This window comes from Melanaphis sacchari, unplaced genomic scaffold (genome assembly GCF_002803265.2).
Source record: "Melanaphis sacchari strain LSU unplaced genomic scaffold, SCAv2.0 Contig21_pilon_pilon, whole genome shotgun sequence".
Lineage (NCBI taxonomy): Eukaryota > Metazoa > Arthropoda > Insecta > Hemiptera > Aphididae > Melanaphis > Melanaphis sacchari.
In genome coordinates, this window is record NW_020271096.1 from 1,907,595 (window position 1) to 2,026,520 (window position 118,926).

Consider the following 118,926-nt stretch of genomic DNA (forward strand, 5'->3'; position numbering starts at 1 on the left):
ACCTCGTGTTAATCAAACAGGTGTTCGATCTTTAGTTTTTGAGTATTCGGTGATGGACCACAGGGGATTAGCGGCATTCGACTTTCAAGAATCAGTATGGATCGCATAAAAAGCGTCGTTCATAACTTTATCACGAATCCATGAACAAGGCAAGCAACTTACTGCGTTAGTTCAGTTAGTTGCTCCATTTTTATTAATGAAAAAAATTAATAATTATCTCTACCTTGCAATCGTTGTTCTATCCACATTCCTACTCCTTACTGTGTAGTGCAATAGTAAAGTTAGTGCTTTTGATTTGTATCTTAAAAAGTCCCATGATTACTATATTTTAATGATTGTGGTACTACTATGCTCGATAGTCGATAGTAACAAAACGAGCAATGAATATTATTCGAGTGTTATAAATCTATAGGATGAGTAACTAGCAAGAATCAAGCCTGATATTATTATGTCGACAACATAATACCCGAAGTATCAGAAACCAAATAATTATTGCGTGCAGGGCGTATGCCGTGATCGGGCGGAAATGCCAATGCCCGCTGGCTACGTAGCGCATTTATCTTTTAATTTATTTTTAATGCTGAATAATACAACTATGGAAAACGGTCATAATAGACGCCGACCACCAATTATCGAGACCGAATGGCGAATGCCAAAGCCGAACAACCGGAACAGGGAACGCAAACGCCAGCTGGCCCGGCTAGCAACTTCAAGGTAAAAGCCGGCTACCGGCCGGCGATCACAGGGCAACAGACTATAATTATAATCAGTAATTACTAATTCAGTGTATAGTCGCCAGTTCACTAACATTTTATCTTTGAGAAAAAATTATTAAATCAGTGTAGCCAACAGTTAAATGTTTGTCATATTTTTCCGATCAAACTACGCTGTATTGTGGCTGTGTTGACTACGACAATGCGTAGAAAAATATTACCGTGGTATCACGCGGTATCGACATATTTTGACGTAGGTATGTCTTGTAAGTTGTGATTCGATTTGTCAATTTTTAGGTATTGACGTTATTAGCGCCATTAGGTGTATTTATTGTGCGTCCATATTCCATACACAGTTAAATAATTTATTTAAATCGATAATTATTATTAGTAATTATCAATCTGATCTTACTTAATCCATTTCGTTATTTGAAAATTGATTAAAAAAATCGGTTTTATCGCTAATAGAGACTGCTTAAACTATGTTATGACTTAATATGTTATTACAATGTTCAAGTAAAATGTACCTTTATATCTTATTATTTTTATAATGCAACATTCAAATTGCTATATTAAGCGTAAATACATTTTAAGAAATCGATTTTCAGTTCAACGAAGTTGAATTTCATGACGAGTCAAGGACGAAAAAAGTAATGTATTTTTAGTAGCCTATCCTAAACGCCGAATGATAATAATATTGTGAAATTGGAATGCATTAAAATAATACATAGATACATTTATCAGTAGAGGTACTCGTTAGTCATTAAATTCGGGATATAAACATAAATAGAATCTGAACCATTACGATAAGGTTTTCACGAGATAAAAATGTTGGTATAAAAAATGAAATCTTCGGAAATCTTAAGTTTTTAACTAATACCGTTCTTAAGTTTGTGATTTTTCGTTTTTTAATCACACACACAACGTTTTAGAATTGCTTATAAAATAGTTTATACTATAATCAATGAATTTAGATTACCATGCTTTTAAAAATTTCGATTTTTTTTTTATAGGAACTATGTATTTTAGTGAGTCCAAAACGATGGTTTAATAAAAATTTACACTGGCAACAAGATATTATATTTTATTTTTAAGATGACAATTTAGGTAAAAAAAAAACAAAATTATTAGTCAATAAATTATTTATTTATGTACCATAAATAATATCACTATCAATATCGTCATCATTAACAACTATTATAGTCTTCGACGTCTGTGTAATTTACGGTTTAAACTAAATAATAATGTATGTATTGTGATTTTGCTAGTTTAAGTATGACAAGTAAGTTGTTCCCTAAGTCAATCAGTTCTAGTCCATGCCTGTATCACGCAGATAAGGAAAAAACTAAAAAACGTTAAGTTACATCCAAAGTATTCTAATAGTACACGAGCATTTGTGTCATCATAGTTAGATTAATTTTATTGTACAAGAAATTTAAATTTCTGTATAACGGAGTATTTACTACGTTTTTTTTCTTTCTTTCTTCTATTTAAACATAATACCTACAATGTAGGTCCTACACATATTCATACATCAACTTGATTTACAATACTTTTATTATACTAATTATATATTTTGCCTTACAAACTGATGGCATTAAAAAAAAAAAAAAAAAAAAAAATACAATACAATAAATTCTAAAAATTTACTGTAAGAATGATATTTTTTAAATTTTTTTTTAGGAGCAGGATTAAGTAAGATATTAGAAAGTGATTAAATTAACTATTAATTATAATTATATCATGGTGATAAAAGTGTTGATGTGTATCTAATAAAATACCGAATCACTATTTATTTAATATTCATCATTGAATGGATAATCCTTAAAATGCATGTTCCTAAAAAAAATATATATATATATATATAAACATTTTAAATAGTAGTGAATACATTTGAAAATATATCTTAAAAAATTAATTAATATTATAGTTAGGTACCCTTTCATGTGCACAAAACGAGCATTGCAATCAAATGTATCAATTTGATCAATATCATCTTGTTCAAGTTCAAAGTCCCATACATCAAAATTGGATTCAATACGACTTTTGGTTACTGATTTCGGAATAACCATAATTCCTCTTTGAATTTGATATTTTATTAAGATCTGAGCTGAAGTTTTATGATATTTTTCTGCGATTTCCATGATTTTCGGATCTTCTAAGAGAGTTGGGTCTTCGGGTTTTTTCCATGGATTATCTGGACTCCCTAGTGGACTATATGCAGTTAATATTATATTGTGTTGGTCACAAAATTCTTTTAATTTTTTTTGAGTTAAATAAGGATGGCATTCAACCTATAAATAATAAAAAAATATAAATGATACGAGCTTTGAACATTTCAGATATATTTTGTATAAGTTTATACTTGATTGTTTACAGGTTTCACAGTAGCTATTTCTAATATTTTTTGTATTTGATTTTTATTAAAATTTGATACACCTATTGATTTTGTTAGACCATTTTCTACCAATTCTTCCATAGCTTTCCATGTGTCAATGTATGAGCCATTACCTTCAATCGTGGCGCCATTATCGTCTTTGGGAATAAAATCATCATTTAATCCGCCTTCCTAATATGTTATATCATTTTTACTTTATATAGGTATAAATATTATTGGTGTTCTTTTTGAATAATACGTACTTTGAAAGCCATAGGCCAGTGTATCAAGTATAAATCCAAATATTCAACTTGTAAATCCGATAAAGTTTTTTTCAACACTGTTTCAACAATATTAGGTTGATGAAAAATATTCCATAACTGAATGCAAGAAAATAATTTATGATTTTATAAATATTTTTATATTTCTTTAGATTAAAATGTAATTACTTTACTAGTAATAAACAAGTCTTCACGAACTACTACACCTTCATTAATTTTCTGATTAATAGCATCTCCTATTTCTTTTTCATTTCCATAAAACATCGCACAATCAAAATGTCTGTAACCTGTATCAATCGCAACTTTCACTGCTTCTTCAACTTCACCAGGTTTCGACTACATTATAAAATTATGGTATACATATAATTCACATTTCATATATTTTAACTTAAGTATAATATAAATTATGAAATATTTATTTAAGTGATTATTCAGAACATACAATTTGTAAAGTTATATGTTTTAAAATGGAAACAGCTCATGATACGGTTGTAAAGTTTTCTTAAAATATTTCATAAAGCTCGATTCAAAATAAAGTACTTTGAAACTCTGGTTTATTGATGTTTTATTAGTTTCTGAGGTACCAAAAAAAAAAAACTAAACACTAAACATTTTGAAAAATTATGAAATTTATTAAATAATTTTACCTATAAGATTAATACAAAAGACTAAAAGACATAGTTCTAGGTTTAAGGTCTTAATATTTTTTATTTTTTTTTATTTATTTATATAATAAGTCTTATAAATTTGACATATTTTAAATAATAAACGTGCATTCATACTTACTAAAACTTGTAAGGTCGTAATTCAATTGTTGAATAAAATATTATTTATCATTTATAATACGTATAAAGCCAGCCTAAACTATTAATAATAACTTATATTTTTATGATAGGTATTATTATAATATTTATTATTATGTATGTAACATTATCAAGTGTATCGTCTATCTTTATTTTATAGTAAATTTTCATTTATCATGTGAACTTCATATTATGTAGTTGACACACATAAAATTAGACAGTTGAATATTGGTAATGATTGAATATTGATGGCAGCAGGTGACAATAGGAAATAAGATCTAACTATGTATAACGTATATAACGTATATAATGTATATTATGTACATTGTACATTGATATTTATGTCATTAATTATGGAAGTCAAAAATAGAAATAATTCATATAAAAAATTGTACGTCTTATATGTTATGTTTATTAACTAAAAAAAAATTAATCGATGATTCTGATTTTTATTTATCAAGTGAATTAAACGTTTTTATTTTTATTTTAATTAATAAAAAATCAATAAAATTCACTTATTCAAATAATATTCTTATTTATAAATTTAATAATTAATCTACAATTTACTAACTCGATCTAATATTTAACATAATAGATTTTTTAAAACTTATAATTCGCTATGTTATGCGTTTGTAAAATCAGTCATATAAGGTAATTTATATATTAAATGGAGATCATTAAAATAAAGACTATAAATATATTTTTTGATTTTGTCAAAATCTATATTAGAATTGTATAGATGCGATGAATTGCAGTCCTTGTCTTAACATAGGAATTTATTAATCTTTTAAGAAATAGTTGATGCCATTAAAAGTATTATTTTATTATTTATGTTTATATTAAATATAAACTACCTACACTTACATAGATGTTTTATTTATAAAATTACTTTTCCAATACTTTATGATGATTTGTTCTACGTGAACTTAAGTTTTTGTTATATTTCATATGCGAGAGGTATAGCCTATACATCTTGGCGATGCGACATATTTTTTAATATTAAAAATTAATAAAAATCATTATGTAACTTTTCTTAATCATATTAAATATAATATAAAAAACTCCCAATTTTTTTTTACAATATTTTATTTATTTTAAATAAAGTTTTGTCTAAAAGGGTTATTAACATTGTTTAAATTATATTAGTAAAATATTTTTCATGTATTTTTGCTTAAAATAAATATTTATTTTTAAACAACTATGATTGATAATTGAAAATATAAATTAAAACTCTTAGTTAAGTACATTTAAAAAAAAAATAAATATATATATAAATTTAATTTAATATAATTATATCATTATTATAATTACCTTCCATGTTCCAAATCCTAAAATTGGATACTTTTCATCATTATTAAATGTTACAAATTGGTTATTTGATGCCATGTTGTAGAATACCAATTTTGTTTTGTTTTAGTATTTGAAAGTAACCATAAAGTTTTCAATAACTCTTTACGAAGTGTAACGTTGAAATAATGCATGTAAGTAACAGCAAAATGTAAAAGCTTCGATTTAGAGTGACGATAAATTGAACAATGAGTAGTGAATATAGGCATTTTTATTGTTGTCATTATTTATTCTATAATAGAAGTGGGGCAGTTTCAAGTATTATAAATTATTAATAATACATTGTATAATAACTGATGTGATATATTAAAATTTGTGCAAGACAAATACTGGAGATTGAAGTTTTATAAATCAAATTAAAAATTAAATTAGTTGTGAATAATATTTAATTTTAATTTTTAATTTTTCACAGTTTTATTTTATTATGTGTTGCATAAAAAGAAAATATTTATACACTTATATTGTTTGTTTACAAAAGCAGGTTTTCTAATTCATATAAAATATTATTTATACTTATTACTCACTGACAGAATTGCTATTACATAATAGAGAAAAATTGAGTACTATTTAATTTATAGTTATATAATTTAAATAATTCGTTCAGTATTTTAATATTATATAGGACGTGGGTACTACATAATAATAAGGTATAGAAAGTTATACAATAATTATTATTTTCTTCAATATTACAATATTGAAACTATTTTAAATACCAATTTACCTTCTTTTTATAAATATAACATAAGAAAAGATTTCTTAGTATTTTACCCAACGATTTTCTTAAATTTATCTATAGTTTTTTTTTTTATATTCTTTTTGGTTTTTAATATTACATAATATACACGTTTTATGGATACATTGAATGTTTTTAAACAGCTTATAGAATGTTTATTTCAAAATTGAATACATATCAAAACTCAATTTATAAATAATGAATATAATTTAATAATATACAAATAATATAATTTTATAAAATTATACATTATACAAATGTAAGAAAATTTCTGATACTTTATAAAAATTTAAATGCAATCGTTTATTTATAATATTTTTACAACTCATAACATTATTTAGATTTTAGACTACTTATATGTCTAATAGTCTTGGTTACGATTTGATAAATAAATAGCTAATATTAAATATTTTTTTTTTTTTTAATTTAAGAACTTAAATCATGAGAGATTTTATTCATTTATTTTATTTACAAAACGATTTACATTTAAAATATTTTTTTAATTTATTAACGACGAGAATGTCGACAATTAAAAAAAAAAAAAAAAAACTAGGCAGGTATATTATGAATCTTGTAATATCTTGAACTAAAGTATATATATAAATATTAAATATAGGTACATAAGTTTGGCATTTACGCTGTCGTTAATTACTTTAAATTTATTGTTGATGCTTCTTTAGTTTTCGAAAATGATCAATTAACATTTTCATTAATCCAATCCAAGTATCTGGTAACCCTTGTATACACACCCGGATAGCCAGGTTCACCGCATTTGTTACCAAATGATACAATACCAATTTGTATCCACCTTCCATCTTTTTTTAGCATTAACGGACCTCCAGAATCTCCCTAAAATAATATCAATTTTATAATACACTTACTTAAAATATTTTAAGATTAGTTTACCTGACAAGCATCTTTACCCCCTTCTTTTAATCCTGCACAAATAAAGTCTTCATTGATTGGTTGGAAATAAGTTCTGTCACAATCGTTATTATTCCATACAGGAAGATCAACTTGTCTTTGTACAGTACTCTCTTTACCACCTGTAAAATAAATTTGAATAAAATTGTGTAATTTTAACTACATAATTATTTCAACTTGAATAAATTTACCATAGTACGTAGTGCCCCATCCTACAACTGTTGGACTCTGACCAACAAAAGTATCTGACTTAGAACTTTTAGGAGGCAAACACAAAGGTATTATGTACTTGCTTCTTTTAACAGGTCGATCTAATACGAGTATTGCAATATCATTATAAAAACCTACTCTGGAAAATTTATGATGTCCACGAACTTCGACAACATAATATGTTTCAGGAGACGAAGGTTCGTCATCCCTACGTAGGTCTACGTCACCAAGTCGAACTGTAAATTGTTTGGCATTAAAACTGAAAAGTAAAATATATTATAAAAAAATTACTTTAATCAGTCAATGAATTTTTATTTTTATTAATTTAAAGTTTTCTTGGTATCTTGGTATAGTCATTTAAGCTTAACGTGATCAATAAATAAAACATACGGCATTTGTCTATTATCTCGTGTGCAATGCGCAGCTGTGAGAATATGTCTAGGTCCAATTAATGAGCCTCCACACCAAAATTCAGTTCTCCTGGGACCATGTAAGAATATAGCAGCCATCCACGGCCATCGACCTGGTAAAGCTTCGTCTCCTCCGACTACCCGGAACTTTGGTGCTTCAGGTCTTCCACAGTCTGTTTTTAAATTAAATTTATTTAAAAATAACCCATTTAAAATTTATAAAAAATATTTATGATTGAATTTTATAGTTCTTTAAATTAGCATTTATTTGGTGTTCACATTTATAATTTAAATTATTGTTATATGTATAATATTTTATTAATTTTATTTATCGCATAATTGGTTATTTTAATAAATATACCAAAAAGTAAAAAAATCTAAATTATTTATTTGTATGTTTATTTATACTTGAATTGATATAATATTATATGCTTTCATAAGTTAGATAATATTAGTAATATCACATTACATAAAAGTAGCTTTCTTAAGAATTCTAAAAATGTTAACACAACGATTTTTATTAATGCTATTTATCTATAGATTTAAACTTTCTTTTAGTTCCCATAGAATATTATTTATAAGTCATAGGCCAGATTATTGAGCTATTATTTTAATTACGTATTTTGTACATACTGATAAATATGAGTTTTAATTTATATATAATATAAATATGTGTATAAATACAAGAGCTCGTTAAAATGTTTATCTGATAAGAGTAATTTACTACTAAAAATAATTAGAATATAATTTTAATACAAGTTTACTATTGAGTTGTTGTCATAAATAAAAACAGTAGTAGGTATCTAAATATTTAGCATAACAGCTATGCGTGAAATAAATATATTTACTGTAGCGTGACATTGTGATAAAAAAAAAAAATATATTAACTGCTACTTTGATATGAAGCTTAACGGGATATTGTTTTAAGTCTATTCTAAGTCTAATACTAATTGTCTGGTTCTATTATTTGATTGGGAATATTTAGGTTAGATTAATGTTAATTATTTAATAATAAAAATTATAATGTATAATATATGTATTTTTTTTTAGTTTTATTTTTAATACATACAATCTATAAATACATTTTTACGATAAGCATGTTTGAGAATTTACAATATATATTAGCTTGATTGATATAATGAAGTTATTACCCAGCGGTAACACTTACTGACTAGAGAGGGTTAGTGTTATTTTAGGTCGCGGCATCATTTTTGCTTTAATTTTCTAGGTGGGTTTTCCGGAATGGATTCAGAGTTCAGAGCGAAGATTTGAAAAATTTGCAAGACGGGCACAAAATAGTTAGTAGAAAATCATAATGCATGTATTAATGTATTAAACAATATTATAATATTTAATTCATTTAATCGTTAAACATAAGCTAATAAAGTTACTATAGATATCAACCTATCTGCCTATGTTTATACATTTTTTCATTGTTATTCTATTATAATATTATAATTTAAATGTTTGCAATGTTTTGATTTGTTAAATAAATTTTATTATTATTATTATTACACATATTATTTATTAGTTACATACCTTCATCAATATTATTAGAAGACACCAAGCTTATTGTTGGTTTAGTTGCTATTTGTATTGGTGCTTTAGTAGATAATGTGATAATATTAGCGGACGGCGGTCGAGTAGCTGGTGGTGGCCGGGTATTTGTTGGTGGTCTAGTGACTGCAGTTTGTGTCACGAAGTGATCAGGTTTTGAAGGTTTTTCGGGAACAAGTCTAAGAAAATAAAAAATGTAGTTGTGTAAATTGCTTTTTTTTTGCTTTTATACATATCTAAATTAATCTAATTTTGTTTATTTCTTTATGATTTTAAAAAAAGTATCTTTGTTTTAATGTTTCAAAAAACGTAGAACATACTAAACCTAAAGGTAATAATAGAATATATAGAAACCAAGTGCTTAAGTCCTCATTTCGTTTCACCAAGTTCAGTAGTACTTTTATAATTTAATTTACTATTAATTTAATATCTATTTATATAATATTAAAATGTAGGTACATAAACATTTTAATTTTTATTAGTATATACTATGTATATTGAATAAAAATCCGTTCTAATTTTAAAACATTTTCGTACTTCTATGCAAAAAAAAAACAGTTATAACCATATTCATAAATTAATATAATTAATATAAATATATTATAACCGAGCTATAAACACAGTACATTAGTATAATTGCAAAATCTTTTTAAAAACTGTTAGATAGTTTTTTTTTTTAATAATCATGTTTAAAATGAAAAAATTAAATAAAAATTGAATAATTATTTTTTAAAATACCTATTTAAATGTACTTTTATTCTTGTATTATTTTCAAGAATAGTTTACAGTAGCTATAAAATTAATTTTTAAATTGACCACAAATTCATGCTTTCATAAAATTCGATTGTTATAATATTCACGTAACACATAAAATGTTAAAACTTGGAACGCTATATTAACATAAAAACATTCTCAAAATTCAATACATTTTTGTTTGAACTATAATCAACATATACGTCGAGGTATATTAATATCTGACCACGTACTCATTTCCGTCATATGTTAAGTATTGAAAAATGTTGTCCATTGGCACAATGGCGTTATCTAATATTAAGAGTGAAAACGAAAATCATGTCTAACTCGATAGATATAATAGCTGCTGAAATGCTTGCACAACAGAAGGTTTCAACACATACGTTACATATGTGAATTTCCTAATTTATTCTAATAAATTTTCACTGTAATTAACCCCTTTTATAGGCGAATAATATATTTTTGTGACGTGAAAATGAAAAGTGAAAATCAATGTTTGATTAGATAGTCATACACGCATAGACAGGCGTGTTAATAAACAAATGAAATTTTTAGTAAGCGCGTTAAATAGAGCGCAATAGCGGCTACAAATCGAATAGCCGCGTATTGTTTTTTTGTCCTTTCTTTATCCTTTCGGTAATGTTCGGCATGTCGTGCATAGACGCGACTGTTCACTTGTGTATCGTAATCGCAAGAAAGCGCGCGCGTGCGTGAGGACACGGTGAATGTGGTGAGCAAGGTCATCGGCAATTAAGTTTTACGCATGAATAAGACAAACGGACGAGATAATGGTCTAAAGAAGAATAATATAGTGTGTGTATGTATATATTATTAAAAATCGTTTTTCCCTTCCAATTGGATTACTTTCTACTCTTATCTTGTGTTAAAACAAAAAATGTCAACTGACGATTTCCAAAAAATGAGTACGCATAGGTTAGGTAATTATCAATGTTGATAAAATACATATTTTAAATAAAATAAATTATAATTAGTTTATATAATCGCTGATGAAACGCTGACTGTGCCTTAAATTAATATAGCAATAGTTTTGGTTATAGGTCAATATATTTTATTTCCCTTTTACTAAGAAAGTAATATAGAAATGTTGATTAGGAACTAATAAATATTAAATACTATAATAGATCCACGCAGATATCAAAGTTAAGAAATATATTAAGTCCAATGTACTTAATAATTGTTTTATATTTTTGAACAAAGTGAATATCGCATCAATTTATACTTATGCATCCTCTTATAATGCTTATAAAATATTAAAAGAATTTAAAACTATATTAAAGTCTCCTTTACATTGAGCATACCTACTTAAGTATCTCGAAAAATACGTTACTAATAAATAGTAAATACTTACTGTTCAGGTGTTTTTTTTGGGCAGCACACGCCTGGCACGAACAGATTCTTAAAGCATATGGATTGTCTAAGATGTCCCAAGTTGAGTAACAGCTGCGGGCAGTTGCTTAGGTCCTCACAGTTTCCCTGAGAACCATCTGGTGTAGAGCACGGTCTATTGTCTTGTGACACCACTTTGCCTGAACCCAGACTCACTAGTGGTTTAACTACCATATCAGTCATATTTCGACCAAGTACGTTCTTGCTGATAGTGAATATTGCAGATGGCAGGTCACCTTGTTTCTGCAAACCTTCTCCTACATCAGTATTTGTTGACCAATTACAGCTGATCCATCCGGTTTAATACCGAAGTCAATTTATTTATGTATGTTTATTGGTTATCTATTTATGTTGTCTTTAAATTATTTATTATCGAATGGCCCTTAATTTATGTATGCACAACGCCAGTGCCGGCCCGATAGTTTTCGGGGTCCAGTGCAAAATTTTACAGGGTTCCATATGTATTCATTTATTAATTATTTATAAATACCTTTATTTTTCTTTTTCTAAAGGTCTTATTTTATTTTTATAAAATTTTGTACCGTCATCGACGATAACAATTTTCAAAATGTACGCGTGTAACTGTATAGCTATATTGTATATATAATTCGCGTACTATTGGGACAATAATATTATGTTTAGATTAAAGTGATATTTGTATTACATAATTTGTGGGGGCCCTCACAAGCGCGGGGCTTGGTGCAATCGCACTGCTTGCCTCTCCCCCTCCCCCTAAGGCCGGCACTGCACAATACATAAATGTGTAATTGAGAAATAAATTATATTATAATTATATAGTGTTTTAAAAAACAATAGATAATTTAAAATCTATTTTTTATTTTTCAATTCCTATACCACAATGAAAACATTACTGTGGTGAAAAATATCAATTGAAAGTCACATGCTTGAATATTATATAAGATGTCGGCTACTTTATAAGTTAATTAAATAATGTTAAAAGTTTAATACGTTATAAATAAGGTTCCTATTTTATTCTCTATAAAGATGTACTTACTTACTGGATAACTCTGTGGGCTGTCGAGTCGGTCATCTGTTGTTCCCCTTGTATAATTAACTAGGTACCTCCCCACAGTATTGATAGCGCCAAGAGTTTCTGAAATTTTAGCTATGGCTTGTGGAGATAAATACCGAGCTTCTTCCGAACCAACAGGTGGATACTCAGTCTGTTCCTCAGGCAGAGTTTCTTGAAATTCGGATGGTAGTTTAGCACGTCTACCCGATTTAGCGTTTCTACCTTCTGGATATGTAACATCGCTATATCCTGTATGGTCTTGATTATCATTTGAAGGAAAGTGAAAAGATTCTCGGACAGTTTGTCTGGGTGGTCGATTTATATGATACTGATGTCTATCAGTAAAATCGTAAGCTGTCAAATAATATATAAATCTATTATTAAAAATAAAAACAAAAATGTATATTTCATGTTTTACGAGTATATAATGTTAAAAATTAGCAGAAGAATGTTCTATAGTTGTTTGGAGAGGGGAGCTAAAATGAGTGTTGCATTTAAATGTAATTATTATACATTTTTAAGACAATAAACATAGATGTACCTAAATATTATATTATTTGTAATTATTAGTTAATTATACTAACTACCCCGTATAGTTGAGAACAGTGATTATTAATTACCATGGTTGTTTTATCAAACACATTATTATTTGAATGGGCAATAGTAATTATTATGATAATAATTCATACAAATGATTCACCGCTTATCACTTTCTCCTTGCGTTGGTACCCGGTACCAACTACTATACTACAATAGACATATCATAACATACGTAAGTACTTACACAAGGGCATGATATACAAAAATAAGCTTTATAATATACATACTATCAATACGACAACAGGTTCGTTGGATAAAAATATAAAAATATTTGTCTGAGTATATTATAATCGGTCAAATTTGTAAACAGTATAATTTATTTATATTTATTAGAAATTAAAAGTTTAACGGGAAGTTACATTTTACATTATTAATGGTATTCAATTATTTAAGTAAAAGTACTATTATACACTCATATTTATACACAAGCTGTAAATTTGTTTTAACCTACCATACAGATAATTAATCACGGGTTATTTCTTAGACCTTTACACTCCACAGTCTACATACTACTAAAGTAACACGGCAATCCCTAGGTCAGTAATTGTAGTAGGAATTAGCTAACGGATTATGATTTAAGAATTTAGCTATTAAGATTAGTTAACCTATTTTTATAGAAAAAAGTCAATGACCGTTTTTAATAAATATCAAAAAGTTAAAACTATTAAACAAATTAATAAAAAAAAAATCCAAAATCATTTAAAAATTTTAATTGAATTACAAACTTTTTTTTTTACTACTTTATATAAATTATAAATTATTATTTGTTTTATAAATATTTGATCTGTAGCTAGGTATTAATTATTGTTCGCCTGAAAGCGTTTACAGCCTGTTGACATAATCATTTTAATTAATCGTACAAGTTATACTTTAATGTAGTACCTATTATAAATAGTTTCAGTAGGTGCTACATTAAACATTTATAAATGAGACGTATTGATATCATAATAACGATTAACGATTAAGTGTAAATATATGTTGTTTATGTAACGAAAGATAATATAATGTTTTAACTTTAAGTGAGAGCTACTTTTTTCGTCCAGATTTAGTGTACTGCTAATTATATGAATATACGTAGGCGCTACGCCGATGGTTATAAATTTGCGATCAGTTTAGGTGAGGTACAACAAGAATAAAAATAAACAATAATAATCATAAATAAATCAAAAAAAAAAAAAATCTAATAACTAAGTATTATATTTGACACATATAGAAAGTTATCTGTTTTTGTGCTCCCTACACACTTACATAGGTATCATTAGACAATTTCGGACGCCCTATAGTGTTGCAACCGCAAAACCAACGAAGAATGGGAAAAATTAGATAGAAATCTATAGTGTGAGAGTGATTTCAATCGTCGATAAGATAATGTCGGCCTACTTTGATATTAAAAGTAAATTAGCGACACTAGAATAACTAACTAATCACTAATCAGTTCTCAGGAAGGTTCCATGAAACATAACATTTATTTGTATTACCTATCTAAATATAGCTAGGCGCCGTCTATAAAAAGTCTCTAATAGTCTTTAACAGCACTGTAACTTTCATGTAATAATTACGATAGTCGATAAGAAATATGTGTTTGTTTAATCAGTGGGTGAAATAAGAAAACGATTTTACACAAAAGTTTTCTGTATAACTTATCATAGCTTAAATCTATATTTATTACATACAAGAAATCGAGACATGTAAAGGATTTTTAAATGCATATAATATAGCTTAAAGGTATCTTCTTATCAGTTTCAATTCTGATTTCACTTTAATGGTCATTTTTATATTGTAATAGATAGATATACAATTTTAATTGAAGTATAACATGTCAATGATAAAATATTACTTTCGTATTATTAACACTCATCTGTATAGTTCAGTTTATGAATAGACAATAAATAAGTTAACAATTTTTAATAAAGGTATATTATACACTTATACATTGATTTAACTACTTAAGGTTCGATCGTTTTGGAATTAATCAATATCATTTAAAAATATAAAATGATTGGTTGTTGTATGATAGTATAATACACATACGTTCATTAACAAATAATTTTACGTAATTAATTCTATTGTAATATAAATATTCAAAACTAAATATTAAAGTTTACTACAATTAAATTCGTTAATAGTTTTTTACCTAGTTAATAAAATTGAAACATAATGGTAATACTAAGAAGTATGAAATGGTTTAAATGATTTTTAATTTTTAATTTATAATAGTAATAGTGAAATAATGACTTGCAAATACTTATATAGTTTATTTTTAGAAATAGTATATTTTGATTTTATGCGTATGACTGGAATAAATATTGCTCAGAAATAAACGATATTTACACCTGAAAAACTTTCACTCATTTGGTTGCATCTGAGGCGTGGTGTATATTTTCTTTCTAAAAAACAACAACAACCCACACTAATTAGTAGCCAGTTATATTATATTCCCACAAATTATTATAAATTTATTAAGATATTTATACATATATGTATAAGCTAACTTTAAGTAATATTAAATTTCCCATTATATTTGGGAGCATAAATTTACTTATTACTTTTAAAAACTAATGTTTTCTTCATATGTAAAATGTTTTTTTTTATTTCATAAAAATTATTTAAATAATTCAAAGTCAGTATTATTATTCATCTGTTAATCAATCATTTATTTAAATGCGTTCTACCTGGTGATCATTCATTGCTACTGTTTACGCTCATAAATAGAATGTTACAAGTAATCATTAATCATGACACAGTTTGACTCTGTGTATGTAGGTACAAGTATTTTGTAATTTTCTTTCTATATAAAAAAAATCCTAATTGTTTTTGAGGAGTGTTTTCAATCCTATGCAATGCGTTTTACTTTTAAGATTAATTGATTAGATTTTAAATAATTTATATTTAGAAATAATTTTAAAAGAGTAGATTATTGTCGTAATTTATATGATTCATTATAAAATAGTATTCATGAAAAAAAGTTTTTTTTTATGAGAACATGATTAAAATTTAATGACTAAATATGATAAGTGAACTGAAACAGAATTGTCATTTAAAAATATTGTTTATTGTATATTTTGTATTAGTATTAGAAATGTACAAATGTATTCAATGTGTAAAAGTACACAAAAATGTTGAAGAGTAAAATATCTAAATGTATATCGGCGCTTACTTAATTAAATTATTTATATTAAATATTTTTTGTCATAAGTAAAATTATGTATAATTATATTTAGAAATGTAAGCTACTCATACCATTTAGTTAAGTCGTAGGTTATTATATTATTGTTATGGGAAACCATGAGTTAAAACTGAAAATTATGTTACTTTCTAGTACAGTGACTATATAATAATTTAAAAGAATAAAAAACAAATGAACGTGTAGGTTAAAAATGGTTAGATATTAAACCTACGTATATATTGTATCAATAAAAATAAACTTGGTTTAAAAATGTTATTCGTAGGTTGTTCAAAGTGAAAATTATGTACAACCAATTGAACTTGCCGAGCGTGTGGCAAACAGTGGACTTGTAACCTTTCTGAACATACAGAATTAATATTATATTTCATCGACTCAACAAAACAGACTGCGTTTATGTAAATCGGCGTGTTTTCAAAGAAAATATATTACGCCGCCCACACTCATTTACTTTCCATTTTATGCACGATATCCGGGTGCCTTACCGTCAGATGTTCAAAACAACGCAAGGTCTTTTGTTCAGTAAAAATGTAATACACAAACAAATATAAGATTAAAATAATACTATACCCACCAATGATTCATTTGTTTTTTGCTTAGACTTATTTTGAATAAAAAAAAAATAGAAATAAAAATTTAACATAAATAAAATTTAGAATAAAAATGATAACAATTAAACGAAGTACACTGTTATATAAAAATATAGAACGTTAATAGGTACAGAAAAATTAATTCCTACGGAACATCAGAGAAAGTGCGACAACATAAAAATCGGAAATACAATTCCGTATATCAGTATATGTAATATTACATGTACGCCAAAACAAACATAATTGTTTTTCTTCTCACACATGTTATTTTTTACTTTTCTCTTGTCCAATACATTTAAACGTATGTTACATAATGTCACACACGCACATCGGTTATGCAACTGTTTGCGACTTTTTAAAATAAAAAAAACGCTTACAAGACAATCGTGATAGGTGTGGAGAAAAAAATTGTACCTACCTCATAGGTTTTTCTACCAAAACATTTTTGGTTGGAGAAAGTGTTAGAGGTCAATGTGTTATGTAACTATTATTTTTATGAATTACCGCCAGGGTGATAATGACCTAGATGGATGTATATTGCATAGTTCATACTTATTATTATATAGGCATCTATTATATGGATTATATATATACCTATATAGGTATAAATTTATAACATATATTTATTAGTATATGAATCATCGGAATTACCTTGTGAATAATTATTTTCAAAATGACGAACTGCATCACCAGCTTTGATGGTTATGTAACATATCCCTGCAAAAGAGAAAAAATGTCATTTGATATTATAATATATTTATATTTAAACTTAAGTATAATTTATTATATCATATAATCATAATATACTTTTTAAACTTGTTAGTCATTATAATATCTAATAACCTAATTATTAACAATTATGTCTGACCGAAAATCATACTTAGTTGTGGTAAATTGTATAGAAACAAATAAATAATAATCATTAAATAATTTTAAGAACTAAAGATGTATAATAAACAATATGTGTGTGTAAAATAATGAAAATAAAATAAATGTTTATTTACGATTTAGGTACAATTCATTTTTTAATGAATTGATTTCGGTTACATAAGTTACGCAGAAATTATTATTTACAGTTTTATATAAATTGGTTATAATATATGTACAAATCTGATTATTACCTAACACTTTTTTTTTTTTATTTCTTTGGTTAAATGTTAGTTAACGTTTTGAGAAATTATTTGAGTCACAAATTTGTTAATGAGTCTAGGTTGTATTGTAAAAAATACTATTTTTATTTAATATATATTGCGGAATGTTATGTTTTACATTAGTTTATTAAAATTTAAATGAATAATAGCCCTTAAAATCTTTAATTTAAAATGAATCTACGTAATACAAATCTATTTATACAAACACAGGCCTTAATTAATAGTGTATAAAAAAAGGTACCAATTTAAAAATATATTTTTTCAGTAAAGGTTAGATACCTATCTAGTTTAAAAATAAAAATTTAAACAATGGCATTACTAAAGAATGAAATTGGGATAAGTATATTCGATGAATCACTTGGGTATGATTCATATTACGTAATATTTGGTTATGTACTTGGTTTGTACAAACTATTTATACATAGATAGTATTTATGAGAATTATTAACTAGCTACTACTCAATAAAACATACATAATAGATAGAAACGTGATTATTTTACAAAATTAATATTAGTTTATGAAAGGAACCAAAACTATAATATAGCTTAATGTATTTTTAATTTAAGCTGTATAACTACTGTAACCGTACAAGCATATTTAATTCAAGTAGATATCGATTGTAAAATTGTGCTCATGGGTAAAATAAAATATTTATTTTGTTTATAAGTAAAATTATGAATTTTTTTCGATCAGGTAAGTCTTATAAATAACGTAGAATATTGGTAACGAAACCAAATAATATGTGTATGTAGATTTTAGTTTATGACAAAGCAGAGAAAATTATTCAAAAATCGAGTATGGATGTTGAATATATTATTATAATAGATAATGAATAACATGTAAATTTAAAATTGGATTATAGATTGATCTACCAAAATCAATGTGCACAAGATATATAAAAAAAAATAAATGATTATTTTAACATAATCAAAAGTATTATATTCGTGTATTTTTACTTTTACTTTGTTATATGAATATATTAAATATGGCGATAAAGCAGAAAATAAGAAACAATTTACTAAAATCGTTTTTTAATACGAGTAGTTTAGTGTTTTGTTGTTTTAAAACAATACATTATGTATTTATGTGTTCATATGTATGTCAAAGAATAAATATTATAATCCCACCTATAGGCTATTATATATTATTCATTGTGTAGGCATGACGCGTTGACCCTGCTTGGGTAATAAACCATAAAGGAAGAATTTTCTGATGGTTCACTGATATATTTTTATTAAAATTTCATTTCAAATTTAAATAATCATATTCAACTGATGTAATAATATCTTCTTTTTTGGAAATTCATTAATTAGGTAATAATAATTTGTTAAGGTTTTTATGGCTAAAATAAAATATTCAAAACAGGATTTTTCATAATAACATTCATTTCTGTAGAATTAATAAATTTATTATTATAAAGTAGTAACATATAATACTTAAGGTGCTTATATTAAGTGATATCATTGAGATATTTTAAAGTATGTATAAATATATTTGGTTTGGTTATTATTATGTTGTAAATTATTAAATATAGAATAAATTACACAGATTATCAAAAAATTATACTAATAAAAAAAAAAAAAAAAAAAAAAAAATGCAACAAACAATGGTAAAAGTTTAAACAGTAGATAATTGATTTATGGTACGATTTTTACTTAAATATTATATCTCACGCTTACTATCTTCTTAACTATTCTTTTTTTTCTAGAAACAATAAGTGATTGTTTAAATTGGTTAAATTGGCCGAAATAAAGTATTGGTATTTACAATAAAGTCAGACGTCAGTACCTACACAGATATGGTATTACGGTTAATAATATGGTTTATGTTATGTCATGATTAAGGACGAATAACGATGTTATCATAAAACAGAGTTACGCGTTTGATTTGAAACACGACCAAATATAGTCATACCTGCACCATAAAAGCTTATTATTAGATAATTTTATTCACTGTTGATATGGCATTTAGTTCCAAAAAAAAAAATAACAACAAACTGTTCGATGGTTTGAAATATATTTCGACCGGGAGTGATGTTATTGTTGAAATTGCTGGTGAAAACGAGATTGTCTGAAAGTCGAAGTAAACAATATCCGGGAGATACATCCGCCCACGAAATGGCGTTTTTGCTGCAATGTAACGCTATACTCATCAATTTTGTTCTCTCTCTCTCTCTCTCTCTGCACACTATCTTTCTCGCTGTGTCTCGAAACGTTTGCGCGTGTAAGCACGCGTATTATATTATTATTATTATATACGTAAATTTTACGTCAATACATTTGTGAATGTTAGCAGCGTGCGTGTGCCCGCTCGTATATCGGTTTTGTAGATACGAAAAAGAAAACTAGTATGCCGAAGTCGTGTGCCCATGTTTTTTCTCTCGCTCGAATATCGGCCCAACAAGGCCGTTCACGGATGCTCGAAGGTCGTGACCAAGATACACATACGTACACGCAATGTGCACGGCGCGCGCCCGCTCGCGGACGGACGACGTGAATAATCGCGGTGAACAAATTATTAATTGGAGGTTATAAACAATAATAACACGTTTCTCGTTGTGTTTCTTCTTCTCGGACGTTTCCTTCCGCGGACCAGTGAAAATATCCCTCCGGTGACGTGGTCGCGGTAACAGCGGTCTTTATCGCGCGCACCGTCGGCGCCGGGCGTTCCGCGAGCACGCGCGCGCTGCAGCGCCGCCGCCGACCCGACGGCCCAGCGCCAAAGACCGGCGATCGTTGGTTTCTATAAAAACCGCTCACGGCAGCGACGTCGCATTTCGGATCGAAAACGAATGTATAGGTACACTTGCACACACACACACACACACACACACACACACATAGAATTAAGTATAATATTATATATATTATATATAGGTAGGTATATTTTATAAACGCGTACGATATTATTATAATATTACGACCGTACCTACGCGTACGGCGGCAGTGCAGCGGTCGTGTTTCCGTAAGATTCGGCCTATGACGTTGAAATAATAATAATAATAATAATGATAAAAAATCAGTGTAGAGAATATTTTTCTGCGAACGACGACGACGATGTTATAGCCACGCGCAGATACGAATATATTTTAATACATTATCGTTTGAGTTTATTTCGTTTTTTACATATCGCTTTCTCCGGCGTACTACAGGAGACCACCGTTGACACAAACTAAGCCGATGATTATAATACGGGTGTCGTTAAACGAAAAAAAAAAAACAAAAGAACACCGACCGGAAAACCTCGAGCATTTTTTTTGTTTCAAGTGCACGATGCAAACGTATACGCAGTCATGGATTAGTATTTTTTTTTTTTTTTTTTCTAATGAGTATCTAATTTTTTTTATATTCTCGTTTCTCGATGCGTGTCGATATCTTGGACATCATCAACACATTAGGAAGGTCTTACTACACAGGTATCTAATCAAATGATAATACTTCAAATTCTTGATGATTCACTCGACAAAATGTTTAGTAAAAATATATGTACGTACTATAATACTATGTTATTGTCACATTATACATATACATCCTTAAGGTTACTTGGATCATGTTAAAACTAATTTTCATTCTATCAACGATTTGTTGTGATTGAGCTAAAGATATTAATTATTATGATTACAGTTTAAGAACATTTTTAAAATAAAACCATGGTAAAAATAGTGATTATATATTATATATCTCGAATAAAAACATTTGTTTATTTAAATTTACAAAATAAATACAATTTAAGGTTAAATTATTTAAAGTAATCCACTGATGCGTGGTATAACTTTGTTTTTAATGTTTATAAAAACCTTCATAAGACAGGTAATAAAAATAGATATTTATTTTACAAAATAAGTAGATTATTATTTCATAAAAATATAAAATCATTTTCATAGAAAAAATGTAAATAATAATTTTTTGAATAACTACAGTTACATGTCACATGGTATTAGAACAACGGTAAATTTGAAATATTTTCTTTAAATAATATTAAAAAAAAATAATATCTATCAACTTTTTATAAATTAATATTTCCTTGGTTCAACTATGAATAATTGGAAGCCTAGCATTTTTTTACAGCTATTACAGTACTCATACAAATATATTATTTTTTATGACGTTAAAAAATTTTACATTCTACAAAATTTTCAAAGTAAGTATTGTACTTGTAGGTGGTTTTTTTTATTGATTTTATGATGTTAACTCACAATTGAATACACATAATTGAAATTTAGTTCAACTTTGTGTTTTAATAGAAATATTACTTAATAGATTCTAATTAATGTTAGAGCAATACCTAACTAGTATAAATTTCTAAATCGTTAATGTTAAGAAATTGATTAACCAAAAAACCCGAAAGTGAGTATGACTGGGTATTTTTTTTATCATAAGTACCTTATTTAAATTTTTACATTAAAAGATTAAGAACAAGAAACTCCAGTTGTTTATGAAATATGAGATTTATTAATAGTTAAGGTACAAGATACCAACAGGTTATTCAAACCAACATGCATTTTTCGTTTTCTAAAATCAATATTATTGAATTTTTTTAGCAAAGTTTTGTATACGGACACTTTTATCATTTTATATATAATAATATTTGATACTTAATAGAATTTATTCAGTTCTTAATATCAATATAAGAACTTTCGTATTTAATCATTAGTAATAATAAATTATTCGTGTTGTAATTATTACGTTTCGATTGATGAACATTATATAAATGTAATTACCTATTACTAATCAATGTATTTGGAATTAAAACAATACCTAAATAAGAATTCAGGTATGTGCAAATATAAACATTGAATACAATAATATAAATACATTTTAAATACAATGTTTAAAAAGCACATTTTCCTTGAAATTATTAAAATGAAGGACTTATCGTTATTTCGATGTCGCTCCTTTAACTGACTCATTTCGTTGGTGTTACACTATTGTGCAATGATTTGGAAAAAAAATATACAATTATACATGATGGTTTCACCGATGACACAACTTCGAGGAATCGGGTCAAGTTAATATGTCATATGCATACATATACATGTATATTAGTTATTACCAATTCTATAGTGCTATTCGTTGTTGTTCTTCCTCTGATCATAATAATTAAAAACTTGAGATTTTTATTTTAGATCCCTGTTAATTGGTCGCGTGTGGTTTGTGCATTCTCCAAGTTATTATATGGCCTCTGTTTGGACGACAAGCAACCAGAGCACACGGGCTTGATGTCATAAATTCAGATTTATTGTCTCGTCTGACTTTCGCTTCAGCCCGAAACAAAAGGGCAACCATTAAAAAACATAAAAGGAGTAAAAAACCGCGACAAGTGGGTCAATTATTATTGTTTGAGTATTTGAATACGTGCGTCTGTTGGTCGTTAAATATTTCCGGGTATTCCAGACATTTAATTAACTAGTGTATTTCAAGGAGTATCGACTATTCCACGGGGGCTAACTGATTTTCTGAAAATTCCTTGTATTATTAATATTTGAACACTGTTGGATATGTAAATAATAGAGATTTTTCCTTTTTTGATTTTCACTTGTCACAAATGTCATTTAGCCAGAATTGGGTTATATAAATTTTTAATATATAAATTATAACATAATTTATGATAATTAATATTTTCATAATGATAACAAAATAATTAATTTCTTAAAAATTTAATGCTATAATTAAAATTTGCATTAAAATTTATATAAATCGTTATTAAACGTATTATGATAGATATTATATTTAGGCGAATATAATTTATATATAACATGCTCATACACCTATAAAGATAATGATATAAAAATTGATTTTATAAATTTAGATATTTTTGGGCGTTTATTCAAATTACCATAATTTAACCATTTAGGTTAAATCAACAAATATGAATATTAAATCATAAATAAATTGGCACATTACTTTTAGTCTTAGTATACTTAATAAACTTAATAAACTTAAAACAAAAATTTTATTTAATATTTTTAATTCTAAAATTATTGTTCGGTTATGAGAATAATAATTTGGTTACATTTTATTTAGCTTTAATTGTTAAAATTAACACTATAAAATATACATAAAAGGTTATTATACGGTTTTAGATTATTTCCAAAGTAAGTGGTCTAAACATACATTACCTATTCAATACCAACTAAATGTTTGTGGGATTGTGGTCTTATATTTTTATTGAATTAATTCATTACTCAATACTAACATATTATAACTGTACTTAATAATAACATAAAGTAATTATATTTTTTAATAATTTTAACTGTCTGTTTTAATCTATACTTTGTAACATTAAAATACTGCTTAAAGATGCTAGATATGTTATTTTGTGGTTAACTTAGTAAAAAAACAACAAAATATAACTGTTTAAAAATGACCTAGTGTCTCCGTGTGTAAGAAAAACATATATCACTTGAAACAATGTGCTAATATATTTCTGTTGAACGAATCATTACCCAAATTAAAATATTTGATACGTTACTACACTGGACATGATTGACCATTGTTTTTGATTGTAAACCGTCAAAAAAATAAACATATTGCTTCTCGTCTCCCTCGAATGAGTTCACTAAATGAATCACTAGAAGACGATTTGTCTCCCTGTATGAGTACAGTTTTACATAACGGACCATATTTTTTTCTATAATTCATTTTTTTATTTTTGCATGCTCTTTTAACGGGAAGTCCACGACATGACCGGAAGACAATTCAATGGACCAAATCATAACGTTCTGTCCAAAGATATAAAACCATAATGGGAAAAATTAGTACTGGACTTTATTATGTTGTCACTTGTCAGATAATACATCTAGAGAAATGCGTCAAGTATACCACAATAATCTGTAATCTTTGTTGGTCTTCTACGAAACGAATTGTGTTTTCATTATACAATTATATTCGGTTATCGAGACTCCTTGTTATAAAAGAAATTATTTAATATTAAAATATGTCAAGCCTAGTTATAATTTGAAGAATATAATTTTATTAATTAAATAGATATAATTAATTATTTAAATATTCAATCTACTCAAAAATAATAGAAAAATCATATTTATTTTACATTAGATATTTTTGGGTATTTTTGCTAAGTCATTATATCATTTAATAAAAAAAAAAAAGTATATGAGAAAATTCGTGTCCGATATTTTAGATTTAGAGAGCAAAATATTCCGAAAACAATAATAATATTTTGATGAACAAGGGGAATAATGATTGGGTGTATTTAATCATTATACTAATAACTGGTACTACCTACTTATATAAATAAATAATTTATTATCAACACAGTTTAAAATATTTTAAATGAATGATTAACATTTAAATTAATGAACTCAATTCGTAATGATTCGAAAAGACTCGTACGTTTGAATGCACCACTTGCTTATAATTTTGGGTTATTGAAAAAAACATAAAAATTCGTTAACATACTATTCTGATAAAATAATCATTTTAATGTGGTAACTATTTTACGGATTTATAAATAAGTGCTAACTGGATTCAAATAAAAATTTATTATTATGATCTATTTTAGATTATATATACATGCTAATATGCATTAGTTTTAAACAATAAATAGATATCAGAATTTAAAAAGAGTAAATTTTAAAATTTCAAAAAAATTATGATTAAACTATGTTGTTATTTATTTGATTAATATTTAATAAATTGTTAACCAAAAAAATAAAAATAAACATTTTTCATAAATTAAAATGTATAAGTAATGCATATTTTTACGCATAATATGTATTGTATTATTGTTTAATGTATTTAATATACTTTATACGGATTCGTCGATTTCGATAATCAAAATATAACTTTTTTGAGTTGTATGGCTGTGTTCTAATCGTAGTATGGACCAATCGTGAAATTTTAAAACGAGCAATGTGATAATTAAAATTCGAAAAAAAAATATTAAAAAAATGAGTAATTGTATCTAATTATTACTGCAATAAATACTCTAGTATATTATTATTAAGACATTTTTAATTTTAAAAGTATTATAAAGAGATACAATTAAACCTTTTAGTACATAAATACTATATTATACTAAATAATCGTGTAACTACTACGAGACGTTTGGTATTTAATTACATAAATACCTATATTTATGAGCACTTATGGTTTTTAAGCGATCGAAGAATTGGTTTTATTTACATAAATTTTGAATCTTAGTAAAAATGAGAAATGCAAGATAGAAAAATAAAATTATGAAAACACACTGAAATTCATTCAATACAATAATTAAAATGAATATAATTGTGTTATTAATTTACAATAATTTATCATAATTTCGACGAGTTTACGTGAAACTTTAAACTTCAATAAAGTGTTAAAATAGTGTCTAATTTTAAAGGAAAAAGTTTATCTGCACTGCAGTAGAGTCACAACACAAAAGGCCTCCCTTTCACTTACATCTACTTTTATCAAACAAAATTTAAAAAGAAACGAAATAGAACAACGTTATTTATGTATACGTATTAATCTAAGGTGAATTAAAAGTTTATGAGTTATTTATCTAATGGTGGCGTGATCTATGAAGGCTTAAAAAACATTTTTTTTTTTTTTTTTTTTTTACTATTGATATGTGGTTCATACAGTAAGTGAACTTGTGCTTTTTTAGATGTCAAAAAAATCGTACATTAACTCGCAAGGAATAGGTTATGGCTGCGTTTTCAACTTTACGCTATTATTTTTTACGTACTTTACCTATAACGCCGTACATAAAGCAGTACACGAGTACAACAGCAAAATTCTTGGATTTTCGGTGTCTGGTTTAAAGGGGCGATTGTAAACTCCACCGATTTACAGGTAGTTGATTTTAGGGTTGGATTTATAACATGTAAATTCCACCGATACATTTTTTTTACCTGAAAAAAAAATGTAAACTCCACCGATACGTATTTTTCGTCATTTAAGGCAAACAATATTACCAGTATACAATTCGTCAAAGCTGCATCTAAACATTATCAAACCAAATTTTAAAACCTAATTTTAAAACCAAACAAATTTTTTTAAAACCTAAATTTTCTTTGATTAATTATTTTTTATTCATTTATTTTAATTAACATTATTTTAACATCGAACTAGTGATCACTATTAATTATTATTATATCATTTATTTTAATATTGTGTAAAAAAAGATATAAGTATCTAAATATAATATATATAAATAATAAATTTTTATTAGATTTTTATGATTTTTTTTTTAAATTATTGTTAATTATTATTAATAATTATATATTTTTCAATTTTCTATTATTGATATTTGATTTTTATGATTTTTTTTTTTTTAATTATTGTTAATTATTATTAATAATTATATATTTAATAAAAATATAATAAATCTGCACCCACATAAATTATGTAAACTTAATTAATCAGATTGGATTTGGATTACATTTTTAAAAAAAAACATACCAGTGGAGTTTACATTTTTTTTTCAGGTAAAAAAAACGTACCGGTGGAGTTTACATTTTTTTTCAGGTAAAAAAAACGTACCGGTGGAGTTTACATGAAAAAAGGTCTAAAAAGGTCGCAATCGGTGGAGTTTACATGCGCCCGGTTTAAAGTAAACCAGAGTACAAATTATTTTAATGTGTTCATTAATTTGATAATTTTGCATAATTTTTTTTTTTTGAAAATTATTAGATGATTTTTTTAATCAATTCGATCAATGTCGTAACTGATATTATTATTATAATTTATTATTTTTTTTTTACTGATTTCTATCGGATACTTTAAAAAAAAAAAAAAAAACGAACACTAGATTAAACGAATTAATAGCATTATGGTCAAACGACGTGCCTATGTGCAGATATAACCGAACGGGCGCTGCTGATTACTGGGGGGTAGGTGCGTCCAGATACACATGCACAGTACACGGTCATCATCGGTGGTAAGAGATATTATTTTTTAAAATTTTTTTTTTTTTTTTTGCTTTGTGCGCCTAACCTACCACCTACCACCCCATACCCGCTTACGACGTACCTACCTATTATTGCCGTAGTTAATTTCAAGCACCACAATATAATATTAGAGACGTTATACATTATAATTGTTTAGGTATATTATATTTCACGTGATCCGACTAACCTAATATCAGGACGCATCTCGACCACATGTTCCAAGCGTGTCGTCGTCCCTGGCAGAGTAGTGCTGGCGGTGGCGGTGCGGACGATTAACGCACATAACAGACGCGAACCAGAGCGGACCGTAAGTATTTCGGGGCCCGCGGATACTGCGGCACTGCGTCGCGTCGTCGCGCGGGATCTCTTCTAACAGCCGCCGCCGCCGCCGCCGCCGCCGAAAATCGTGGGAGTAAACGCCGCTCGCCCCCGCCCGCCGCCACGCCGGGTTTCCAGTGCGCGCGATGACCGCGCGCGCGTTACGGCCAGGTATATTATACACCTGCATCGTTCCGGGGGGGACGGGAGTTGCGGTGGCGTGGTCGAGCGAGGAGGAGTGAGCGAGAGAGAATGGGAGAGAGTCGGAGGGGCCCGAGCCGAGCGTGTGCGCGTCGCATTCGCCGTCGTCTGCGGTGCACCGGTTCGGAAGAAAGTGAATCCCCCGGACGACCGTGGGCAAGGACGCCGAAGGTGACGTCACACACCGCACGAATCGTACGCGCTCTTGTTATTGTTGTTGTTGTTGTTGTTGCTGCTGCTCCTGCTGCTTTAATAACGATATAATATGCTCCTGTATACGTACTCTGTTCGTTACTGCAGAGGATATCCACGATTTGAGGCGTTGGCCTCACGACCACGTGCCTACCGTTTTCTGGCTGTAGGAGCTGATTGCGGGCCACGGAGGTTCAGAACCGTTGAGACGATTCCGGGTCGTTTTATGAACCACCAGCACCGGGCTTAGACCCGTACCTTTCTGATCCCGGTCGGTTTTCACCTCAGCTGGGTCCTTCCTCCCACTAAGGTAGGGTGGTTTCAGTTTGTTATACTATACCAGCGCTTGTCCCACAACCACCACATTTCAGCCGAGGTAGGCCCCCTCGACCTTGAGGGGCATCGAGTTTCAGACTGTTGCCAGTCCTAGACCTGATGGGGCTTCCCTCTCCCGTGATACCGACTCTAGGTTTAAAATTGACATCGGTAGATCAACTCGAGGCGAACTTCTCCCACTATTTTGGATTCCCAATCCGACTATAGTGATGGGCCTTTAGTGGGAACACCGAGGAGATATCCCCCCCAGTGGCGGCCATTACCCCCTGTTTGCGGAGGACTCGATTGTCCTAATCCTTTTAATCGCCTTTTACTATCAAGTTGGATTAGACTGTTGATACTATTTTAATCCCTATCAACAGGGGTTCTATTCGTTATAGTAGAATAACAATGAAAATAATCAAACGTGGTAACATACGTATCACGGTAATGTGACGCGCCGAAAGCGTTGGCGTAAAGTCGACACGTCGTCGTCGGTTGTTTTGACGGCAAGACGGACCACAATACTGGTATTTACTGCTTCGCGGGTAACCGTCGCTGCCACCGTCGTCGATGTACCGTCGCGGTCCAAAACGAATGCGAAAAAACGTTAAAAAAAAAAAACGTCCGTACACGGTATCGAATGCGATGAATTTACTCGACGTAGCGTGCGGTGTATATCCGTTTTTGCGTTCCTCAGATAATATATTTCGATCGTTTTACCGATGATACGTTTTTGACGGGGGACGTTGACTTTGAAAATGCACGTGCTTAAGAAAAACATGTGTAAGAAAACGATTGTGGCACCGTTAATTTTGGAATAGGTAATATCTGTACAATTAAAGTCTGTTGATGAGTAACCGTGAGTGATCGGTTCGAGTGGTCTATTCTTATGAGTTGTGCTCATGACTAACATCAATTACACACAAGAACACGCGTTCACTTTCCATATTTACCGTGTGTACCTACTAGGTAGGTATAAGCGTATATTACATCGATTATTATTTTACCCGAGTACATTATTAAAACAAATATAACTTTCTTTTTCCTTCTTAGATAATTCGTCGAGTGTGATATTTAGAAACAAGCGTTGGTTCTTAACATTTATAATACATCAATTAAATCTAAATTTAATCAATGTTGAATTTAGTACGAAATAGATACCAGTTAAAGTGTAACCTAACCTATGTACTATATACAAATATATTAAATACTAAATTCATTACTATAAACATCTTAAAAGACTGATAGTTTTTTGATTACGTCTTATATCGTTTATAAAATTAGGATATTTTAAATCGATTTAAAATTAAGTCATATTTTCGAAACACAAAACAAAAATAAAGTACAAAAAAATGCATTTCGAATTAAAATGTAATAACATGAATTATCAGTGTATAGTTAGGATAACAACCGCTTTTAATCCAACTAATATTATTATTAATTATGCTTACATAGTATAATTAGTACATCTGATATGTCGAATAAGTTAGTATAGTACTCATTAATTCATTACTAACACCACTTTAGCTTATTTATGTTAATTAAATGCAAAATTTCATGGTTTCAAGTTTAAATAAATAAATAATGATAAATAAAATTAGTTTATTTGTTTTTTTACTAAAAATATAATAATATTCTTTAGTGATGTTTTAATGAGAGAAAAAAAATACTAGGTACTAATGTATTATAAAATAAATTAAAATATATTTTTTCAAAAAAATTAGGTAAGTATATAGATAATAAATGGATAATTGATTGTTACAAAAATACAAATATGGATTAACGCACCTAGTAGTTTTTCTATTCTCAATAAATTCTGGCTTTTTATATTTACTAATATATTCTGTAAATGTTTTCATTGTCAAGTTGTAATAATTAACCTAACACAGCCAAACCTAAAGAGTATGAAAAAAAAAACTGCACTAAATTAGTAGATTGATAACGAATAATTTAGATTATGAATAATAAGTAGGTATAGTAATTTATTGATAGTAAAAATTTAAAAATACATTTCATAATACAATTAAAATTGGAACTAAATCCATAAAATGAAAATAAAATTGTAAAATTCTTTAAGAAAATTAAAATACTTGATTTATTATTTCTAAAGGATTATAAATAATTTTTTTATTATTATATATATTATTATTATTAAAATTTTTTCACACTATAAATTATTTATATTTTGTAAAATATGTATCTATATTTTTATCTAAAAATTGTTAAATATAGATTTATATTGTAACTGTGTAAGGATAACGTGTAAATAATCCCAATAATAATTTACAAAAATGTATTTAAAACTTAGTTTGAAGACCAATAAAAAAAAAAATAATAATAATAAATAAAATAAATTCGTCAAGACGAAAATATAAATTTAGTTTATATACATTTTTGTATTTTTATATTGAAATAATTAATTTGAAATCATGAATAAGTTGGTATATTTGATTAAACTTAATTGACTTATTAATTTGTATACTTGTATAATAACATAAATGTTGTTGTTTTAAAAAAAATTTAATAAAAAAGTTTAAATAATTTTGGATGATTAGAAGATTTTATATAATCTTGATTAAAAAAAAAAAAAAAAAACATAAGTAAATATTATTTAAATATTTGTTTCAAAGAGCTATTTATATTAATAAAATAAAATAAAATAAAAATATCAAAATTATAAATACAAATAAATTAATAAAAAATATTTACTTGTTAGGATACAATTACAATTCTTATAAACGAGAACAATCCTGACAATCAATTAAAGTAATTACGTAAAAAATTAAAAAGTTAGGTTTCGTTTAACAATGCGGTACAAAAGATTTTTATACGAAATAAGAAAGTATAACTTGATCACACATTTCGATTAATTCAATAATATTATTTTAGGATGGAAATTCTATCGTAATTATTTTTGTAAGTTATAAACGTTAAGTTTTTTACAAAGAAAAAAATGTGGCTTCATAAGTATTCTAAAACATAATTTTATATAAAGATCATCATAACAACATAAGGCTGACGGACGTTCGTCGTTCCCTTCAATAAGTGACCTTGTATCCAACCCCATTATGTTCTTAGTCAGCTAGTCAGGTAATAAAACCAATGTTGTACGGAACAAAAAGATTTCTGATAATAAAAACCAGCCAGATATAAAATGCCTACTAGTTATTAAAAAAAAAATAAATAATAAACGATCTTATTTTGTAGACAGGTTATTACAATAAAAACTATCCGAACCCTAATGATAGAAATAATCTCTCGAATGAAAGATTAAAAAACGAATGTTTTGATTCATTTATAATGATTTTGAAAACCTTAAGCAATGGAAATGAAAAAAAAATATAAATTGTTTTGTTATAGATGTTCAATATTTTAAAATTAATTTATAAAGTTATATGAAATAAAAATTGATACAATCAAAAAACTTATCAATAAATAGTAGATACATAAAATAGATATCAAATAAATTAAATATTTTAATAATTGCACAGTCTTTTAATACACAAGATCTTCATCCGGTCAACATTTTGTTCATCTTCTTTCTTCAATTCTGAAAAATTATTTGCATGAGTATATTAAAGTTCTGCTATAAAAATTTTTTTTAGATATTTTTGTTTTGAATTCCTATTAAATATTATTTGTGTTCATAATTTATATTCGATACATACACTTTTGAGTAAATGTATTTTCACCCAACCTATACATAATGTGAAATAACACTACTTTCATTTTACAAGATTAAAATGTTTGTGTATCTAAAATATTCTGTTTGAAGTGATATCAAATAAATCATTTATCCTTATGATATTCTTGTCTAATCAGACACCATATTTTTATCTCATGACTTATATAGTACCTATTGAATATATGAGAATAAAACTAATAAAATCAAGTTTAATGTGCTTTTTAAATTCAAGCTTATAGTGCTTATAATATGACATATGTATTACTGATACGTATGATACGTATAGCAATTTTTTTCATCCTAAGCTCATTCGCTACCCGGAAATCAACAACAAGTTTTTACCTCTTGTTATCGGATATCCACAAGCCGTACTCATTTACTGGTGTATAAATCAACGACCCTACGCCAACGCCAGTTTGGATGCCAGCCAGCTTACCGTCACACCACAGGCTGCTTCCCAGTCGCCCTTCTTGCTGCAAAAAACCAATACAATTCCATTTTAACTAAGGTAACATAAACTAAGAAGAAAAATAGTGTAATATTTTTTATCTAAATACATGTCCACTAGTATTATAATAAATATTTTATTTTTGTTTACGCTATTTACCAATATTTACAATCCATTATTTATTCACTATTTAGTATTTTTATAATTTTTATCACTCAAAACACAAAAATATTGTATATATTTTTTATGGTAAATATGATAAATTATTTGAAATTGTTTATCATTAGTATTAGGTATTCATAAACACTTAAGGAATACAACATCTAGTTTTGTCTCGTTTTATTTTTATTTTTTGAAGATCTAGTCAACAATTTTATCTTTTACATTTTAAATTGATTAATATATTCTGAAGTTTATAAAATTATATTATTATTGAAAATATACTTCATTTTAATATTCTATTTGTTAGATATACTACTAATAATTATTTCATTTTTTTTCAATTTATTTTACGTTAAATCCTTATAAATATATTATATTAAGTAATTCATTAATATTTATACGCTTTTATGAATATTTTTATACTAGAATATTTTGTATAACTTATTGTCACTTTCTCTATTTCTATATGATTACCAATATTATTTCGGTATTTATTACTTTATAAAAATGTTATACCTATAGTTTCTAGTACATATGATACACCATTATTTTAACATATTCTAATTTTTGATCACAAGATGTATAATTAATTATTTAATTGTTACTTAGTACGTTTTAAATAAACCAATAAAATTTGGACGCCTCGTGTGGCTAAATACGCATAGACTCACATTGTATTGCATCCTCCAGTGATGGCACGGCAGTATTATGTATGGATTATTAATCAAATTTCGTAGCTGTACTCGGCCTTCACAGTTTTCGGCTAAAATTAAATGTATGATATAGTCACAATATTTTCTTTTTAAATTTATACAAACTTGTTTTCACTGCATTCTTAAAATTAGAGTTTTGAAAAGTCTTGCATACTTCATTTGTTATGGTACTTGTTTGGCTAAAACACGGAGTACATTCTTGACCTTCAAGTGGAACAGTTAAACTAACTAGAGCTAAATAATATTTTATACAAATTTAAATTAATGGTGGTGAACTGATGAACACATTTTAATATAAAAGTACTTACCTAAATCATTGTTTTCTGGTGCATTTTTAGAAACTGGCGATTTAAAGTTTTCATGCACTAATATGTTTGAAATGGTCAGTGTAGGTCCCACTGAATCTTTTCGACTTACTACCACTTTCCTTATATCTGATTTATTTAACCTAAATTTAAAATAATAATTTATAAGAAAAATGTAAGTTATAAAAAATGTAGGGAATTATTTCTATTTATTTTGGACTTTATATTTAATTTATATGCGTAATCAAACATTTCTAAATATTGTTTTTTAATGTCAAATTATAATTGGTTTAAATTGTATAACATAAACATAATAAATTGAAAACATGAATTTTCTGATTGGGTTGATAATTTAATACATGATATTTATTTTCATGGTAACAAGATTCTGATATTTTTTAGTTCTTTACCTTGAAGCGCATGTGGCAGAAGTAAGTATCCATATGTCATCTAAAAGCGTTCCATAACATATTGGTTTTTTATCAACTAAAAAAATTATTTCACTTTTACAGGATTTTTGACAAATACGTTTTTCAGCTTTAAATTCATCATCAATGCTTGACTCTTCTGCCTCTAATTCCGTTGTGTCCAATGTATTTGTTTCATTGTCTTTTTTTATTTCTAGAGGTATATCTTTTTTCAAATATTCTTCGTCTAATGTTTCTTCTAGGTTTATTGAAGGATCCACAGTGGTATAATCTTTTATTTCAATAATGTCATTCGTTGTTGGTTTTTCATCATTTATACTATTTTTAATCGTATTTTCTTCCATTTTTGTTTTATTATTGAATATATTTTCTTCGGCTTTAATATTATTTGCTGTTTCATTTATTAATTGTTCGACAATTTTTTTAACCACCAACTCAATTTCATTTAGTTTGGCCAATTGATCACTGTCTATTTGTAAAGAATCTATATTTTCTCTTGTATTTCTTCCAAATTTATCTTTAGTTACAATATTAGTTGTCTTTTTAGTATTAATACTTTTTATCGATGTTCCTGATTGAGACGATCTTTGGTTAAACTTACAACAAGCAAAAGGAGCACTTGGAGTGAATGCACGTTTTAAACCATCACAGTTACCAGTAGGATCTGGCAGAAAATCATCATCCATTGTGCAATCACTACCAAGAAGACAATAACCGAAAGTGTTCCCACAAGTTTTTACGCCTGATATTACAAAGAGCCCTTAAAATAAAATAATATTAATTAAAATAAATATAAAAAAGTAAAATATTATTTATATAGAACACAGATGGCAAGTAATAAAAGGTTCTTTTATTAATTAATGGAATTTCAATCAAATTTATTAGTGTAATAACTCATTTAATTTAAATGTTACTACAACATGAAAATAATACATTTTATAAAATTTACTCTTGTAAAACAGTTTAAGTCATATGGCTTAATAAATACAATATTTATATATAAAAAAAAATTGTATTACCAATACTTTAATGTTTGGTATATTGATAAATTAATTATTTTAGTTCTGATAGATAATTTAAATAACTTAAGTTTGGTTTTTAATTACTAAGAATTTAATTTATGAATAATATTACAATTTTTCATAATTCAGATTGAGCTAGGTTAAGTTTTCAAAATGTTTATATTTAATAGTTAAAATTTCCTGGGAAAACATTCAAAAATAATTTTAAGCATGATTTGCTTACCTGGGTCTACTAGTGGCATGTTCATTGAGGCCGGCAACGAGGTCACGATGCATATAATGGTTATCAGGAATAACATCACGATAACGGGCCTAAAACAGAAAAACAAGACAAGTCTATCTGTGTTCAATGCGGAAGTAACAAGTCGCAAGACGATCAGCTACAAAGTGTTCAGCAGTTTCACAATTTTGCATCTTCGTGAGATATCGGTACATATGAGATATATATTATATGAGTCACTATTTTGACTCTGGTCTTGGAGTGTCAAAAGAAATAAAGTAAATAAATTCGCCTAAGACACGCCTGCTCTGGTTGACATACATTAGTATTCATGATATACAGTGCAATTCGTACGGACACGTACTTGGAGTACCGTAACTTTAATTGTGAAGAACAATATATGTTATATATATATATATACATATGGTAAAGTTCTATGACCTGAAACTGAACTGACCTACAAAGTATTTATAAATTATAGGGCATCGCTGTTAAACATTTTTCTATTCATATAATGATAAACTTCCCCAAGAATGACAATTAGTATTCGATCATAATGTTTATTGTCATACTTAATTCATGATGGACAAAAATCAATACGAAAACATCAACTGTTATTAAGTATGTGGGTTACATATCATAAATTTATAAATGATCAAATATATTATATTTATTTTGATGATGAATTAAAAAAATATTTACTATGAAGATGTACTTTATTGAAATTATATATTCACAAAATATGAAAATATTATAGTTTAATTACTGATATTATATTATTTTTAACGGTTCAAATTACGTCGAATATTAAAAAAACGGACTATAAAATGCGTAAGTTTATCACTTTCCCTATAACTTATTAAGAGTAAAAAGTAGTCTCAAATAGAACAAAAATATAATACATATAAATGGAGAGAAATAGAAATTGTTTTAGAAGTTTTCATAACTGAATAGAATTTTGAATAATCTTTTTGTTTTTTAACAGTTTAAGCTAAGATAATATAATATTCTTTATATTTGAGTCCATTAACTTCTAAGCTACGATGAATACAAAATAATTTCCTACTAAAATTCAAGATCATACATTACAGGTCAAGGCCTTCTTAATACATTAACACATACTTGAAATTTCAATTGATCTTTTTGGCTATAGAAAAAGTACAATTCACATAGCTATTAATAATTTAAACTTAACATTATTATTATTATTTTAGTACCTTTAATATTTATAGAGTATTTTCATCGTAGTATTATTAAAAATGCGTATATTTTATATCATTTAAGTAATATGGTTTTATTTCAAAAATTGAATATAGATTAAAATTTAAATATATAGTATTAAATTCTAAATTTTAATTGAAATAAACATTTGATTGCATATAACTCTACATCACAAGATAAGCTTCTAGGGGAGTTCCTAATTTTTGTATTTTTCGTCATTTATTAATTTAACTATGTATATTTATTTGCTAAATAATATTATTATTAATTTTTTTCTAATTATGCAATTCAGTTAAAATATAAAATAGGTACATAATTTTACGTCATAGTGAATTTAAACAATAATTTTCATAGTAATAATTAATTATATACGCTATTTGAAAATATGTGAAAAAAAAATTGATTTAATTAATTTTTTAGTTATTTTCAAATAAAAGCATTTACTTTAATGAATAAAGATTACGATTATAAATAATCGAAAAGAGTTGTTATATTATGTTGTAATAATTATTATAAATTATGATAATGTACTAAAGCAGTATAGTTAGTTTATGTTAATAAATTATTTTTGTGATTATAATTTGTAGGCGTCCATTGCCTAGTATTTACCTTTTATTATGTGCCATTCTGAGAGACTTGAACGATCGGTTAAATGATATTTAACCAACTACCGTGATAACGAACAATGTCTATCCACAGACTACCTACTTGTTAGTTTATAATGAACTGTTCTTCTTTTTAGAATTCCCCCGCCAATATTTGTTAATCAATCAAAGTTTTACCGATATATTTTATAGGTTGATAAAATTAATGATATTTGACTCAAATATTATTTATCTTGAATAATTTTTATCTCGTCAAACGAGTTCAAGAATAGTGCCTCTGGTTATTTAATTAAATATATTTTTGAAATGGAGTGTACAGAAAATAAATAAAATGAGATTTTAATTAGATCGTAAAATATAGTATACTAGATGTAGGTATTATTAGTGTATAATAGATAATCCAAATGAATTATATATTATTCACATTTATTTTTGAACATTATTTATAGTTTAAAATTTAGCCAGATAACAATAGTTTTAATAAATTTGAAATAATATTCGTCACGGCTACTTTAATTTCGTTAAAGACATAATTCAATAATTATTACATATTTTTTTTTTAAAACACGATAAATAGTCATAATAATATACTAGTCAACATATTATATCCATATCTATAAATAATCACGAAAGTATTAAACTGTATTATAAGATACATGTAATTTATATTGCAGTGTAAAAAATTCTAATATCTAATGAGTGAATATTTACATTAGATAAATGTTTTAATTTGTTGACTGATTAAATATCATGTAATATATATTTAAATACAACGTAGGTACTTTATAATTAAATGTGAATTAAATAAATTATAATTTACTGTATTTGTATTTTGTATAAATTAAAGTGATAGAAGTCTTATAGTTCAGAATAAATAAAGTTGTAATAAAATTGTTTTTTTTTTCTGAAGTTTGACAGTAATGTATTCTTAAGTATTATTTTAAATTATGAGTAATAGATTTTAAATATTAGTAAAAACATAGAATATTATTAGGCTTTTAAAGATTATATTATTTCAAATATAACAAATATAAAATTTGATGTATGATAAGTTGTAATTTGTAAGCATATTAATATGTAATTGAGTAATTGTATAGGCATTTGAATTAAACGTACAAAAACAAAGTTTATTAGTACTTATGTCCTATTCCTTACCTATATATATTAAATATCCTTATTTTAATTTCTATATATTTTATAAATACATATCTTAAGTTTAAAGTTTTAAACATGAGAGATTATTATAAATACCCTTTTAGTCGTAATAAAAATAAATTTAGCTTAAAAAAAATTCTAGTTTGTTCTATTTTATGGAATTTATTATTAGTTTGTATTTAAATGTGTATTTATATTCAAGTTGATGTTGTGTTCATTTTACATATAATTATAGTAATGAGGTAAGTGGTTGCTTATGTAAAGATATGTTGCCAAGTGTCTAACGATTTTATGACCATACATTGTCCATGCTTTCTGTAATAAATAAAATGCATTAGTGGTAGATAACTGTGAACAGAATTTTATGTATACAACAATAATAAAATATTACATATTTATAAGGTTTTATAATAAATCGAATAAAAGTTTTCGTGATATGATAAACTCGTTTATTCCAAATAAATATGTAAACACTCAGCTATGTATAAAGTAATATAATATACTGTAACATTATTACATTATTTTATCTGTTATTACTTGTTAAACCACTTTCTTCTGTTTGGAATTTTACAACAATAGATAACAAGACGATTCATCGTCGCATCTAATGATTTCTACTTTTATAAATAAATGTGATCTAAAATGATGAAAATGTTATTACCAACTAATTTGTCGGAATGTTTTTTTAGATTTTTTAATTATGATTGCTTTAGTACTTATCTATGATATATATTTATAATGTTAATATTGTTTTATGTACTTATATGATCGGATAGATGTGTTGAGTATAATACAGCGTATACATCAACCGGCTAATTTCCAAAGCAGCTTTAACAGAATAATATAAATTAGTGGTTTCAGTATTGTAATGAATAAGGCCCTGGTCTTCATTCTAAAAAAACCTTAAAATATGCATATATTTAAACTCTTAAAAATCATCATATATGCTCTAAAAGTATGCAAAAATTCTAAAATATGTTATTGAAAATATTTTATTTTTTATTAAAAAACCAAAATTTATGAATTTATTTATTATTATATTTGGCATTTTTAATTTAAATTCCACAACAACTGCACTGAATCTAGATTATTACACTAACTATATTAACGTGAGATGAAAACACATACGATACCAACAGACGAATTAACATCAACTGACCGTATTCGGCGTATTCTTTTTCGACTGACTATGTTTTCATAATACACAAATATTTGAGAAAACACACAATTGATAGATTATTTAATTATTCATATTTAACCATTTTAATCTATTTTTTTCGATTTCCAAAAAATTAATATCAAACATTGTATAGTACGTATAAAAAATATTATTCTCTATAACTACACTGTTTATTATTTTTTTTTTCAAGCAAATATGTAAAATATGTACTAAAAGTACAAATATAATAAAATATACAATTAAAAGGAAAAAAGGCTTTAATTCTAACACTATGAAGTAAATTTCTATATTACTTAGTTATGTTTTGAATGGTTATTAAAAAACATGTGAACCCCTAAAAGTTCCTAGTCTTAGTAATTAGTAATGACTATGAGCCTGGTTATATAGTTCTACTAATGGTGCACAGTAATTAATGGCTTTAAAAACCTGTATACGTATATGTTTATTGTTTATTTTAGTTATAGTCAATAACTGGTTGTAAACTTTAATAATATGTATTGATGAATTGACAGAGAACGGTACTTCTATTTTTATCGTATTATAAGCAAATGAACAAGTACCGTTTACCGCCTTAAACAATAGTCTAATAATTATTTGAATACAGCAAAATAAGTATTTAAAATATTTGATTTTGCTTCATATTTATATTGCTTAAACATAATGTATGAGTAAATATCAATATAGTCAATAAGTAATATCATTTGATAGTTCTCAAAAAATTATTTAATTTATTTTAATATTTGAATCTTAATTTAATTTGAAATATTTAATAATATGATCATTGATCATATTTTAAACATAAACATACACAAATAAAAAAATATAGTAGATAATATATGAAGTTGTTTACTTATATATTACAGGTATTTAATTTGAATATGTTTTAATATTACAATTAAGTAATTAATTCAATTATCAACTACTTAAATACCTACTATCTACTAAATAGATACTGTATGTGCCAGCCAATATTTTTTTAATTCAACCATGATCATGATTCTATTTTTAAAATAAGCTCATTAATTTATTAAAAATTTCTTTTTATCGTGCTATTATTAACAAATACTAATAAAGTATTTTAGTGAATATATTTTATAATCGTTTATAACTTTATAACTAAGGTATACAGTTGTGTGAACTGTGGCGTATATTTTTTTCCTTATTCCTGGTCAATATATATTTACAAAATATAAAGTATAATTATCTATAAATGTCGATGTTTATTATTTATAACATATACATCGACGAATGGTTATTAATTATTATTAATAACTGTAAATATCTTTAATTTTTTTTTCAGCTTAAAATTTTATCAAAATATATAATATGTTAAAAAAATTGAAATGCATCATATTGATTTATGTTATAATGTCATATTAAATGAAACATTATTGTTTAATTCGTAGGTATAATAAATTTACTGTCAAATTAATAATACTAGTATGTCGATATTGAAATGTTATTTATTGAACTCCGATATTTATTTGTGTGGTATAAATAATATTATGAACCAACTGGTCAGTTATTTCTATAACTATAAAATATGGTGATCAGAACTAATTTACATGCGTCCGTATACATATAAAAAATGATATAATATAATATCTATTAGTTAGAAAGTTTTAAAAATCTGTTATAATAAAAGATACAGGCAATGAAAGTGCAAACTCTTTTGTTTTTAATGTATTTTACCATCTAATATATAAAAGTTGTTTGACTATTAAATTTATAAAAAGTTATATTTTTTTATGGCTGAAAACAAAAAAATAAAAATGATAATAATATCATATCTACAAATATCTATCTCATATTAAGTTTCACTGTATCTAATCATTAGTGAGAAAAGATAGTTTTATGTTTTATTGTATATAAAGGATGCATCAAGTTATTAAGTTATGAGTTAGAAAACTAGCAATCGGTGCAAAACAGACAACAGTAATAAAAATAATATATAGGTATTAAGTATTATAGTGTATAGTGTACGTAGGAAGATAAAACTGATGTTAATAAAATACGTCAGAACTTATGTTAAAATATTCGTAGAATATAATAATAATATTATAATATATATTTTATTTTGTTTCCTAATTTTCTTGAATATAATATATTTGTATTCATAGAATATATTAAACAAATAAATGATAACTTAAGAAGAAATAATAATGATTAGAGAATATAGAATTTTTCTCTATTTTCACATTTATAAAAAAAATTGATTTCATTATTCATTTTAACAGATGCCTTGCGTATGAAATCATAAGACTTTATTTTTTTTTTTAATTTGAATTGCATTATGCTTTTATTAAGACATTAAGTATTTATTTGTATGTATTTTTGTTTTAAGTGTTATATGTACCTACCCAATTATAATATCTTGTTTAATATATTCACAATGATAATAAATAGTATTTATAATGAGAACATATTATTATTAGTATGCGTATTACACGTGTATGCGAGTAGTTATTATTTGACTGTATTTAACTAATTGATTTACCTATTATAAATGTTCTTTTTAAAATCCAATATAATATAATATAATATTTTTTTTCACCCACAGAACCAAAATAATTATTACCTCTGGTGATGCGCATAAATCAAATTAAATTTGTTTTTGTACAACTACTGGTTGTAAGAAGCAAAAACATAATAATTACCGTAATCCTCCGGATTTGAATACGCTAAAAAAAAGACGAGCTATTGAGAAGGCGTAACGACCACCAGGATGAGCGAGTCTTGCAAAAAAAAAAAAAACACAGATTCTTATTTCTTTAAATTGCTCAGTAACGTGCTCGTAAATATATAATTTAGTGCTTAATCGTGTATTTGACTTTCACTAAATTATGATATACAACACTGTTGTTAAGATCCGTATGAAAGTTCTGTACGACGCGTAGATGACACATGGCCTTATTGAATAGACATGTATAGACGTTACCCATTGCGTTCAAAATGATTAATTTTGGTCGCCCGCGGTGATTCATTAAATCAGATCATTACAGCGAGACATTGCACGTTTAAGCATCACGATATAACAGCCGGACAGGTAAAATGATATTATTGGTCGAATCGTATGGATAATATTTTATTATTACATATGTTCCATTTTATTTATTATAAATATCAAATATGCTTTTAAAATTACAATATTCTATGCAGTCGTGCACTATGCAGATACAACTGCCGAAAGTTTATATGGTTTATCTAATTTAATAAGCAACGCAAGGACTAATGCAATACATTTATTATTTCATAATATACTTCCAATAAATCTATGTGCGTACTTATAATTATAATTTATAACATAGAATAGAGAAAAATCTGGGGTTCAACAGTCACTCGATCTTAGCAACTATTTTTCTTTACTAGGTAACTAAATATAACTCGCTTTAGATAAAAAGGAGTTGTAAGGTGAATGACATTAGTTAAAAAATATGAAAATAGATTATATTCCCCAAAATAACAACATTATCACAGTAATGGAAATAATATCAGCAGGAAACAAAAATTATCTTTTTGACACCTACTAACACTCATTTCATTTTTAAAGTTAATTTAAAAAAATATTGGTTAAAATTTTTATAAAAACTTAAAATTATAATATAATTTATATAATATATAAACTACCACCAGTATTTAGATTAGATACTATATTATAGTGTCTTAATTATATGTAGTGTCTTATTCATACTACACACTTTAAGTATACTAATACTTATTTAATTCAATTTTGGTTATATTTAAATTTTAACAGTTTTCTATTTATTTTCTCATTCATGTGATTTTTAAAAAAAAATATATTAAAGATAAATGTAACGCGTTTAACATTGACCTATAGACATAACATTTTTTTAAGAATTGTGTCGTTGATAAATTATGCAGACAATAAATATATGTGCCACTATTTATGTTTATGCTAATATACAATCTTATTTTCATTTTTCTTTATTCATTGTGTTCTCTCGGTCACGAAATTATACAAATAAATACAATTTGGCGAAGAAAGTATATTTATTTATATTTAAATTTGAATAATATTAGTCTTTGTCGAAATAAAGTATGAAAATTTTACTTAAATTATATACATCTTGTGAACTGTAATGCTATTGAATTAAAATCATGTTCATATTTAAAATTGAGTTAGAGAAATTTATATTTTTTAAAATAATAAAAAAATTTCATATATATATATATAAACAATAAACTTATATATTTATAGACAAATTTTAGTATTGTCATTACATGAAAAAAAATTACTTATAATGTTCGGGGCTGATTTTGATGAAGTGTGATGTGATTTATGTATGATTTCAATTAGGTATATAAATTAAAAACGTGTAATTACAATGATTTCTATAAACATATTTTAATATCTATAGAGTATGCACACTCATTATCGTACAATAAAAATATTAATATTAATACAAATTCTATAATTAGTATAGAAAGTTTTCAATTTAAATTAAAATATTGATAGGTAATAAAGATATAAGTACCACCAATAACATACAAAAATAAAAATAGAATATTAAACAATAAATGGGTTCATTAAAATTAAAATTAAAAAACTGAATTGTGTCACTGTATTTTGTATGGTATTTTAATTAATTAATTATTTAGCTTAAATAGTATATATATATATATATATATATAAAAAAAATATTTAGTTAGTACGAACATACATTATAATATATACTTGGTATTATATTAGTTTAAAACACTAATAATAATTGATTAGGTGGCTTGGTGTGGCACGTTGGCTGCTGCCAGTCGCGGAATGCGACTAGGAAAAAGTAACGGCCACAGCTACTAGTTCCCGGATGGGTGACCACCCGGACTCGTAGTGTTTAAAAATCTTGCCACACATACACGTATTTGCTATCAACTGTAATAACCATAACAATCGTAAAAACAACATGCCTGTACCAAACTTACCTCTACCCAAAATTCATAACCCCTACAACAGCTAATGGCCCTAGTCGCCGGGCTTAAGTTCAATAAAAAAAAAAAAAAAAATAATAATTAATAAGTATATTGATATGATTGTTGGTCAATAGGTCACCGATTTTTATTGAAAGTCGTACAAATCGTCGGATCCCAAACGGCTCCCGTCAATAAAGGTTTTAAGGACAGGTAAATTCCCAAACGGCTCCCGTCGAAAAAAAATGTACAAACAAGTATAATTGTATGATTGTAAACTCTACAATAATTATTAGACATATGCACGTCTGTTTGATCGAAAAAAAAAACAAGAGCTTGTCGAAAAAATCATTTACCAGTTTTCATCAAATAAAATAGCACGCATAAGCTATATAAAAAAATTGTGCCTAACGAATTTATCCGATTTATGATTATTTTTAGTATTTTTATTTATACAAACATTTTTTCCATTATTTATATTTTTTAATGTTAACAATTTAAAATTTCATATTATACTATAAGCTTTATTATATAATTTTTATAATTTACTTAGTGTACACCAAAAAAAATTTTTAATCACACCTCCTTTAAGACAGTTCTAAATCTGTATAAAGTGGAAAGAAATTTGTATTGTAAAAAACCGGAGCCTTTTAGGAAATTACCTGATCGTTAGACTTTTTTTGACGGGAGCCGTTTTGAAATCAACTTTTTTGTAAAACGGGAGTCGTTTAGAGAAACGAAAGCCTAATGAGCTACGACCGTACAAATTACATAAAATACAATTTAGTTCAAATGATATCTACAATATTAATAATAATAATAATATAATTGTATAATAAATTTATAGATATATTCGATTTTATTTGTTATTATTATTATTGATTGCAGTAAAATGTATAATAAATAATATACTTTAATATTTATAACAACCAAAGAGGACACGAACTATTGGGGTCGTGGATATTATATAGACAGACAGCAGCGCATACTAATATAATACCACTTTGATCAATCGTGACAGATAAAGTACGTGAATATTTTATATTATAATAGATGGTAAAAAAAAAAAAAAAACAGTTAATCGTTAAATATATAGCAAAATAAATATATAATATCGTCAAATTAAAATTGATCAACTTGTCTGTTACCGTAATGTCTATCAACCAACCCTTTAATTTGCTAAAGTATATATTTAAATAAGTTTTAAATAATATTTCCTTTCATTTAAAATTTCCTTGATATTCCGCTGAATGTCACATTATAATAATACCTATATTTTTGAAATATTATAATAATTATAGTTAACGGACTTTTTACCAGAAATAAGTCTAAAAAAAAAACTTATTTTGTAGTTCGTGATATAAATTAGAACGTTGAACGGATAATGACATAATGTATGTTTGGTTGAAAAATAGAACGGAACCTTTAAAGCTGAATAATTTATAATTGTTGACAATGTATATTAAATTATCTAATTTAGAGTACATATGATATCACTCCTATGTTATTATCGTTTCATTATAATCGTATAAAAACATTTTTGGGTTTTTTAAAAGTTAAATGAGGTAGATATATATGTATAAATGTATTATATAGGATGAGATTTTGTTGTACCTAACTACTCCTTTAATTAAAGGAGTATTTAACTAAGGAGAATTTAATCCTTAAATTAAAAAATTCGATAATACTTTGAAACTTTAAATCTATTCATAATCTTGCAACGACGATAATGAGTTCCTATAATTTATACCGTAGTTATTCGAGTATGAGTAAAGTGCAAGTGCATATTTTTTGTCGGAAAAAAAAAGGTATAAAGATTTTAATTAACCTTTTGAAAACTATTAAAAGTCGAAAAAAATATTTGGTTTTGTAGTATAAATAAATAGTATGGATTATAATGGATTATTATAGAAAGCAAATATTATTTGTGAGTTATGATATTCAATTAGAGATAGATATGTTGTTAACATTAATTCTCATAATTTTAACAAAATAAATATATTGTATGTATGTAAGATATTGATAATTTATTTATGTTTGCAGAAAACGCTTAGCAAATAGTATAAATGTATTACAAGTTAAAGAAAGTTAAAGGAAAATAAATGCAGATATTAGTTTCAAGTGCTTGGTTTTTAATTTAAACTAAAAAAAAAAAACTGGGGCACTAAAGCCCCATGTTGTTTTTAATTTACAAATAACCTTTTATGATCACGGTTTACACAATGAACAGCATTACTCTTCACACGTTTTGTATATATTAATTTATTAAATATCCATAAATACCATAAATAATGAGGGTGTTAGTTTCAGAACTAGATGTACTTGCTAAGCTCGTCTAAGTTACTCTCAAATTGTTCCTATGGTGAATTCCGATTTTGAAGTTTGAACATACTCGTAATTATAAAATTAACTGTAAAATAAGTCTTATGTAAATATATAATATTAGTTTATACAAAAACAATGAAAATAACTTGTGATAATTATTCGAAATGTAATTTGTGTATGAACATTTTTAACGATTAAAAATCAAGTCTTTATATCAATGTTCAATCTTCAAAGGAGTTGTATTTAATTTTTTCAATAATTTCTCTAAGCTCAAACAAAAATATAATGATAACTTGTGAAAACTTAGTGAATAAATATCATCAACTGAAGTTTTAACACATTAAATATCATTTAATTTTTTTTTTTTAATTTTTCATAGTTTTAAAATTGTATTCATATTTATACTCCAGTGCGACGGCTATTCTACCGTTGAAATGAGTATTTTTTCATTACTATATTTTTTAATTCTTATTTTATCTTAAAATCTTAATATTTGATAAAATCTTTTATGCAATAACTGCACTTATTAAAATATCAAAAATTATAACTTCATTTATATTTTTTATTAAAAGTAAAAATATATTCATTAACATCATATATTATAAATATTATACTGTAATTTATTAAAGATTATTTTCTAAATTCTATGATTCAACTTTGCCTTAAAATGTATATTATAAATGTTATCAATACAAGATTTTAACTTGTACCTTGTGGTGGTTTATAATTTATAATTAAGTTTTAAATTTAAATACAATAATTTAAAATAAGCTCTAAACATCAATAGTACATTATTTAACTATTATACTATTATTTATACTATAATGAATACTTTATAATCGAGGTATAAAATCAGAAATGTCTCTGAACGTCGTGTAATTCCAATTAAAACGCCAATACAGGTACAGATAATAAATTTTATTACGAGTATAAAATTATATTGTTGAATTCAATGTAAAACATTTGAGTAAATGTCATTTCATTATTTAATTTACAATATGATTCTATGAATTCATATTTTACACAACCGACACTTAACGTTAAATATTAATCTTTTAAAATGTATGAATTTTTTTTATGAATCGACATTTTAATTTTACCAAAATATATATAGGTACCTAACTTAAAACATTTTTTCGTTTTTTTTAATAAATGCAATTATAATTTGTTAGGGTAGTGAAAACTTAAATTTCAACATGATGACATCATTTTGATAATTTTCTATTGTATAAAAATCTAGCTATAAAAATTTTTTTACACTTTCAATAAATTCTATATATCTAATACAATAATTTATTTATTTAAATACAAAACATTAATAGATATAATAAAAATGATTTGTGATAAAAGTAATTCTTTGAACATATATTTTTAAATAGACCAATATTTATTTATAGCTAATAATTGATATTGGCAAAATATTTTTATTGCAATACGTCATCAATGTCAATTTTATACTTAATCTATACGTAAATTATGGTTTAATTTTATATTTACAAATTGCATTAATATTATGATTATACAAGAATGTATATAATATTATATTTTATGTCATTTTAATTATAAAAATAATTTTTATGGTTTATATACAAAATAAATAATAAATAAATAAATTATTAATAAATTTAAACTAAATTTAAACAATGTTCGACTTTGATAATGTAGATTTGAACTGATTCAAATTAATGTTTGAATATTCAAAATTATAAATTGTTTACACTTATAATTTGATTGATCCAGCCAATAAATGACGAAACCTTAACGTATACACCAGGTACGTCTATTCTGCCGCATCCAAAACCCCAAGACACCAATCCAGCCAATTCGAAAAATCCATCGTCTTGACACACAAGAGGTCCACCACCATCTCCCTGCAATCATAATTTTAGCATAAATAAAAATTATGTGTTACTGTATTAGTTCATTAATTTTTATCCTATTTGTATAACAACTATAACACTGTGTACATTGTACGTGTGTGTATTCAAAAATTCAACGCCTTATAATGTATAAAGATTTGAGATATGCATTACCTCATAGGTATTACTAATATTACTAGCTATTAAGACTTGACACTTTTTTGTATTTTTAAATTAAGATTTTGACATTTTTAAAAATATAAGACGCATAGTTTATTGCATTTATTTTAATTTGAAACACATTCGTTAAGGCATTATGTAGTACTAAATTTTAATCAATCTGATCGATAAGCAGTGCAACTCACCTGACAGGCGTCGTTTCCGGCCTCACCACCGGCGCAAAAGCTACTGGCTGGGAGTATAAATATCTTCTCGGTGACTGCATTTATCTTGCGAATGCACTCCGTATCGCTGACCACCGGGATCTCAGCCTCACGAATTCGTAACGGTATCGGGCCTGCTTCTCCCATATACCCATACCCTGTGACCGTACACCTCTTTCCGGCTGCATGACTGACACCTCTTGCCGGTAGACAAACCAGGCACACACCATCCTTGAGCTCGGCTTGACCGTGGAGCTTGAGCAGAGCAATGTCGTTGTCCAGAGTCTGAGAATTGTGGTTATGGTGGATGTACGTGGTGGCCACCCGGAGCGTTTGGGCTCCCGGACTCCCGTACTTTCGGGTCAGATCATGATCGCCCACGCGCACGTAGATCGCGTCGCCGGACCTCACAATGCTGAAAAATTACGCGGTAAAAAATTACAATCGTCATTATAGGCTTGTGCTGGTGGTGACGACAAATATTTTACAATATATAAATAGTATAAGAGAAATATTATTTTGAAATCAAAACTATAAAATGAAAAGCTCCAGTGGAGGGTTATACTTATATCCACCTTTCGGTATTCGATCAATACGGAGGGAACGAAGACTGTAGGTTCTATTGCGAACCACAGCGTTGAAAATTATAAATTTATATCATATTATATTACATTAATATAATAGTGTATCAAATTGTTGTAGAATCTCATGGTACAATGTATATTTTGGGTTGTTAAAATAAAACATTGAACATAATAATATGATTATGCGTTTTTGGAGTAATTAATTAGGTAACAGTAAAAATATATGTATTTATTTCAGTTGCGCGTAAAAAATAATATACTTGGAAATTGGAAGTTGTTACGAGTTAACGTAACAATTTACGTTGTTAACGCGTTACCAGTTGCAGATCATATTATTACACAATTATATCAATAATTAACAGTTAGGAATGGAACACTGATAATTATGATAGTGTAATTTAAATAAAAACTTGACTTATAATTGTATTGTATTTTTTATGTAACTAGCATCTTATAATAAATTACAATATTATTATTTTATTTTATTTTATTGTAATTAATACTTTTTTCGCAAACCTTAATATTAGTTCTCATATTATTGTATCCTGGACTATCTGAGAACCGTTATAATTTCCATGTCAATTCTCACAGTTACATATTATAAAGAATTTTACCGTTATTTATACCCATGTATTATTATTATGAGTTATTACTTATTATGCACTAAATATATCTTGTAATAATGATTAAAAAATAAAAAATAAAAAAAATAATACATTTAAATGCAAATTATAAGCTCAAAGTTTGAGTTTAAACAGGACTTAGGTAATTAACAATAATAAATATTAAAGACAAAATATGTATGTGTTAAAGCAGTAAAACAATATTAGAAAGCTTAGAGAATATCTGATATATTTCACGAAGTGAACATCCTCATATGTTTTAATGTCTTATGTAGCAAACGTGTGCAGTATTGCCCATTGTTATTAGAACTATCATTAATACTATTATTGGATTGTGCACTGTAATTTGCTGAATAGCTAAATTATTTTTCTTTTATTTTAACGTATTCTGCCCATCTCACGAATACATTTTATATTTATGTATACCCGCCTCTAGTCGTGCAGTTTAGTACAATGACAAAGATCAAGTAAAAACGCTCACTTTGTCACGCAATGCGCAGCGGTCAACACCCACTGAGTGCCGATCAATGCTCCACCGCATAGATATTGATTTAAGGAGTTGATCAACGCCACTTGCCAACACCACTCGGCCGCGTCTGCGTCTTCACCGCCGACTACTCTCGACGTCCTCGTCCTAGACGTTCCCTTTACACCGCATACGTACTTGCTATAAGTTGGTGGTTTGGAAGGTACAGGATTTGATGTGGTCAGCGTGGACACTGTAGGATTCGCCGAATAATCGACTGAGCAAAAATACGTAATAATTAGTAAAATAATGTCAATAAACAAAAATAACGTTACATAATAAGACGTATACTAAATTAAGGGACACATTCAGCAGAGACGACTGGATATGAAACACTCTTATGATTGGGCGAGAAAGCTCGTGTATACGTATTACGCATCGTGCATATTACCATTATTATCTATACAATACTTTACATTTTAATTCGAGAGCTATAATAGTAAATAATATTATATACTACACAACTGTATTTCAAAAACTGACTTTGAGTAGTACTCGTTTACTCCCGCAAAAACGTTTTTAATGGATTTGTAAATTTATTAAAAATAAAACTGTTATGTTTCCTTGTTTTTTTTTCCACATTAATTGAAATTTGTAATAACGCGGTCTTTCTATCAAACCCTACAACTTTATTATTATATCAGTGTTATGCGTAGCATGTGTAACGTTTTATTATAATATCAAAAATCAAAATACATACTTAATAATTAAAAAAAAAAGTAACGATAATAATTCTTATTTACACGTAAACCAATAAAATGTATAGAGTTGAAAGTTTTTGTTGAGCATTGGAATTATTTTTATTTAATCTGAAACGATATTATATTATGTTTGATCGGACACATAATTTTACAGTCCAATTAGAAATTCGTTAAAATCTTCAATTGTCAATTACACTATTTAGCAACCTCTTTATTATAATATATGTACAGGTGCCCCACTTTGAGCTGGGTTCCTTTAGTTATAATATAACGCCTCAACCATAGTCATTACGATGAAGCCGGTTTGACATGTGCGAGATGTCCCATATCCATTGTAATAATTTATTGCAAACACAGATACATGTACTTATTATCAGAATAAATTTAATTAAATTTCTTATTGATCTTTATAATTTTAAGATTGTCAAGAAAACATTAATTGTTGATATTTTACAGCCAAGGCTGTAGACTGAACACGTATTAGCTATTAACCTATTAACGCTAGAGTATGGTGTAGTAGGTATTTATAAGAATTGTAATTTACTTGTGACACTTGTGTTGTAAAATTATAAAAGTTTGAAACTCTTTACATGAAAACCATTTTAAAACTGACTTACTATTTTGTCCTAAAAGTTACATTTATAAATATATTTTATTCATTTAAATAATTTTTTTTTTAATTCTTGTTTTTTAACGTTCAAATTGCTTTTCAAATTTGACTTAGTTAAATGTTAAATGTTAGGATGTTTTTAAAAATCTATAGTAAATATCAAGTATGCATGTTCAATTTAATTTAATTAAATCACTTCGTAACGTTTTAAGTGGGAGATTACATTTATTTTAATATATAAAAAAAAAATGGAATACTTTGAAATAACAATTCCTTTAATTGAAATACATAGCTTTTGCACGTTTTGTTTGATATATATTATACATAACGTAATCAAATTATAAACAAATAAAAACTGTTGCGGATAGATGCACGTGACTATAGTTCACGTAGGATTATTTATACTTGAAATCGTTTTGAAAAAAAAAGCTTTGCGTGGCTTTCTGTTTACCGAAAAAATTTTAATGTTTGTATAAAACTAATAAAAACTTTATGTTTTAAAAACAATTAATTAGAAAAAAAATCTTAGTAAAAGCGTGAGTGTACAATGCACATGTAAATAATCGTAGATACCGTTTTGTGTGTAACTTTCAATCAAAAGAGTCGCTCGAAATTTATTGTAACTTTTACGTTTATTATAATACTGTTCTTCGTGTTAACTTATACACGTGTACTGACCTGGTGACGGGGTGTATACTTGTAACGAACTGGGTACGTGCGGCCTAAACGGCGGTATAGTATCGTTTCTGTGCGTGAATCCGCCATAGGTTTGCGGTGTAGATTGTTGTGAATTGGCCCCTTGGTTGATGACGCCAGTCTTCTGTTCGACAACTTCGCGGATTTGAGTTTTTGAAGCACAACACTGCGTCCCCGGTTTTCGGCATTTGAATACGTCCGTCATTTCGGCGTTTCCTAAGAGCGTACACAAGACCCGTTATTGACTTTTTTTTTTTTTTTTTTTAATTTAAAAAAACCTATCGATTTCTTTATTTTCGTAGACAGATCGATAGATGGAGAGGAATGGATGGGCGTAAAAAGTCGATGCGGGGAGAAAAATATAGTGATCAATGCGAAGGACGAGGTAAGAGCCAACACTACAATTTATCACGGGATGGTTGCTTAGGAAGGGACTGTGTTACCAGAACAAAGCATGAACGAGAATATGGGATTGGTCATTTGTGTATAAACGTTTTGTTGCATTTCCGGTTGGCCGGGTAAGTTATCCTATAGTTAGGTACTGCTCCGTAACGTTTAAGACTGAATATCCGACGTGCGCGGGAACGCGCGTGTCGCCGAAACGTCGTCGATGACACACACGTCGTATTAATAGTTAAACTTATAACTGAAACTGAAGACTTACTGAAACAAGTGAACGACAAGTAAGGGACGATGCACGATCCCGGGCACTCTGGCCGTCCGTCGGGCGGTGCGGGCGGCGTGGCCGCCGTGGTGGTGGTCGGCGCGGCGGCCGGCTTGGGCTTGCACGGCGTTCGAGGACGACGGGCGGCCGCTGCCTGGTGTTGTCGCAGCAACCGAGCCGCGTTTGCACGTGGACGTACGAGACCAGCGACGGCCGTTCGCAGAACGCGGGCCATCAGGTTGAGCAGACAGAAGCCCGGGCACTTGGGCCACGGCGGTCCCGCGGCCGTGGTGGACGCGGGCGGCGGCTTGGCCGACGGCTGTCTGGGCGGCTGGGCGGGACGCGACGGCGGCGGCGGCGGCGGCGGCTGCTGCTGCTGCTGGCCCGGCTGTCCCGGCTGTCCGTCGGCGGGCGCGGTGACGCAGCAGCTGCTGTCGTCGCCCGGACAGTACGCGTCGGCGTCCACGTCGTCGCAGAACAGCGCGAACAGCCCGCTGACGCACTCGCCGCGACACTGTTTGCTGCCCACGGGCGGCGCGGGTGCGGCCGCCGACGCGTCCGCCGCGGCCGTCGTCGTGGTCGTTGCCGCGGTGGTCGTGGTGGACGGCGGTGCCGGCGGCCGGTGTGGCGCGTTGCTCACGCTGATCCTGGTCGAGTTCCTGTCCAACACGACCAGATGTTCGGCGCCGGCGAACGCGTCCTTGGACACGCAACACCGCAGACCCGTCTTGCACATCTCCGTCACGTTCAGCACGGCCTCGCAGTAGTCCGCTATTCTCTCCGCCACACACACTCCCGGACACACGATCCCTTCGAGATGAAATCATACGAAAACCATTAAGCGACGATATTGCTGCTGATGGGCCTGACCTAATCTAACCTAAACGTCCGTAGCAAAGGTCCGCTGCTCCACAAAAAATATTCTATTTCCGGTGTCGATAATATAAACTCTTTTTTTTTTTTTTTTTTAACGTTTTTGTGAAAAACCGTACACGATACCCCGAGAAAATATAGGGTTGGATTAAAGAAACGCATTTTTTTTTTTTTTTTTTTACTACTATTTGCGTTATTACGGATAACCTATCAGTTTTTATGGTCTGCGCAATAGAAATTTCGATTAATAAAAAAATAGTGTGATAGTTATAAAGATCTGTGAAAATAATAAATTACCACATTCGAAAAGATGTACCGAATAATAGAGCACGAAAAAAATGAAATATTGAACAAAACTATTGAAATACTACTCTTTTAATCAGAAAAAAATGAGTATTTAGCCTATATTTATTACTAAAATACCTAGTAAATACTAATAAATAAAAACAAAACCTATCATAATACAATATGTACAATGTACTCGTGTAAATTATACCAAAAAACAAATTTACATTGTTCATTTCGCTTAAAATATTATTGCCGAGTCGTCGATCAGTCAAGTTAGTAATTTCTTTTTAAAGCGCGCTTACATTCCCACGTCAAAAAAATGGCCCGTTTACTATTTCAGTTTACCTTCTTACCCGGATTGTCCGCGGACGACGAGTTCACAGCCGGCCTCTGTTGTTGACTGCTAGAAGAGACCTGAGAGACAAAAAAAAAAATTCAAAACAATTTTATCATTAATAGTCTATAGTTTAGTCTTGTAATGGTGAGATCAGTATCACTGTCCCTCTTTTTCAGGACACTGGACAGTGGACTTGGTTATGTGCTAAGAATAAGTTAATTTTTTTACGATTACAATATAATCAGATAGTATTCAATTAGGATCGAAAATTTAGTAGTATATGTAGTAAATATATAAGCGCATATTGAAATTTAACAATACCGATAATCTGAGTGAAAAGGCTTAGTTGTGATATAATTGTTACTTTATTATAAACTATCACGAACTTGAACGCCACACGGCAGAAGTCTTATATCTAAATTTAAATTCCGCAAAATAATTTTCGTTTACTGTATAAATAAATTATGAAAAACGCCTTAAAACACAAAAATTCAAAATGAAAATTACGTTAAAAATATTATCAGTGTTATCCGAAACACATTTTACATTTATGTGCATTTTAGAACACCAAAAAAAAAATGACATTGCACCGAAATTCCAGTCATAGTTATTATAACCGTATTGTCTGCCCGTAGAAACGAACAGGAATATATCACTCACCGCTTGCGGGCGGGCGCTGGACGTTGTGGTCGGTGTAGTTTGATCCACCTTGTTGACGGCGGCCGCCGTGCCGTTGGCTGGCAACGGGGGAGGTTCCACGCAGCATCGCATCGTTGGGCTAGGACACTTGACGTTTTCCAGCACCTCGTAACATATGAGTGTGGCTAGCGTGTGTACGCATACACCAGGGCAGTCCTTGCTGTCCGCCGTACTAGTGATAGTGTCCAGTAAACCTGCAATCAAAAAAAATCGTGGTAAATCGTGAACGATAATAACAATAATAACAATATGTAGCTGAAAAATATTAAAAAAGTTATTTTTTAAGCGCGAGCTGAATTATTGATCCTCGTTTAAATTCGTGATATATCCTTCAACTGGCCGAGTTGGTCTTATTGGCCTACCACACGATTTACAAACGCATCCATGGCTGATGAATAAAAGTTAAAATATACTATGTAAACCATAAAGCGTATTAAAATATAGTAATATGTATTTGTATGAAAGTTTTGTTAATTTATTGCTATTGTACGATATATAATTTCATAAGATACACGTTTTTACTATGACGAGGAAAAATTGGCTGGCTTCCTTATTAAAAAAAAAACTCAAATAGATGCAGTGAAGTGTAACTCTAAAATAATCCAATCAATTTAAAGAACATAATTTCTGTGTATAAACAGACTATATACATGATTAAAATGTAGTAGTGTGTAATGAAATGGATGCGTATAATGTCTTTGGAACTTGTATTGTAAATACGAGTGTTAAGCGAATTAATGAAATAATAAACATTTAGGTTAATATTAAATTTATAATCAACCCAATAATAAAAGATTGTTTAGATTCCAACGAGTAGTTTATTTTGTCATAGTGGGAGGGGCGTCGTACAGTTAGACGCATCTTCAATACGAGTACGCGCGATCAAAATATCCAAACCAACAGTCATGACGGCTTCAGAGCTTGATTGGGAGACGGGGGCTGATATTCATAATAATATCAAACCATTGTTTATTTTATATTATTATACATAGTTTATTTATATTTCATTGCATAGATAATAGGTAGCTATATGGCTAAATACCTTTAATTTCACACTTGTACTTGTCAATAATAACCAATGTTATAATACGTTTTATTTTTGTAATTTTGTTTTCGACAGTGTAAAATTTTTTGGACTTGAAGGAAGCGTGCTTCTAGAACACCCCCCCCCCCCTCCCGGGGAGACACCCTTGACAGCAGTGGATAGCGACAACAACAATATTACTTAGTCGCAATTATTACAATGAATTTCGTCCATAACAACAACAACAATATTAATAATAATAATAATAATACATAAGTAGGTATTCGGGTCACACGCCAAAGTATAATAATATTTTCCCGGTCCATTGTATGCGTGGCGTGCATATAACGGTCCTGCGCGGATCGCACGTTTCCGTAACGGTATCCGTGCGGTGGCGGTGGAGGTGGTGATGGCGATGGCGGTAGTGGTGTGTGTGTCATAGGAAGTGCTAGTCTGTGATCTATACAATTATAGATCTTGGTGCCGGCTCGTGATCTATACACTCATAGGAACTTCAAACTTGGTATCGGACGGCCGCACTTTATCGGCAGTCCTCACGGTTTGCCACGATATAATAATAATAATAATAATATTATTTAGTCTTGGCAACGGCATTTCCACGATGCGTTCAACTACTATTATACGCATTACATACCGCGGTAGTGGTTATATAATAATGTACTGACGATGTTTGCCTTTTCATATTATGATAACACATCATAATCATATACCTATAGGAATAGTTACAGTGCGTTAACGCTGTAATATATATATAGGTAATACACGACTGGGTCATAGTATATTCTATGTCCAATGGACTGGATTATCGAAGTAGAAAAGATTGTTTTTAGTTACTACTAAAATTCAAATTTTTTTGTTAATGTTTACATGGCGACGAATGTGATGTAAACGTGATTTTTGTACATAAATTCATTTCGTATCATTCTAACTAGGCGCATTAAAATAAACTTTATTTTGTTTTTTTCCTTAACTGTACTTTTTTTGTAATGACTGTGTCATTTTTTGAATAATTTCAAAGAAAATCTTGTAGATTTCCTTGATAGTATTAAATTAGCCTGGTTACTTAAGTATACATATCACCAGAAATATGTAAAATGTTCGTGTTTCACCAATGAAATTTTTTTTGTTTTGTTTTGTTTTTTAGATAATGAGTGGAAACAATTTTAATGATCTATTTCTCTACAAATTCCGAGCCCTAGGTAGTGAACATTCTTTGTCGATACACGCGAAAAACGATCGTTAACGATCGAACTAATTTTAATAATTATATTTCACGGTATACAATAACCACACGTGCGTTATATTAATACGTATCTACGCAAGGTTCTATAACACGATAATATTTCATATTGATTTATCGATAGGTACGGCGGGTTTTTTTAAATAAAATCGTACTTTGGAGTAACACCTTAAAAACATAACGGAAACGGGTTTCGTTTGAGGAACAGGTTTCAAAATTAACATCTTCATAATTCGAAACACACAAGTAACATAATATTTTATATTCCAAAAAACTGCCAGGTCACGGAATCTAGTTAAGACACACACATACACACACACGAGCGCGCTTGTATATATAAAGTAACGATATTTAATGAGAATTTAAAAGAAATTAATTAATGACGGCGATGACATGGCGCGTTGTAAACATACATTTTATTCATCGACGACGGTACTGCAGAAATAATAATATCATATTATGTAGAGTTTTATGAACTTTCCAATGTAACAATCAAGGTAATATATCTCTACCGACCAGCGTTTTATCAACATGGCACGATTAATTTCATTATAATTTTTCCTGAATTTTATTCAGATAAACATCAATAATCTAATACAGGTATATTTAAAATTAACACCGCGTACAAGCGTTTCCTGAACTTATTTAAGCTGATTTCGCATGTTAAACGACCTTCGCCTATAAATAGCTGGTATCGTAGAATATAGGATTTGCGGATCGCGATACAATTATTTATTTTTTCGTAATTTAAAAACACCCGTTATAACAGGCATGCTGCACGTTTCACCTTTTTAGGTATTTCAATGATACTATACTACACTATAGGTACGGTCATCGCAGTAAGGACGAGGAAATTCCTCGGAGGAATCGTCCTGGACTAGGACAAGACGATTTTGGGCAGTGGTGGCTGAGATTTCGCCGATCGTCTAGCGGGTTCAGTAACCGGCAAGGTCGAGTGAGTCCCCGGCATCGCCACCGCCATCGGTTCGACTGCGGTTACCCGTAGTACCGGCAATAACGATAATAGTAAAAATAATAATAATAATAATAATAATAATGATAATGCATCGTCGTCATCGCGATCGTCACTCTCTGGGCAATAGTGTGGTACGCGTAAAGTGGGCGTGAAACCATGACGACGGAACACTAAGCGCGTTTCGATCGCTGTCTAACGAGTAATAAATAGGTATTATATTATTATTATTATTATTAGTATTATTATTACTATTATACATAGGAGGTACGTCTGGTGTGCTTATAATATTATAACCTACGACGACGACGACGACGACGACTTGTACGACGGCGGCTGATCGGGGTCAAACGCTTTCTTTACAAAACGTCGTGTACCTGCTTGCGCACGCCGATTGTTTTGCGCCGGCACGCCAGATACCGTTAGACCTACGTCGTCGCAGTGGTCGTCGGTCGCGCGTGTCCTCGTTCCGGCGATATTAAAAGATATATTCATATCGTCGTCGTCACTATCATTCGGTCGTCTATACGATAATGATAATGACGATTACGAGTTATGATATTATAATATGTTATATCGCTGTCGGTAGAATTAAATTCCGTCGCTGATGGAGACATCTCCGTTTTCTCAGACATTTCACCGTATCTTTTTTGATCATTTTAAGCGGCGTACGAGTCAAGACAATAAAATTATTTTATGCATACAATGATCTCGTTCATTTGAGTGTTTAAACTCGTTATTTCAAAAAACCTTAGACGAACAGAGTAGGATGGCGATGTCGATCCAAAAACGTTAACCATGAAAAATTTAAAAAAAATTAAATTGTTTTTTAGAAATGACGATTACAAAGGCTTCAAATAACATGAAAAATCGGTACGAAGACATTTAAGTCATGAATCGCTTTATTGTAACTACACCTACCCAGCAACAAATTTTCCGTACGTTTTAGTACCTCCCGTATACGAAAACATTTTAGAACTATTTGAGCACTAATTATTATGTGTTCGATCAACGATGTTGATTATATAATATTTATGGACAGATATTGTGTAAAATTAAACTCGTTAATTTAAAACTACCATCGCTATGACTTTTATTGTGTTATTGAATTTTTTTAAATTCATTACCGAAATACTGAACATACTACATTTGGAAAACGCTCACAATTAAGGGGCATAATATATAATAATTAACTATCTACGAACTATAAGTAATAAAACATAAAAATTATAGTAATCTTTTTAACTAAAGAATTTATAATAATAAAAATAAACAACTGATATTTTATAGAATAGTTATAAACATTATCTTGAAACCTTTTCTTAGTCAATTGATTTCCAAATACCATTTGCGTGGTATGAACTTTTTAAAAATATATGCTATGGGTATTAAAAAGTAAAATTATGAATTATTTAATAGTATCGTTTTTGATTTTTTTACATATCATTCATTATAATACCACCTGTTGAGTATTTTTCTTTTAATGCTTAAAACTTGCTTGAGCAAAGCCAGAAAAGATCATTTAAATTTGTAAATTTTACTATGCATGGTAAGATATGGGAGGAGGCAGAGGAGAAAATTCCAAGAAAACTCGGGGGTAGTAATAACCAAGATACATGTCGAGTAAACTGATCTCAATCACAATTTCTTCGTAATTAAAAAAAAAAGAGAGAACCTAAAATTATGTGCATTTCGCGCAGTAAAATTAAAACACATTTTAACCGAATGCTGCATATATGAGCTTGAAATAAAATGCAATTTTTCGGACCTTGTTTCAGAGTTCTAACTTCAACCCTCGGCCAGACTCAATAGTAATGATAATCAATCATAGGTGTCATCATCACCTCAAAACTCTTGAACAAAATAAGTTTGCGTCTTGAAGTACGGTTTTGCTACAGTGGACAATGGAACAGCAGAGAGCCGTTTCATCTCCCGGACCGGCGCTAATAGTTTACGCTAATAAGATAGGCGTAAACGTTATACAGGAAACATGACTGTATACGAAAAAAGTGCCAAGGGCGTAAGAAATATCATAAACGATTTTCACTAATACTAATATTTTATACATTTTAAAATATTATAAAAGTCGCCAATATCGTTTGTATCGTTGTCCTGTAGAGGTCCTGAAAAACGTGACAGTGTTTACCTGAGAAAAAACTGCTGGCCAATGAGTCTGCGTCCTGGCCGCTGACCATCACTGCGGCGGGCCGCAGCGCGGCCGCGCACAGCAGCAACTGGATGAGGGGCGCCACGACCCCGGATCGGGCCATCGCGTGGCGGTGTGTGGACGTCGTCGGGATGCCCGCCGACTAGGGGGGGTTGCGGCGGCGGCGGCGGCGGTGGCGGCTGCGGAGGAGACGACGGCTACACCGGAAACGGACGCGGACACCCCCGACGGAGGGCGTGCGGCGGCGGCGGAGGCTACGACTTCGAAACACCCGTCAACGACGTCGTTCGCGGGCCGCGTGGCTGCGAATCGGCAGACTTCTGCAAGTCGTCATGACGGTCGAGTCGTGTTTCGCACGCGCTGCAGTGCAGCGCCTCAGAGCGTCCACCGAAAACTACCCCCGTCCGTGCGGGTCGTATAATGTCACGTTGTCTCGTTTCCCGTGCGCACCACTCTCGCAGACGGGACAGGACACGACCGTCTCGAAACGCGTACAAACACCGCAGACCGAATCGCGCGCGGGCGCGTGTGTATGCGGGGGCGGCGGGGTAAAGGATATCGCGCACTCGTCGGTGTGGACGCGGAACGAGATGCGGCGCGACGTGCGTTCGTGACGTCTGTTGCTGGCGGATCACGCGAAACGTTTGTGATCGTCGCCGCCGCCGCCGCAGCTGGACCGGGCCGGTCGTGTCGGAGCGCTCGCGTGCGGTCCGGTCTTCGCCGTCACCGATCCCCTCCCCGGGGGCCGTTCGTCGTCGGCTTCTCCACTGCCGGCGACCGTATCTACCGCTACCCGAGTAGATATCAAAGAGTCTTACACACGTAGACTATATAGAAAACTGACTCGTACGTTTCACCCACACGCATAAATGTATAAGTGTGTGTGTGTGTGTGTGTGTGTGTGTAATAAAGACATGAATAGGCCAAAACATTGTACCTATACATAGAATGGGGTAGGAAGAATTGCGGTCTTTTTTGTGGAAGAAAGAGAGAAAGAAAATATCATACGTATAAATTAAAATAATTATTTATTTAATAATTATTAAATTTGGAAGTTTCTCTTCTTGTCGCGCGGTAATGGGGTAGATATATCAAAAGTCGAGTTTTTCCATCATTTTTTTGTTACCTAAAAGTTTAAAATCATTTATGATCGCGCAAAAAACCGATAAATATGTAAGTACATGTTGTTACACAACGAGTGCATCCCTGAGTATATATTATATTCACATTTTAAGTTTTTGTATCATCCTATATACATCATTGCGAGGTTTGTATTAACGATTGCGGCTTGTTGACATGCCATTTGCCCCGATTCAGGATGAGTACATTACAATAAATTATTATTAATAATAATCTAAACAAAATATAAAATAATATACTGGGTTGTTTAAAGTTTTTCAAAGTCATCCTCCTATGGTCCTCTTCTTCTTATCCTGCACGTGTACTTATTTGGGGAGATAGATTGTTGAAAAATATACTTTGCAATAATGTATATGTACCAATATTGTTGATATTCATAATTAAAATATGTTAAAAATTATAGTCGCAATACGAATATGTTGGAACGAGTGTAGTGCGATGACTTTGGCTATCGGTTTGACGTTATTCGTGTAATAATTATAAGTCTTTTAAAAGATGTTTTATAAATACCATAAACTGAATTTCAAATATTATTCTTTAAGTTCCTAGCCTTAGTAAGAAATAATTCAAACATTTTCGTTATTAAATAAAATAATAATATAAAGTGATAAAATTAATCAGTACTTGGTAGACAGTAGTTGATAAAATTATTGAAAAATAGCTGGTCATTATTCCTTAACTTAAAGTATGCATTATGTACCAAAAATAATTAATAACTAATAAATTAAAATTAAAATAGAAAATTAATCATGAAGTATAATAGTTTTAAATTTTCACGCAACTCAACAACACAATTTATTTGCATGAATAAATAATAATAAGGCTATAAGGCTATAACATGTGAATATTTTTTCAGGAGATTACGACGACGACAATAAATAAGTTATTTAATTAATTGCCTGGACATTCTATTTAAGTTCCCAAAAAATACAGAAACTTTTTAAATTTTCCCAATATACCTGCAAGCAGTGTACATAAATTGCTCAAAATATATGTATGTATATTTTGGACACACGGATAGTTACCACATTTTCCTTTATTTTCAATACGATTTATCAATAGATTCTATCAATATAAAAACTTAAAATTTCGTTTTTACTTTCAAGTCAATCCTGACCAATTAACCTTTTTATTTTGAATATAATTTTTTATAATGGATTAATACAGAATATATATAGAAAGATAATTTATTCACAATAAACGTAATAAATGACAAATGTAAAAGTATAGAAAATATTATAATATACGTACATTTGTATTAATCATAATTGTTCACACGTAAAAAGTTACGTAAGGTGTTTTTTCCGTATCAAAAGAGAGCGAAGAAAGGTTATTGCTTAGTCATCTTAATAATCTCGATATATTTGTAAAATTATTATTGTGGTTACAAAAAGGTCTATTCAATGTATTAAAGCTGAATTTCCAGTAATACTTATTACACACATTAATTTCATCAATTTTAATTTATAAATTATACTATCACGAAGTAGGTACTGAATAAATATTTATGTTTTTGACGACACACAATATATTCGTAATACAAGTTTTAAAATAGGTACCTACATAATTTAACATTAACATACTTCATGTTATGTATAAATATCTACTACGATATAATATAATACCACAGTACTCGACGAACTAACGTCATATTAATAATACTATATTACTCGTACACATCTTCGATTCCATCACACGTTATTATTACATCGCGGAGTGGCGGAGACTTAAACGACTCAAGTATATTATGGACACTATACGTGCCTACATCGTTGAACCGTAGAAAAAAATCATATAATTAGCGATATCGTATATATAGCGATTGATTATACTAACATTGATGATTTTTGAACGATGTATAACGGTGTATTTATATAATACATATATATGTGTGTTATGTATAATGCATATAATATTATTGTCACGACTGAAACGACGAAGGCCGCGAAGAGGATTATTATCACCACGCGAATCGGGCGGAAAGAATGCGCATTCCATCTGGGTTTTGTACGTACCTATATTGTAGCGGGACAACACTGTCGTCTATAATAATAATAATATATAATGTTATAATTTATAAGTATGACTATGGAATTTACCTACGATTTTCGAGCGGAAACTCGAATTTCATGATTTCGTCTCACACGGTAACTCGCGACAAGCTATATATACGGTTCTTAATCCTTATTATATTATCCCATTTTTATTTTACGAAATATGTTTTTTCCCCAGTATGTCGGTCGATGGGAACGTTATCTCATCTTATCGGTTATACATACGCACATACATAGACTGTACTGACTGTAGGTACAACACACGCAATACATATTAATATTATTATAAATTATGGTTGTTGCATAGAACGGTGTGCTGTGAGTCTTCAGCTGTTACAGATTAAACGGTCGGCGAAGGACGGCTATAGGTATAACATATAATATAATATATTACGATAATACGCTGTTACATATATTACTATTATTTATTATTATCCGCGGACCACACGCAATATATAATATGCTGTCGTCGTATATATTATAAAAGTCCGATGCAGAAGTTGCAGCGCGCAGAAAAATCTCACACAAGCACATATTATATACAATACGTTGTACAATGTACATATATATAAAATAAAAATAAATTGAATATACAGTAACCGGTATATATATATATATACGTATGTACACACGCATGTATATAATAATAATAATAATATATTAAGACTTGATTGGTGTTGTGTGGTTTTATAACGGGTTCTTCCAACATTCGGACAATTCATTCACGCGCGGTGTTTGCCCGGGGGCCACCACTCCGAATTCCGGGTCCAAACCAATTCAGGTGTTCCTAAATAGAAGAGTAAATCCCGAAAAAAAAATCCATATTTGGTTTATCATTTTATTAAGTATCGTGGTTTTTTTTTTTTATTGGTGCCTTCGTATAACATTATTTTGACTCGAACAAAGCCAAAAGCGTTTGCGTGATTTTATCTTTTTTCAAAATCATCGGATGGTACCGAATGAATTATTGTCATAATAATTGTTATTGATTATTACTAATGGTTAGTGGCGCCTGCGCTTATAAGTCGACGACAACGTACGTCTCGGGATCGTAACACAAAATAAAATAGGTATACTACCCATCTACCTGTATTATGACGACCAAACGCTAACCGACCGTACTTGGTTTTTGGTATCCAGTGTACGGGTCACGGGGGAATGTATGTAACCAGAAAAGGATAAAACGTGGCCACTTCGATGTTTTAAAATTTTAAAAACGATTAGATCTTTTTAAAATCGTCGAGTACAGATCTGTAGCGATCGATAGGATAAGTCGCTTTATACCGTAGGTATATAGATTTGTATCGCTGTAGTAACAATGATCTGCAGTGTGTATAGTATTATAGATGCGTACGGATAAACAATTAAATCAAAAATAGCAATAAAAAATATTGTTGGAAACATACTGGGTTGGCCGAAGGTTTCCATTCCTGATCGCTTTTCGTCTACAGTGATAATTTGTTTTCAAAATTTAAATCCATATCCAAAACATCCACGTTTATTGCCTGCAGCTATCTACGCGATGACAAGGAACACACTCGTCGACTTACTATAAAACATAAAAGCACAGGTTACTGCAGCAGGGCGACTTTGCAGGTTTTTAAATATGTCTCGATTGTCTCATTATGTATAGTATTGTGTTTGTCCGTCGACTTTTTCTGGAAAAAAAAAAAACATATCCCTAAATTCTGACGAGAATTGTTCGTATTTGTTGGCTGGATTTCTCTCGTCGTGTACACTGCATAATATAATAGTTATAGCCGTTGTAACTTGATAGGTACGATCTATACAACACTATGTTACTCTTACTCTGAAGATAAAACAATGTGGAATTCGCAATTCCCAGGAACAAATAACGATACCGTGAATAAATAGTGTTCCGCTATAAGTATGCACATTTATCACAAAAAGTCATAATATTATTATCATGTAACATACTTTGGCCGTAAATCATTTTTACGTATACCTACGACAACTGTAAAACTGTTCATACAAATAATACTTATATGTGCGTGTGTTTGTGTGTGTGTGTGTACAAAAATAACAAAAATACACATCTAATGAGGCGTGCAGTAGTTATCCGTTTAATTGCGGTGACTTTGGTACGAGTACGCGTGCTATATAGTAAAGTAAGTAGGTGACAGGTGTATTTATAAGTATATAATTATTGCCACCTATACGGTATAGGTAATATTACCTACATTTACCCTACAAATAACGCATTGTTTTGTGCGTGTGTATTTGTGTCAAAAATGAATAAACTGGAATAGTACAATTTTCTGGTATTTTAACGGTTATGTTCAATACTTTAATAATATATATATATACATACATTCATGCATACAAACACACACACATACATCTACGAATAGTGTGGCTTTAATAACATTTAAATTCGATTTTCACGGTGGTCTACAGACATTGTCAACACAAAAATATACATAGGTACCTACTTATAGGTATGAGATAGAAGCACGCGGTCGAGTGTCGAGTATTTTATTTCAAGAACAAGCAACAATGGTAAGTATTAATTTTATAAAAATGTTCAATATGATAATATTTCAAAATGTTCAATATGATGGCTCCAATGTCCACATAGTGTTGTCCAGTCTTGAACATACCAAATTCGGATTCAGCATAACCAATTTTATACCTATTTAGTGAATATTGAGCGAATTTACATTTTATCAAACTTAATGGTAAGAACATTATCTATGTTTTTACAAAATTAAAATTTTTATACATGTTATGAACAATTTTTAACTGTAATGATTTTTACATTTCGCTAAAAAATTAAATATCCTATAAACCTAACGTAAAATACACATATGTTTTTAGTTTAAAATTTAATATATTATATAAGATATATCTACTACTGAATGAATGGAAATCTATCATGTATACCAGCACGGGCGCCCATCAATTAAATTTAAGGAGGGAGGAGGTCAAAATATGTCAAAAAAGTCTTAAAATATAAACTAAATAAACGTTTAATCTATGATTAATCTTGTGAACATCTACTAAGTCGTGAATACGACTACCTATATATTTCGAATCCCTATAGTGATAAAGAAAAAAAATAATTTATTTGCTCTTTAGGTAATTAGATAATATATCTATAAATTATAATGGTAATAGTTATTATAAGATCATATTATTTTTCCAGGCGGAGGGGGGTAAGTCCCATCTTGTCACCCCCTCATGTATACCAGGGATGGGTAACTCAAAATTACTAGAAGACCACTTTTTAGAAAATTAAAATCTAGCGGGACAGAACATAGAAAGTAAAAAAAAGTCATTAAAAATATTATGCATTTTAATTAGCATTTATTTTGTTTATAATGTGAATTTTTAACTTTAAAATTGTATGATGTCATTTGAAAATGTAACACGGGCCACGTAAATTATAAACATATACCTATTTAAATTTAATTAATAAGCAAAAAAATATTTTTCGAGTTCCGTAGCAATCACAACGGTTAAAAATCAAAATAGATAAATAATAACGTTCAACACTTGTAGATATATCTGCCTACTACCTACTTACTCAAGTAATTATTATCAATAAGATATTGAGCTTCATCATCTACCGTTGTATATTCGTGCATCGTGCATCCGTGCTACAAACGAATCTTTTATGGACTGTGCGGGCTATGATTGCTGGATATTGAATTTCTTAGTACCTACGTGATTCAATAATATTATTTTCATTTTTTTTTTTTTTTTCATACTTAAAAATGCTGTTTCTTTAGAAATATAAAATACAGAATAAATAGAAATAATAAATTATGAATCAACCGTTACCAACGTTAGTGTTTCATTATCAATATTAAACGTTTACGCTGTCACTTACCTAATATTATATTCGTGTTGGGTATTTCACGTGCAGTTAAACATTTTATAAATATTATACTACCTATTGATATTTAGATTTACTTCATTCATCCTGTCTAAGGTACCTGACCTAACCTAAGCGTAAATGTTTCAAGTTTGTTGAACCTTCTTTTGATTCGATTTATTTGAATTTATACTTTCGCCACTGTTTTCGAAAGCAAAAAAAAATTTAAAACTATAATGAATATAGGTAACTATAGTAAATAAATTTTGTACACGTATGAACAATGTGCAATTGTAGAAATGGTTTATATTTCCGTATTAAAGTGAATAATTTCTATTCTGACACGAATTAGCTATAACAAGTCGAGTTAGTCACGTAGGTACCATACAAGATATATATATATATATATATATATATATAGATAAAACACGATATACCTCTATACTCTACTATGTAGCAGAAGTCATTTATAATGGGTATGTACCTACTATGTATACTTTATTACCCTGCATCATTGTGACCGCACCAAATTTCAAATTCCTCCCAATATTGGTCTCTGCTTTAATCGCGTCTTAAGGTAAGTAGTGCAAAATTCGACTTTCACAAAAATTCAAGTAATGAAGTTATTATTGTTCTGGATGCTCAATTCCCTACAATATTTAAGTATATTCTATAGCATAAATTAGGTATATTTAATATTTCATAGAATGTCTCGTGTAGTTCAATGAAGATAAAAGTGTTTCGTATTAGAAATGTTAGCTCGAGTCATCTAGACATAATTTTACATAATTCGTTTTAAATAGTTTAAGTACTCGTAATAAGTATAATGTATTCAATATTGAACAATTTGAACATTAAGGTTAAGTGTATATTTTTTTTTAAATAGCGTGAGATGGCTAGGCGCACCTATATCGTCTAAATATACACATATAGTTATAAATTAGTGATACCCAAAACAATTAAATAGATATTGTAAATAAAACGTCATATACATTTTTAAAAACAACGTAAATATTTAGTTTAGGTTTAGATGGATTACTGAATTTTACTGGTTCTATACCCGTATACTACTTACTTACATCAATTAAAATTAATCATCTGAATATATTAATGTATTTATTATAACGGTTTTCCTAGACATTAACAGACAACACTATTATCGTGAAGAATATACCGGTCTAATAAATAATACATAGGTATTATATTATGTCCTTTTACGGTGAACTTCGCGAGACAATCCTGCAATAATAATTTCATGTTCGCAATAATATATTGTATTCTAATTATCTACAATTAAAATATCGAACAGACTAGACTAAAAATAACAATGATGTATAATTAATTATATGTTATGTAAATGTAATATTTAAATATTATGTTATTTTTGCTTAGAACGTTAGAGGTACCTACCTACCTAGTATAGAGTGTAACATGTCTTTGCATTGTTAATGATGTTTTTACAATGTCCTTTTTTTTAAAATGAGTAATGACTGAATGAGTAATATTTCTAAATTTTAATATTATGCACACTTTAAACTCACATGGACATTAAAATACTGAACAAATACCTCAAAAAAAAAAAAATAAATAAATAAGTCAATACAATATTCAAATTTCTACCTTTAAGTTTGATTGTATATCAATCAATTCATTCAACACTCTAATATCCAAACTAATGAAATCAAACTTGATTATCAATCTAAGACTGTGAGATGAATAAAACAAGTGTGGATATGATGCGACATTCATGTTCTGTTCATTAATAGCTGTATGTCTTTATGTTATTTATTAATTATTATTATATAGGTACCTATCTAAGTATTATAAATAATTTAATTTTTATATTATTTGTTTTTCAAGGTACTTATTTGCTGTATTCAACTGAATGTTAATTAATTTTAGTAAAATTTATATGTACTTACCTAACGTATAAAATATCTTCAACATAGTTAAGGAATCTAAGTCCGCAATACTGGAAATTTTTAAATTTTAGCTCTGCCAGTTAAAATTAATGGCATATTAAATATTAAACAATTTTAAGTTGATGTATACACAAACTAATCTGCATATATACTGTTTGATAATCGTAGGCATTTATTTTTTGTGAGAGGGTTGTGAAAGTATTGTATGCCTATTAAACAGAATGGCGGCTTCATTATAGAATATAATATTATGAAACATTACTAGCAAGGTATATCATCTTACTCGAATAACTTCTTAATAATATAACTCGCTGTCTTTGGGACTTCTATGTCACATAAATTATATATCAATAAAATAAATTATCAAATACTTAATAAAATTGACAAATAATAAAAAATTATTATAAACACAATAAAACTCGCTTAAGGCATTATCTCTGTTAGTGCTTAGATAATTCCTATACTAGTCAATATAAAATACATCTATTAAGAAGCTTAACATTTCTCTATCTAACAGGATAAGTTGCTCTTTTATTCATTAGATTAGGATAAATTTTAAAAATTATGAGACTATGTTAACAAAATAGAAAACTTTCTTACTCAAAGGTATTCCAACAATCTCAAGCAAACAAAAATAGATACTTTTATTAATATAAATATTTTAACTACCAAGTGTTTTAAGTGAAATTTACGTTAGTTCATTGTAAATAATACATAGTCAACTATAATAACAATACATTTATTTTTAACATATTTTCTACAGCTCAATTTTGTATACACATACCCCAATGCTGGTCAGATTTACAGATTTTCTTTTATGATGCCCATTAGGAAAATAAAAAATTTGAGGTACGGATTGCACACAAATATACAGTAATATACATTGAACAATGTTGACGAATAAAAAAAGATTAAAATGCAACACTGGCCTAATAAAAAAATAGTTTAAAATGAATGTAAAAATGACGCCTCATGGCAACACCCTACAGTGAACGTTTTAATTAGTGATGATATTATAATATTTAATTTAATGAAATTTCAAAATAAACATAATACATTAATATGATTATATACTTAGTTTATAAACTTTCATTAAGTAACATGAATTACTGTAACTACAACAATTTTTATGTTATCTTTAAAAGCATCTGTTTCATTTTTCATTGGAACGTCAGCAATTCAGCATGATAGGCATCTTATTCTATTAGCTAAAATAAAATATTTATAATTTTACAATTAAACAAAATAAATAGGGTGTAGGTATTACTTACATTTTAATTTTCATGTAACTGCATCAGTCAGTTATTTCATTGAATAACAGATAAATATAGCTATTATAAAATAAGATTTATAAACAGCTTTTACAAAAATGTATACATGAAAAATAGTTGTTTTTTACCATCTTTAAGAGCATACATTTTTCATATCGAATTTATACACACATATTTGAATTCCTGAAAATTAAAAATGTATTATTAGATTAAATCAATTTAAATATTATAGAATTGCATATTCAAATATGGGACATTGGTCAATCTTATGCGAATTGCAAGTCTGTATTAATAATTAATTCAACACATAAGGACTTATTTCTGTCTATAAAAAATTCCAAATTTATTTTCAACAATTTTTATTTAACATGGATGGACTGCTTAAAAAAAAAACTATAATCAATACCTAATATACATTATAAACTATTATAGAATTAACAAATAGTAAAATACTTACATTGCCTTTAATTAATTTCATAATATATTAGGACTATAAACAAGGATAATAGATATAAAATTCAAACAGATCTAAATTTAAAAAATATTTTATGAAAAAAAAAAAAAAAAAAAAAATTAAAACTTACACAGCAATGGTTGAGTTATCTATTACATTCAATTCAGCATTCTAGACAAGATGTTGTATTTATACGTACATGCAGTTCTTTTCTTGAAATAGTTGAAATTAGATTAGACTCCTAACTGTGTTTTAGCGATGTACTATCCTGTGCATTTCATAAATTCAAAAGAAAGCCAGAAAATCTTAACCAATAACACTTCATATACTGGTGATCTTTAAAGGATAAAAAATAAGCATGTAGTTATAATAAAAAAATAAAATAAATAAAGTCATAACTATGGTTGATCCTTTGCTATGAGGTATTGAATAATAATAATAATAAAGAGTTTTTATAACCAGTAAAAATAACCATAAATATTTGTATGCCCACAAATGAACAGAAACCCAAACGATCAGCTTAAATATCTCAGTGGTCTTACTTGAAAAACTGAATGCACGATCTCCCATTGCACGGATCGCTATTTGAATGTCCAAAACATTTCCCGGTTCCAATAATATGGTGCAGGGCGCAAGCCAAGGTACTTAGGTACAGCTGAAGACATTTTATTCCTTGAAAAAAAAAAATAACAATAAAAAGTATTATAATAAGTTATTTACAATGCATAAGCTCACAATGATTGATGAAATTACATGTAAGAAACAATAAATAATCGGAGCATTTAACAGTTAAGAACATGAAAACTAAAAGGCAATAAGCAATAACGGGTTTGCCTTTTGATTTGAAATTTGAATTATGAATGAATGATAACATTATCTTATTTTATGGGTGGCATGCGCTTCTCACTCTTCGTTATCTAACTTGAACGCAGTGCAGCCAGAAGAGAGAGAGAGAAAAAAAAATAGAAAACAATTTTCAAATACATTAGAAGAGTGTTATATTCTATCTTTGTTTAATTTACGGCGCTAACATAGAATTCATTGTACAGCTCATGGTATAGACCACGGTTGCAGAACTGTGCTATCATTGATTATAATCAATGTTTCTATTGGTTTTATGTAGATGAAATAGTTGTACAATAAATTGCCTGTGTTAACTTGTGATTGAAAAAGTTGCGTTAAAATAATAAAAGTAGTTTCATAATTATTACAAATTACAAATTATTGTATAGCATTTAAGTGATATGAGATTTGTTTTTTAGAATTTTTGAAGGATGTCTTATCAGACTTCGTCACGTAACCATAAGTTATAACCACATTTGTGGTATAGACAGAGTAAGAAAGATTCATATTTAATATCACTATTCTTCTCTACATTGTGTTCAGCTTATATGATCTAAGGTGTTCAGTATCAACGTTATCGTAGAATATAATATTGACAGTGATTTCGTTTTTTCTTTTCAGACTACTGTCGTGCCGTGCGACGATTTTTGCTCCATGATTACGGCGTCGGCTATATTCCGTCCTCACCATCATTCTCTCTCTGTTAACGTTTCGGTCTGTCCACACATGAAAACGTGCTTCAAGACCCATTTTTTGTTGACTGGTAAGTGAAATTTATATAATTCTTCGTTCTTAGCCCTTAACCGCTGGATAATAAACACTGTTCGTTAAAATCCCCTTGAATAATATTAAGAATGTTTTTGGAAACGCGAACTTCGCGAATCAGAAAGTAGCTTATCAGAACCGTGTCCGCACGAATCCGTCTTTAGGTTATGGTGCTCGTGGTTTTCAAATTGTATGTGTCAAAATTAATAGTAAACATATCGGACCCAACTGTACTTATACTTGATACTAAACGTCTTGTTTTGTCATCAACAAATTTTCGTTAAACTTGATCTTTTTGCTCTTAGTCGCCAATTATCGCGTACCTACAGTGGTATGATTTATATACTAAATACGTCTAATGCCTACCTACGTCCTCATTTTTTTTTTTTAACCAAATGAGTCAAATATTAATTTGTTTAATTCTTTTCAGATAATACTTAATTTTGTGTCAATCTTTCAAATAAGACAATATGCCTGTAAGTATTCTACTAAATACCACTTGTTATTGAATTCAATTAATATGATGTGTTCTCTATCGTCTTATAGTTAGCTAAAGATTTGCTTCATCCTACTGCTATTGAAGAACGCAGGAAACACAAGTTAAAGCGTCTTGTCCAACACCCAAATTCTTTCTTTATGGATGTCAAATGCCCCGGATGTTATAAAATCACAACTGTATTCAGTCACGCTCAGAGCGTAGTTATATGTACCGGATGTTCCACAATTTTATGCCAACCCACTGGAGGAAGAGCTAGATTAACTGAAGGTACATTAAAAAAATTATTAATATCTCTATAATGTTTTTTTAATATTTTTATTTGATAAGTGAAGTTAGATTTATGCTAAGTTAAATATTAGGTACCTATAATAATTTATGTTATGTATGATTTATGTATTCTATGGATTTGACGAAATATTTCCTACAAATATTCATTATATGACCGTATCCATACAATAGATTGCCTATAACAACAATATTAAATTAATATCTGGTAGTTCATGATAGAATCTAAAGTATATGCTATATTTTATTTTATAATTATATAAATATTCTATCCAGTGAAATAACGTACTTGGAATTCATTTCCCCTTTCAAATAATCCAGCAGTCTTTGTCTATTGATTAATTAGTGTGGGAATACTACGACAGAATGTGCAAGGATGCAAATAAACAGATTTTTGTTGGACTGTGTTGAGTTCTCTTACTAAACAAGTTATAAGTTGAGGGCCATGTTTTTCTAACAATGTTTGTCTTAGGACCTTTGTTATAAATTAAATTAAATGTATATTCAGGTGATATTTTAAAATTAATACTTACCACACGTTAAGAGCATGATTGGGTGACTGCCTTAGTTACTTCATATAAGTTTTCCAAACTCCTGTTGACTATCCACTATAGCAAGTAGTTTATGAAGGAGGTAGTTAAACGTGAATATGTTATGATCCTTTTTTTTGTAAAATTTAATATTTATCTTTAGACATCTTCAGTGAATAACAATATTATATTTGGTTTAAAAATTGTCAATTATTGTATGATGGGTACTTCATCAATTGAGTTAAATAATTTATAATTTCATTTTAATTATTTATTTTGGAATAATATGTATTCTACCATATATTAGTAACATGTTATTTTTAAATTAATTAAATACCTTCTTACACGTTTAATTTATTTTTAGAATTAAACAAGTTTCTAATAGTTGACTTAAATATTTATACAATATTATTTTTAATTAAACTTGAAGATTATTAATTGTTAATACATTGATTCATATTTAATTTTTATTAATTCTTTAAGGAGATAATTTTTCTTGTGTAATATGTTTACAATGTATGTTATATAATTATTTTATTTCAAATGAAAACATCACTTTTGCAGACATTGAGACTTATGTCCTTAGTAATGGTCATTTAAGTTTATTGTCAAAATTAATTTCCATTGTTTGGGATATGTTTTAAAAATAAAATAATGTAAACTTTAAGGACAATATGAATGTATTATTTATGACCTGGTGTGGCGCGGTAGTTGGCCTCGGTCACTAATGTGTTCTTATGTCAAGCATCGGCTGGCAACACTCTTTCGGATGGATGACCACTTGATTTTTTTTTAGTGACAAATTCATGGTGCATACACAACATGTGTTCCAACCTTACATGCTAACCTGTAAAAACTTACTGTACTTTTCTACAGCTAATGGCTTTAGTTCCCAAGCTTAAAAAGATCAATAAAAAAAAAAGAGTTTAAATTTTATTATTTTGAAATTTTTGTTAAATTAGTATTTTGCTATTTTTATATAATATTAATTATTTTTATGTTTCAGGTTGTTCTTTCAGGAAGAAAGCTTACTAAGATCCTGGCTCCTGTATTTTAATGTACAATATGAATATGCGTTGAATAATAAAAACATTAAAAAAAAAATTATTCATTATTTAATTATTTTTTTTTATTTCTTTATCTACACCTAAATAATTTCAATGTTATTTGATTTATCAATATATTAAACAAATAATGTGAATCTTAAAATTTGTTTTAAAAATTAAGATTCATGTGCATTAAAATTGTCTTAAATATATCTTTGATGAATTAATTTTAACATTGTAAATATTTTATTAATCCAAAATAATTAAATAAGAAATTATTCAATTTTTAAAAAATTTTTACTGTCGTTTATCTAATACGTAACCAACATATCTCATTGACAATTCATATAATTTTAAATTTTGAGCAGAGAAATGAACTTTTTTACAATTATGTTTTTTTATGGAAATGTTTCATAACTTTTTAAACAATATTTCAATGTTAATGAATTACAAAATTTAAAATTAAATTTTGATTTTATTTCCATTTTAAAATGGTTATAACTTAAATTTAATTACAATATCTATAAAAGTCTCTGAGATGCTCTATGTAATAGAGTATATCTTACATTTAAATTTTAAATATGTCAATTTCTACACTAATTTTAGAAATTTCTGAATAAAAAAATTATTTTAAACTTAAAACTCTACTAAATAATAGTAATTGTTTATACATACTTATAAGTCTATTTTAGTATTGTATCATTTATACTTGATTAAAAAAAGAAAGTAGGTGATCAATAATCTGTACGTTGGATAACGATCAACACTTAAACAGATCAAGTGTATTTGGTTATTTGTTAAATCGCTGTGAATTACATTATAAATTTCAAATCAGTGATAAATCATAGCATATGAAAATAATTCTAAGCAAAGACGATCTATCAGATAAAAAATATTGTATTTTTAGGTTTTTTGGTTTTAAAATAAATTGTTAATGTGGAATCTTGTATAAAATTTTCGAGTTTTTTGACTAAATGAAAATTTTTATTGTCCTTAATGGAAAAATATCAAACATTTCAAATCTGTACAAGTATCTCGAGATATCTTGAAAATTAAAATTTGATAATATTATATAGAAATATTAATTATATGTAGTAGGTACGATTTATTTGTTTTTAAGTTGACAAATTGAATTAGAAAGTCAATTTTTCCTAAATTTGGTTTCCTATTTTAACTTAATATTTTATCCCCAATTACTAAAATAAGTACTTGGAATTTTCACTTTAAGTCCCTCAAAAATACCAATATAATTCACTTTTATATCAAATATTATGTTGTTAAATACCTATCTTTACCAAAAGTGTATTAATCAGTCTACTGTCTCCACTGCTTCTACTAAAAATCTAAAGTTAACTTTTCAAGACTTCGTTTAATGAAAAAATAAATAATTTTTCAATTTTATTGATGCCATCAATCATTAGTATCATGCCTTTTCAACTTGAATGGTTCTGTAGGCCATGGTTACTGCCTACTGGATATGGATTTAGGACAATTATTAAATTGCGGTTTTATAATGTAAAAAAGTAAAAACCAACGTATATAGATACCAATATCTTATCATATAAGTCGGTAGAGTAAACTACAGTGCCACTATGTACAAGTACTTTGTATATAATTTTTTAAATGCTTTTTACTAAAAGTTAACAACTTTTTTTTTTAAATAATCAATAAATAAACAATGATACAACTATATAAATATACGAGTAGATTAGAGAATGATATATTACAATTTAAGACTGTAATCTGTAGCTTAGTCTCACTTAGACTATTATCGTTGAAAAAAAAAAGGAAAACATGTTTGAGATTACTTAGTAATCAGTATATAGATCATCAAAATAATAAGGATGTAGGAGGATGTTCTATTATTATAAATTGATGGTTTAAATACAGACTTTAAAAAATATATTAGTTACTACCATATTATAATTATACTGATATATTTACATCAAATTTACACATTGTACACGTATCACACTAACACATACTGTGCTACATGATTCAATGCTTCCAGAGAAAATGTTGTACCTACCTATTTAAAATGTTCGATAATAAATAGATACGTTAAGATAAGAGAGAAAACTGGATACTTGCCTAGAACCTCACGATTCAAATGCCTTAAAGTTTTAAATTTATCTGATAATTTTCTGAAACGATAAAATTGCAATATTAAAGTTATAACTTTTAAGTACCTAATACATGTGTATCGCAGAGCATATGTATAAATTTAAATTTTGAGTGGCGTATTAATACATTCATCAATTTTACAATGATGTTTATTGTTTTCAATTTTTGTGTCTATTATTAACTTTTTGGGGAAGTAAAAATCTTTCGATTTCCAACTTTTATTTAAAAAAAATGTCTTTCGGCAAGTTAAATTAATTTTTTATTAGTGTTTTAAGTTCAAATTTGTATAGCATTGTCAGCATTGTATATTTAGCCGTAAAATAAATATTTTTTCCTTTAACAATTTTGTTATAATTCAAAAACTAATGACCATAAATGCTTGAAATTGTCATCGAACGTTTATATTATAAATTTCCATACAATATGGTACAGTCTTAAAAATACTTTGGCTTTTTTTGATCTATTAATAGGTTATAGGTATAAGAAATGTTATTGGTATTATTTCTGTAGATGTAGATAAAAATTAATTTTGAATTAAATTCTTGAAAAATTGATTAAAGATCCTACATAAGTTCTTCTTACCTATATCTCTATAAAAATGTTAAAAATATACAGGCAAAATTTTTTGTATATGGTGGCATGGTGCATTTTAAGTTCAGATTTTTACAAAATTCGTCAAAATCACAAACATTTACAAACTTCAAGTATTAATTAGTTTTTAATTAACTTATTTAATACATTTATTTTAGTTATCTAGGTACCTACTTTATAATATTCACTAAAAAAATATTTATTTTGATTTTTATTATAAAATAGATACCTAGGTATCATTTGTTTTTGTTATTACTTATTAGTAGGTAGTTAAGTACCTACGTACGTACCTAATTTACAAATATATTTTGCAGTTCAGATATTCATCGTAAATTTTTCTGTCAAATTACACTTGGTTTGACTTATAATATATTTAATATCTAAAACAAAGGACAAAAAAAAAAAAAATCCAGTAATTATTATAGTTGCAATTTAAATGTTTGATATCACTAAAGAAGGGTGAGGGGAACCACTATTTTAGTAAATTCAAAATTTATAAGTTTTATGATCTCATTCTCAATGTCAAATCATGCCCAAGGCTTCGCAAAACCTATAGAAACATAAATTAAATGAAGTCGTATATAATCCACCTCAACCAGATTTGCATATAATATGTAATAATATATTGTATAGTATCAATATACCGATTTAATTAAGCCAAAATCTATTTATAATATAACTATGCTAAAATGCGGTACACTGAATACATTATTTACTCATGCTTCACTAAGCTTATTTATACATAGGTATAGGTACTACAATTTTTCTATATGTAATGGATTATCGATTTATCAAAATAAAAATATAAAACGTATCACTATAATCTTGTCATTTTTCTTACCTGTTCGTCCATAGTATATGCTTTTTTCACATCATCTCCTTATACAGGTTTGAAGTATAAGGAAAATCCTATTTTTTGCGACGTCAATTCCTTGTTTAAATACGGAACTCTGGCTTCATATTATTATTACGTGTATAAAGGCTGGTGATTATTTTTTTCTTGTTAAAGAATTTGTCGTACTGGAGTAAAAACGTAGGTATGTTTCGTCTGGAAACCAACCTTGGTAATGATGGTATTTGAGCCCTTGCACTGAGTATTGCTACTCATAACAATTATGACCACCTGATCTCTTAGTAACGAATCTATGGTGCACACACCTATACAGCACGTGTTTCAATCTTACAGATCTAAGCTAACTACAGTTATAGCTAATGAGCAGTGATTGTATAACAAACGGTTATTTACGGTAATTATTTATAATTGATAAATGATAATCATGGTGTACATGAATAGATTTTTAAACAGGATCAGATTTCTTAAATTATTTCCATCAATACCAATTTACATAATTTTCTTATTTGACACTCTTCTTCTCTCTTAATAATGATATTAAAATAAATTATTATTATAATAATATTATATATGAAGTTCATTTTAAAATAATAATTTGAATTATCATGTAAAGTCGAATTGTAAGTAGTTTTTAAAATAACATAACAAAATAGTCTATATGCGGTTTCTCTGCCACTCTTATAAGTTACAGCAAGCTAAATGCCTACATATCATAAAAATTAAAACTATATGTGTACTTACAATATTACAGTTACAATATATGCTTACCTGTATTATTTATACATCTTAGGTTTACATTTTTAAACTCTGCACCGCAATGGTATTCCTTCTACGTCGGCTTGTGGAACAAACTTGAGAACATATCTGGAAAAAGTTAAACAAAGAAAATGTAAGACTCGTTACCGGTTCACATGGGTCATACGAACTCTCTAACAATAAAAACTAACAGAAATCACTGTACCTGAGCCCAAACGAAAAATTATTCGTGTCTTTGTACTTTCGGAAAATTATCTATAATGTGAAATAGGATAATAACTCCGTATTCATTGGTGTCAATAACTCGTACCTCGGGAATGTCAATCGGAACCTGTACAGTTATATTCGTGTGATTCAATAAAACAATATCAAGAAAAATAAAAAAATACAATCTTTGATCATTGTTCAAAAATAAATATCCTGTCATTTACTGTAGCCTACAGTTTTTCAAAACATTTTATGACAAACAATTGAAGCTGTAAAGTTTAAGATACGACTAAACACGAAATCAATCATCGGAAATCACAATCAATTTTGCAATGTTCTATACCTATGTAGACATGTAGTTAAGTTCAAGTAGAGATTCTGTGGGTGGTTTAGTCAGCAAAACAACTCAAAACACTCTAAAATATTAATTATTAAATCTAACTATATTTGTAAATTGCATTAAATTAATATTTTTAATTAAATAAGTATAAATACGTAATCATATTATTTTTTGTCACACCTATTGTTATATTATTTAAAAAACTTGCGAGTTTATTTTGCATTATAATTAGTTTCAATTTTAAGTGTACCTATTGGACAGATCTCTGTAAATTACATATCAAATTGAATTTAAAATCACTATACCTATACGATAACAATATTTCGTGCAAAGAAGACGGGTCGCTCAATATCTATATTTTTAATAGTTTAGAAAAATTTGGAAGACATTATATAATATTATCATTTTCATAATTTGTTAAGTTTAACTTATCTTCTAAAAACAGATTAAAAATAGTAAAGATATTACGAAAATTATACTATGCTTAAAAAACGGTAATATGAATACTACATGAAAATTTCAAGTTATTACGATTTTTTGTTTGTTTGTTTTTGAATTACTTATAACAAATAAATGAAATAAATTTCGTCAAAAATTGATTTAGCGTAAAAATTCTTATTTATCTTTTTGTTTTTTTTCCGATTATTAAGAAAAATACTGCGCATTTTTCACTTTTAACACCCCAAATATAAAATTCATTTAATTTGTTGAAAAAAATACATTCATTTTATAAAATCAATTCATTGTTTCGTCCAGAATCTAAATCCAAAATATATATAATAGCAAATACAAATAAATAATAATATTATACTTTGTTGTTCAAAGTTATAACTTTATAACTTATAAGTTATTGTTTTTCCAAATGTCAATAAACATTTTTTCTCTTGGTCAAATTCCTTGAAAATTGTATACAAAGTTCTTTATTAGTAGATTATGCTGAAATTAAAGATCTAAAAAATATATTAAACATTCGAAGTTTAAATTTGGACGAAATTACATATTTACGTAAACGATATTAATAATTTTTTTGTTATAACTTAAAAACATTGTTCGCGGGGACTTAAAAATTTTACAGTCTTACGTATGTATATTATGAATAATTATTTTACTTCACGCAATGACATTTTTTTAGTATGTACAATGATCATGGACCACGGTGATTGAGGAAATAATGTAGAATAACAATACTGTAGAATAATACCGAATATGTAGTAGCTATTTAGGTCTTTGGTATTTATACGGAACAGAGACACACTATACACGGCTGTCGAGTTTTGACAGCCAACTCATGAAGAATTCACGACGGTTGTCGAGAAGAGTCAATCGCGGTCTGTGAAAGTTTAACGCACAATAATAAATAATTAATGAAATAATTAATAAATATTGTTCGTGAATTGCGATGGTGACTATTTGCTATTTGACGAGTAGTTGTTACCCGCGTTTTAATTTCGACACACACACGCCAGTGTCGCCAACCCACCGGTGCGTCTCGACCGTTGCGTGCCGATGCACGGCGACTGCCGTAACTGCCGCGACCGCCGTTACCGTCGGTAAGGAATGCGCACCCAGTGGTCCGGCGCCGGCGCATCGGTCGAATACCACGGACCGCCGTCCGTATTCGTACGCTTCACTGATAACGCGCTTTGTTTACGTTTGTCGATATCAGTGTTTTGCGCATTGATAGTAAAAAATAAAGTAAAAAAGTAATAATAATAAATTACTCGTTATACACACACACACAAACACATATATATATATATATATATTATTATTATATTTTTATAATATATATATGTGTATACATATATATAAGCAGTGTACACGGTACTATCATTATTCGGTAAAAATATAATTCACGAATTTCGTTATAATTTTTCAATTTCAATTATTTTCTCCCGAACGTCGGTGCCCCCGGATCACGCTTGGACGCCTGACGTTTTGCGTGTCGACCGATGTCCGTGTATCGTTCGTGTCTCAACAACACCGGATCGTGCCGAAGGAATTCGACATTGTTGTTATTGTCATCGACTTCGTGGTCATTGTCACTGTGAGTGTTCAGCGAAGGAAGTCGGTGCTCACCGAAGACCTCATTCAATCGAAACTTAAGAATTGGTGAGAAAATTAAAAGTATTTGTCGTTTGATAATTTTTGGAGTGATGTGACCATTACTATCAATGAACTTGTGTCGTCTGAGTTTTCGACTGTAACTGACACTGTTCCAGGTGATACGTTTCAAACGCGTTACAATGTTTTAATCATGTCACCACTCTCGTTACCATGTCGCTAATAAGAACATGTTTATTAACTTTATCACCTTTGATTTACAGGAGGCGGAATGTGGTAACCAATAATATAATTAAACGGTTAAAGCAATGCAGAATGTATTTTCCCGGGACATGTTTTCAATGGGTACATTTGATGGCGGAGTCAAATGTAATGGACATGTCCAACTGTCTGGACGCACATCAAAAAAAGACCGCAAGGGGTGTAAAAAAGAAAAAATTGAAACTGTACTAAAAAACCGGTTCATTACTCCATCAAAAGTTAGACCACCTGTGCTTAAATTGCCTAAAATTAATGTTAAAACTAAAAATCAAGTCATTAAGCCTGTTGAGATAGTAAAGAATAATAATACAGCTGTTGATCCCGTAGTAAATAAACCAAATCTTAAGGATGATGTTCAGAAGTTCAAAGAAGTATTGTGCAATACTATATCTACGACACCTCCTCCTGTTGAGGTCCCAGAACAAGTTAAAGATCGTTTGTCCACTGTATTCGAATCTTCACCAAAAAAGACAAAAGCTAAAAAACGAAGTAAAAATAAGGCTGAGAAAAGTGCGCCTGGTGGAAATAAGAAACTTGAAAAAATGGACCCTTTGAATGTAAATGACAAGAACCAGCTAAGCTGTAGTGTCATTACTATTCCACCTAAAAGAAAATATGCCAAATTGAGTAATTGGCAAAAAGATTGTGGAACCAGACATGAAACATTGCAGAGGATACTAAAAGAATTTGATAAAGAAGCTAAGTTGAGGGAAAATCTATATCCTTTAGGTAAGTCAATTATTTAGTATAATGTTGGTTATATATTTATTACGTTTAATTTATTAATAGTTTTAAAAATTTGTCTTTTATAGATTTAGTTTCATCTGATGGTGAGGATACTGATAATCCATTAAATTTAGAATTAGAGGATGCACCGTATCAAAGATTTTGGTTACCTCCTGATCAAATTGAACCTTTGGATCGAGATGCTAAAGTGAATAACTTGAGATCAGTACTTCGGCGAAGGTTTCATCAAATATCTAATCTTCCTGATAACTCACCATCTCCTGATTTAGTATTAGCATTGACAAATGCTGTACGAAATGATCCTATTTGTATTAACCAAATAGTATGCCAAGAGTCTGATTTTAAACCTAAATTTAAAAGGTTAATACTACTAGTCATTATATTTAAGCTATTTTATTTATTTATTAGAAATAAGTTGTTTAACATGATTAAATATTATTTTGACAATCTAAAACATAAATTAATTTTTAACAAATAATTAAAATTGGGTTTTTTTGGTATTTTTCAGTATTGATGGAGTGTGTATGGTGCAGCAAAAATGCTGTTTGGAAAGATGTCACTATCCTGCTATACCATGCACTCGTCATTGCTTTAGACATATTTTACGAAATGTTGATCAACTCCTTTTTGAACATTGTTCCGCACGAACTAATCAAGGTCCGTGTACTAATGCTGTGTTTAATATTCGTGATGTACAGCCATTATGCTTTGACCATTTATACTCTAAAGACACAATAGTTCTGGTAAGTTGGAAATAACCATGAAACCATGAATACAAGTCAGTATTTAATTTACATTAAATAATAATAAAATTAATTTTAGACTGAGGAAGTACCTGTTGTCAAGTCTAAACCTCGTAAAAGGCCAAAGAATGCTCCATTTAATAAGTTGTCAAAACGTAGTAAAAAGAAAAAGCAACTGCCTAAATTCCCTCTTGAGCCTCCACCTTACACAGAGACAATTGAACCTAATACTATTGAGCCAATTACATGTACTAATGATCTACCTCAAAATATCAGTTGTGATGTTACATCACTTTACTCATCTGTTGCCAATCCTGATATTTATTTACATCCTGGTAAAGATTAATTCAAACTAATTAAGATAGAATGGACTGGAAACGATTAGTTTAAAACTCGTGTACTTTGGGAAAATATTAATGGTTGGCTTTGTCATAAATTATATTTGTGTCAAGATAGTGTTCAAGGGTTTTAATTATCATTTACCTCTAGATATAAATCTCTTAAGGCACCATCAACCCAATGAAATAATGCTCACCTACAGTCTATTCTATCTTGCTTTATGATTCATTTTTTAAATCATAAAAATAATAATAATAAATTATTTTTAATAGTTGGTAGTAATATTATTACACATGAGGTGGAAGTTGGTGATGAAGTACTTGCTGGCTTAGATGCAGCTGATTTAGCGAGTCATGCTTCACGGTTATTGGATGATCATGATGATATTACTAGTGTGTTCAGTCAAATACCTGTAGATGCGTTTAACGATCTCTTTACTGGTAAGTATTTATGAGAATTAAATATGTTAATAATGCTGATTCATAATTTTTTATTATTATTTTCTTTTTTTTTAAAGTTGATAAAAATGGACAGTATGTACCTTCTCGCGAAGAAACTGAAGAATTAGAAAGAGCATTGGAGGCTGTTGACATGGATGTTAGATCGCTTGAAAGATTGTCACAGTCACACATGGCTAATATTTTGGATCCTGCTTCATTACTAGCAGACTTACCAATACCTCCTTTTTCCAGCTCATAGCAAATTCAAGATATTAACATAACTAAGGTAATTTTATGAATAAAAGATAATTATTATTAAAAAATTAACTTAGATAATTTCTTAAAAAAAAAAAAAAATACTATTAGTCAATAAAGTTATATTTCAAATTTCTTTTCTTCCCCTGTCTTTATTATAATTTCCTAAACGTTTGTGATAAATAGTTTTAAAGAATTTCTAATTAATTTTTTATTTGTAATTAGCATTTTGTGTTTTATTAAATTTCAATTAATTTTATTACTTTTAGTCAAGATAATGCATACTTAGTGTATCAAATTTTCCATATAAATATCCATTTGTAAAAATACATAATTAATTAATTAATTAATTTTACTTTTAAATAAAATCTATCCTTATTGCTATTGCAATAACTAAATATATTTTATCAATAAATTAGATTAAAATTAATTATTGACAAAAAAAAAAAAAAATAAAAATTTAATTTAATTACAAATAAAATAAAATTGAATTAAATGTATATTGTACTCATTTATGATAAATACATGATGATTTTGATTAAATTATCATTGAAATTATTATTTATTTTTGAAACTAAACAGTATTTTACAGCTAACTTTATTGTTTTGTAATGAATTATAATAACATATAATTTACCACTATTAGAATCTTATTAGCTAATTTTTATTTGTTTAATTTTAAAATTAAAGTAGAACAAACCAAATATAATTTTAAATTATAAAATGCAAGGAAAATAATAATGTTAATATGTGATAGCCATAGTTTTTACAACCTATTATTTTTAATTTTTGTTATGTATATTTTATTTAGGTTGACTAATAATTAAGTACATTTTTATTTCTATTATAAAAAGTTAAAGCTATTTGGTATTTTTAGATTTAACTAATTTATTTTTATTTTTGGAAATTAAATATTTAGTTGTATACTTTTGTTATTAAATCACATTAACATTCCGAGCATTATATCAAATAGAAATCAAACTTTATGCTGTTACCATTATTTTATAATATCTACATATTCTTATTTATTTGACTTATTTTAAATTAAGAACAATAATACATTTTAAATGTCAATAATTATACTTTTACAATTCTTTTAAATCTAACTTAATACTTGACCAATTCATACTTGTGTTAGATTTTAACTACCATCTTATATTTGATACTCTAATTTATGCTTGATGCATGATAGTATCTCTGACTTTACAGTTTACCTCATTTGTGTTAAAATTATTTGATAGTGTTTATTTTTATATTTATTTACTCAAGTAATTGTGAAAGTATTGATTTTACAAGTCAATTGGAAATTTGCTGTTTACCTGACAAATTTAGATAATGATTATCTATTATTAATCTCATGATTAATTGTTCTATACAAACAATATAAATATAAATTATTAAAATTAATTATTATATAACTTATTGTAAACAATATTTAATTATTATTATTATTATTATTAAGTATTAACAATGTCTGTTAATTAAAATAAAATAATAGTTAATTTGTGTAAGTACCCAATTTAAAACCAATAAAATTATATATGAATTTTTTTTTAGATTAATATTTTTTATTTGTTTAGGCAATAACTATTGTATAATTAATTATTATATATACTTATAAGGCTAAGCAAGTAAAGTAATTTTTTATTTTGTTAAGTTATTAGGTATAGATAAGATTGTATAAGTTAGGTTTAAAGTTAAAATTTGTTTTTCTTTTTTCTTAACTTGTAGTTTTTTCAAGTTAAATGGAACAAATAGAAAAAAAAAAATTGTTAAAAATCAGTTTAATTTTTTTTCTAAACTTACAAACCATGCAAAGTACAATAAGCAAACTTGATAAAATTATTTACAGCAAAACAAAAATATCTATTAAAAATAATACACAATAAGAGTAATAGACGGAAAAAAATTACTTTGAAGTTATTTAATAATACAACCCTACTAACAGAAGATATTAATTATTTAAATTAATTTTTGGTTATAATGTTTTTAAGAGATGAAGGAGACACCAATGTTTCTATATGTTAAAATTGGGTTATCTGACAATTTTATTTATCAAAAACTTGAAATCTATGTTGTCAGATAAGATTGTGATTCTTTGTGAAAATGTATATACAGTTGTTTTTATGTGAATTATGTTTATCTCTAATGAAATCTAAAAATAACGTATTCAACACAGTCTTTAATAGATAGCATTCCCATTTCTTTTCATTTCTTTTTTCCATAAAAACAATGATTTGTATAAAACAAAATATATGTTAAATCTATGTCTATGGGGTAGAAATAAATTAACTTAAAATGACTTTAAAATTATTTAACTGATTAATAACTGCATATCATGGAAAATAATTTAACTCATTTTACTCATTAAGTTGAAAGTTACTTTTTATAAAAAATAACTTATTATGTTATTTAGTTAAAAGTACCTTGTTTTGTAACTTACTAAACTTTAACTTTTTAATTTATTTATGCCTTAAATATATTTATAAAATTAAACTTTAATTTACTAGAAATTGATTATTTAGTTGGTCAGATTTTAAAAAGATTATACAGAAATGAAAATTTAGTTTTAAATTGTTTTTAGTTTGTATTAAATTAATTTTACAATAGTTTCAATTAATTTATTTTTAAATTTTTAAAATATTGATAATATTTTTTATTTGTGATTATATGTTTCTTAGAAGAATTCAATGTCCTAAATTAATATGTTTAAACTCATAACAGAACTATATTTGAATATTTTTCAATATAACTGATGTTTTCTTAATAGGATTATTTTAACAACTTAAATTGGTATTCATAATACTATTTGTAAATAACATCATTAAAAAAAATTGATATTATGTGTGTAACACATGTATAATATTATACATGTGTTTTGCTCATTAATAATTTAATTAGGCTTGTAAAATGTTAATATTGTGTAAGTTTTAGTTTTAAAAACACCTGTTCTGTACACGAGAAAATACATTTATATCATCAGAGAATTATTAAGTTATTCTTTTTATGCATTGGGTTAAATATTTTTATTGCTATGACCAACATAGACTGGCAAGTTAAAATATATCATGTTTCAAATAATATTTTATTTCGCATTAACCATTAAACAAAAATTAAATTTTCATTTATATTGTTTCAGATAAGAGACTTAAACAGGTGCACAGATTAGTGAGAAGAGAATTAAAAGTAATTAATAATAATTATAACAAAAAAAAAAAAAATAATAATAATAATAATAAAAATAGTTATTCACTTACAATTAGTTGGTGTTATAATATAATTATTTATGTAATGATTTTAACAACCAACAGATAAGTTTGAGCAATACTCAATTGTTCTTGAGTATGAGGCTGCTAAAAAGCTTAGTAGAGCATAGTTGTGGTGTTAATGATAACTTTTTTTTAAAATAAAAAAATCAATGGTATATAATAATTTATTAACTAGGAATTTTAACAATGTGTATACTACAATGCACATGTTTAGAACATTGTAAACCCGTACATTATACAATTTTTTTTTCTTACCTAATAATTTCTCAAGACTTAACATATTGTAAGCCTTGATTTTGGCAAACTACTCGTACATCGTACTTTTGTTGAATTAATATTATATTATGTAATTTCTTAAATTTAATGATAATACAAGAAACACAAGTGTTTTGTTTATTGCCAGTTGCACATTCCTCTTGCGACTGTAAAATTATATATACATTTTTTTTTTATCAATATTTAACATAATTTATTTCTATTATTTATGTTTTTTTATATCATTCATGTGTACTCTTCTACAATTATGTATATATATTGGAAAGTGGCAACTTTTGCATTTTATTTTCTTCTTTGTGTATGGTTTTTTTTTTTATGTACAATTGTGAACAAACATTTTAACTAGTAGGTTATAACTATGTTTTTATTTGTAATTTGTATTATGTATGTACAAAAAAATATATATATATATATAAAAAAAAAAACAAAAACAAATAAATCAACGTTACATGTATGTACGTATTAAAATAATATAATATGCGTGATATATTATTATGTATTCTTCATTGTTTTACTTTCAACTTCGAAAAATTCTGGAATGAATCATGACTGTTGTTCCTTAAAGTATTTGTAGGCGATCGAAAAATCCTTGTCACCCCATCCCTTCCGGGATATATGTGCGTACATGTCCACGGTTACGCGGGTCAAAGGCGTTTGAGTTTGCGTCCCTTCAGCTAGTGACTCGCCCAATCGCATGTCTTTCAGCAGCAAATCAGCTTTGAAACCGTTCTGTATAGACATGTAAGTTTTTAAACTAATTAAGTTAGACGTTTATGTTGGTCAGTTTTTGTTTAAAAACAGCTCAGGTCAAATATTTCACGTTCGAAAAATTTTTTGTCATGACTTCTGAGAAAATCAGTTTGGGGGGGGGGATATGAATCGTATAGGTTCTGTACTAAAGAAGGAGCATTAGTTATGTGATAGATAGGTGGAGTATCTAATGTAAAAAGGAATTAGATGCATTGCCGGCTTGAGTGTTTCGAGGATCTGTAGCAAATAAGTCAGATCGCCTATCAGATTGGGCCATAAATTGGTCTTGAAAAGCAAAAAAAAAAAGGTATATGTTTGTCATGTAAGACTGTATCTCAGCCCTACTTATGAACTACGAACTAAAAAATACTATTTTTATTTAATACATAATGTATTTTTCAATACAAAAAATAAATGTCACTAGGTATGTGCTAAATTTTTTAAAGGCATGCGATATATGTGGCCAGCTAATCGATCAGCTGTGGGCGAGATAGTAAAAAAAGACTAAAATAGAAATATTATTCTGTCTTTTAATTATTTTTTAGTTATAAAAACGGCGGTCGAAGAATGTTACTAATGTCATCCATGTAGGTAGGTAAATCATATTTTTTGCTAACTAGAATTCTAACTATCGACGATTATAGTATGTAGATTGTAGGTACCTCCTATAACGATATTTTTAAAATGTATAGAAGTAGATTAAAATTTTCTGAAAAACAAAAGTTTTAAACGTTGAAAAATTTGCCAAGTTAAGAGATTTAATTTGTCATAAAATGCAAAACTAATTTTATATCAGTATTTATTAATTACCGAGTAGATTATAAATTTTTAATTTTGGATGTTAGTCGTTACAGTACTTTTTTAGAATGCGTTTGGGGTTTTGAATTTTTAATAATTGTACAAATTGCAATTACGATTGTTGTAAAACTCTCGTAGAAAGTTTGAGTTTTCATTTTGAAAATGTTTTTTTCCACTTTCGAGTTAACAGTTACGGTGTTAGAAATCTTAAAAACCTTGTTTTTAACTAGTACTTTATAGTAGGTACCTATACTTAACGATTGCATTGGTAGTGATAAAGAAAATTAAATGTAAGCTTTTTGTTTGGTTAAATTATATATTAATATGTCTTGAGAGTGCCAAATGTGAAGACTATTACGGAGACAAGATTAACCTGAATCACTGAAATTTAGTTTGTACTCGCGCCTGGGATTATTATAAAAATTAAAAAATATGATCGCGAGAGGAAAGAATAATATATGTTTGTTACGCATTCGGCCTGCAGGATGAACGATTTTGTTAAGTTTTGGTGTTTTTAGTCCGTTAAAAAATATTGCTCCGACCAGCGTTAGAAAAGAATCCGAATGGAAAGACGGCGATTCATACCTGATAGCCGTTATTGCTTGGACTTGGCTTATCGACGGCTCCGGGCACGGGATTGTTGATTTCGGATGCCCAACACCGTCCTGTGCTTGTGTTGATAATAGACGCCAAAACCTTAGGTTCAACGCCCAACCTGGAAGAAAACGGCCCAGTAAGTGAGTTTAATGATAGGATTGCGATTGATGAAATCGTAATAATAATATATAATAACAACCAACGTGCTGTACTGCACCTGTTGTTCGTAGAATAAATGATTTTAATATGATTTGAAGTAGATATCAAAAGTCTGAAAAATTAACCTCAAACAGGGACGTGTTATGGGTAATATTAGAGTTAAATCGTTGAAATTAATTAAAATAACAAAATACACGCTGTTAAATGATGACATGTCTGGACACTAAACTGACGATCTCTGCACACAACAACAACGTTTAGGTCTACTCAAAATTTTTAGTAGTTTCCGTGCTGAAATGGTACTCGGTGGCTGGTACCTATCTAAATCTTTCTCTCAAAATTAGTGAGTTTTAACCGTAATTTATATAACATAAACAATTGATAATAATTATCTACGTCACATATTTATTCTAAGATTAATTATTTTTGTTTAGTTACATTTGTTACTAGTTAGGTACTTTTACATGTCTATATCAGTCCGTCTTGTAATGTGGTTATCGCAATGTATATACCTTCAAGGTTACACCTATCCAATGATAATTTTTTTCACATTTTTTAAAAATAAACACTATAGAATAATTGTCGAGTTAATTTAAGTAAATATTAAAAAATTGAATTATATATTAACTGCAGCTTTTCATTAAGTATTCAAATTGTTATACAACTATACAAGTTTGTAACACTTAGCAACTTTTTTTTTAATTTTGTTAAGTTGCAATAACATATTCATGTAGGAGGTAGCATTTTTAGTACTTTATAAAAATTTTTACTCATTTAAATATAAATGTACGATAATTTATTTAATGGTTAGCCAATGATTGTCTACAAATAATTTATGTAAATACATATTTGAATTTCGCGATATTTTAGTTATATTTAGCTAGAATTGCTAGAAAGCATTTATTGATATTATGCTTATTTAGATTTATACTACTTTAAAATGACTAAATATATTTTTATTTTCTAGTAGGACGACCTTAATTTTTAATCAGGAGATGCTGCGTAGAGTTCTGACACAGTACTCAGCTTGTCTAAAATTTAAGTCCTTATAATAATTAGTTAACCTAATCTACCTATAAAATTAGTATGAAACGATTTTTTTTTTTTATCAATAACTAGTCAGTATAGGCCTATGTTTTTTTTTAGAGCGAAGAAGTTCGCAAAACGTGAAAAATGTTGGCTATAGCCTATAGTAATCCACTAACTATAAAGATATAATTGCACGAGATTATAAGTGTAACTTGTATTACTTTCTTTGCATAATAAATCATTAACACATCAATATTATACATATACGTCTTATGCAACAGCAGCCGTTCGCTATTATGTGTATAAAATTAAATTAGTTGCTTAATACGAATAGTTGAGTGTAAATTATAAAATATTTAAACATTTCGTGCTATTGCTGGTATACGCCGCATGAACGCATAATATATAACATGCGTAAAGCCACAGAGTTCGCTGTATTTTATAACGATCTACTATTAATTAACATAATACCTGTAATAGGAATTCCGTCCGTATAATCGCTTTTACTGAGATGGTATAATATATAAATGGTACCTACCTAAATAATACTCGCCGAGAGACACCGAAATGATCTGAATCACATTACGAAAAAATACGAATTCAAACATTTATCATTGCCTCAACCCAATGAAACCTTAATTTATAGTAAACGCATTAAGCGTATAGGTACACTATTATTAATCTATACCTATACACTACACTATATTGTGTTCAACGGTAAAGGTAACATGAAATATTGTATCTCGAACTTCATTTGACTTTTTTTGTTTACTGCATAATAAAAGATCTTGTATTGAACTTATTTTTGAAAAATGTTTTAAAAATTGTTTACGTACAAATTTTTTTTTGAATTGTACATTTGTACCTATCTTTTATTTTTTTGAGAGCTTAAAATCGAATTAATAGAATTATTTTTTTAAACAACTTGACTTTAAAAGTTTTTTTTTTTTTATTTTAAAAATTAATTTATCGAAGGCGAATTGCAGTTTAAATTTATGCATGTACATATTATCGTATTTCTCAACTGTCTATCTAGAAATGTATTAAGTTTCATGTGATTTCTTTATTTGTTGAAATCTTAAATGTGATGTTTTATATGCGAAACTACACAGAACTGTAAAACTGTAGGTAGATTGTTAAAAAAATATAATAAATACAGTATTATGCATGAATCGTAACTAACTCACTTTCAATGAGTACATTTTTAAGATACAAAGTAATTCTATATAAGTCAATTTTGTTAAAAAAATAAATAATTTAATTTAAATTTCATCTCAAAAAAAGGGGAATAATTCAAAAACTTATTTGATGCGCACGCGTGGAAATTTTTTAAAAATAAGTCTAGGAAGTAAAAAAAATTTAAATAAAATCTAAGGTCAAGCGCTTGAAATGTTTCATTTTACTTTTATCGTTTAACACACTATAATAGTATAATATAATATATATTATAATATTATAACTACGAGCACTAAATAAGATCATAATTATTCACTACCTACTTCCGGTATCTTTAGGAACGCGGTAAACAAGGTTTTTATATACAATACATCGAATATATACCAGCCTACCAGACTTCTTATAACTAATAGTAATTTAAAAATAAATCTTATAAAAAAAAAAAAACGGTAGAAACGTACTTAATGCCCAAGTTCATTGCTTCCGACAACGCCGCCATGGTCATACCAAGTATCATGTTGTTGCATATTTTGGCGATCAGCCCCGAACCGGCTGGGCCACAGTGCACCCATCGGGACCCCATGCATCTGAATAGGTGTTCGGCTTCTTTGAACGTGCTCTCGTCTCCGCCAACCATGAATGTCAGTGTGCCGTTCTCTGCACCCACCACTCCTGTATCGAAATTACGATTATGAATGATGACGATAACAATGTATTATTAGATATCGATTTGTTTACTTAGCTTAATTTATCATTACTCATCATCGCTAACGGGTAACTCGGGTCTCAGAATGAAAAATACACATAATTTTGTATTTTTGCCACTGTGAGTTTTGAGTTAAAATACTACATACGTACGAAATGATTCCTCTATTATAGAAATCGTACTGGCCGTTGTATAATATAAAAATGAGAATTTAATACCGACGTCGCCTGTCAGTGGCGTAGATATCTTTTTATAGGCAGAGCATCGACATTTCGTCAAACAATAACAACAAGTATAATATGATATGTAACGTATACATAGTTTTGTAAACGGGCTTTTTGGTATCCACATCAGCTTCTCGCACTTATAATCGTAATAATAATAATAATAATAATGATAATAATAACAAATATAAATACCTCCTGACACGGGTGCTCCCAAAAATTTACAACCCTTCTTCTGGGCCATTTCTGACACTTTTTTAGAGCTCTCCGGACTGATTGTACTACAGTCCACGAATAACTGTTCAGGTTTCGAAGAACTAATATACATAAAAAAAAAAAAAAAACTGCCTAAATACAAAATACTAACATAGTGACAGTAGTTAAGAAATTAACTAGTTCTAGTGATTATTTTAGTAGTATAGATGATTGCCTTTCTTTTTCTTTTTTTTTTTTAAGTAATAGAAAACAACAATAAATTGTTTCTACTTAATTTAAAACGCGACTAAACAATTTAGAGGTATAAATATCCCGTGACATTCACATTTGTCTTACTAAACTTATTTAAGTTACTTTGGTCTTTGGCCTCAGTGTATAGTTATGAAAGGTAATCAAAATATACGTTACATCGAACCATGTTTTTTTTTCAAGAAAAGTCTAGAAACTTGTATGGTAATAATGTAAAAAAATAAGTTATTATGTGTAATTTTTAATAAAAAATTTTTTCTAAAAATTATATTACATTACTTCTTGACTTATGACCCAATGAAACTTACTTTCTGATTGTCCCTCGCAAGTTGTCATATACTTAATAGTCTATACTTATTATATTATGTTTACATCGGATTTATCATTGTTAAAATAGTATATCGAATTGCGTAGATTTTTATGTGATTTTAGTTTTATCTTAGCGATTTAAATATTCCATAATTCCATAATCATAAAATTTGATTTTTACATCAAATGATAAAAAACGAAATTGGTTACTAGTAGTTTTTTTTATTAACTTTTTCGTTTTTTTAAAGTATATATTTATTGTAACTGTTAGGATTTTATTCTACTGTTTTCTAGCGAAAAATAAACTTTGATAAAATTTAATTATATCATTTGTATATTAATGTAAAAATGAAATTTTTGTGTTCATCAGATTTTGAGCAGAGCGACGAACCGATGATGCATTAGATTTTACATGATACGTGGTTTTTTGTGTCTGAGGATACTTTTTATCAAACAAATTATTCAATATTATTACTAGGTAAATAGTTGATTTTTTTTCGATTTATGTTGATAACATTTTTATTATTAGTTCGAAATGCTTAAAAATGTAATAGAACATTTTTCATAATCTTTCCTAACTAGAATTTAAAAATAAAAAGTTTAAAACTACTTTACGTATTTTCAGAAACGTTTGAAAATACGATTTTAGTTAGGTATTTTGTTGTAACTCGAAAAAGAAGAAAAATACTAAGCGGTGGGACTTGAAACGCTTTATTATTATTTACCAACATATATATATTATTATTATTATACAATTATATGTATTTTATTATATATGTAATTTAATGTTCAAAATATTTAGATTAGTTTTAAGTTATTTTTTTTTCGCTTGAATCTATATCCACATCATTACATTGTTCTACGGTAGGATTATTTTATTGAGACATCGAGTTTTAAGTTAATAAATAATAACAATAGTATTTTATGATGGTTAATAATATAGGTATGCGGTGTTTTTAGCAATAATTAGTTAAAAAATAATTTAATATTTAATATAAAATATGCTCAGAAATAGTGGCGGTCAAACCGGGGGGGGGGGGGAGAGGGGGGATAGATCCCCCCCATGAAAATTTCTTTAATATTTATAACAATTACATTTATGTATATCGTACTATTTGTACTATAATATAATATTAAATATTAATGTAATACATTTTGTTTTAATTTTTTAAGAGCGTATATTATTATTATATAGATTCTAGACTCATTCTAGGAACAAGGCTGTTATTATTAATTATTATTAATACTTATTAATTAATTGCTTATACAAAATATGCGGGAATTACCCAGATCGGTGATCGTGAATATTCAATAACAACACACTCCTCCCTTGCCCAGCCCATCAGCCGAAACGTTTTAATACAATAATACGTAGCTATTATCATTATAGTTAGCCAATTCATCGATTATTATTATTTATTACATTAATTGTCAGAATATTTTGTTACGCAGACCACAGTGTTTTGTGTTTTGGCTTTCGTAGTTTTGTACTCGTCAGTCGTCACTCGTGTCTCATACAGTCATACAGACCATACTGTGTCGCGCTTGATACATATTTATATTGTCTGCAAGTTTACTGTAAATTGTAATAGATATTGTCTATAGTCTATTTTATATATATAGTTATAAATAAAGTACTAATTTACCTTAATTAAAAAAATTGATATTAGTCTTAACCATAATAGCATATTACTGCATATTAAAAAATTAGCCACATCCCCCCTCCCATGACAAAATCATTTGACCGCCACTGGGCTGATAGGTACATGGACTCCTGTTCAGTATCGTTTTTCGTATGCAATTATTTATCGCATTTAATATTTATTACAGTGGTCTACATTATACGTAATGGTTAGATACACTCGAAACCTACTACACAGCAGAATGAATTCCTCTATTTTTTTTTTTTTTTTTGAAATTTATTATTAATTTTATATTTTTATCATTTTTTTGCAATTATTTGTAACACATTTTTTTTTTCTTAAATTTTTGGAACATCTGAATCTGTAGTTTAATAATCCGTGTATAACGATATATCTAGATTCACAGTGAGCCGTAAATTATATTAAAGTGAATTCTCACTTGAGCAGTGTCGTGTACGCCAAAAGAACGTGTTGGCTTTCTGGCAACATGGTGATCACTGCATCCGAGGATTCGGCCACTTGCTGCACCGTGTCCGCGGTCTCGGCCCCGTCCAGGCTCCTAAACAAGTTCATCCGTTCGGCTGAAACGTCGTTGCCAATTACCCCGTAACCCTGTTAAGACATTTACGGAATAAATTATTCAAATAGTTTTTATAGTTATTTTATTATAATAATATGGCGATGCAAAGTGTAGGTTTTAGTTTTGTAGTGTAAACAGAAATCTTAACACTAATAAACAAGGGTGCCATTTGGGGGGGGGAGGGGGAGGAGGAAGGTGTGCACTTGTAATTTTTTTTTTAAAATTGGCCTAGGTTTTAATACTTATCTAATTGATACTATGGCCTTATCACCTTGGTCTAACAATCTTTAATTGTGCATGTATCGCTTTTCACTACTAATTATAAATAATATTATAGTGTTCTTTGATTAAAATTATTTCCCATTTCATTATTTTATATTTATATTTATATTTAATATAAATTGTAAAGGTCGTTATAATAATAAACTATTATGTTTCAAGTTGTTTATTATTTCAATTGCATTACACGCTTAAACGCTTTAGTCATGACTTCAGATTTGAATAATTAATTTGTATTTTCCTTTTTGTTTGATGTTTAACCTAATTTAAAATATAGGTAACTATTAATTAAATGTATACCTATATAAAATTAATTGAATATAAACATTCAAAAATAATAAAAGCTGAGTAATAAGGTACCTACCTAAAATTTAAATAATTTATATTTAATTTATTGATTTATATATTATATGAATGAAAAATGTTTTGGACTAAAAAATTCTATAGAAAAAATACGTGAAACGTTTTTTTAACGATTGGCTAGATGATGTGTAAAAATTGGCCTCTAACACTGTTTACATGCCCTTAAAAAATCTAAAATGGTGTCTCTGCTTACGAAACTCTGTGAAGATCCCTCAGAACATTATTGCATTATTGTATACTGTGCATTATTGTCTTGTCCTATTACAATTAAGTTTTGTAGTATCATTTTGTACTATTTAATTATTATTCATCAACTGGGATCATTTTTGTTTGGATTAGCGATTATTTGCAAAGCTCAAAATTGTAAAATTATGATTAAGATCCACTACGTCATAAAATCGTCTTAAAATTTTATGCTTGTATATCATATAAAATATATAAAGTTAACCGTTGTTTATATTGAAAAAATAGTTAACAATTTTACAAGTATATCATCAACTTTTATAAAAGCCCACGATAAACTTTTATTAGCTTTTAAATTTTATTCTGATAAATTGTATTGGTATCGTTGAATTGCAAAATAAAAATATCATTCTATTTTTTTTTTTCATTAGCTTTTAATGAAAACCTATTACAGTTCAAACTATGATATTTTCATTAAAATATTAAATTATATACTTGGTAATTACATAAAATAGCTATTAGGCTGTATGGTTTGTAATGTTTGTATATTATTATTTATTCATAACTGAAAAAGAGCAAAAAAATAATAACAAAGATAATTTTATCTAAATTATAATGATTTAAGTACATAAATAGGTTGGATATTGGAAATCGGATTTAGATAAAAGTTTAGGTGGACGTTGAGAAGGGAAAGAAGAAGGTTTAATAATGTTCTTATTTTGGTTATAAGACTGGAAAATGTATGGAAAATACTGTTTTTAGATTAAGCTGCAGTTATGTTAGTATACGATGGGTTCGAATTAGATTTGGTGTCGTGACGATGGCTGCGAGGCTCTTGTGCTTGAGGTTTTTTTTTGTTTGGTTTTATTTTTGATTCGATTAATTTTTTGCGAGATGGACATCTTTTGTAGGGGCAGTGTGGTCACATTTAGACGGGAGAATTCGGTTTTTAATGGTGTAAATGCCAGTTTAACGTAAAAAAGTGGTATAGTAATCGTTGTTTTTTTTATATTGACCACAGGTAAAACCGAATGCCTTAGCTCCGCCAGAGCATCTGAGATATTAAATAATATTGTAGAATGGTAGAGATAACGAATTTATTACCTTATATCGGTGCATATAGTGAAGAAGGAAGGTATGAAACTCTGCACCAGTACTTTCTAGATACTTCAATATTGTAGAGAAGGTTAGGTGACTATAGATAGGAGCGGAATATTAAAAATGATGGTGTGGACTTGTACGAAAAATTATTAATACCCATGAGCTCTATTATTTTTTTGTGGGATTCTGAAATATCGCTGACGTTCTTTAAATAGATCGCCGGCATGCGAACGGACTTGGGTGCGTTCTTGATGGAAGTTACGCTAGAGCTGTTTACGCTCAACTATATTGTTATTGAACGAAAATATGTCAGATTCAGTCTCACAGCCATCTGTCGTCGACAAAACAGCAAAACGATTATGTGAAACGAAAGTTTTGATTTTTTCCCCGCGTGTAAAGGAGAGCTGAAATGTCAAGACAAATTCCGGTTTGAATTCGTTATAAGAGATGATTGAGGCGATGACATGATATAAATGTCCGATATACGGCGTTACATACCTACCTATTAAATGTTATGCAATAACAAAATGAAATATTGTCACTATAAGACGTTAGAAGTGTTAGAACGATACGGAGCGCAATAACACAGGCGCGCTCTCAATGGTAGCAGAAACCGTAGTGTATTCCTAATATAAATTCTTATAAGTTATAAAGTATCTAAATAATAATAATAATAATAATAATAATAACAATAATAATAAATTATAAATTACTTTTTTTCACAGCAATTTGGCAATATATTAAGACAAAAATCAAATAAGTTGGAATAAAATTTATTTTTAAACAAGTGTGTGTGTGAAGGACGATCTCTTTTGCAGTACCTAATACAATGAACAGCGAAATCGGAGTGATGGTTTTGCATCATTATTGAGTCTCAATCGGGGTCCATAATAAATTTTACTTGACGTGACAACTCATACGCGCTACGTCAATTTCGGTATTGAATATTTAAACTGTCGCTAGCTTTACGAGTCTAAAATCTACATATACATATAATATATTCGATTTACTCATTTATATATAGGTTTGGTTTAAAACTACATATTGTTATTATTTACCGCTCTCGCTCTTTTTTGTCGGCTCCACATGCGCACGTGTTTATACTTAATATTTTATGTTTATTTTTGACTGCGCTTCAGTCAATTAGCCATTCTGATTTTATGCACAAACCGATTGTATTATTAATTTATGTCATTACCAGAATATAATATATACATATGTATGTACAAAAGGCGTTTTGTCAAAAAGGAGCTGTGTGGTTTTCTCTTTTGACTTGTTACATTTAATTATTCGATGGGCTTGTGTGGTTTTCAAAACCTTTAAATTATTTTGTTCTGACGTAGACAGGTCTTTATAGCGGCGAGGAAACAAAGAGCGATGTCTACCCATTTAGAAAACGGACAAATAATTCTTAAATAATAAATATATTTATTAAATTTTGTTTGTTGTATCATATCAAATACAGATTGTGAATGCTTCTAAAATAATAATAATAATAAAATAAGATGTTTATTTTATAAGTTTGAATGTCATAACTCATAAATCATAATAATATTACACTATATAATATATGTTTTAATGCTAGTCAAAATCTCTTTTTTTATACATTTATACCGTTGTAGTATTCTTAGAATAGACTAGTTTCGAACCGTGCACGTGGCGGTCCATTCAGTAAACACCCTAACACAGTATAAAAATAAATTTGAGTTGACGTTTCGATTTTCTGGGTGCGGTGTGCTTGGAGAATTTGAAAGTTAACGTGGATTATCGTTGCGTTATGAGACGCCCCTTGCCGTCCATATCTTTGTTTTATTTTATTTTTCCGTAGTCATCGTCGCGTAATCGTATGGTTGTGATAAAAAACCGTTGAGCGAATTAGCCACTTTCCCTACATTATTTATTGAAAATGTTATTGACTTGTTTTCGTGGACAAAAAACAAAAATATTGATTTAATGCAATGTTTCTCAACCAGTGTTTTGCGACACATAGGTGTGTCGTCGAATCAGTCCAATGTGTCATGAAGTATATTAAATAACACAAAACATACAAACATTTTTGAAACGGTTTACAAAAACTTAAAAGTATTTGATATAATTTTATGACGATTAAAAATAATTTATCTGTTATCGACGTATTTTACATATTTTGTATTATTAATTAAAATTAAATATTACCCAGTTTTTATTTTTTTTATTGTACGTTACAAAGTGACGTAGGTATCACAGGTTAATACGTTTTGCATATCATGTATACTCGTGTATATTATATTTTTTTTTGTTTTTAGATTTTAACACACATTATACATTTTTTACAGTGTAGATAAAATAAAATAAGAGAGGGGTCCAAGAGGGTGTAGTGCTATATTTTTCAACATCTCCCCGACCTAAAGACTCGAGCCTCGTCACTGGAGTACGTACCTACTCACTTATAATTATTAAAATATACAGCTATTTACACTATAATTTGCATAATCTATTTTAATACAGTTTTTTTTTTCATTTAATATTTAATTTAATATAACTGTGTGCTTATACTATATTATACTTTATAGTACATGTAAGGTATCACTGGCGTAGCCAGGATTTTTTTTCGGAGGGGGCTGATCAATTTTTACACATCAGTGGTATGCCATTGTATAGTATTGATTTAATGCTATTTTTGGTTTTCCAAAGACAACCTAACAACCTATAACATTTTGAAGTGTTTAATTTTGAATTACATAGTTCAAACAAAAAATATTGGTTTGGTTGGGAGGGTTTGTGTTCACCTGTTCTGGACGTTCTGGTATTCAAGTTAGTCTATAAGTACATATTAGGTTTATTATAAAGTGGTGCAGTAAACTTTCTACATAATTGATGCGAATGGTCAGCTATCTTCAACGCTGTCATCAACAGGCAATTATTTATTAAGCTATTTTTGTTTATTTATTTTGTTTGGAACTTTCAGTCTGCAGCATATTGTCCTACTTTCATCGACTTCGGTCGTTTTCCCAGTCGCGATCGTATTATACAAAGAATATAATGACATTACAATTATTGTACTGCACGCACATAAAATATTTAACATTTATCCCGTGACCTTTGTGTTTCGTTACCCGTCAAATTATAATTGCAAATTGTCCGCAACTCCGTTTACTTTCCGTATAGACTTTTTGTACGCGTTAAATTATTGAATACTATTGTATTTGATCTCGTACGGTATGAATTGTATCGTATTATTATAAATTACAGTACGCCTTCATTCCACTATGTAATTTTTTTTTTATAAAAGACGCATTGCATATTATACATTATTAGGACGTATTTAATATTAAAAATATACTTTTGTTATGAATCACACGTTAACAATAAGTTTAATATAATACCATTATACTATGTTATTAGTTATTACTTGTTTAATTAAAGTGATGTGTTTTGATATGAAATTGTATAGTTCGATTCTAAATAGGTAATTAGGTTTAAATAGGTTTTTTTTTGGAAAAAAAGTTTAAACAGATAATAATAATAATAATACAAAAAAAAACATCGAAAATACTCGTTTCAGTGCATAAAAAATATTTCATTTATAATTTTTCTTGTACATTTCTGATGGTTCCGCAATCCTCTTAGTTCTCACTCATAAAAACACTTTAAGCACTTATAGTGATCTATTACAATAAAATAGGAGCACACATTTTGATACAGGTGTAAATATACTAAATATTTATTTGTGTCATTCAACTCAATTTTATTACAGAATCAACAGTATTTTATGTTATAACTTATAAGTCATGTATCAGTGGTATTAAAAATCTTTATTAACCTAATTTAATTTATATTCGTTAAATACCTATTTCAAAACTAAAATATGATAATATAAAAATTTATAATTGTAATGAATTTTTATTATATAATTATAAGGTGGGGCATAAAATATGCATCGGTTTTGAAGGGCTGTAGAATAAAAACTAATGAAGTTACAGAAATAAAGTTTATGTTTTTCGGTTCAGTGTATCTAGTTTTTTTTTTACATTAAGTTTTAAATATTACATTTCTAAGATGACGGCCATCGGCAGCGATGCATTCTGTAAGCGATTCCGGTAGTTTTCAACCACTCGTTGGCACATTGGGATGGGTATAATCGTAACTTCTTCTCTGATTCTCTCTTTAAACTTTTTTAAGGCGAGAGAACGATTTTTAAAAATTTTTAAATTACAAATGGCAAATACTCGAGAGATCAGGCGTTCTGGGAACATTTGTCGTAGTTTCTTCATGAAATTAGAGTACATTTTTTTCTTTTATCATCTTTAAAACTTAATGTAAAAAACTAGATGCAATACTGAATAGAAAAATATATACCTTATTTTTGTAAGTTCAATATTTTTCCTGTAGTTTTACTATGTACATCAGGTATAAAATTATATTTTTTAGAAATGTAGTAGATACATTTACCTATGTATATAAATTTATTAAAGTTTTGCTATTGTGTTTGTGTCTTTTAGCTTTCAAGTCATAAAAAAAGTGTTATAGTCGGGAAATTAAAGGGAAAAAAATAACAATTTAGATAACGTAAAAAAATTGAATAAAATGCTTAAAATTATAAGAAAATATACTTAAAAACGTGAATATTGTTGTGATTTCATTTATTTGTAAATAAATAACGGCACAACAAACTGAATTTGAATATATTGAAAACTTGAGGAAATATTGATTGTTTTTTCTTATCTTGAGCACAGAGAAGAGTAAAAGTATAAAAATAAAATATTGTTGGATTTCTACGAATCTTGGTTGATATTACAAATTTGTGTGAGATCTATTGTACATAAATAACTAAAATGAATGACGATGATGAAAATTCACAGTACGAATTTTTAGAGTAATATTCTTGTAACACCAAGGAGTGATGATAATACCAACTAAAGAATAAAAACCAATAGGTGCTATGAATAATTGGATGTCAATATTACGTTAATATATTATTATCGTATTATGTGTCAAGAATTTTCTCAATATATAAATTTTATATAATGGATAAATTGGATTTAAATTTATTAATAAACAGCAAAAAAGTAGATTGTTCTCAAAAAATAGATAAGAAATTTTTACGGTGAAATCAAATTTCAAAGTCTAGTTTTGGTGGTACGATTGTGTATTTTTTGCTGTGTAAATATGTGACTAAATTAGTGTATACACTATAAATTAGCAGTTAGTTTGAAAAAAATCATTCTAATATTTTATCTAGTGGTTTCAAACTTATTTTTATGGTATACAATTATTAGTTAAATAATTTTAAAAAAATATTTCAAGATTTATGTGATGTTTGTTTTTAACAGTTAATAAATATCTAAAATAAACATCCTTAACGTAAAATGAAAACTTATATGTAGACACAATCGAGGCTACGGTACCTACCCCGTTTCCTTACCACATTAAAAAATGTTTTTTCTCACATTACACAAACTTAGAAATTTAACAGTCATTTTTTTTTTTTTTATCATTATTATAATATTAATAATATAGCATTATAGCTCAAACAATTGCGATAAAGGGCGAGATACTTAAAGCATATTTTAACTGTAGGTAGTCAAAACTTTTTTCCGAACATTCCATTTTTATTAAAAGTTTTGATTAACTTATTGGTGTCAAGCATAAAGATCGAAAGTACATTTTTTCTCTAAAAACAACTAAGAATTATTTGTAAAACGCTACCGTTGAAGATAGACTAACCGATTTAGCACTACTTAGTGTACATAGAAATATTCACGTCGATTCTGAGGTAGTTATATCAACCATTTTTATAAAAAAAAAAAAAATAAAAATTTAATATTTGTACTGTAAAATTAAATTTTATTTTATACTATGTATTATGCGTATTTAAATAATTATTAACAAATCTTATTAATTTATGCATGAGTGCTTAAAATAAATATTTTTAATTATTTTAAAGCATTTATCAAATGTTCGTTATTTTATATAATACTTACTAAAATTTGTTCTAGGTACGGCCTTGGACATAATTATTTGAATATTGTTTAATTTTACTGTATATGTATAGTATATACGATTGATAAACAATAATAATTAATATATGCGAACATAAATTGTGGTTTTTCTATATACTGTTTCTTCATTTATTTCGTTTATATTCGTTAATGTTGTGCGACTATAATACATACTTATATGAATATAAATTCACAATACACTAAACAACTATATATGATCAAAGATTGTATGCCAATAACTTATAATACATAAAACAAAAAAATAATTAAAAAAATCTATAAAAAATAACATATATTTTAAGATCTACAGAATTCCAGTAATTAGTAGTAAAAATTATTTTTTTATCTTATACAATATATTTTATACACAAGGATAGTTTGTAATAATTATATTAGTGAACACGTTTTTTTTTCAAATTTCTATTATACTTCACTAATTATTACATTTTTGTTAATCTAAAATGTGATAGTTATTTTTATTTTGGATTTCTTTAGTTTTGATTTCAAATATTTTAATTATTGGGCATAAAGTTTTTGATCATAATTATACATAATGTAATTGTGATTTGTTGATATGTAGTTATATAAATAGTGAAAAATGTGTATAATATTCTGCGATGTTTTTTGAACACCGTTACTAAAAGCTTTATTTGTTGTTATCTGTAATATCTTTTGCATAGGTCGATATCATACATTTTTTATGTTGTGTATAAATATCATGTTTTTTTTAATAAAGTTGTTTTTAATTGCATAATTTTTAAGTCGTATTTGAAGTTTTTGTTTACTTTAAAGTGCATATTTTACAATGTTTTAGGAAAAATATGCACTTTTTCCAGCTTTACTTACTACGTTTGGAGTGGCGTGACAGCGTTTGATGGATAAAAAAAGAATAAAATATATTACTAAATCTGAGTTCTTAGGTCAGTGTGGTGATGTAGGTACACTATGTCGAGTCATCTTGAAATGAGTGTGTTTATTATATATAACTATATAAGTATAATTCGTGACGGTTAGATAATATAATGGACAATGGTGTATTACAAAAATTATATAACAGTGTACGTATGTTGTTTACACTCCTTAGGTGTACGTAACGTAGTTTTTTCACAAACGTTTTCAATATTAAAATATTATATCAAACAAAAATCAATAATAATAATAATAATAATTATGATATTTACGTTTTTCAATAAGTTTTTCGCCATCGGAATTCCCATGTTTCCCAGCCCGACGAAGCCGACATTTGATTTCCATCGTTTGTTCTCTTCTAAACACACACACATACGTCGTTTTAAACAAAATTAATATAAACCGTTGGCGTGCGTAGACTCAATAATTTTAGGATATTTCTCAAGTTATTATTGTAAAACTGCTAAAATTCAAATCGCATCAATCTAGAAGATAGTATTATTCTTTCAAAATCATTAGTATCACATGATATCATGTACCTACTTAACTTATTATCATAATATTATAATTTATAACAAAAAAAATTTCATAGTTTTTAAAGTCATTTTTTTTTTTTTTTTTAATTTGGCGCTTAGTAGACTAAAAACGTGTTATATGACGTCGACACGTCATATATTATGATGTTATCTAAATAAAATTTAATTAATATTCAGAAAAGACTAAGTACTAGATACAAAGCATCACGCGACGCCTTGTTTATAAAGTTATTATTTTATTTGTACGTTTAATTATAAGCGTTTAAACTCAACAAGATCATTTCCGATTTATTCTTTACTGTGTAAAGATGTTTCACGTGTGTCAAACAGAAAAATATAATTTTGGCTAATGATCCGTTATTTATTTAATATAATTATAATATTATGTTATGTCGTCGGATAAGAATTTTTATTTGGCTAGTTTAAAATCACTGTGTACTTATATAACTCTACAAGTAGGTATCTCATGTCCACGAAGTTGGGCCATGACTTTGTTTAAGCGATTTAAAAAAAGTGTCAATATTTTGAAAGTTAATTGTGAACAATTGCAAAGAACTGAAAATTAACTTTCAAAAAAAGTTACTAAAACATAATATTATTAATTTATTAAAATTGTAACTCATGAGCCCGCTTAAAGGAAATCGATTTTATTGTAAATAATTTAATTGTTCGATTTAATGTTAAAAATAATAATTAAAAAATAAATAAATATTGATTTGTAAAATATTCTAAAAGCAATTTTGTAATTTTTTTAAATGAACTTAGTTTCCTATCCTGTACAGCGGTTGTATTGGTGGTTTATTTATTATTTATATATAACTGTTGAACATGTGCGATGTGCCTATTCTTGGCTCTTGGTTTTTATTTTTATAAAACTACTAAGTAAATGAACTTCTCTGAAATATAATCATATGGATTACGTGCTGGGTGGTAGTTTTATCGGTGGGAGAGGGAGGATGTGAGTGCGTGTGTAATATTTTACACCTCTTTTATAGTTATGTGATTATATTTTCCAGGTTACGCTGCTATACTGTTGTGCCTTATATTGTTATCGCGTTAAAATAATAATTTATTTTTGACAGGTTACCTGTTTTAGAAGTGTGTAAAATAAAAAAATCTATTTACTTTAATAATTTGTCTACTGAAATAATGTTTATAAATTATTTACATTATGCATAGGGTATTACTCGTATGTTTTTGTGTGTTGAGTATATTATGTCGGATTTTAAAAATACGTTTTATAATTTTTCTTAATCGTTGGATTATTTATGTATAGGCGTGATACTGTGACGTTGAATGCGTTGCATGTACCTATATGCTTTTCGATAAATATGTTTATAATTAAAAACTAAACGATTGCGTTTATGAGAGATTATTAGTATGCAGAGCATCATAGTCGGTCAGGTCACAAGTCATTAAATTATACACATATTATACGAAATATATTTTACAATTTAGTGCGAGTTTTAATTCTACAGAATGATTATAATGTTATACCTAATAGAGTTTATAGTTGCATAATATTATTAACATTGAAATAAGTAACGTTTTAGTACATTTGAATAAACAGAATATAAAACTTATAAAAAGTGACGTGATGTTTTATCATATGCTCCAAGATGTTTTAGTATAGGATTCATAAAATACTGCGTTTACGTATTTCGTAGAAATTTTATTGAGGCCTACTGTAGTGCAAGATGAGAACTATCCTGCAGCTATCTTGAAAATTTTAAGTATTTGATTGAATGGTTAACATTTTTTGTACAGTAATTTCAAGAAATTGTTTTACTTTTAATAAATAAAAAAAAAAAAAACTAAGCGTCTAAGAATTGTGAAAAAATGTTATTGATTGTTGTCAACGCACATTCAAATTCTACAATGAATATCGTAAATTATATAAAAGATAATAATAGTTATCTGATACGTTATAATAAATGTCATGTTTCTGTTGTCAAATGTTATTCTTTTTACTACACTATTGCACTCTGTATAGCAATTATTTTTCTAATTTTTAACTGTGTACATTTCTATGATTTATTAATAATGTTTTTTTCGTATAGAATCACCACTTCCGGCAAATTTCGATTGTCAGATTTTCCCTTTCTGCTTATACACATTTAACTGTATAATATTATAATATTATACGTTTGATAGATTTTATAATAAAGTATATCAATTCTCAGATAACTGTTAGTTGCGTATGGGATAACTGATAATTATATATAGTAAGTAAGAGTGTAGGACGAAACTACCATTAGCAACGTATTTAAACCGATAAACATCAATCTACTGTATATATTATAATTTATATGATATGGTATAACAAAAATAACTGATATAGTTGAGAAGCTATTAATAAAACAATTTTTTTTAATCATTTAAAAAAATATATTTAATTATCATGATTATTGCTAATTGTAGTTTATTAAACAAAAATGGTTTATATTAATAAAAATGTAAGTTATTACGTAAATTATTTAATTACATGAGTTATTTTTTTTAAACCATGTATAAATTAACTTTCGATAATATAACAATAATGAATCGTACGAATAATAAGGTTAAAGGTACTCATATAGTCATATGTTACCAAACATTAGGTACCTGTGCACCAACTACATTTAGCAGTCTTAAAAGGTGGTATATAGTCAACAAGTTAAAATGTTGTTTTTTCAATCTTTTTAGTGTTACCAGTGCTGGCTAATGTTCTTGTTAAATAACTTCATTAGTTTTATAGGTAGTATGCATTGACCATTGTAAATTGTAATAACTTGGTATTTTCCAATTTGAAAAATGATACGTTATATTTTCGTGTTTATGTATCATAAAATTACCTGTGCTTAATTAATTAATAATTAACTTTTTTATTTAATTGAGCTGTATTTATAATGATTTTTAATAAAAACAAACTAATAAATATTCATTAATTTAATAATTTAGTTGACACAAGCGTTTAATTGCCTAGGTCCCTACAGTTATGAAGTGTGATAAAAAAAAGCTAGTTGAATGGATTTTAACAAAATTTTCAGTTATTAATTATTATTATTAAAAAAAAAAAAAAACAAAATGAAAGTAGTAAAAATTACTATGTGTGATTCATTTGGGTTTGTAATATCTAAATATTAAATTATACTGTTTGTTTTGATTTTAATCTGTATACATAAAATACAATTATGTGTGTATCTTAAATTGGTAAACGTGCATTAGTAATTATTATCGTAACAGAGCGGTGACGAGGAGGGTGATTGTGGGTTTTAAGATACCTCAATTTTTATTTAATCCCCTTTTTTCGTAAATTTTAACATGTTTGCTAGGTATCTGAAAAATATCACTTAATAGGTTAATAATTCTAGCACATTAAAAACTGGGCTTCACATTCATATCCAGTGGCGCCGAAGCATAAAGACATGTGTATGGCGTACACGGTAAATGACGATATTATCGGATTGCTGTGTAGTAATAGAGTCGATTTTATAAGTCCGTGGTTCTCAACCGGTGTGTCGCCGAGTAAGTCCAAATAAAGGTTGAGAACCACTGTTTTAAGTTAAAGTGTGCAGCATAAATTTGGTTTTGTTCTTATAACGTAGTTGTGGTGATGCATGGTTACGGTCATGGTCACTGTTGTGGTCCGTAACCGAACCTATCGGCCTTGAGATTGGAAATTGTTGTTCACGGGCTATAAATAGAACAACTTCGGGGGATTCGGTGTTAATTTTTGAAGGCCGTAGTTCTTAAAAAATGTTTTCATACTCAAGTTATAATAATCATAATTCATAATAATATTATGAGAACGGTTGTGGCGCAGCGTATCGTCGTTATTCGTTTACAACATGATGAGAGCTCATTGTCAAGGCTCTGGAAATTATCTTCTCTTTTCTCAAATTGTTACTAATGCTTATAATATTGGCAGATTTTAACTCCGCTCACGATTATATTTTTTATTTTGTGATTTCGGTCCAAACTGTACAATGTAATTTCATTGATGTGTGGGACAAGAGTGGATTTCCTGTCACAACAACCAAATATGTTGTGATGTTGTAATAATATTACTTGTTTGTTGTTACAACGATATTAATAATTATGGTATTGAATACTGTTCGATTGCATGATAATTTTTCTAAATTTTTCTTTTGTTTTTAGATTATAAGAAATAATTTTAAATGGAATAGTTATGACAAATAATAAATCCTATTACAATTGTCTGTAGTTCATTTTTTGAAAAATCGTCATTAGAATTATATTACAATAATTCGTATGGGATTGAAAAAATAAGTTTTATGAAGATTTGATTTGTGTGTGACTCGAATATTTGTAAGACTTGTCCATATTGGAAATTATTTATTTAATATAATTTTTAACGTTAAGTATTCAAAGCGCTTAAATATTTAATAACAATTATCTATACTGTTGAAATAAAATTATAATTTTTACAATCAAATTTTACATAATTTGTTATATGTAGGTGTAGGTATCTATTATATATTTTGTCAATGCTTATTGAATATTGAATCGTTGTTTACGTAATAAAGTATCGATTATGATTGATAGTTTGACTACATTATTAGCATTGATTTGCGTCAATTGGTGCTAAAATTTATATATTTGATCAATGATAATAATATAAGCTAATAAATAGTAGACATTAATAAATAATAATCATGATTCATGGACTATTGATACAAAGTATAATTAATATGTGATTATTTTAATATTAAATAATCTTCAAAAAAAGCTTTAGTTTTTTTTTATTTTATTGTTATTTTTTCATATTCAAATTCCTAACAAATTCTACATTATTTAAAAGTTTTAAAAAAAAAATTAATTTTTAATTTTGTATTCTGGAGCAGAATATTTTTCTAAAAATTTGAATAATATAAAAAAAATCGAATTTTGAACGAATTAATTATTTATAATTTATAACTTAAAAGCAAGTACCTATTTAAAGCTTAGATAAGTGAAGCAGTCGAGAATATTTTGATGAGATGGCTCTATGCCCCTCGATATAAAATTAAAAATTCGTGTTATTGTCATTCAAAAAGTAATCAACTTGAAAAAGAATGAAAATTATAAATTCGTTTTTCAAAATATTAATTTGTACAATAACCATAAATGATGTAAAAAAAATATTTTTTATAACGTACATATTTTTCAGAATAATTTTAACCAGTAAACGCTATGTAAAATAATCACTCTGCCCTTACATTAATATTTACGATAAAGAGAGTCCTGTAAGAAAGTGGATGTAGGTGTTGTAATATTAAATTAAATGAGATGTTGGTATATAATGACCAACAGACATTTTTCTAGCCAATTATCAATACGTGTTTTATAATTATATTATAACATAATTTTTGGATAATATTACTATTTCGTGTTAGTTTTTAAAATTCCAGGGGGAAAATTCCTCATCTTGCTCCTTTCTAGTTACTTATATGGTCATCGAGGTTGTTAATTGTTATGGAAATCTAGAATTATAAATCGTAGGCGGTATACATAGTTATACAACAAGGATGTCTTTTAAAAACCATTCATTTAACAATGGTTATTCGTGATGAGCGCCAATTAATGTTACAAGTAACATTGACGTACCTATAATAATAATAAGTATACATAACATACAAATTATAAATAGGTATTGGTGCGTAATTGTGCGTTTCGTGAAGCACACTACTCTTAGATTTATTTTTTTACAAATTACGTATTATAATATATAAAATTGTTACGATATACGGGGCACGAAACATTTCGTTATTTTTACAAGCAATTGCTCATAATCACGCAGTGTTATAGACCGTATATTATTATATATCAGTATTCAGAGGGTATTATTAGTATTATAATATTATCACATACAAATGATTAATTTTAAATTTCTAACCAATTAAGGTCTATTTACACATAGCCGTTTCGTGTCCGTTCCGTATCCGTACTGTCCGTTCCGTATCATATTCAATTTTAATCAATAATAAATTAAAACAGTACTGTGACATTCGAAAATATTCAAAAAATTTTGTGTCGTGATCTACTAACTCTTCATACAAAGTAGCAAATTCGCTTTCAATTTTTCTTTTTTTCTATAAATAATGAACCCAAATCCTTTTTTGTTTGTTGTTCTTTTTCTCTTCTTCATCCAGCAGCAAGACAAGTACAGGTAGATCTTCTAGAGATTCTGCACTTCCAGTCATACTATAATTTTTTTCGAGTACCCAAAGCAACAGTGAAACACAGTATGTAAAACTCACGTTAGATCAGTAGATAGGTTCTAACAGCACTGAACGGGCACTGACAACGGATGCGGATCGGACACGGAACGGTATTGTGTAAATCCAAAGTAATGAAACTAAACGGACGGTACGGATATGGAACGGACACGAAACGGTTATGTGTAAATAGACCTTTACTCACTGGTGACCGATTTTTCTAGACTATTCATTGGTATTTGAACACAAGTCAACTTAAAATTAACTTTTCATATTTATAAAACGATAATAACTCAAAAAGCTAAAATTAAATCTAACTACAACACGTCAACGGTTAACACAAATAACAATAACCTATAGGTATATTATTACATAATAGTTAATTATTATTAATAATACTCACCAATCACTGTAATTGATCTTCTGCAGCCGCTTGCCGACCGCCGGAACACGTGGTTCAGACCACGGACGAACGTGATCATTTGGGCAGAGTAATTATTAACGGGCGGAGGGAGAATCTAATTTTTTGTCCTGCACCTTAGAAAAAAATAATTGGTTCGTAAAAAATCGTCGGCGATAAAACAATAATGATTTGTGGGTGTGTTTTTGCCGTCGCACTTCTCGCCGCACTTCTAGACGGTACTGTTTAAGTGTTCACTTCACACTTGTTGCAGTGTTTAAATGTTATCATAATATTATTATCGTAGTCGTATTATTGGTGTTATTGTTCACCGTTCACGCATAAGCGACGACGATGACGTGTTATCACGTCCCAATGAATTATTCATATCGATTTATTAGCTATTCGTATGATAATAATATTTCTCGTTTCACCATTTCGTCTTATCTGACGCTTTGATTTCGTATTTTTGTCTCGTACCTATTAGCTAGCAGCGTACAAAGCTCACGGCTAATTACCTACCGGTGCAGATAGCGCTGTGGACGGATTTTATCCGGGTCAGTGTTCGTTTAGTTTTAAATTTTTTTTAACTTTAAAATGTAAAAATACTATTGAGTACTATTAGTAAAATAGCATCATATAATTTATATCGATTTTTAATCGCGTCTCGCCCGCGTTTGCGACGAGAGTCAAAAGCAAAAACAGAACAACAATGTTGTACAATAAACCGATAATTCATGCCGTTTCGGTGTCATGCAATTTGAGAACGGATTGATTGAGAAAAAAATATAAAATACTACAATACTGTTTAATATGTTTACATATTTGTAATATTATGTATAAATATACATATGTGTAGAGAAATTAATAGATAGCGTCTTAATCTTCTTCTTTTCGTGTCGTTTTTTACGCTTTATATGCCTTTCTCTGTTTCTTATATTATGTAGAGATTTATACTACACTACTACTCTATGTGTGATTTAATTTGTCTCTATAAATTCTTCTTTTCTAGACTTAACCGGTAATAGTGAACATGAAACACATGGTTTGAATCTTGCCATTCGCCGCATTCACATTTCCCATTCTCTTTCATTTATCTTATCTTCATGACTTCATATTACCAACAATCCTTTTAGTTTCAGTTTATATCGTATGAAGTGTTTTCTATGTTGACCACGATAAGTAGCTGCTAGAATTACCACCAAGGGCTGAATTCGGATTTTTCTATATCCGTGAGTTTGTATTTTTTGTTTCCTCCTCTTTCCATAGGACAATTCTTATTGCTTCGGGTTTTTGTGATGTAGACTATTTGTTTTATTTATACAATTTTTTCTCGACTTAAGTCGGCTCCTCATGAAGCTTCATATAACCAATGTCTTATATTTGAATATTCTTGTTTTATATTTTCTATCTTTGCTGTTACTTGTCGTATTATGTTTGGAGGTACTATTCCGCATAGTATTTGTACTTTCCATGTTGTTCTCATTGTTCTCAAGCACAAGCACCCCATGATTAGTCTATTTGTTTCATGTAAAAGGTAATGTCTATCTCCTTAGTATATGGTAAGTTCCTCCATGCTGTACAAGTGTTTTCCCCGTCAAGTAATATAATTATAGCGCTGTTGTTTTTAGAATATGAGGATTTGCATTCTGCACCCTATTGAGGGCCAACCAATTTTTGAAGTAATGATAGTTTATGTTTTGACGGTTACTGATGAAGTACTTAGCTTTTTCTCGTGAAAATGATTTTAAATGTTTAGTATATACCTACTTACTTAACATACTTAAGTTTTAAATAAACTTTTTTTTAAAGTATTTTATCTTATTTTTAACTGATCCATACTTAAATTTAATTCTAAAACACGGTTTAATTTACTAAATTACTGCAGTTGCTAATATGTTTTTATAAATAAATAATGTTATTGTTTCTCAAGAAATTAAAATTATTCATAGGTAATTTCATATTATATAAAGCCGTTTTATTTTTTTCAGCAGTACAGCTGCCTGCTATAATATGTTTAGTATGTATGTCACTTAACATAATATAATATATAAGTATTCTTTTTTTAGAACACAATTTTTAAAAATAAGTTATCTTCAGTTTTCAGGATGGATATTGATATTGAAATAATCTAGTTTTAAATCAATTTCAAACTATATAAAAGATATGATATGTAGATTTTAATATCAATACATTATCATATTTTATGTGTATATTGTTTATCCGTCTTCACTAGCTGTTATTAATATGTTCATGTATCTAATATGCTCCAACGAGCGATAATATTTCAATATATATTTTTTTTTAAGTATAATATAATATACATTATACTTATGTAGGTCACTATCATCATGTACATTATATTGATTTCGGTATCATTCATTTTTTGGTCAAGTACAAAACATAATGATAGTAGAATATTATTATAATAAGAACACCGGTAAATTTAACAATTTATTATAAAACAATATAAGTCGTTATAAAGAAAAAACATCGAGAATTGTATTGTTTACTAGTCGCGTGTACTGAGACGATTACAATACTACCTATGTTTATTATATAGGTAATAATATGTTATACTTGGCTAGTCAGTTGTAGCAGAAAAATAAATTGGCATGCAACTATTGTATCGCTATAATGCACATTCCCACATACGGTGTACACTATTTCGATGGATTTTTTTTATAAGCATATTATATAAATAAGTATATAGACGTTTAATAGGTTGGGAACATTTATAACCTACGTTACGACGTACGATTTATCTTATCGATTTTTAATCTTATTTATTTATTTGGTTTCTATTTTTGTATTGAAAACGGTATTAGGCTTTATTTAAAAATTAACGTGGCAATTTTAACGGTTTGCAACAGATTTTTAAAATTTTCAGACTGTATCTAAATAATAAAACGTCTTATCAAGTTTACGAAATTTCCAGCAGTGTTTTACGATATTTTTTGTTCAAACGTGGGATTTTATGGACGTAAATTTTGTTTTTTTGCAAAAAAATTATTATGGTCATTGGTTCGATTATTATACTTAAATATTTGTACATACTACATATTATAATGTTGGTTGTCGATGGGTTCCTGGCGTTTGATTTTGATTTTTTAAGTAGGAAATAACGTTTAGTTATTGAATAAAACCAATTTACTGTTATTATGTTTTTTTTTAATTTTAGTGATTCATCATCAGGTTTTGATGAAAAATAATATTATTCAAAATTGATTGTGGTTTCTTAAAACAAATTGTATCTAGTTGATCAATCAGCAGGTCAAAAATAAATAAGAAAATTCATTGTATTTTTTTTTTAATATTGGAAAAAATGGTAGAAAAACTAGAATATTTATGCAACACTAGTTTTCAAATAAATCAATTTATTTTTTAGAGAGTTCAAAAGGTGTGAATTTGGATATTTGAAAAACTACAAATGTATTATGGAAAATGTCTAGTTAACTGTTCTAAAACAGGCAATACAAGTATGATAAAACTACCTAACTGTTAAAAAATATGAATTTTATAAATTGTTTAGTCAGTGAAACGCATTTTACTAATTACGATACAGAATAGCGAATTTTATATTTATTTCTTATAAGGACTTCATTTACGAATTAATTACAATTTATTGTTTTAATTTATACTTAATAGTACGCGACTATTATGTTTTTCGTGTTTATCATATACAGCATGATGTTATTATTTTTTTGTATTGTAATATCATGTTCTATCATGTATTATAAAATATTTTATAGCATAGAATTAAATTCTTACCTACTATAGCGCACGTAATTTACATGTAAAAATAATCGTCGCTGCTTTGTATTAACTTATGATAGGTATAATTAAACAATAATTGTCATGTAATGATCGATGATAAAATAAAATAAATTCATTTTGTGTAACTCCGTTCAGTTTACATATTTTCACTATCGTTACAAGTTGATATTCACGAGTAATTTAATAATATTAAACTCTGTTATCTTAGCGACATTAATGTATAGTACGATGTATAATGTTATGATGTGATTAATATTTCGTTGTGTAGGTATTTATCTGTTGAAGCAAATAAATTACTGTTTGAAGTGTCAACTGTTTTATCGCAAATTATTTTTTAGTTATTATATTTCGCCGCTGTAATTAAGTGATTGTAAATTAAACAATATTGAAATGCGATCAAACGATTTGATGATCCGTGAAATCAAATTACTTGTATCTATTGTAATTTTTCCTCATAGGTAGGTTAACATCCGTGAATATAACGTATATTGAATCTAATTTAATTTATATATACATACATATATACATGGTCTATTAAATTTTGTGTAATAAAACTGATGGTATTTTCATATATAAGACTAATGTATTATCTGCATTTGCATTTTCAAAGCGTTTTAGATATTTTATAAAAAAACTACGTTTTATTGATTGTACATCTTCGTGATCTTATTGAACCGTAGAATATTACTTTTGAGATTAGGTTTAGACACTTATAATTGATAATATGTATAATGGTGTTATTTTAATTCCAAGCTGTTATTGTATTTTTATGAACCAATAAACTGAATTTTCTATTCCTAAAGGGTTGATGCGACGAGATTTTAATAGATAATAATCGTAGTCTGACGAGTGACGACTGATACTCTATTATTAGAGAGCTAATGAAATCCTTTAAAGTTTCGGTTCATTGTACTTGAAATATATTTAATACTATGTGTAATATATAATATATTCTATTCAAACTATAAGACTGTTGATCGGGTCCCCGCATTATGTCCATTATATAATAATGCATTAGATATTTTCTCATTAATATTATTTAATAATTAACTACCTATAGTGAAAACGAGTATGTTATTAAAATAAATAAATTATCATTCTAAAATATTGTCATTTACGAATTTACCATTATATTTTAATAGTAAATTATTAAATAATACTTTACCATAGTTACGCATGATGTAGAAACCCTGT

The 118,926-nt window shown here is 28.1% G+C and overlaps 7 protein-coding genes and 2 long non-coding RNA genes across 12 annotated transcripts; 2 read left to right on the top strand and 7 right to left on the bottom strand.

The window, feature by feature from the left end:
* Positions 1-2,468: 2,468 nt before the first annotated feature.
* On the bottom strand, positions 2,469-5,684 carry LOC112594100 (aldo-keto reductase family 1 member B10-like). Its single transcript, XM_025338727.1, has 6 exons — positions 5,486-5,684; positions 3,540-3,707; positions 3,354-3,470; positions 3,079-3,282; positions 2,652-3,007; positions 2,469-2,552 (listed from the first exon to the last, which is right to left on the bottom strand). Exons 1-6 carry the CDS (start codon positions 5,558-5,560, stop codon positions 2,510-2,512), a joined length of 963 nt encoding a protein of 320 aa, XP_025194512.1. The 5' UTR covers positions 5,561-5,684; the 3' UTR covers positions 2,469-2,509.
* Positions 5,685-6,786: 1,102 nt separating this feature from the next.
* Positions 6,787-28,323, bottom strand: LOC112594098 (proclotting enzyme-like). Of its 3 annotated transcripts, none has more exons than XM_025338725.1 (9): positions 28,157-28,323; positions 17,574-17,639; positions 12,531-12,902; positions 11,478-11,766; positions 9,338-9,534; positions 7,779-7,971; positions 7,370-7,647; positions 7,161-7,300; positions 6,787-7,103 (listed from the first exon to the last, which is right to left on the bottom strand). In XM_025338725.1, the coding sequence occupies exons 1-9, from the start codon at positions 28,182-28,184 to the stop codon at positions 6,948-6,950; spliced, it is 1,719 nt and encodes a 572-aa protein (XP_025194510.1). In that variant the 5' UTR covers positions 28,185-28,323; the 3' UTR covers positions 6,787-6,947. The 3 variants fall into 3 exon arrangements, with proteins under 3 accessions (XP_025194510.1, XP_025194509.1, XP_025194508.1); XM_025338724.1 differs by having other exon boundaries at positions 11,478-11,772; XM_025338723.1 differs by having other exon boundaries at positions 11,478-11,778.
* Positions 28,324-32,414: 4,091 nt separating this feature from the next.
* Positions 32,415-37,899, bottom strand: LOC112594099. The gene is made up of 8 exons (XM_025338726.1): positions 37,812-37,899; positions 35,985-36,073; positions 34,722-35,499; positions 34,315-34,454; positions 34,112-34,240; positions 33,965-34,056; positions 33,026-33,156; positions 32,415-32,548 (listed from the first exon to the last, which is right to left on the bottom strand). The coding sequence occupies exons 1-8, from the start codon at positions 37,826-37,828 to the stop codon at positions 32,530-32,532; spliced, it is 1,395 nt and encodes a 464-aa protein (XP_025194511.1). The 5' UTR covers positions 37,829-37,899; the 3' UTR covers positions 32,415-32,529.
* An 11,070-nt stretch (positions 37,900-48,969) lies between these two features.
* On the bottom strand, positions 48,970-62,320 carry LOC112594097 (protein masquerade). Its single transcript, XM_025338721.1, is given in 11 exon segments — positions 48,970-49,258; positions 49,612-50,044; positions 51,318-51,579; positions 53,352-53,585; positions 54,034-54,155; positions 54,157-54,228; positions 54,230-54,261; positions 54,263-54,843; positions 55,548-55,608; positions 56,192-56,424; positions 61,635-62,320. Coding segments are annotated over 11 exon segments (2,322 nt in total). The 5' UTR covers positions 61,759-62,320; the 3' UTR covers positions 48,970-49,090.
* Positions 62,321-71,332: 9,012 nt separating this feature from the next.
* LOC112594059 lies at positions 71,333-72,008 on the bottom strand. The gene is made up of 2 exons (XR_003114629.1): positions 71,881-72,008; positions 71,333-71,817 (listed from the first exon to the last, which is right to left on the bottom strand). It is a non-coding gene; the product is annotated as an uncharacterized LOC112594059 (long non-coding RNA).
* A 15-nt stretch (positions 72,009-72,023) lies between these two features.
* Positions 72,024-73,197, bottom strand: LOC112594061. Its single transcript, XR_003114630.1, has 4 exons — positions 73,070-73,197; positions 72,877-73,006; positions 72,465-72,670; positions 72,024-72,063 (listed from the first exon to the last, which is right to left on the bottom strand). It is a non-coding gene; the product is annotated as an uncharacterized LOC112594061 (long non-coding RNA).
* A 640-nt stretch (positions 73,198-73,837) lies between these two features.
* Positions 73,838-76,363, top strand: LOC112594060 (40S ribosomal protein S27). Of its 2 annotated transcripts, none has more exons than XM_025338673.1 (4): positions 73,838-73,940; positions 74,373-74,418; positions 74,489-74,708; positions 76,263-76,363. In XM_025338673.1, the coding sequence occupies exons 2-4, from the start codon at positions 74,413-74,415 to the stop codon at positions 76,289-76,291; spliced, it is 255 nt and encodes an 84-aa protein (XP_025194458.1). In that variant the 5' UTR covers positions 73,838-73,940; positions 74,373-74,412; the 3' UTR covers positions 76,292-76,363. The 2 variants fall into 2 exon arrangements, with proteins under 2 accessions (XP_025194458.1, XP_025194459.1); XM_025338674.1 differs by lacking the exon at positions 73,838-73,940 and adding an exon at positions 74,132-74,273.
* Positions 76,364-82,954: 6,591 nt separating this feature from the next.
* Positions 82,955-89,775, top strand: LOC112594007 (INO80 complex subunit D-like). Its single transcript, XM_025338594.1, has 8 exons — positions 82,955-83,285; positions 83,501-84,227; positions 84,311-84,605; positions 84,754-84,988; positions 85,068-85,323; positions 85,600-85,767; positions 85,845-86,053; positions 89,162-89,775. Exons 2-7 carry the CDS (start codon positions 83,546-83,548, stop codon positions 86,024-86,026), a joined length of 1,818 nt encoding a protein of 605 aa, XP_025194379.1. The 5' UTR covers positions 82,955-83,285; positions 83,501-83,545; the 3' UTR covers positions 86,027-86,053; positions 89,162-89,775.
* A 236-nt stretch (positions 89,776-90,011) lies between these two features.
* LOC112594068 (3-hydroxyisobutyrate dehydrogenase, mitochondrial) lies at positions 90,012-114,037 on the bottom strand. The gene is made up of 7 exons (XM_025338684.1): positions 113,959-114,037; positions 107,092-107,177; positions 97,863-98,035; positions 95,202-95,323; positions 94,538-94,748; positions 91,701-91,830; positions 90,012-90,296 (listed from the first exon to the last, which is right to left on the bottom strand). The coding sequence occupies exons 1-7, from the start codon at positions 114,035-114,037 to the stop codon at positions 90,111-90,113; spliced, it is 987 nt and encodes a 328-aa protein (XP_025194469.1). The 3' UTR covers positions 90,012-90,110.
* Between the last annotated feature and the right edge of the window lie 4,889 nt (positions 114,038-118,926).

What these genes read in the sequence shown, in the direction of transcription:
- LOC112594100 (XM_025338727.1), bottom strand. Translation starts at nt 5,560, where the DNA reads ATGGCATCAAATAACCAATTTGTAACATTTAATAATGATGAAAAGTAT. An exon ending in TAGGATTTGGAACATGGAAG is followed by an intron (nt 3,708 to 5,485) that starts GTAATTATAATA and finishes TTTATAATGTAG; the next exon opens with TCGAAACCTGGTGAAGTTGA. An exon ending in ACTTGTTTATTACTAGTAAA is followed by an intron (nt 3,471 to 3,539) that starts GTAATTACATTT and finishes TCTTGCATTCAG; the next exon opens with TTATGGAATATTTTTCATCA.
- LOC112594098 (XM_025338723.1), bottom strand. Translation starts at nt 28,184, where the DNA reads ATGTGGTCGAGATGCGTCCTGATATTAG. An exon ending in ATGGGGCACTACGTACTATG is followed by an intron (nt 7,301 to 7,369) that starts GTAAATTTATTC and finishes TTTATTTTACAG; the next exon opens with GTGGTAAAGAGAGTACTGTA. An exon ending in GGGGTAAAGATGCTTGTCAG is followed by an intron (nt 7,104 to 7,160) that starts GTAAACTAATCT and finishes ATATTATTTTAG; the next exon opens with GGAGATTCTGGAGGTCCGTT.
- LOC112594099 (XM_025338726.1), bottom strand. An exon ending in TAAGAATGCAGTGAAAACAA is followed by an intron (nt 34,057 to 34,111) that starts GTTTGTATAAAT and finishes ATTTAATTTTAG; the next exon opens with CCGAAAACTGTGAAGGCCGA. An exon ending in ACTGGAGGATGCAATACAAT is followed by an intron (nt 33,157 to 33,964) that starts GTGAGTCTATGC and finishes GGTTTTTTGCAG; the next exon opens with CAAGAAGGGCGACTGGGAAG.
- LOC112594060 (XM_025338673.1), top strand. An exon ending in AAGAGCTAGATTAACTGAAG is followed by an intron (nt 74,709 to 76,262) that starts GTACATTAAAAA and finishes TTTATGTTTCAG; the next exon opens with GTTGTTCTTTCAGGAAGAAA.
- LOC112594007 (XM_025338594.1), top strand. Translation starts at nt 83,546, where the DNA reads ATGCAGAATGTATTTTCCCGGGACATGTTTTCAATGGGTACATTTGAT. An exon ending in GGAAAATCTATATCCTTTAG is followed by an intron (nt 84,228 to 84,310) that starts GTAAGTCAATTA and finishes TGTCTTTTATAG; the next exon opens with ATTTAGTTTCATCTGATGGT. An exon ending in CTAAAGACACAATAGTTCTG is followed by an intron (nt 84,989 to 85,067) that starts GTAAGTTGGAAA and finishes AATTAATTTTAG; the next exon opens with ACTGAGGAAGTACCTGTTGT.
- LOC112594068 (XM_025338684.1), bottom strand. Translation starts at nt 114,037, where the DNA reads ATGATCACGTTCGTCCGTGGTCTGAACCACGTGTTCCGGCGGTCGGCA. An exon ending in GGGAGCACCCGTGTCAGGAG is followed by an intron (nt 94,749 to 95,201) that starts GTATTTATATTT and finishes ATTTCGATACAG; the next exon opens with GAGTGGTGGGTGCAGAGAAC. An exon ending in CAAGCAATAACGGCTATCAG is followed by an intron (nt 90,297 to 91,700) that starts GTATGAATCGCC and finishes ATGTCTATACAG; the next exon opens with AACGGTTTCAAAGCTGATTT.